The following is a 115,426-nucleotide window of genomic DNA, read 5'->3' as shown; positions in this document are numbered from 1 at the left end:
CATGGCAGCAATATCAAGTGCTACTACTTTTGAAACTATCCCTTCTGAACCTAAAACCATAAAGTCTGTCTTAGGTCATCCGGGTTGGTATTATGCAATTGAAGAAGAAATTTAATCCCTACATGTTAACTAAACTTAAGAGCTAGTTCCACGTTTTTCAGGTATGAATATTGTTGGTTGTCGTTGGGTCTATAAGACTAAATTAAATTCTGATGGTAGTCTAGAGAGACTTAAGGCCAGACGAGTTGCTAAAGGATACAATCAGGTTAGTGGAATTGATATATCTGAAACATTCAATCATGTTATTAAGCCTGCAACTATTCGAATTGTGTTCACCATAGCTATTGTGCGCCACTGACCTATCAAACAACTTGATGTGAAAAATGCTTTCATGCATGGCTTTCTTAAGGAACCTATATTTATGGAACAAACTTCTGGACTTGTGAGCTCAAAATATCTCAATCATGTTTGTAAATTAAAGAGACCTTTATATGGTCTCAAGCAAACACCACAGGCTTGGTTTAATCGATTTAGTACCTATTTATTATCATTGGGGTTTAATTGCAGCATAGTTTATTCATCTCTATTTGTTTCTTGCACTATTCAAGGCATTATAATGATTTTCCTTTATGTTGATGATATTATTATTACTGGTGATAATTCAGATTTTCTAGAATCGTTCATTTCCCAACTTGGAAGGGAATTTGTAATGAAAGATCTTAGACCTCTTCACTACTTTCTTGGCATAGAGGTACCTTATTTTTTAGGTAGAATTTTTCTATCATAAAACAAATATGCTCGGGATCTTCTTGATCGTGCTTAAATGCTTGGTGCCAAATCTATTTCAACACCAATGACAATGAAGAATAATATTCATGAGAATTCTGATCCATTTCCTGATCCATCCCTTTATCAGAGTATTGTTGGTGCACTCTAATACATTACCATAATACGGCCCGAGCTTTCCCATAGTGTCAATACAGTGTGTCAATTTATGTATGCTCATACAAATGCACATTTTCAGGCAGTAAAGTGAATTATTCATTATCTCAGTGGTACACAGTCTTGTGGTGTAAGAATTTTATTTGATAGCTCCCTTGAGTTACATGTTTTCTCTGATGTAGATTGGGGTGCAAGTCCAAACACTCGTGGTTCAACCACTGATTTTGTACCTATCTTGGTTCCAAGATATGAACCACTGATTTTGTACCTATCTTGGTTCCAACTGCATATCTTGGAGTGCTAAGAAACAATCGACCACGGCTAATGCTGAAGCGGAATACTGATCTATACATTGCGGCATAATTAACATAGCTTTCTTTTATTCTTTAGGATATTGGGTGTCAGCCACCAAAACTTTTTTGTGACAATATTAGTATTTTCTACATAACAATAATCTTGTTTTTCATATATGGACAGAGCACTTTGAGTTAAGCTATCATTTTGTGAGTGAAAAGGTTGCTCTTGGATTAGTTATCACTCGATTTGTTTCCTCTCGCAATCAAGTAGCGGATATTTTCACTAAGCCATTGCCGCGAGATATTTTTCAAGATCTTTGCTTCAAATACTCTTTCCTATTTTTGGAAAGGTAATCATAGAATTAATACTCTTTCATTTTGAGAAAATGTAATAAGATATGAAAGTGTATATTGTATGTGACAAGATAGGAACATGTCCATTATACCATTATATCACTATTATATATAAAATGAAAGAACCACCACAATGAATAGTATGGGGTACAATTACTTTTTTCAAAAGTTTATTTCCCTCTCTAAAATTCTACACAGCTAACCAAAATGTATGTACTGATGTTTGATGCTCAATCCACTTTACTTTGAAAATTGAAAGATATTAGTATGAAAAGAAGGGTACTCAGTCCACTTTCTTTCAATTTTTTGTGCATTAGTTGACAAAGATGTGATGGTATGTTAAGCCTTTGTCACGACTAAAGTTGGTACACATGGAGAGAGGACGAAGAGATAGAAACCACTCTATTGGAAGGAATTTTATATCATAAGACACTTAATACCCGTTTGGTTCGTGTTTTACATTAAAAAATTTCTTTATACCATTAGATGTGGGAATATTTTCACACTAATTAATTTACAACTGGTGTGAAAAAATGCATTGGAATTAATTGGTGTGAAAATATTCATACCTAACTACATGAGGGCATGCTTTCATGTGAAAATATTTATCGAGAAATATTTTTGCTCGAAACAAACATGCTTTTATATTTGGTACTTGAATATCAAAATCACTCTTAGATAGAAAGTGTGGAACGTGCCACGAAGCTTGAGAAATTTTTTTGGGGCTTTGAATCAGGTCGGACACCACTAATAGCACGATTTTACATGTAATATCCAAAGGTGGTTATAATCTCCTTGAGGGTTAACAACATAATGGGCCTCCCCTAGCCTTAGCCCAACCCTAATCCCCATAGGACCGGCGTAGCTTCGACCCGACAAAAGAGGCCCCAACCCATGCTTGGCTTAGAGACAAATAAAGGACAAAAATAAAGAAAAAAAAAGGCCTAACCGGGCCAGCCCTATCATGGCCTTCGCCCAGGTTTGACTCATTCCTACCCTCAAGTCATGATGAGCTGGCCCTTGCCCTTGCCCGGCCCTCCTTGACAATGATAATCCTATGATGCATATTGTTAATTATTATTACCGCAATTGCTATTATCATCATTGTTATTGTTGTAGTTGCTGGATAACTTTCTTCAAGTTAACATTCAAAAAAACCAAAAACGATGTAACTTTTGATTAATAAATATTGATGCACATGTGTATTTTACCACGCAAAAATGTTGTTGAGGCTAGCAATGGGCTGAGGGGCATGGGCCAGGCTAGTCAGCTGGTCGGGCAGCCCAGTATTTACCCTTAGTTTTTCCCTATATATATATATATATATATATATATATATATATATATTAGACTCAAGAGGTTCCACGTAGCTTGGTCTAGGCTAAGTCAGGCTTGAGCGTGGCTTGGGCTAGGGCAAGCTCAAGCCAAAGCTAGCCTAGTTGAGGCCCACCCCATTGGTAGCCCTAATTGTTGAATTACGTGTATTATTGAATGACACGTGGGATACAATATATGAAGGAAAAATATACAATGAGACAATTTATTTTTGGTACAAGGTGATAAGAACTAATTTTGACTATTTGATGTAAAATTGGGTGGCTGCATTTATTCCATTGACTACGCTCAAACTTCAAAAGAAATTTTTTTGAACTTTGTGACACACACAAGCTATTATATTTTATATAACATAATTATAAATAATTGTGACCTCCTTGTATCAAAGGTTATCGTTGTCTAATAGAAAAGTTGATTAAGTCATATTCATACTCCTCGATCCCTTTATTACCATCCAACATTTTGATTGAAGGTGATAATTCACATGATCATGTTGTTATCGTGGGATTTAAATAATAATGCATCAAATTACCATCACCCATTAGGTAGGGGTGGCAATGAACCAAACTTGACCCAGGAGCCAATCCGGGTATGGGTATGGTTTAAGCATATTTTATTTCTATTCTTTTAGTTGGAACACCTATTTGGGAAGTTTCTTTCGGTATGAAATTTTGAGAAACACTTAACAAGATGATTATTCTTAAAAAAATAATAAATAAATAAATAGAGTTTTCTAACACCTGATTCGTACCAGCTAAAAAATAGGTAGTCTCTATTCAATCTCGAGATATTATTTTTTTAAGTGCATGAAGGCTACAATTAGAGTTTTTTTTTTCTTATTGAGGTTAACCTAAAAGTTGAAGAAGTTATATCCCCAAAATTTAAGGTCCTAAAATTAATCCTAAGTAGGATTTTACTATTGGAATATGTGGACATTCTACTCCAATAGGAGTACAAAATCTTTTGGATCGACAATAATTTTTTGTTTTTTTTGGATGAGTCAGTACAGAGAGGGCTCTACCCCAGTAAAAATTGAGCCTAGGATGTAGCATTGCAAATCATCAAACGCTAACCAATTAAACCCTGGCTCAACAACAACCTTGTGTCAACATAGTTGCACAGCCAACTTGATACACTACTATTCACAAGTGCAATTTTAGAATTAGAACTGACTTATTTTGTAAAATGTTGGGAAAAGCAAAGTTATGCCGGTAGCTATTGAAGGAAAAGAGCCCTGGTTCAGTTGGTTGCGTTCAAGCGAGGAGTACAATTGTTAACTAACACCCATGATAAAGTGAAAGTTGAGGGTGATTGGGACGATTGATCAGCATAATGGTGCCCACATGATCCATTATTTTTAGAGAAAAAATACAAAGAGACCATTTACTTTTGGAAAATGCTTTGATAGGGCTGCAGCCCTATCAAAATAAGTAAAACCTCACTTCATAACTCATCGAAAATTACAATTCATGTATTAGAAAGCCTTTATATCGATCATCTCGGCTTGAACATTATAGTTGTGAAAAAAAATTTAGGATCTCAAAATCTAAAAATAGTATATATTGTAACAAATTATCTAAACCCTCCATTTTTAATTTTTAATTTTTAATTTTTAATTTTATTGTTGGTGTTGAAAATTGATTTTAGAGCCATCATGGAGATTTCTATTTCCGAAAGTGCTTTTCGGATGAGGATTTGAGGTGAGACTTTATTTTTTTTTCAAAACCCTAGGCATTATAGAAACTTCATCCTTTACTTTTTGGTACAAGTAGCCACAATCACTTTGTCTATTATATTTCAAATCGGATAGTTGTAAATGAGTGATTAAATAGACTCAAAATTCAAAAAAATATTTCGAACTCTGTGACACATCCCAAGCCATTCCATCTGACATCTAATGGCTAAGTAAGAAAGATAAATGATGTCATTATATATAACCCAATTTTTAAGGGTATTGATTGTGGGATGTAACTATGTACAACCCACTCACTGTACACCAATTCTTTTTAGAAAATAAATATTAAAAAAGGAAAAAGTTTATATAAGGAGAAGACCCTAATCACTCAAATTATGACGCACTTCAAAAATTTACTAAAAGAGGTTAATTTACTAAAAGAGGTTGTTTCGATGCCCAAAAGTCCGCAAATTGATCATCTCAACCTTAAGATGACCCGACACGAAAATAATGGATTCCAAGTCTTGGAAATATTGTATCTTGTAATGCAATTTTGGACCATCAATTTTCAAGATTTTCAATTGTTTATAGATCTGCTTGAATCTACACTCCTTTTTAAACTTTAAATTTATAATTAAATATCAAAATAAATTTTTAAACTATCACAAAGATTTTCAATATTTAAACAACATCTTTCGATATTATTTGAAGGCACGTCTTTCGATGGTTTAGGTCCTCGGCCTTATACAAACCACAATAGCATATTTCTCTCTTTAAAATTAAAAAAAAAAAAAAAAGGTAATCATTCGGTTGATAGATTGGGTTATCATTGACTTTGCCTAAAATCCTAACAAAAGATCACTATAAGAGACAATGGGTGTTGCACATGTAAGATTAGACCTTTGGTTTTGGGATTTGTAGTGGTATTGAGACCATTCTTTTCTATACCCACATTGTCAACACCACCAAATAATCCATTTTTATATCCAATTATTCAATGAGAGCCAACCTAACCCAAAAGAGGGAGGAAAAAAAAAGAGAGGTACCCATGAGAAGCCTTTTAAAATAAAAAGCATTAGAAAGTTCTTCTTTATAGTCCATCCGCCCTAATTAAAAATTGATAAATTTAATTAAAATGTAAGCCATTTGCCTTGAGGTCAGCCAAGCCTTTATCATGGTTGATGGATGACAAGTTCCTCATGATTGTGATATGATAAAGCTTGTGATACAATAGACCTTGAGAGAGAAAATAAATAAGCCAAAATCATTACATGTTCCTGTGGGAGCATGCTGTCCATTTGCTCTATTGGGTAAAACTCTAGTAGGGCCGACTTGATGACCCAAATTTCATCGGTCCAACATTCTCGACGTAATTACTAAGTTCAAAAACGAAAAAGTAAAAAAGGAAAAAAATAATAGTCACTCTATAGATGTCTGAGAAAATATTGTCTTGAGGTTGAACAACTTAATTTTTAGGCAGTCAAATTTCACAGCTTGAGAGCTCAATTTTCTTTTTTAAATACCAATTTTGTGTTTCTAAGATAGATCGCATAATTTCAGCTCAAAACAATGTTTGAAAAATAAATCGATGTCTCGGATCGCCCATCCAAAAAAACCAATTTGGATAAGTGGATCAACGGTTTAGATCTACGAGTGAGTCCATAATAAAAAAAGAAAAAAGAAAAAATAGAGAACCAAATAATAAATTCAAAAAATAATAAAAATACAAGGTGGGACCAGAACAACTGGTTCCCTAACGAACCCAAGGAACCAAGTGATTCTCGAGATATGGGGAACCAGACTGGTCTTGCATATTTTCAATCCGGATCGGATAATTCTAATCCAAATTGGCATGTTTTAAATTGCCCTCTTAGTGAGAGAGTAAGAGTATAGTATACCGGCGCATGAGTACACTCCACAAGTTGAAGAAAAAAGTATCATTTTGAATTTAAAAAATGGAGTGGTCGGTGAATCTCTCACTTCAATAACATATTAGCTGCACTTGAAGTATTTACCCTTTATATCATGTGGCAATGGATTTAGACAAAATTAGGGATGTTGTAGCAGTCTTTTTCTTGTTATGGAGAAGAGGGTGATGGGCTTAACAAATATTGGCTGAAAGATCACATGCTCTTGCATGAGCATATTGTACATTCATTCCTATGATTAAAACCCTATCTACGAGTATTTTTAAATTCAAGGGATGTAATTTGCTGAACCTAGCGACTAACCTCAAATAAAATAAAATAAAATAAAAAACAAAAACAAATATCATTTGCACTGTATGTGCTAAAGTAAAATATTATAAGATTGAAAAAAAGACTGCCCAATTTTTTATGAGGCAAGTTTTCTATGTTTTTTTTACAACATGAAATTTATATACTTCCCCTTATCCATCCATCTATTTTGAATGGGGCTAAGATTGCCCCAATCATAATGTCACGTCTCTACACTATTTTATTTTTAATTTTTTTATATAAACTATGTTGGCACCAAATTTTGTATGTCCAATCCTCTATTAAATTCGCACTAGTGAAAAATATTTTTAATAAAATAAAATAACCAGAATACCCCTGAAAGATTCAAGGGGTATTTTTGTTATTATATTTTATCGAAAAATTATTTTTAATACTTTTTATACGTGCGCCCAAATGAGAAGATAGCACGTTCCAAATTTCATATCCATACAATTTGTATAAAAAAAACTAAAAATAAAATACTTTAAGACATCGGATCTAAGATCAAACGGTGAGTGGCTCTCTTGATCAAAATTGGACAGCTGGATAATAGCAGAAGCATAGATCTTCTATGCCATAGGGGAAGTATAGAAACTTTTCCCTTTTTTATGGTTATATCCAACTATTTAAGGACTCAATTTTTTTTTAAAATATGGAGAATTCCGATTGGATCCAAAATTTCACATCAAGAAAGTCCTTCTAATTAGGTTTTTTGCCTGAGGGAGTATGTACACAGTATTTCTCTGCAGGGACTACCCCATATTCACTCAATAATATAACTGTTTAATAGACAAAAATAAATACATAATGTAAGCATTAATCGATGTCTCAACTAGTAAGAATCTACGATTTTATATTTTTGTTGTTGTTGGTTTTTTTATTTTATTTTTTCTCTTTGACATAATAATGATAATGATATGTTAACAACTTAAACGCTCTCCCTATCCGAATCGGGCTTGGGCTTGAGTGGATAGCAAGAGACCACAAACAATCCCATATCTCAAGTTTAATTCCTACACTGAACTGTCAAAAATAAAATAAAATAAAAACCTCTTTATCCCCCCTCCTCTCTCTCTCATGTAGGTTAGAGAGAGATCCCCTCCGATCTCTCTCATGCCGGTTAGAGAGAGAGAGATTGCACATGGCTTTTTTGAAAGAGAAAGTCATAAGGCCACCTTCTATTCGACAAAACAAGGTTAATAATAGTGTGAGAGAAATGGGTAGGCAATGCCATCAAGTTTCAAAAGTCAATAAAATTATTAATGATATGGCACATCTCTACGTGTCAAAGAAAGGCACATGGAATTATTCAAAAATATATAGGAAAAGTATATAATTAGATCATTTATGTCACACCCCAAGAATTTACAATATTGATATTCCTGAGATGTGACATTTAAAACATATATATATTTCTTGATAGGACAAATTTACAGTGGCGAATTCTTACAAGGTAACAAAAGAAAGTTAGCACAACAACAATATCTTCCAAGGTTGATCTTGACTAGCACTCAAAATGAATCCGCATTTATCCTGAAAAAAATGTTTGTCATAATTTGATGAGTTTGGCTACTCAGTAAGTGATCATCATAATCCTAAAAATAATCATGATTAAAAGATATCAATATTTTCAAAAAGGAGATCTATTAACAGGAATGCATTAACAATTTTACTTTAAAAAATACATAATTAAGTATAATCCGAATAATTGAAATACATATCATATTTTAACATCAATGCATAATTAAAAAGATTTCACAAAATACCCTACTGGCGTCCCAAGTAGGTCACCTATATACCCCATCAGCGTCCTGATGGGTCCACTTAATCCCTATCGGCGTCCCAGATAGGTCCACTTAATCCCTGCAGGTCCACTTATACCTCATCGGCGTACCGGATGAGTCCACTTAATCCCTACCGGCGTCCCGGATAGGTCCACTTATACCTCACCGGCGAACCGGATGAGTCCACTTATATAATTAAAGTATTTCTAAATCTCTTTTAACATTCGAAAGCAGCAATATCATGTACTCAACATATCACTGAAATCATTAATATGAATCTCACTGAAATCATTAATATGAATCTCACTGAAACCATTAATAACATTCACGTTCAATAACATTTCAAAACTAACCAATCAAATATTTTAGGCTCAAATTTAGAAAGGTAACAGTTCGTAAGACATTCTAGCATAATTGCCAATTTAATATGTATAGAAAAACTCTTATAGAAATTCAAGAATACGGAATTATCACAATTTATGGGATATCAATTGACAAATGAACATTTCACAAACAATGCTATAATCAAATGTAAAAATATCAGTTTTCAAATAATAAGGCAGTCATTTGCACATGAAATTTTGCAATGTCTAAATATTCAAAAACAGTAGAAAGAATTCTCACAATTTTACTAACAGCAGAAATATTACATTTATTTTTAATAATTTTACAGTATTTAAATTTTTCTAACAATAGACAAAAAAAATAAATAAATTTATTTTTCTAAGAATTTACAACATTTAAAATTTCTAACATAGATAAAATATCACAATTTTTATTAAAAAGATTATTTTTCAAGATAATGAGGTCGCGTGCGCATAAAATTTATCGCGCCTAAAATTCATGATAATAAGTAGAAATAATTATTTCATTTTATTTTTAAAAAGAATGGATTATTTTTCGAGACAATAAGGTCACTTATACACAAAACTTATAAAATAAAGATCTTGGATGGAAATATCACTATTTATTAAAAATAGACTATTTTTCAGGAAGACGATGTCACTTACATTAACTCCGAAATTGGGGGAGCATCAGTTCCATCTCACACAAAAACATCGGTACTTTCTTTAGAGACTCGATGTGAATGAAAAATCTTTTTCAGGGAAAGAAAGCATATAAAATCAACTTAACCAGGATTGTGACCTTATACAAATTGTCTGTTTGTAATAGCCTTTTGTGGCCCAACAGCCATATAGGCTCAAAAGCCAAAGGTAGATTTTAAGGGATGCAAAACAAATTTGCAAAGGGACGAAATTTGGACGAGATGTAAATTTTGCTGTGCTAGAATCAATGAGATGGGTAATGATTTGTGCAAATTTGGAGGACAAACTTGCAAAGAGGATTTTTGCTACACATCATGCAAGCTTTGCCGTGTAGGACGGAGATACAAATTCGGAAGAGAAACTTGGACGGGATCAATGTGAAGGGAATTTGCAAAGAGGATTTTGCAAAGAAGGTTGACAAATATGAAATGAGAAAACATGATATGTAATGAAAGGGAGAGTTTAGTGTTTATAGAGAGAGAGCAATAGGCGTATAAAAAAGAAAAACCTCATAGCAAGGTGTGATTAAAGGAGTGTTATTGTAAAACTTTAAGGTAGTGGACCTAAGGTCCACTCAAGTAAAATTGAACCTTCAAATATATTAACAATAATATCTTTTATTTATTGTTAATATAAAAGCAACAATATCCTAACGTTATATTATTATTAGCATTATTATTATTATCATTACTAATATATAATTATTAATTTATTTATTTTAGTTAATATTGTTACAATTTATCTTTGGTACAAAGTAGTCACAATTAATTTTAACTAATGGATGTGAAATTAGATGGTTGTATTTATTTCATTGACCAAACTCAAAGTTCAAAAGAATTTTTTTCAAATTTTGTGTCGTACCCAATCTATTAGATTTCACATTGGATGATTGTTAATAATTGTAATTTCCTTATATTAAGGGTAAATAGTCTCATGGTATACAATACCAAATATATTATGTATAAATGTTCAGTTCATTCTCCCTCACAACTAAATTCATAAGAGTTAGGAGAGAGAGCACTAGTCAGGTCTAGACACGAGCTGAAATTTTATTGAATATGTATTACATTAATCCTACCGTCGCTATTTCCCTTTACTTTTTCAAATACCTTTTTTTTTTTTTTCGTTCTTTTTGTTTTGGGTAATTCAGTAGAAAATATAAACCCCTACCTGTTTTTTCAAATAATTTTAGGAGTTAGTTTTTTTTAAAGGTGTTAATGAGGTGGTGTAAGTAGAAATAAAAACCACAATGTGATGAGTAGTGAATAGGGCGAGGGGGTGCTACCAAGACAACCCGAGCCACATGTATTAACCTTCATAGTGACTCAAAATCCTACATGAAGATTCATGAACACATATACTTAAAAGGATGTACAACAATATACCTGCATGAACAAAAATAAATGCAAAGGCTACAAGTGCATGCTGCCCCCCAAAGATACCAAAAATAGGATTTCCATTCCATTTATTTGTATTGCTCATGAACAAAAGCAAGTATACATGTGCATTAATTTTGCCAAATTGCCAATACATACATACATATATACCCAAGTGAAAAGAGGGACTGCTAGAAACGCCACTAGTGTGTGACAAATGAACCAAGTCTAAATAAATTGATGAGATCACTTCCAAACAGTTTTATGATTCACAAATTCGCCCTAATCTTTTCTCAAACCAACATGCCTCACATTCTAATCTCTCTCTCTCTCACGCGTGTGCTTAGATTGAGAAATATTTTATTGTAACCATTTTTCACACTTAAAACATATGAAATTCCTGATGACTCGTATCTCTCACACGCACATAGAAAATTGGTTGAGGTTTGGGTGAGGCTGCCGTTTTACAAGATTTGGCAAAGCCGCGACTTGAAAGTTAAAAAAAAAAAGACATGCTGGTGGAAAATCTTGACGACATGCAAATTTATTTTTCCCTTTTACTGTGGAATTTGAAACTTAAAAAATTGGTCCAAATTTGGTGGATCTGTGATGGATGATCGCAAATACTGTAAAATGGAGAATGCTTAGGGCATGAGAAGGTTTTCTTTCTCTGTCTTGTCAGATCCATAATTGTTGAGATAAAAATGATCAATAAGATAATTCTCCAATACCAAAATTTCATTTTTCTTTTGAGGCTTGAGGCGCCGGCCATACAAAATTATGAAATATTTTTCCTTCTAGAGCATTGTATTTATTTTGGGATTAACAAAATAATTGGTAAAGAAATTAATTTTGACCATAAAAGAAACAAATCCCTCAAAACAAAAATGAAAAAAAACAGTGGAAGTAGTTATTCATTTACCATTATTCCAGTGAAGGTGGCAATAGTTGTTCCAAAGAGTTTTCCTTGAGTTTACTTGTTCATGTATCCGCTTTGACTTTCAAGGGTTTTAGTACTTGAAATATAACCTAAATAATTGCAAATTCATTCTACTTGTGAATTTGGAACTTCAAAGATGTAGAACTCAGGATCTATGAACAAAATAAGCCAGTTTTAAGACTAAAAAGCTAGTTTTTTTTTCCCAAATTCATGATTGTTGGATGTTAAGTTCAAGATCCTCAATCCATCTCCAATTTGGACTTTGAAAAAGAGGAACCAGAATGTGTACATCCACCACTACACCAAAAAAACCCTAACCTTCGGTAGATGCATGAGCAAGTTTTGTTAGGCTCGCAATCAGGTCGGGTCGACCCAGGTCTACAGGTAGAATAAAGTCAATTTGACATGGATCTAACTTAGGTTGGTTTCGGATCTAGATCAATCATAGACTTTATCGAGTCGGACAAAGTCCATGTTGACCCTACCCATTTACTCCATGTAGTAAGGGGCATGTTTATCATAAATATGAGGCCATTTTAGTCATTTTAAAAGTCTTACTTCATTTTCCAATCGCCGATTGAAAGGGAGAACCATGTGATTGGAAAAATCCGAGTCTCGTTTTTAATTTTTATTTTTATCTATTTTTAAACCTATTTTATTTATTTTGTTCATTTTAAAACACACTCTTTCTCTTTCAAATTCTCAATTTTCTATTTTTTTAGGGTTGTTGTTTTCCCTTTGGGTGTCATTCGCCCGTCATTTTCGCCATTTTTTATGGAAATCACGCCCCGGGCGTGTTGGCGCCACTCCGACGTCACCTAAAACGCGTCATGTGATGGTCCTGCGAGAGTGCACTTTCACCTGTCCGCCACAAAAAAAAAGCGATAAGTGGGATTTTGGATTTCTTCGTTGGGATTTAAAAAACGGATCGGGCACCCCAAAATCCATCCGGATCAGTGGATTGATGATTCCGATAAAGAATCAGTCTAATCGATCGGATTAAGCCGTAAAAAAAAATGAATAAATTATTAAAATTTATTATAAATATTATTTTTTAAGAATCCAATAATAAATCGAGGTACTATATTATTAATTTTTATTTTTTCATCAATATGTGAATATTAATATATTTTTTATCTGTACAAACTTATTTTAACCATTAAATTACATCACACAAAATAAAAATCATAGAACGATCATGAATCAAGTATATAATCATACACGAACTACAATAAAGAATGATATTTTTATAAGAACATTAATTTTTTTGACAAAAACCTTTTATTTTTTTACAAGAAATATTTGTCGTATTACATTTTTTTTTGTTTTTAGCAAGAACCTTAACTCTTTTTTTTTACAATAATTTTTTATTACTTTTTATTTTTTTGACAAAAACCTTTAATTTTTTTGACAAAAAGAAGAATAATTGATAAGAACCTTTCATTTTTTTTTTATAAGAAAATTTTTATTTTATTGATAAGAAAAAAATTTGAAAAAAAAAAATTTGATAAAAAAAACCTTTCATTTTTTTTATAAGAAAAAAATTTGATAAAAAGCGAAATTGATAAAAAAACCTTTCATTTTTTTCTTATGACAAAAATACTTGTTGTATTATTATTTTTTTATAAGATTTTTTTTTTTTTTTGACAATAACTTTTTTTTACTTTTTTTTTTTTGACAATAACTTTTCATTGTTTTGACAAAAAAAAGAAATTTGACAAGAAAAATAATTCATAGTAACATTTCATTTTTTTTTATAAGAAAATTTTTATTTTATTGATAAGAAACAAATTTGACAAAATTCGAAATTGATAAAAAAACCTTTCATTTTTTTTATAATAAAAAATTTTGACAAAAAACGAAATTGATAAAAAAAAATTTCTTTTTTTTTATAAGAAAAAAATTTGACCTCAAAAAAATAAAATTGACAAGAAAAAAAATTATAAGAAAAAAATTTGACCTCAAAAAAATAAAATTGACAAGAAAAAAAATTTGACAGGAAAAATAGTCGATAGAAAGAAAGTTATAACTAGTAAGCCACATGCTACTTAGTAGTATTAAAAGCGCAAACAAAATATATCATATATTAATGTTTCAAGTTAATACCTTCACATTATCGCACATCGAAGAGGTAGGAGGTTGTAGTGAATAAATATCTCTTTGTAGTTAACGAGGATTACGCGTGCGAAGTGAGGAGAGTCACGTGACGAGGTGTGTGGACCTTAAGGTACATGTACTTTTAAAAATTTACAAAAATGCCCATTGAAGAATCGGCGGGCCATGACGTCATGAATCGAAGAATCGGGAGAATCATGACGTCACATGGCGATTTACGGTTTGAAATCGTCGGTTTTTCTCTAGAACTGGACGATTTCCGGTATTTCACTAGAATCGGATCGGGTCTGCCGGTTCCTGAATCGAATCGGATGAGTCCGGTTTGACTCGCCGACTTTTGAATCACTAGATTGTACACTTTGAGACGATATATTTTGATACAAGCAGGGTTTTGAAAAAATGCCCACCCCGAGACTTGTCTTGCTCCCAACATATTTTGGAATTGTCTGATTATTGCTAGAAATTGGCCGGTTGTGTGACAAACCATGCTGGTTTTGATCTAACCCTATTGTATTATTATTATTTATTATTTTTATATTATTCTCTATTTTTATATCTTTTATTGACTGATTCACTCGGTTGGTTCGCTGGTCCAGATCGCCGATTCAAACCGGTCACTAATCTATTTTTTTTAAACACTGGGTACAATGAGATCATAATTACTTATAGCCATTGGATGTGAGGTTCAACGTCTTGCGTTGTGCTACAAAGTTTGAGAGATTCTTAATTGAATTCTAAGACTAATTTCAACAACTTTTTTAGTTAAATGCATGGTATGATTTCAACAAGTTTTAAATGCACGGGTATGAAAGTCCACCAAACCGAATAAACTTGAATAAAAAAAAAAAGTTACATAAAATAAAGGTGTAGGATACTCCAAACTTACTACTATAAGGTTTCAACCTTATATAAACTTATAAAACAATTATAGGTTGAAGCGGCCCGGTTTAAAGCATTCCATGGCCTATGTTCATTGACAGTCGTGAGCACATTTTCATCTTTTTATTTTCATTTCTATGAATTTCTAAAATATTATTTGGGTGCATTTAGGTTCAACGTGTTGCTGACTCCAAATACTTAAAAAAAAATTCTGATGATGATGATTCAAGTTTAACATACTTATTCTTAAAATTACAGCTCAAAAAGAGAGCAAAAAGTATTAAAAATAAAATGTACCCAAATTCATTGGTTACTATATATGCCGACATTGAATATAAGCCATGCAGGCAATACACAATTATGTAGGTTAAGCATATATGTCTACATGTGTGTGTATATGGAGAAAGACAATGTGAGCCAAGACCGATAATGCAAGCCCGATAGTTGAAAATGTATCCAGCCCACAACTACTCACTATTTGATTATTAATTTTTTTTTATAAAATCAAGGGATCTCAAAATACTGGGCGCATGTGCTCCTGACCCAGACACACACAAAAATAATACACAAAAATAAATCAAATAATACCCATGCCTTTGTTAATGGACATTGCAAATATGATTTGGTCCTAAAACAAAACAAAAATAAGTAAAATATTAAAAAATATATATATAAAAAGACTATTTACTTTTAGTATAAAAAAGTCACAATCATTTTTTTTTTTTTTTTTTTTGACAAAATTCAGAAATTTTATTCAAAGATGGGGGCGGATTACATTAGAGAGTTAACATCAACAGAAATAGTTAAAGAGCTCAAGGACACTCCCTTCTTAACCACAAGATCAACCACTTCATTGGCATCCCCTTAAACGTGCGCAAAAGTTATCGACAAGGAATCCATCATATCTAAAATTTGTAGCCAAATCAATTTAAGGTGCCAAGGAATTTGATGCTTCTTACACCACTTAATGACATTCAGCGAGTACCTTTTAGCTATACACCCCGATCTAAAATTCCTATCAACCAGAATCTTTAGGCCATGGAATAGAGCTAGAAGTTTGGCGTGGTTTATCGAAGTTACCTTATAAGGACCAGCATGAGCAAAGATTACACTATCGTGTCAGTCCCATAAAACCCCATGAAAATCATCTCGACCCGGGTTACCCAAAGAGCTTCAATCAAAATTCAGCTTAAAATATCCGGTCCGGTTGTATCCACTTTGAACAAGGTCTATTTTTAGCAATACTTAATTTAAGGAGATCTAAAAAGGTCACAATCACTATTATCCTTCATATTTTGAATCGGGTGGTTGTAAGTATCATTAGACCCAATGTTCAAAGAAATTTTTTGTCACACGGTCTTACATCCATTTTGATAAATTAAAAGAAAAGTATAGAATGAAACCATATACCTTTGTTACAAGGTGGTTCCAATTAATCTTGACCATTGGACATGAAATTGGGTGACAACATTTATTCCATTGATCAAGCTCAAACTTCAAATTTTGGTTTTTCGAATTTTGTGACATACCTAAACTATTAAATTTTACATTGGATGGTTGTACGTAAATGTGACTACCTAGTGTGAAAGATAAATGGTCTCATTATATACAATCCCTAAATTAAAATGTGTTTTTTATATATAAATATATTTTTTATTTCTCTTGAAAGAACTTACAGCATGGTTTAATATGAAGGAAAAAATTTATATAGAGTTGAGGCTCTCAACAATCAAGTTAGAGCCTACTTCAAAAATTTAGTTAAAAGATGTTGTTTTGATGTCCAAATATCCTCAAATTGATCATCTCGACATCAAATGCATGTACATGAAAAAAAAAATGGATTTCAAGTTCTGAAAATAGTATATTTTACAATGTATATTTGGATGATCAATTTTCAAGTTTTTATAGATTTGTCGATCTACACTATTTTTGAAACATTAAACTCTATGGATAAAAATAAAAATACATTTTAAAGCTAACACAATGATTTCCAGTATTAAAAAAGTGTTTCTCGACAAGATTTAAAAAGTAAGGTCTAATTTGATTGTTTAGAGCCTAGGCTCTATCCGAACCGCACCCTAATATGAAAGTGCGGTATTTAATATAGTAGACTTTTCGTGGTGAAGCGGCTAACTTGGTTAGCCAGCTGGGTTTACACATCGAAATACAAAACAAACCTCTCTCTCTCTCTCTCTCTAGAAATTGAAAACAAAGCAAACCCTCTCTCTAGAAATGGTAAACAAGACATACTCCTCTCTCTCTCTAGAAATTGAAAACAAAACAAACCTCTCTCTCTCTAGAAATGGAAACCAAGACAGACCTCTCTGGCTCTCATCTCAGTCAACCCTGCCCCACAAGAAGACTTCCCAGCCAGATTCGAAATTCTTAGAGAGAGATAAGAGAAAGTGAACCAGTAGCAAATGAGCAGAGAAGAAGGAGGAGGTTTTCCAATACCAACCAAGAAGTTAGAGAAAGAAGACAGAGAGGATGAGAGAGAAAATAAAGAAAGAGGATGAGAGAGAAAATAAAGAGAGAGAGGATATGAGAGAAAATAGAGAGAGAGAGAGAGAGAGAGAGGGGAATGAGAAGTATATCTGACATGGTGGGGTTTGAGCTTCTCTGACGTCCCTGAGAAAGTTGCCATTTGAGGAGGATACAATGAATGTGAATTGAGTGCCACGCTCCTTAGAGAACCCAATATCCCATTTCGGGATAGCGATTTCACACAATCAAATCTCATATATTCTCTCTCTAGACTCTAGAGAGAGAGAGAGAGAACCCATTTCCCATTTTCGGTAGAGGTTTCTCAGGACCCGTGTCCTCTCCCTAAACGAGAGAGAAGAGAGGAGTTGCAGAAAATCCATCATTCTATAGAGGAGGGAGGGCTGAGAATTCATCCTTTTAGAGAGAGAGACGGGGGTTGAGCCCTCACCCCCTTCTCTCATACACAATTCCCTCTAAAAATCTAGAGAGAGAGAGAGTATTCCAGAGCACGAGAGTTTGGGAGCACCCACGGCCCGAGAGAGAATTGTAGAGAGAGAAAGATGCATGGAGGCAACCACTGGGGTGGCTCCTTCGAGATCCATGGCGACTCTGCCACGGATGACGAAAGGAGCCGGAACATGGACATAGACCGAGCGGCTCTCTCCCATCACAGTCATAGCCAGAACCTCGACGAGACCCAGCAGAGCTGGCTGCTCGGGCCGAGCGAGCCCAAGAAGAACAAGTACATCGACCTCGGCTGCGTCGTCTGCAGCCGGAAGGCCTTCCGGTACAGCGTATGGACGGTGGTGATCGCGCTCGTCGTGATCGTGCTTCCGATCGTGATCGTCAAATCTTTGCCCAAGCACCATCCCAAGCCCCCCAAGCCTGATAATTACACACTTGCTCTCCACAAGGCCCTCATGTTCTTCAATGCTCAAAAATGTAAGATCACAAATTTTCTTGTTAATATTTATTTTCATAAATTTTTCAAAAAAAAATATTTATTTTCATAAATTATCCTATGAAATTTATCAAAATACCTGTAAGAGATGAATTATTTTACGCATTAGGCATTTCCGAGAGATGAATTATTTTACGCGTTAGACATTTGCAACCATTCTAAATGATCATCAGTATTTTTATGAATATTCTAAAATTGAATCAAATAATACGAGTAAAATGCTAAATTAATAATCTTTGATTAGTATTTTGATAAATTATCCTTTATTTATTTGCTTTAATTTTTTGTCATAAGTGATGATCTTCATCACTCCAACCAAACATTGAAGCTCACAAAACTCCTTATTGATTTATTGGCACAATTAGTTGACCCCAAGTAATGTTCTTCAATTCTCAAACAATGTTAGCTCACAAAATTCATTCATTTGTTTATTTTTGCACAAATTTTTATCATATTAGCGTTCTTCGACTCCCAAAAATGTAAGCTCACAAAGTTCCTCACATGTTTTTTTATTTATTTGCAAATTTTTATCATAATAATGTTCTTCAACACCCAAAAATGTAAGCTCACAAATATTCCATATATTTTTTATTTATTTATGTTTTTCTGCGCACTTTTTTATCATATGTAATGTTCTTCAATGCCCAAAAAATGTAAGCTCATAATACTCCTTATTCATTTATTTATTTATCGCAATTTTTTATATCATAAGTAATGTTCTTCAACACCCAAAAATATAAGCTCACAATTTTTATTTTTTATATGGATTTTTATCATATGTCTCCTTTGGAATTTTTTCTTGGGGGAAATTCACGTATAAATATATATTTTTTTTCAATAGTTTTTATTTTTATTTTTATTTTTATTGTTATGCTTACTTTTTGTGATTATAAGTACTCCATACTCTAGGATTAATACTGTAGGCTTAATCCTACGAAGGACTTACCCAGGAGCCTGGATGACTTTCCCTTACAAAATTTTGGTACTTTCACTAGACACTCGGATTTGACAATCCAAAATTACTTTTTAAAAAAATTATAGGATTGGCACTAGTTCTATAAATTGAAGGACATGTTTTCTTGAGTCCATGTATAAATGGGTGGACTCTTAAAAATCTATTTTTATAGTGGATTTTGGCACTCAATTTTTAAGGACATGTGATCTCTATCATGGAGAACATGATTATAAAAAATATATATAAATTTTAAAAAATAAAAATAATGATTTTATGAAGAAAACATTTGGACCACTAATTTCAATTGTTTTTAGATGGACCACCTATTTGCATCAATCTTTAAGATAGATGCTTTATAACTTGGGACCGCAAATTGTAGAAATGCGGTCTAGCCCCGCATGAAATAATTTTCCTAAATTTAATCCATATCTATTAGGGAGTAGTTCTTTTTTCATTAGGTTTTATCATCCTTTTTCAAAAACCGCTCAATATTTAATCTTTTTCATTCTTTAACACCCCAAAATCTGAGCACAATATTAATCTTCTTCATTCTTTGCTTCCCTCTCCCTTGTCAATGTCTTTTGTAATTCTAGTTTGTGAAATGATTTTTTTAGTGGAAATTGTGATTTCAAAATTTCATGCAGTATGTTATATATTTAGATCTACTTTATTTTTTCATGACTAATTGCCCAAAAACGTTTATCAATTATTTCAAATAGGGAAAAATATACAATGAGACCACTATAAGTTTGGTACAAGGTGGTCACAATTAATCTTGACCATTAAATATGAAATTAGGTAGCTGCATTTATTTCATTGATCAAGTTCAAAGTTCAAAAAAAAAAATTCTCGACCTTTATGACACATCCAAGCTATTAAATTACATATCGGATAGTTACAGGTAATTGTGACCTCCTTGTATCAAAGGTAAATAGTCTCATTGTATACAATCTCATATGTTAAACATACCTCAATGAAGGCATTGTAGAGGTATTTAAAATATTAACCCCATATATTAAAACCCTTTAATGTCACAGTTACCCTTGCTTATGAAATATAAATTGGTGAACAGGAACCATTGTTGTAAGATTTATGTAGGAGCCTTCTTTGGTTTGGTGAGAAAAATGAAACAATTCGGTGCTTTGGCCGATTCGAGGGAAGTCTTTGAATATTGTTTTTAGTTTAATATGAATAAATTGGATATTTATTAATAAAAATATATAAAAAATAATGAAAAATTAAAAATAAAAATTTCAAACAAAAATTAATATTTTTATATAGATCTTTTTTGCTTAGGCCAAAGAGGCCGAAGCTTAGGCCGAATTGGCCCAAAAAATACTCAAATTTAATTGAAGTGGCATGAATCTGACCAAAACGACAACATCAGGTTTCGTTTTGCTTCGATCTAAGCTTAAAATCTGAAGGTTTGAGCGAATTTGACATTACTGCCGATAACGTAACTGATTGGTGCTTGAAGTTGAAAAACATTTTTCCCACAGCACAAATGGCACTAAATATCCAATGCTCGGGTGAATGCGATCATTGCCTACTAAAACAAAATCCCTAGTTTCACGTAGGAGTAATGATCCTGTTGGACTTTTTTTTATCCATGTGTGTAAGACCCCAAAAGATCATCATTAAAGTTAATATGAATCTCTAAAAAAAGTATCCTATAAATGTGAAATTTGATTTTTTTTATAGATTCATATCAAATTTAATGGTGACTTTTTGCGATCCTACACAGTGGGAAAGGGTCCTATAGACCTATTCCTCTTTCGCGTGGAGTTGATTTTTAAAAAAAAAGCCTTTTATCTTTTCACTTTATTGAAAAACAACAAGGAAAATAAAGCCAAAGAGTTGACTTGGACTTGGCGTGCACATTATCTAAATACCCGAAATACCCTCAAACAAAAAGAATGTCCATGGTTTAGGAGCATGGAGTACTATTGGTATTTTGTACTATAATTACACCCTACAATGGAGAGTACCAAAACTACCCTCATGGTCCATTCAACACTTCACGATGACAAAAATGTACCATAATCACCCACCCTCGTCTTAATCACCAAAATTACCTTATACCACTCACTAGGTGATGTTACCGAGGTCTTGCCTCGTCTATAATCACACAATTGTTAAACTCAAGAGCGATGTTATTGAAATGGTGAGGGGTTTTATCTAGTTAAAATCGATCAAACTATTGGTCAATGTGGTTAGATCAAGTTTTAAAAAAGAAAAAAAAAATAGATATACTAAAAATATATATAAATTTTTTTTTCAAATTTTATTTAGCTAGTCAAACTGAGGTGCAACCAATCAAAATCAAATTTGATTGATTTTTTTATTAAATCCAATTTGTATCTTGGATCAGAATGACCAAGACATGAGTTGGTGATCCAACTAGTCGGACCACCAATTTGGTTTGGTCTTGATTAATACAAGGCATTGGTAATTTAGACAATCCCAAGTAAAATTTCTTGAAATTGCAGCGGGGCGCCTACCAAGGAGCAACGGTGTACCATGGCGCCACGACTCCGGACTACAGGATGGATCAGATGCGAAAGACGTGAAGGGTGGTCTGGTCGGAGGCTACTATGATGCCGGAGATAACATAAAGTTTGGTTTCCCAATGGCCTTCTCGATGAGCATGCTCGGGTGGACCGTGGTCGAATATGCTCACAAGTACAAGGCGATTGGGGAGTACGATCATGTGCGTGAGCTCATTCGGTGGGGCACAGACTACATACTCCAGACCTTCAACTCATCCTCCAATAACATCAACCACATCTATAGTCAGGTGTGTTAAAGCACTGTTTGCTAGGTTACAAAATTATGTTTTATTTTTTTGGAAAAAAATGCTGGGCTTTCTTTGAAATTATGTGGTTGCTTCTCCCATCACGTCATGCAATGATAACGAGGGGATTTTGTACCAAGCATCAACTAATATAAATGGGATTTTAGCGTTGGAAACATATAATATGGTACAATGTACGATTTTGAAATAAGGTTACAATCACTCTTAATTGTCAATATGAGAGTCGATGAAGTATTCACTCTTAATTGTCAATATGAGAGTAGATGAAGTATTTTCTTTGTCCCATCACGTCATGACATGATAATGAGGGGATTTTGTACCAATCATCAACTAATATAAATGGGATTGTAGCATTCGAAACATATAATATGGGACAATATACCATGAAACTTTGGAATAAGCTTACAATCACTTTTAGTTATTAATGCCATATTATTTGAGGTTTTTTTTTTGTATAGAATTTAGAAAAAAATTTCGGATCTTAAATGAGGGAACAACATATGTCTTTAGCCGTTCAATTTTACATTTGACAGCTAAAAGTGATTTTAACCTTCTGATGAGAATCTTGTATATTTTCCCCATATAATTACCGTTATCTTTCTTTTCTATCAGCAAGGGAGGTGTTAGAAATTCCATGTATCATGATAAATTTTATGGGAAAAATGTGTGAAAATAATGGGTTTATCTCCAAAGCAGCAGTCTTTCCATCTCTCTCTTTCTGGCAAGATTACATGAGAATGGAACTTGAGACGTAGTCTTTCCATCTCTCTCTTTCTGACAAGATTACATAAGAATGGAACTTGAGACGTAGTGCTATAAAAATCCAGCTGCTGTTGTCTTGAACCAAGTCCTACTCTTTTTTTCTCTCATAGAACACGCACTTTCAAATTTTCAATTCTCTCATTCTTTTTCACACACACACACAAAAAAAACACTTTGAGAAACTCAAATCCCCCCGCTCTGTCTCACACACACATACACACAAAAACTCTCTACACTCTATTACGCTGACGACTACCTTGACAGGTTGGCAGTGCACGCAATGGCTCCACCACGCCGGACGACCACTACTGCTGGGAGCGCCCCGAGGACATGGATTACCCTCGCCGCAGCCTCGCTTCCAGCTCTGCTCCGGACCTTGGCGCTGAGATGGCTGCGGCCCTTTCTGCTGCCTCCATTGTCTTCCGTGATGACCCCGTATACTCTAAGCGCCTCTCTCATGCCGCCGAGACTGTCTTCAAGTTCGCACGGGACCAAGGGCATCGAAACCGATATAGCGCCGGGAACCCCGACATAGAGCCCTTCTACAACTCGACCGATTACTTTGATGAACACATGTGGGGTGCAGCTTGGCTTTACTACGCGACCGGTAACTCATCGTATTTGGCACTCGCGACGAACCCAGGAATCGCGAGGAATGCACACAACGCCGATGGGGGGCCTGACAAGGGTGTCCTGAGCTGGGATAACAAGATTCCCGCGGCGCAGCTGCTTCTGTTGAGGCTGAGGATGTTCTTGAATCCGGGGTACCCATATGAGGAGATGCTGAAGAGCTACAGTAACATCACTGGCTTGTACATGTGCTCTTACCTTAAAAGGTTCAATGTCTTCAACTTCACACAAGGTGGGTGGCCTCTTTCACTGTTTAGAGATGCAAAGGAGTCGGGTTTAGGGTGGGTTGGGTCGACCCAACGTTGTTACCACACCCATTGTCACCGGACCAAGTGTATGTGGAGCTATACTAGTCTAGAGCTCCACTAGTCAAGATCTGCCTACTTGGGATGGAGTTTAGTAGACCTGAATTAGATTTGGTCTTTCGGAAAAATCATCATAGCTTTTTTTCAATTAATTTGACTTAACTATGCTTTGGATAAATGTGGTGTTATTAAAATCAGATGCATCCGACCAAAATTTGATCCTTCAAGGGAGTGCACAACTGGGTCCCAAAACACATAAAGGCCCCTATAGATGAATCACTTGACCCGACCCACTTAGATTCAGGATCTGGAACCAAACCATCAGATCATTTTGGAATCAGCCCCTTCGGACATGACCCAAATTGATTGTCCCATCTTTGTTCCTTTCAATGTCTATTAGGGGGGAAATAAGAAATATTGGTAAAAGATATGGCATCTAACCATAATTGTTTAGAACATTTGTTGCACCTAGTACAGCTACTATAGGATTTTGAAGTGGAAAATAAAATTTATAGATATCAAATAATAATGATAAGATAAATTTTTGGTAAAATTTTACGCTGGTTGCCTACATAACACAACCCAACCGCTTTACCCGGGCATGCGACGGATTAATATAAAACAATATTCATGCTTAAAATGTGCCGTTTTCTCAAAAGATAAATACTATGCTTAGTTCTCCTGTTATAGGACATGGTAGCTTACAAATATTCATATCCCTGACTAGCAAAGACAAGATTAAAAGCACGTAGATAACAGGTGCCCATGACCTTCACAAAGAAAAGGAAGATCTTAGGTGTGTAGTAGCTAACATATTTTAATGTCCTTTATTAACCACTCTATTATGCATCCTTCAAAATGATAGAAAATGACACTAGTTAATGCTTGGCATGAAAGGAAAATGGGAGTCTAGATATCAAGCTAGGTTATGTTCATGATTTTCTTGGCTCAATGCGAGGAGATAGCCTAATCTCTTGATATAGTGTGTGAAAATTTTTATTTATTTTATTTTTTATTTTAAAACGTTTTTAACTGTAGATGGGTGTGGATCTTGCAGGTGGTTTGATCCAACTCAATCATGGCCGGCCGCAAACCTTACAATATGCGGCAAATGCGGCTTTCTTAGCAAACCTCTATGCAGACTACATGAATGCAACCGGCGTCCCAGGGTGGTTTTGCGGGCCATATTATTTCTCTGCGATTGTTCTTCGACAATTTGCCCAATCTCAGGTAAATTCAACTTTCTCCCAATTCATATTCAGGTTTCAGAGCCAAGCCACAAATTGTCTTAGCCCAAAAAGATGTATGATAAATATTAAAGAATAATATAGGGTTCAAGATAACATTGCATTGGAAGTACATGAAGAAAGGATTGAAATTTTGGAATAGCATGCCAACATATTCTCTTTGTTAAGCACAACTAATCCTTTTCTCTTCCTCTTTTTACTTCTATTGTAGATTAATTATATTTTAGGGGACAACCCGAGGAAGATGAGCTATGTAGTAGGCTATGGCTCGAACTACCCGAAGCACGTGCACCATCGGGGGGCCTCCATCCCAAACAACCAGAAAACCACATGCACTGGAGGTTGGAAATGGAGAGATTCAAACAACCCGAACCCAAACACTATCACAGGGGCCATGGTTGGAGGGCCTGATCGATTTGATCAGTTTAGAGATGTACGCTCTAATTACAACTACACAGAGCCAACTCTAGCTGGAAACGCTGGCCTTGTGGCAGCTCTCATCTCGCTTACAGGTAGTGGAGGAGGAGGCATCGACACCAACAAAATTTTCTCAGGGATTCCTCCATTGTTTCCTGTGTCTCCTCCTCCACCTCCTCCTTGGAAGCCATGAGATGCTTCTTTGGGGGGATTGTCAAGTAATTTGTCGCAAAATTCCACATTGCTGCGAAGACGGGTACATCCTTTGTCTGTGACTGTGATTGTCCCTTGATCTCCTATGATACTGTAGAGATGCTATATTGGAGTGTCTATAGGTGCCCTGCTTTTCCCTAGTTACATAAGATGGATGAATTTAACAACCCTTCCAGCACCTCCTGTGATGTTTTGGTGGTGGGGGAGGGCGGAACAAATGCCTCATGTTTTCCCCTTTACATAAGGTAGCTGAATTTGGTGAGTCCACAACTGTCCTTCTACCCCCTTTCTTGCTGTTCCAGGGAGCTTTAAGGTGCTGAACTGTTTAAGGAATCCCCTCTGCTCCATTATGTATTTTTACTTTGGGAAGCTGGTGTTGGAGTGCCTACAAATGGCTCCTCTTCCCCTGGTTACATAGAAGTCTAGATTGTAATTGTTACCAGTAGTTAATGTATTTAGGATTTTGTTAGAAATTGAACTTATAATTGCTTTTTGAGTGAAATATGATTGTTTTTACCTTGTGAGGTTCACTCCAATATTACAAGACGTGTGCAGGTACCATCACCTGTTGGTGCACTTGTGCATGTATGCACCGGCGGGTGTCAGAGGGAGAGAGAGAGAGAGAGAGAGAGAGAGAGAGAGAGGAGCTATTCTGTCATTGACTCTTTAACGCTACTCCTGATCCTTGTAACAATGGTGGCCTTCATGTATTAGCATGTAGTGGTTGTGCTAAAGAGCAAACAGAGCAAACATGAATACTGTGAGAGAGGGAGAGACCTCAGCCATCCTAGAGAGTCGCCCCACCTCAGCCATCATATCTAATTCCTAATTCCAAGTGTGACATGGAACCTTACTACCCTGCTTGTCAAACAAATCACATAACAATCATCTACCCTATCATTGACTAAGCTCGAGCGCCCCAAAATGAAGGGTCCAGATTAAGTTTCTACTATAAAAGGAAACTTAGGACCCTCTAAATCCTTTTGGGACGTTCTCGACTCTTCAATACCCTCAGCCACCTCAGCCAGAGAAAGGGGGAGCACCACCTCAGCCATCCTTTCTAATTTCTAATTTCATGTTGCAGAGAAAGAGAGAGAGAGAGACACCTCAGCCAACCTTTCAAATTTCTAAATCCAAGTTTAGCATGGAAATTCACTACACTGCTTGTCAAACATATTACATAATAATCATCTACCCTAAAATTTCCGAGCGCCCCGAAATGAAGGGTCCAAATTAAGTTTCTCACAACAAAAGGAAAATCAGGACCCTCTAAATATCCTTTTGGGATGATATCGACCATTCAATACCACACACAACAGAACATGTTGCTGTACAAGTAGTCCCTCCAACCTTCCAAATTCTTACCTTTAGTACACACCCCCATACCATAGTGTACCATTTTAACCCCAATTTACCAGTCACCACCAACTTTTCAGCACCCCTTCTCTTTGTTTTTCGGCAAAACCTTCAGTTCCAGCAACAAGTCCCATCAGAAACCAGTCGAAAACCCATGCAAATCAATGATTGGGGCACAGTGTAACCTAATCGGCTTTCATTTTTCACAGTATATGCTTCCTCTTAGGGTTTCTTCACAAGCCATCCAGGCTTGAATATCACCTCTCTTTTGAAGTCCCGCCCAGTCACAGGGCAAATGTGTTCCCCACTACGGCGGAAACACTGACATTTCAATAAAGAAAGGATACATAAGTCTCTAAAAGCACAGCAATTAATCAGTAATAGCAAATAGAAGCCTATGCAGAAACAGGTATATGAGATATGTGAGATGGGGGAAACACTGACATTTCAATAAAGAAAGGATGCATAAGTCTCCAAAAGCACAGCAATTAATCAGTAATAGCAAATAGAAGCTTATGCAGAAACAAGGATACGAGATATGTGAGATGCCTGCATGGCATACAGATTTACATTTGCGTGCATTTTTAAGAAGAATAAGAAATCAGGCCAACAAACACAGAGGCATGTGCATAATGGATTAAATATATAGGATTGTATAGTCTGAAACCATTTATTTTGGGTACAAGGAGGTTACAATTACTTTTGCCATTGGATGTGAAATACAATAGATGAAAGTGTCACAACATTCGAGAAATTTATTTTTGGACTTTGTGCTAACATCCTCAACAACCCAAATTTCAAATCTAATGTTCAATGATGACTGTGACCTTAAATGGTCTCATTGTATACACTTCCGACAATTACTTTTGCCCATTGGATGTAATACAGTAGATGAAAGTCTGTCACGACATTCGAGAAATTTTATTTTGGACTTTGTGCCCAAACAATAACAACCTCAATTAACCCGATTTCAAATCTGACAGTCAATGATGATTGTGACCACCTTGTATCAAAGGTAAATGGTCTTACCGTACACACTTCCTTAATATATTTGTGTGGATGCAGACATATGAAATGGTTCTTCTTAGGGACTAAAAGCCTGGCTTCAGGTTCAGACCGCCAGGGTCTCGAGCCCAAGACAAGAGGCTGACTCAGACTATAAATGGTTCTTCTTAGTAATTAAGAAGCCTAGACTCAAGCTCGACTTGCCAAAGTCTGAGCCCTAGTCAGAGGACGACTCAGCTGAATTGGCAGTCTTACTCAGATGATTCTCCATAAAAAAAAATACATTAAAACCCTGCTGGGCCCGATCGCTGATTTTTCTCTCTTGAGTGTGTGTTGTGTTGTGTTGTTGTGTGTGTGTGTGAAATATAGGGTTATTCTAGGACACACCACTCTAATTACTTGGAATTTTGTACCTAATTTTTTTGTCCAGAAATTAACTTTTTTTTTGACAAGGTTACATAGGAATGGAACTTGAGACGTTGGGCTATGCTAGCCTCCACCGTTTGGACCCAAGCACGTTTCCTTTGTCCAGAAATTACCATTGCAAACCTAAAAATGAAATCTGCAACAACTTGCTTGAAAGTTTTGGATGAGAATATTTTGTAATTTTAAATTGCTTTTGAAATTCAAATATGATTCAAAAGTCAAAAGAATCTCTTTAAAATTTATAATTGATTTTACAGGGATCACAATAAACCCCTACAAATCTAAAAATTGGATTAGCTTTAACTTGTTTAAATTTTTATATAAAAAAGGCATATTTATAATTTTAAATTGTTTCCCAAATCGAAACATGATCCAAAAAGTACAAGGAAGTTTTCAAATTTGAAGTTGATTCATGGAAAGGGTTTTTAAATGACAGAAAACCCTTCCCAAAATGCATGAATAATTCAAGTAAAAACTAGTTTTCTAATATGGAAAAAAAAATTTAGAGTACAAAATGCCAAGTTCACCATTAGAATGGTGTGCGTGAGTGTGTGTGTTTGAGTATGTGCGTGAGTGTGTGTGTGTTTGAGTATGTGTGTTTGTGTGTAGTTTTCCATTTAGATAGATTGTTAAGAAACACAATAAATACTTGAAGGTTGTGCGGCAGCTGGGCACACACGTGCATGGGCTGTTAAAGGGACAGAAATACGAAACAGAATAATGCTTGAAGGTTGAGAGAGAGAGAGATTTAAAATCACAAAATAGTATGATGCATTATGAGACTAGTGCACTCCAGTGTAGATTTTCTCGTGCTCTCCAGTGTAGATTTTCCCCATCAGCCCAAATAAAGTGATAAACCTGTCTTTCGAAGAATTTTTACCATATTATACACAGTCGCATTCTACCATCAAATTGTCTTAGAAAATGGTTTCTTTCTTTTTAATTGTTATCTAACCAATAAATATTTAAAAAGTTATATTGAGGGCGAACCTTGTAACAGACAACTGAATCATTGGGATAGATGGCAAAGAGTTTGGTACCCAGGCGCACATGGCAGGAATCACAGACACTCTCATCATGGATCTGAACATGCCTCGATCTCTCTTCATATCTGGCAAGCTTACTGTCCAAATTTATGGCACGTGATAGCTTATGCACTATCTGCATAACAAGAATCGAGGGAAGATGGGTTCCAATCCCAGCAGTCCCCGGTTAACATTAAAAAAAAAGGGACTAATACAAATGGGTCTAAACAAATTTAACAATCTGATGTTACAAAATCCACCCCAGTTTGAAAAGAACAAAAAAAAAAGAAGTTATCAAAACAATGAGATTCACTCTGCTCGGATTTATGACATCCAAACATCTTTATACATCAACTTCTCAAATGGAAAAAGAAAAAGCTACTCTCTCTCTCTCCCCTTCCTTTTGTACAAACATTCCCCCTGCCCTTAAATACACAAAAACATAACTTGCAACATGATAAGTAAATGGGGACTTAATTTCATATGGTGGAATGCAAACAACAACGTTACTACACAATGATAGTTGGCTTTACCTGCCCTTGGTGATGATGATGAACCCGAGCTCTTAACATTCTCTGTATCGTTTCAGAAGCAAGTTGGAGTGGCATATCTGGGGATAATGTCTGGTAAAGTAATGTACAAAACCAAAATTAGAATCCTGGAACAACTTCACAAGCTGAAAATCAATAAACAACAAACTTGAAGCAACTTTCTTTCCCTATCACGAACAAAATTACAACAACCAAAAGATTTCATAGTTTGGACCAAAATATATTCATGCAGATTACAGAGAACACTACATGATGTACTTGAAGAGGTAGACAGAGCATGGACATTGCCTTTTTTTAAAAAAAATAAAAATAAAATTGACTGTGTGCTTGCAGCATGGGATTGCCAACAATTAAAGGAGAATATTGATTATGGGATATTAGAGGGAAGTTCGCTACCTCTAGCACTTGAAGTGGATCCAGAGATTCGCCATGATTATGGAGAAGTCGTACAGCAGCATTATACATAGGCTCTTTACCATTCTGTGGATCCAGATACATATCAAGTAACCTGCAACAAGACTCGAGTCAATGACATTGGAAAGAAGTAAAAGCTGAGAATTCAAGATGGTCACCAGATTAAGTTAAAGCAAGTGATATCTCATATAAAACCTACTGCATGTAAGCATCATTTCGACCAATCTCTTCACAATATCTCTCTGCTGCTTCACTGTCCTCCAGCTTCCTGTATGATAAACGAGCCCAAGTTTATAATATAGGTTATTAAACATCCAAGATACCTTCCAAGACCAAGTAATATCCTGAGTCTTCACTGTCAGGTTGTTTAAGACCATGAGCTTAAAATAGTTTTGGCTGCATATAACTTACAATGCCAAAATCTGGAGTACCAAGAACTCTTGTCCCAACTTTCGGTATAAAATTGCCTGTCAAAGAACACCAAGATTATTAACTACGCATACTCTGATAAAATGCGCATCCACTGAATAGTGTAAAGTTATAGACCAATATACAAAAACATCAATCTCATGTTTTCGGCATTGCACAATAGCAATGTAATATACAGCCGATTTTGCAATATTCCCAGTAATTGCGGCCAACATATTTGATTTGATTTCACACTTGTGATGATGAATTTGCATCACTTACTATACTTTCAAGAAAATGCTGGACAAGCGAATGATTATGAGTATGCCCACAAAAGCATGTGCACTGAAACTAATACAACGGATAAATATCATTCTGCGAGTCCATACATGAAGCATGGTCATAAAACATGGTGCATAGAGTGTAAAAACTAATTAATGAATTATATTTTTGGACAGCATGGACTTAAATGGCTACAAGGAATAATATTTTCAACTTTATTTTTTCTTTTTCTTGTGAGTGAATGATAATTCCAACTCCTAGAGATATAAATTTATACAATGCAACCTTGCAAGTAAAAAGAAACTTAATTTTGAAGATACCATAAAATTTGCAACTTTCGCAACCAGACAAAAATATGACAATATGAATAACTCAGAAAATCAGAATGGATCCATAATTTGCTATACCTTTTCTAACCAAAGTTTAGATCCTTCAATCAAATCAAGAACAGCTTCGGCATCATATAAGTCAGAAGACTGTAAAAATAACTGCAATTTCTCTCTGATTGAAATGCTAAAATGAGAGCTACTTTCACCATCAGACAAGGTGATCCTCTCTCCACTGCAAGGCTCTAGGTTTTGATGACTGCTTTCCATTTGGAAGGTCTCAATCACTGCCTTCGTAAGAGAAAGGGCATACATTGTATGAAAAAAAGACTCATCTGAACCTTGATCTTCTATCAACCACTGCAGATACCTAGAAGGAAACCGAGCAAAGATGATACACAGGAGAAAACAAAAAGTTTGGATTTTCCAATTTAAATTAATTGCAGCAAGGTTTTTAAAAACAGCTAGGCTGCCAGGTGTGCTTGGGGAAAGGAGGGGGCTGGCCAATTCGGCTGCCCCCTAGTTGCTTGGAGAGGGAGAAGGGGCGGGAGTCGGAGAGATGGATTGACACATGCAAGAAGCTCCCTACGTCAAAAGCGCTTTCCATATAACTTTTTTAAACTAATAGTAAAAATTAAAACACATGCAAGAAGCTCCCTACGACAAAAGCGCTTTACATATAATTTTTTTAAACTAATAGTAAAATTACAAATTTTGTTAAAAATAAAAAAATCCAAGAATCCCATGAAGTCATAAAAATGGTCATACAAGTCATGGGCAGCACTAAAAAAGTAATTATTTATTAATTAAATTGTATTTAATTAATAAATTAGGTTTTATATAATCCCACAAAATACAATAAAAAAACTATGATGAGGCACATTAAGGTAAGTGATAACAATACAAGGGAGCTAAGTTTTTATGCATAAAAAAGTTTGCTTTATATACAGTTTCACACTTTGCATCCAAAAGCATAACAAGCTTCTTTATCTGCAATTTTACATTTTACAACTAGGGGTGGCAATGGACTAGACCCAAGACCCGACAGGTATACCCGACCTCAGGTCTAGGTATGGGTCCAAATTTTGGACCCAAAAACTATTCGGGTCCGGGTCCAGTCATACCTGACCCGTACCTGTAGTCATAGGGTATATGATGGCAATATTGTGTCTTTGGACACGCACTAGGTGTTCATATTGTCACAATATTGGCAACATTTACAATATTATTGGCAAAAAAATGAAGCTCATAGTCATAGGGTATATGATGGTAAAAAAAAAAGAGGCAAAAAAAAAAACCTCATAAGTCATAAGGTGGCATTGGATCCGACCAGACCCGGGACCCGACGGGTCTGGGTATGGGTCCAAATTTTGGACCCGAACCTGAATACTATTCAGGTCAGGTCCAGCCGGACCCGACCCATTGCCAACGCTATTTACTACATCCATAAGCATTATAGAGAGAGGGAGAGAGAGAGTACGATCACAACTAAGATCCAAATCACCTTCTTTGCCTCTTATTGCCCCTTCCAAGTGGCTAGGAGCGATCCCAAAAAGTGGGGATCAAGATCTCATGGAGATGCCTATTTGGATGCACTGGAGTGAGATTCCAGAGCGGGATCAGCACCTAGGTTGCGCGATTTGTTAACTATAGGCTGCCTAGGCAGGTACCACGGTCATGAGGCGGCCCAGCCATATGTATATGTATATTACACAAACACACACACACCACACACACACACACACAGGACATAATTATATATCATGCATGCAATAAACCAATAAATTAATATATATATATATATGCATGTACGTATGTGTGTGTGTTATCTAATTTTTTTCTAAAAGCATTAATAATTTCATTCAACATCAATAAATTATACATAATGCACGTAAGAAAATCCAATCCTTGATGTTTATATGATTATTGAGCTTTAAACCATCCAAAATCTCCCCTTGTAACCTCTCTTGATAATTCACAAAGACTCATATCCAAAAAAATTGGATTTGATATGATTTCTCAAAGTTCCTTAGCTTTTTTCAATCTTCAAAAGGCCTCAATAGTATGAATTTTTTTAGTGTTCTATTAGAGAAGAAGTTAGGAAACTATGTGATTTTTTTTTTTTTTTTTGAGAAAGTAAATTTTTTGGTGAGCCCAAACCTCACTACTCATTAACCTCTTTTTTTGTTTGTTTGTTTGTTTGGTGTGGGTTGTTTTTTATTTATTTATTTGCAATGTCCCAACATCTTCCCCCTTTTAATATGGTGGGAGGAAGACCAAATGGGACTATGGCTCAAGGACATTTCAGCCTCGAGCCATGGACAACCTGAGGCAGACACCTCAGTTCAGGCACTAGGGTTGGCACACAAAGGGGCCCTCCTTGACATAGGTGAGATGCCCAAGGTGGCACCTTTTCCAACCATTATTGTGGCTCATATCATGGTCAATGTGCAGTACAGTTATATACAAGATACCAAGATTGGGAAAATAGTGCTCAACACAACTCATAAGCCAGTTTGTCAAAAAAATTCGCAAACAGAACAATGTTTAGCAGACTAGCAGGAACTCCCTGGATCGATCATTCAACACATGTAGATCACAGATTGTGCATTTCACCATACAAATGAATAACTCACATCTTTAAATGAAGTGATATGAATCTTTTAATAACCCAGTGGCGCATAATGGCACAGAGCATAGCAGTAAAGTAGACAATGATATAAGTGAATTCAGTACCTCTGGTGAACCTCCACTTTTTTAGGATCTATAGATGCAAGTACTTCATCTGCAAAATGCCAAACAAGAAAAATGCCATGAGGACAAAACATACCAAGTTTGCTTCGGTCCTTTTTTTCTCTTTGAGAATACACTTTGGGTCAGTTTTGTTATTATTCTATATAAAACTCGGACGACCAAGGAACTTCTCTCTTTACTAAGTGGAAAGAAATGGAACTTCAACATATAGGAGCTCCATGCCCATTGGAAACATAGACCAATAATTAACAAATGTAGGAGGCAAAAACAAGCCCTTGTTTCTCAGCTCAATAACAACTATAAACAGAATGCAATTCTTTAATACATAAATGTAGTTCACTCCCAATAACCGTCATAAGTCATTTTATTGACGTGAGCCACCATATTATCTTCTCAAGATTCCTCTACTCTAATAAATAACTAACAGAGCTTGTCAACTATTGAAAAAGAAAACCACGAGTCCACAAACTGCCAACTTACCAAGCTCAATATTACCACACCATCAGTAATGAGGGAAAAAGTACTAACTACTCATGATATATGATGGCTTAACTATAGGGAAAGATCCCCTCAAATTTAATGTTGTCGACAACTTAATTTACAGGATTTCCAAAACTTTTTAAGTGTACCAATCTAGCGAAACACTCTTATTAAATATTTTTATCAAAAACACCTTTTAAGAAGCAGTTGGCTCCCTAAGGTTTGCCCAATGTATCAAAAAGTGCTAGGTGGGTCCTAAGCGGGTGCCCAGAACCTGGGCGACTGCCTAGTTGACAAAAAAGTAAAAATCCTAATATATCATATTCCAAGTTGAAAAAAAAAAAAGAAAAAAAGATTAAAGTCGAGATGAGAATTTTGATAATCCATATTGTTAAAACAGTAAACTGTAAAACCATACAAGTGTAAGATATAAAAGTCAACACTCAACACAACAGAAATATACAAAAAATTAGAAAATATACAATCTAAAAAAAGTCAACACTCATAACTCAACAAAACAGTCAACAAACTCAACACTCAGCAGTCAGCACCAAGAGGCAAGAGTCTTCAATCATCATCATCATTATCATCATCAGAAGGAATATCAATAGGGCAAGCCTCATCATATGCATCAGAGTCATGGCCATTATCATCAAAGTCATCTCCCTCTTCAATATAACGCTCGTCCTCCTCTGTTTCTTCTGAATCTACCTCTTCCTCCTCCTCTTCTTCTACCTTCCTCTTAGTAGCATGTGCAATCTGTGCAGATGAGGCCCTAGGAGTCTTGACTGCTCTACCCTTTTTTTTGTGCTTCTCTGAACTTAAATATTGTATAATTTCCTCTTTGGTAGCCTCAGAAACATTTTTACATGGGGCAACATCTCCCGTAATACCGGCAAGGTGTTTTTAAACCGGTAAATGCCCCCATTAGTATCCTTTCCGCAATAATTACATTTAATACGATTTTTATCACTTGGATTTGGGTTATAACCATACTTCCAACCCAGATCACTACTCTGACTAGAAACTGGAGAAGATACTTCCATAGAACAAGGCTTATTTTCATCCTTTTTTTGTTCTTCAAAATTTAAAAGATGTCTAATCTCATCTTGAACTGCTTCAGGAACCTTTGTACAAGAAGCAACATTACCTCTAACACCAGCAAAGTGTTTTTTGAATCGGCCAATACCCCCATTAGTATCTTTTTCACAAAAATTACCCTTATACAATTTTTATCATTTGGTTTTGGGTTGGACCCATACTTTCAACCCGGATCACTTTTTCTAAGAGTAGCAGAAATAGATCTATGACAAGGATTTTGTACTCGTTTTTGTTTTCTATAACTTAAAAATTGCTTAATCTCCTCCTTGATAGCTTCAGGAACATTTTTACAAAGGGCAACATCCCCCTTAATACCGACAAGATGTTTCTAAAAGCAGTTTATGCCTCCTTTCGTATCTTTTTCATAAAAATTGCATCCAACGCAATTTTTGTTATTTAGATTCGGGTTGTATCCATATTTTCAACCCGGATATCCACTCTGACTAACTCCTGAAGAAGACATCTCAAAATAAAACAAGCAATCTAAAAAATGCACTTACTTTGGTTGCTTAAACTCCAAACTTTGAGAAATACTTCGATGATTTGATCCAATGAAATGTAGTTTTTTGGAGGTTTCTGTTACTCTAAAAGGGGTTCTGGTGGGTTTAGGGTTCAAATGAACCTAAAAGCCGTCATTCTTAAATTTTATATCTTAGAAAAAAATGAAAAAAAAAAGTTTTCCGCCTCTGGGCGGGGCGCAAGCCCTGGCCAGCCGCCCATGGCTGGGCGCTAGGCGGCCGCCCAGGGAAGACCGCCCAGTTTGACCGCCTAGGCTTGGGCGATGCACCCAGGCCTTCTGAACCGCTTGGGCAGCCACCTAGGCGCTGGGCGGTCCGATTTTTGAACTATGGGTTAGCCAACTCAAAAGTAGTTCAACAACAAGACCAAAGGTCAATACGTAAAAAAAGTTCAATAACCCAAGGGATTTATTATTATTTTTAGGTAATAATAGTCCATTTAGGAATCTTTTTATAGGAGTGAAATATTCTTCTTTGAATGTCAACGGTATTTCATTGATTCGAAATTGTGTGCACATGCGTAATTCTCTTGTACAGAAATTATTCTAAGCATAAAAGACTCATCAAATATAACAAATTCAAAGCTCTCCAAAAATTGCTCTAACAAGTTAAGCCTTGTAAGTGGTTATCACCTAAGAAGTTCTGCATTTCCCTTGCCCATTATTGGGGAGTACGCATATTCATTAAACTCCGAATAGACATGACAAGACTCAGTCCTACTCAATGGCACTAAGACGATAAAAAATCTCATCAAACACATTTTCTAGCTTCCAAGGGCATTTAAAACCTTCACTCCAAAGAAGTAAATACTTAACTAGCAATCCAAAAGAACTTAACTTTTTTTTAGAATTGTTGGCTTGTATTAAATAGAACGTGGAGCTTTACATGGTTAAAAGTAAATGGCAAAGCACAAACCAGGTGCCTCATCAAAGTCAGACATACCAAAAAATGGCAATCCAAAAGAATATCAATAGATGAACTTTACACTGAAGCCACATAAAGTTAATGCAGCATGAAAAGAAAAGATCGTTAGGGACAAATAGGTTCTAATCCCAAAAAAGACAAAAATAAATAAATTGCCAAATTGGTTCAACAAATAAGTGTTCCACTAATTTTAAAAAGAAAAAGAATATGATCTATGATAGAAAAAAACACAGATACCTGGAGAAAGCTGATCAATCCTTTTCTTTGAAGTTAAAACCCTAACTGCAAGCTCCTGATCAACATCAGCAATCTAAAGGAAAGACCAAGTATAAGTTCTTACTTAGTCAATGAACGAGAGAAAAGAAATTTATCAATCACTTGCTAAAACTATATTCCGCAATAAAAATGTTACTCACCCATTCTAAATGTTGCAGGACCAACTTTTGGTCAGAAGACTCCTCAAGAAGATGTGATGCTTCTGTTGCAGCAGCCCACTGGCCGGACAATGATTTCATAAAACTATACTGAACATCCAGTCCAGCTGGGGGGTCTTTCAAAAGGCCAGCTGAGTAATTGCGTGCCAAGATACGCCAAATATCCAGGGCCTTTGAGCACATCCCTTTACTTGCATAAAGATAAGCAAGTGTTCGTAAATGCCCAGAGTCTTCTAAAAGAGTCTCTAACTCCTCCTGCACTGCACATGCAAGTTGCGGTGTCACCACCCCCATCAAGCACCACTTTGTCATTCCTATCTTGCAGTAAATTATGACTTAATTGCTACACAGCATTAACAAGTGGAGTGCGGCCTCAAGGCCTAAGCTACCCTAAACTAAAGCCCAGATCTATTCCAAATCAAATAGACAATCATCTCATAATAGAGCTATTAAATATAAGAGAAGTAATGAAGCATACCACAACACAATTGTTCTGAGATGATGCCAGCTTCTCCATTTCTACATGAAGATTGAGGGCTCTATACAGATACATCAGAAGGGTATCTACTCCCTCCTTCACCGAAGAGTCCAAATCCTTATTTCGTGAGACCTCTAAATACCTGAATGCATAATAAAATGATTATATGATGATTGAAGCAACAATGAGAATGCTGACCTGCCCATCCCAAAAGAGAACATCAAAAGAGGTATTCAAATGAAAATGTACAAATAAGGAAGTTTACAAAGATAAAAGGCTCAGAAATAGCAAGTAAATTGTTTCTTTTTTCAACTGAAAAGAAGACCAGAGATCTGGAGTCAAAGTGCAGACCTCCCAAACTTTACCTAATCTACCTCATCCTCATTACAACCCCCATCAATACACAACCTCGATATTTTCAAAGTTAAGTTTAAACCCTTGATTTTCCCTGATTCAAGCTAGAACCCACCTCATCTAGCTGGGCCTGCTAAATCCCAGCTACTCTTACCTCTACTAAAGCCCTATAATTTACCTTAACCTCACAAAACCTTCCTCCATGGACCTAGCCTAAACTTATCCCCTTCAGGTGTCTTACCATCCACTCATACTTAATATAGGAGACAATAATCCACCCTCAACCTCAGACACAGCCGACAAGCCTTTGCCACTCTTGTGTAGGGAACAAGCCCTTGGTACTACATCATACACGACATGCTCCACTTAGCAGTGACTGCAAACAGATTGATGGCCTTGCCAGGCATCAAGAGGTGGAGGTACACTGCAGCAGGAAGATAGAATATGGGGGATGAGGAAAACTTCAATGCAAAAAGGATGGGCTACAACTTGGGCAGTCAGCATTCCTGGAGTCAAGCAGTACCAAGAGATGTTCTAAACGCAAAATATTACCGAGGGACACATAACTACCAAAGTACATGAATCCAAAATATAATACAACTAGAACGCTTGGTCAAGGGGATCGTGCAATAATTATGAAGCATCTTACTTTGCTTAGTGCAACATGCATCTGATACGAAGCTTAATCTGTAGTGAAATGATGTAAATGTTTCCTCAATAATCATCCTGAAAGGTGCCAAGTCTCAGGTTACAGAGACATCACATAATCAATGATTGTAATCCTTATATTTACGCTTTAGTTGTGATTTTTGTATCCAGGAAAACTACTTATACATCTTTTTGTTTTTAAGCCTCTATCCACTTGTACTTTTCAGCTTCTACCACTTTTCAAGAATTGAGCTTTGAAAAGAAGTAAATGGTAATCAGACATAGCATCATTGCAACTTCCATGCAATTGAAACAAAATATACAGACCTAACAATGTTTTGGATGGCTGATTCCAATAACTCAGCCCTGCTCGGAGGACTCAAAAGAACACCATCATCTGCTCCCGTGTCCACTCCAGCCTTCCGTAAAAATATTTCTCTTTGAATAGCCATCAAACCATTGTCCACAACATCTTCAAGAGGTATCGGAGGAGGATGCAAGCCCCAGTAACGATTCCTAGGTACCTGACATGCACGAATTTTCTTTGAATATGTGATAAACTTATTTTGTTTGAGAATGAAGTCAATTATTTGTTAATGGACATGAAGTATAATGGGCCTACAGTGTCATTTAATAAGTTGTTTTTACAGTACAATGGTAACTAGGATTTGCTTTTTCAACCCACCCATAAAAATAGGATTTTCTTTTTTGATGAGCAATTCTTACATGGAAATGGACAGTTGGAAATAAATAACAACCATGGGGAGATGAATAAGTAGGGCACTAACCAAAAGTGACCAGCGATTTGGATCTCGCATTATGAATGGAAAGATCTCAGATGGCTGCATTGTATCTGACCGCAAAAAATGGTTCACTGCTTCCTCGAAATGCAAGTCAAAAAGCAACAAGAAACCCACTTGGGCATGCACAAAAGAACAAATTTCTTTCGTCATGTCACCTTCACATTCCAGTTCTTCTATCAAGGAAATGGCTTCTTTAAAAAATTTCTTCCTCAACAAGTCCTTAATCTGTTCTTCTGCAGACGCTTGAGACAGGAAACAAATCTGATACATGAACGGTAGTTTTAGAAGTCATAAGAATATGTGATCAATGCCATGAATATTTGAACTTTGTTAAAGCATGCTTAGCAGAGGCCCCTTACTGGGAGAATTATGTGCAATTAACTGAATACAATAATGATTGTACTTTACAAATATGTCGATGCAAATCTAACTTTACAAATATGTTTATGCAAATCTCAAAAGATAACACAAACAATCGATTCTATTTTGCTGCAACCCAACCATACTTGTACTTTATAAATCAGTTGATGCCAATCTAACAAGAAATTAGCAATTCAGGTATTGAACTGCATGAAAGTGCGAAGCTTGTCCTAAACTCTCAATGGTTACTCGGTTCTCCATTAAAAAATGATTATTTAAGCCAAAAAATTTCATTCTACAAAGATCACATAGAAACTAAAACTTAACAATGCAGGGCCAAAACAAAAAAGAAAGACCAAAGAAATAAGGAAAAGAGAAGACCAACCTTAGAAGCCATAGAAACCATGAGAAGTTCTCCACTCCCACTCTCATCATTGGCCATAACCAAAGGACCACCACTTCCATGGCTGGCCAGCACTATGGATTGAACCCTAGAACCAGTCTTTCTATGATAAACATCCAACCTTCCATTGCTTGCAGCTACCACATGTGTCTTAGTTCGACCAATAGATTCAGGATTGCTTCTGAAAATCAAGCTTCCCCCAATTGGGTTCCCATGACCATCAACAATAACCCCAACATTGTCAACCAATAATAACAATTCCCGATGCATTGGAAATGGCTTCAAATATGGGTGACCCGATGATTCAGGTAGTGAAAAAATGAGTGTATCCCTTCCTGTAATACTAGAAATAAGTGTATATCCACCATTTGTGCCAACAATTACAGAGTCGTCGATCCAAGCCATGGTTGAGATCCCATCAGCACACTGAAAATCCTTAAGAATGGAGGCATAAAAGCTCCCAAATTCATATATTTTCCCCGAAAAATCAATGTTCCGATCACTTCTACCAGATAAACGTATCTCAAACAATATTAGTTTCTTTCCAACTACTGCAGCAAACTGCGAAGATATCGGCTCCAAAAACCTTACCCTTGTGCCATTAACACTAGGTCCTCTGAGATCCTTTGATTCCTTGGAGTTTTCAGGATTGGGGGATCGATATCTCATTGCTAGAACACTTGCCCCTTTCAAAAACCCTATTCTACGCATAGGCTCAGTCAAATAAGAATCAAAGGAGAAGACATAGTTATCTGTTAACCCTACAATTCGACCTATTCCAGCTAAAATATGAATCGAAACAATCGAGCTACTACTCACATTTACAGATTTGACGAAAGAAGTGGTCTTGGATGAAGAATTAAAGGAGAGCAAAATGACCTTACCATCAATCGTGCCAACATAAACCAGCGTTTCAGAAGAATTTTTCACAGCGACGGACAGAGAACGAATTAGACGAGGAGTTAATGGTCGAAAACCTGAAGTCGCAAAGGGATCGAACTCTGCAACCACTTCAAGAACTGTACGGTCCTTTAGCTCAATATTCGCCATGGAAGGATTATTAGGGTTAATTCTTAGGGTAATTCATCCATAAAAGAAAAACACGCCATGAAGATGGTTAGAATCTACAGTAAGGTCCATAATTTGGAGAATCAGGCATCGATAACTACCATGAAAGAGGAAGAAGGAAATACGGTTAGGGTTTATATTTACGGAACCTATGAGTGAGAAGCATATCTAGAACTAGGGTTTTGGTTTTCATGGTGGCCACCTTTTACGGGAAGCAGAATGGAGTTCAGACAGAAATGACGGGAGATGGGATTCCTTTGTTTAGATCGTTGAAACTCAAATAGAAGGGTGCGGTTTGTACAGAGCCGAGGCTCTAAACAATCAAATTGGAGTCCAGTCCACCTTCAAATAGCGTGGAGAAACGTTATTTCAATACTGAAAATATATGTGTTAGCCTTAAAATATTTTTTATCTGTGAATATAAAATTTAAAACTTCAAAGTAGATAGAATATATATGTAGATAGAATAAATATGTGAAAACCTGAAAATCTATGTAGATAGAATAAATATGTGAAAACCTGAAAATCTTGAAAATTAACGATCCAAAAATGCATTACAAGATGCATTGTTTTTAAAACTTTAAATCCATTTTTTTTTTTTAAGTCCATGCATCTTGATGCCGAGATAATCAAATTGAGAATATTCGGGTATCAAAACAACCTCTTCTGATGAAATGTTTTATGTAGGCCCTAATGTGATTATTTAGAGCACCGGCTCTATATAAACTTTTGGAAAAATATCATATTATCCTCTATTTTTAATATTTATATCCCTTAGACTCAAGAATTAAAAATATTACTTGTAAATAAAATGACTCCATCTTATCTATTTTCCAACCCCTTAAACTCTTTTGACCATGTATTGGTGACCTCAACAATTTATGAAATGATTCTATCTCTCTCTCTCTAAAACTCCATCTCTCTCACATCATTGTCTCTTTCTCTCAAAACTCCCTCTCTCTCTAAAACTCAAACTCCATCTCTCTCTAAAACCCAAACTCTCTATCTCTCACCAAACTCCATTTCTATTCCTAAAACTCAAATTCTATCTCTTTTTATAACCCAAACTCTTATTTGTTTGGGTCAAAAATTTATAGTCAAAGAAGCTTAAGGGTTATAAGAAAAAAAAGATGAAAACTTTTTACTTACAAATAGTATTTTCAATTATTGGATCTCATAAGATATGAAAGTTAAAAATAAAAGATAAAGGAGATATTTTCCCTAAACTTTTCCCCAAGTATGAGTATACTAGTTAATTTTGGTGATACTATGCTCTTGTGGGAGCATAGTGTACATATACTGGCACATTAGGACCTCCTTATACAAAAGGTAAGTGGTCTCCTTCTAGACAATTCTTTTTTGGAATGAGATTGTCTACAAAAAGATCATTTAGCTTTTGTACAAGGTGGTCACAATTATTCACAATTCATATTCATTGGATGGTTTGGAATGAGTCATAAAATCCGAGAATATTTTTTTTTGAACTTTGTACATTCTTACAACCACCACTTTAAAATTTGAAGGACAAGAATGATTGTGATTTTCTAAGCAGTCTTTTTATAAACAATCCATGTTTGCCACCAACAATGATTATGTCCTTCGTTTTTAGATTTTTTGAATCACTAAGAACTGCTTGATGATTCTTTAAAAACAAAAACAAAATTAAAATTTGGAGTTTTTTACACCACCCAAGATCTCACTTGAAAAATTTGATGGCTTGTGTTCAATCTTGAGACCTTTTTTTTTTTTAATTGTATGTAAAGAGCAAGAAGGAACCTTTTTTTTTATTTTTTTATTGAGATCGGCCTATATATTACATCCTCAAAACCCGGGCTCCTAAAGTTAATCCGAAATTAAAATTTACCTAAATAAATAAATAAACAGTATACAAACATAAAATCTTTCCTTTTCTTTGAATTTCGGGAAATTCGATTAGTTTGAATTTCGGACAAAAAATTCTCGAAAAATATTGGCCCGAGGAAAATTTGCCCATTTGACTAGTGGGGTTGGCAGTTGGGTCACGTAAGGGGTCGACTGAGTGGGCTCCTCGTCTGGACCCAAGCATTGGTTCCATGGGTTGGCTCCAGTTCTAAATAACTAGACTAGACCTAGGTCAGGCTTGGGTTTGGATCCCTCATGCACCTTATTGGGTCAAATTGGGCCCAAGTCAATGTCGACATAACCTGAATAATCCGAGCCGATATTTATATATAATATATATGTAATATTATATATACATATATATATATATATATATATATATATATTTTTTTTTAAATTTTATTTTTTTTTATACCTAATCCTACACTGGATTAGCCCTAACTTAGCGACTCCTATCTAGGTCCACCTAAGACCCGAACTTGACCCGATAATTGAGCTCTCTTTTGTCGAGCTTCTAGTAGAAACTTGATTATGAAGTTTTAAAATTGATATTAAACTTCATTTTACATGCAATTAAAGCGATCGAGTCAACCGATTTATCGATAAAGTCGTTAATTGAGAAGATTATTTCACTAAAGCATCCTATCAAATATTTTGTTAAGATAAATACTGAAAACAATCGGCATTTTTAAAAATAATTTAACTTCGTTTAAATGACGCAAGTCAAATAACATGAATACTTAATTTGTTTTCAAGTTCTTAACTTGAAATATTATTTTTTAAAAATTTATTGTTTCAATTTAAAGTTATTTACATCACTCTTTATTTCCACAAAGGAAAATTCTCTCATTATCCATTACATGTACCAATAAAATATTCTATGTACTAATAAAATAAAGATTGTAAAGATTGTACTAATAATGAGATTATTTAACTACAGTAAAAAGAAGTCACAATTACCCATAACCATCGAAAGTAAAATATAATAGTTTGTGATGTGTCACAAGATCCAAAAAGAATTATATTCAACTTTGAGCCCAACATCCGTGATTTCTTTTAACGACCCCATTCACATCCAATGACCAAAGTTGAATAATATCTTTGTACCCAAAGTAAATAACCTTATTATGCATTTTTAAGTTAGATCAGCAAAAAGTATTCATTTCCTATAGTCGGCATGAAACTCAAGATGTCTTGTTTTGTGCACCCACTGCACTAACCAATTATGCCTTGAGTTTGTTCCCATAAAGGGATTGTCTACAAAAGAGACTCTTTATATTTTGTACTAGAAAGTTACAATCATTTTTGTCCCTTAAATTTCAAAATGTCCCTTAAATTTCAAAATGGATGGTTGTAAAAATATCATTGAATAGATATAATGTTTCAAAAAAATTCTCGAATTTCGTAACTCATCCCAAACCATCTAATTTGACATCTAATGAATGAGATTGATTATGATCTCCATATATAAATAGTCTCTTTGTAAATAATCCATCCTATGAATAATCTTACATTTCAATGACCAGAGCACTTTCTCTTCTTCATCCTTGGTGAAGTGTCCATGTCTCATATTGCCTGGGGATTTTGAAATGGACTCATCAATTCATAAGACTGAAAATCCACATAAGCTACAAAACACAACACACTTGCACAAACGTTCAAAAAAACAATCAGAAAAACACAGTGGTGGAAAAAATATGAAATAGAACAATGAAGAAACACCATGAAAAACAAGCCTCAGTTGGTGGGCTTGGAAGGAGTAGGAGATGAAGGAGGCTTCAAATCAGGATACTGCAGTCAAGAGAGATGCAAAATCATGAGCCAACCTGAGCTAGACTAAACATTATAGCAATTATAAGGGAAAAAAAAAAGAAAAAGAAAAATAGAAAATAGAAAATTAAGGACATAGATATAATAAAAGGGAAATTCACATATTTTATATTTTAGATTCATGTCCTCTTTTAGTATTTTTAATTTTTTCCCAAATACCCTCTGGTTCGAAACTAGTAGTTCTGGACTGCTTTGATCTATACATTGTGTAGGGAATAAAAGCGGTGAGAACCATTAGTTCCTGATGCCATTGATTCCTTAAAAGGAGCTGCTCAAGATTCGTAGTGCTGGCCTGCTATGACATATACTTTTTGTTGGGAATTAAGGCGGTCTAGAACTATTACTTCTGGATTGCTTAGTCCCAAACTGCTTTGATTTGTTACAATGAGTGGTTCGAAACTAATAGGTCCGGACCACTTTGAATTCTTACAATGAGCAGTCTGGAACTATAGTTCGTTCCAGACTGCTTGGGATCCTTATAACGAGTGGTCGGAAACTATTAGTCCCATACTGCTTCGATTACCTACAATGACAGTTCCGACCAAGATTTGGAAAAAGAAAATAAAAAAAAGGCACACGCATGAAATGTGACACATTGGGGATATTTTTTAATACCACAAAAAATTAGGGGATATTAGCATAAATTTCTGAAAGGAAAAGGTTGATAATTAAAAAGAAAAAAAGAAAGAAAATAGAAACCTAAAGGGGGGAAACATACATTTGGGTATGGGGAGGATGATATTGCTGTAGTGGCCTTCGCTTGTGGAGGAGATTCAGTTACTATAACATGCCCATTCTCTGGTTTAGTATTCCCCTCCAAGTAGGCATTAGTGTGGGATGGCGAATTCTCGATATCCCCTCTTTGCTTGGTCCTTTTCTCTCTCATCTCAACAAGTGCAGCAGACTGTTTACTCTTCTTCTTTCTTGGATGGACATGCACAGAGGCTGGAAGAAGTGTTTCTTGTATCATCTGAGAGAGACAAGAGTGATAAGAGACAGAGGCGTAAGCCATTAAAACCAGACTCCATTGATTCTAGTACCATTAGTGCACTGATGATCACAGAAGAAGGCAGATATAGAAAAAGTGAATCAAGGGAATTCAAATGTATTGCATCTTTAATGCATGACACATCTCACTCTCTCTGTAACTATCTCACTCTCTCTCTCCACATCTCACTCTCTCTCTTTCTATCTATCCATCTCTCTAAATGCGTGCTCAATGCATGACACCTCCCCCTCTCTCTCTCTCTCTCTCTCTCTCTCTCTCTCAAAGGCAGCAGAAACATACAAATGTAATCATAAATCCATTATTTGCTATGAAAACTGACCTGCCATCCATCCTTGCCCATGATACCCCCCTTGATAGCATATGCTTCTTTGAAGCCATTCTCAACTAATAGCTTAGCCACTTTCATTGAATTCCCATCAAAGCTACCTTCCACAGCATAAATAACACTCAACAAACTATACAAACCCATGAAAACAAATTTGACAAACTCAATAATAGCTTATGCCCTTCCATTGAAGCCCATTAAAGCGATGTTTACGGCATAAACAACACTTAAGAAACTGTAGATACACATGAATATAGATTCATGTACACATTCGTTTGCTTACGTCATCCCTCTCAATACAAGTAAATATACAAAGGCCCTTTTGGACATGCTTAATAGTCATATCAAATAAATAACCCTGAATACCTTGCAAAACTGTATTTGTTTTTTTCTGAATAGAGGGAAAACAGATTTCTTTCTTTTTTTTTTCTTTTTAGTCATAAGGTGATTTCGGCTGCATTCTGTGGATAAGCACTCCACAAAATAGGTTCCCTAATAAATAGTGGAGGACCAAGCTGGGACATCTATCATTCTTCAATAAATAAATGATGAAAAAGGTAGCAAGTGCTAAAATTTCGTGAGCACAATATGGAGTCAGTGTAACAAAACTAGCTTGAACCTTAAGTTGATTTTTAGAATCAGATGACCTGGTTGCCTTTCTAAAATAGGAGGGATCCTCAACATAATCAGCTAATTGACACAAAATAATTATGAAGGTACTATTGAGGAGGTTTTTTCCCTGAAAGAAAAAACAAAGAAATTGAGGAGGATTTCCAGCTCCAACAAGCTGCATACCACGGTTTTATGTCAAGTTATTTAGTGCAAAAGGAATACTTTGGACCTTGAATTTTCTACTTGTCATATGAATTTGGAGCTCATAATGTAGGTAGGTACTGACGGGATGAGTTAATTAGATGAGAAGAGGTCACCTGTTTCTGCCTTTTTTGGATCATCTCTCTAGTCTTCTAAGAACAAGAAGCAACAGATTATCTTGAAAACTCAAAATTCAGTATTGGAAGTAGTCGTTAGCTTTATTTTCCACCTCATCACTGCACTTGAGTTTCAAGATGGTATGTTGCTTCTTGCTCTTCTAAGACTAGAGAGAAGATCCAAAAGAGGCAGAAACCATAGGCAACCTCTTCTCATCTAATGAACTCATACAGTCAATACCTACCTACATTGTGAGTTCCAACGATTAGGATGACAAGTAGAAAACCCAAGGTCCAAAGTATTACTTATGTATTATATAAAGAAGTTTGGGCAAGGGGAGTTTGGGTATGAGCCAAGGGAAGTTTTGGAAATGCTTGCTGTCTTTCTGGCTTACCGCTTGCTTCAAGCCCCTTCAACATTAAGTACAAACCTTTGGTAACTGTGCATCTACTTTCTTAGAATTTTACCCCTTCATTTTGTTTGTTTCATAAATAGTTCTTGCTGTCTTGAATTCCATTAAGGAACATGATATATAATATCATTATATGCAGTGGGTGATGCAGCTCAAAATATCATTAGAATCTTTATTAGTGATGAGAAATAAATTAATTTGTTGCTTGAAAATTTAACAACTATGTTCAAAAGAGATTGATGTGTTTGCGACAAGCTCTCTATCAATTATTCATCCTGGTAGTTGGACCCTATAAAGTTGCTGGTCAGCACGAGTTTCAAATTTCTTTAGAGACATTCTATTGCTACTTGTTATTGCTTTGCACAAATACATGCTATCACGTTGAAGAGTATTTCAAATCGTAACTCACCTTTTTAATGAACATTTTTTTTCCATGAATTGATATTGATCCAGGTCTTTGGAAACTATTTGTTCTGATATTTTAAGTTGCTATTCCATCGTTTCCTCTCCTTCTATGTTCATCAGACTTTATTTCCCCCCTTGGGTTTCCTTAGCAGTCTACCTTGGGTGGCCATATTGAGAAACCCAAGAACCCTAGCAAAGATGTGCGATCATTTGTTAGTGGTTATAATGTTATCAAGAGTCAATGGTGTTTCTGAATGTTGTTATGCTGATCAGTATAATTACTCGGAGGGCATGTACATGAATTATCTTCGTTTGGCCTGTTGGCTCAAAAACTTGCCCCTAGGAAATACTAGAACGAATGTGAAGGAGAATAAATCAAGGGAAAATGGACTTTGTGTAAGTACACAATGATAAAGAAGGTTGCAAATAGATACAGCACATAAATTTATAAATAGCTCATACAATTTGTGATATGATTAGTAAACTAGAAAAGCGTCGATGTATTATGTTGTGTAGTCCTCACCTGTTTTAAGGTTTACCCCTTTTTTGGTTTCTCATGACTTAAGGTCTCACTGAGGGTATGGCCCTTGATAGAGCAGAACAGCAGAACTAGATTCATGTAGCCAACGCCAAATAGTTGGGAGAAGGCTCGGATGATGATGATGATGATGATGATGACGACTACTCCCATGTATTGCACTAATGCACTTTTGAGCAACACAACATTTAGATTCCGCTACACCTTATTTCATGGTTATTATGAGCTATTTAGAATGCCTAAACATAGTGGTGGTCTAGTTTTGGTACCATGCCAACCCAACCATGGAAACAGGTGGTGGGGTCTAAATATCGGTGGACAACTTAGGCAGACTGGAGAAAGCGCATCAAAGTAAGGTAAGCTATCAGCAATATGGACAGGTAAACACAGCTGTCAGTCAAAGTTTCTAGGCAATGAGACAATGATAGTGAATGACGGCACAGGCACTCGGTTTGCAATCAGAAAATGGCTCGAGAAAAGGCCACTGGTATAGGTATATGCTAAACTATACTGTCTCACACCTAGACTAGAGATAAAGTTGGCTGAAATAGTTGAAGGTTTTGCCTCGCAAGCAATGTGGACGCCAGCTGTACAGTGGAACCTAAAAGACAATGATATCAAGGCCTTCATGAATTTACAAGCAGAACTAGGAGATTCTACTTTGCTCCTAGAAGTGAAAGCAGGCTGATCTGGGAACCAGATAGCAACAAGAGCCTTCTCAGTAAAACCAACATATAAGATTCTTATCCTGAGTGGTGCCCCCTAATCTCAATCCAACCAGTGTGTGATACATCCCAGGGCAACACCAAGCACAAGCTTTTGCATGGGTAGCTGTCATGAACAAAGCTCTAACGGTGGACAACCTTCTTAGAAGAGGCTTGCCTGTCCCCAATATAAGCAATTTGTGCAAGGCTGCAGTGGAAACAGTAAACCATTTGTACATAAGTTGCTCTTTGTGTACGATAGATGGTTGGTCCTCTTTGTTGAATCTGCATGGCCCACTTTGTGTGACTCAATTGAAGACCTAATGCTTCAATTTTCTCCTCTGCTGACAAAGAGAGGCTTGATGCTTCTGGAGGCTATCAGTGTTGGCCGTGTTGCCTTCTCTCTAGTTGGAGAGAAACAACCCAGTCTTCAAGGACAAAAGATGAGAAGCTGAGAGCATGAAAGAGAAAATTCACATCCTGTAATCTCATGGGCCAAGTCATTAATCATCATCGTCATTTGAGCATTATCCCAACCATTTGGGGTCAGTTATACGATCATGTTCTGCGATTCCGCTCTATCAAGGGTCATACCCTCAGTCAAATTCTTCTCACTACTTCCATCAATGTACTTTTGGCCTTCCCTTATTCTTTTAGAGCGTTGCACTCGAACCAAATCGCCCCTCCTAACACATGTTATTCTAGGTCGATTTTGAACATGACCAAACCATCTAAGTCTACTTACCCTCATCTTATTGCCTATTGGAGCCATCCCTATATTCCCTCAGATGTATTCTTTCTGAATTCTATTATTTATTATCTTGCCACTCATCCATCTCAATATCCTCATCGCAGGTATACTTATTCTATGAATATATTTCTTGACCGTCTAATGTTCCATCCCATAAAAGCATGGCTGGTCTTACAGTTGTTGTATAGAATTTCTCCTTCAGTTTCATTGATATGTGACGGTCACATAAGACTTCGGAGGCACATCTCTACTCCGTCCACCCAGCTCTAATTCTCTGTGCAACATCTTCCTCAATCTCTCCATTCTCATTGACTGTTCATTCTCATGGATTCTCATAGATTGTTGACATCTCATGGGCCAGATCATACAAACAAGACAAAGGAAGTCTTGACAAGTGGATCCCTCCACCCTAAGGTATGATGAAGTTCACTTCTGAAGATAGTTCTCATGGAATCCAGGGCCTGTTGGCATGGATGGCCTTATGAGAAATCATCAGGGGAGTGCGGATTTTAACATTCTCTGGACCCATTTAAGCTTGTGATTGAAATGAAGCTGGAGCTAGGTCCCTCTTGCAGTGACTTAGAGTGATTAGGCAAAGTAGACTACAGGTTTGTTCACCAAGCCAATAAATATAGAACACACTAACAAACACATATACAATTATAATGGTCAAACAGTCAAATATCCTCTTACACAGATGGTTCAATTAGGATGGGAATGACAAGATACTCTGAAAAACAACATTAGATAAAAAAGGTATTCATTCATTTAGAATGGAGTTTATGTCATAAAAGGAAAAAGCCTTTTCAGTTTATAGCCATTAAAATTCAAGCAAGATGTAATTGTTGTCCATCCATCACATGTGAAAGAAAGGAAAGATACGTTCTTTCCCAGGTATTAATTATCAAAGAAAAAGCTATCATGAGAAGACATTATTGCATTCCAATTTATTCCAAATGCCTCCCAAAGAAAATCCTAAAATGAAACCCCATTTAATGGGTTGCAGTGACCTTACTTACATGGTTATGCACTATTCTAATAGGCACTGGACCATAGTGCCATATTTTATCACATACAGACAATCAAATGAATGTATATGCAATATTTACACCGCTCTTAAAGTATCCCTTTTTCTTGATAATTTCTTAAGTCTCCTTTTGAATGGACAAACAAAAGTCACAACTGAAAATGGATACTGGGAAAATGGATGTAAAGCTTTAACAATCTTTAATACTCAAACTTTGAGGTTAAGAGTTGTCATTTGCCCCTCATTTTACTTTATGCAGCTGATTAATTTACTGTTAAGCAATCTTTGGCCAAACAGCTCGGCCAGCTGCACTATGATATCATCAATGAATTCAACTCCCTTCACCAATCCCTACAAATTAAATACCTTCTCTCTATTTTCTATATCTCCTACATAATAAAATGTAGCACCCTAAGATTTCTCCTCAGGTATCTAACCTTCTTTTTGCTACAGAAGACCAAATCACAAAGGCCCAAATCAATAAATTTTTAGTTACTAAAGACAGATGACCATTTATCTAATGTCCTCAGATTGATCTTTTTTGGCCAGATTATCCTCAAATCAAATCAACAAGACAAATAAAACACCTACAAAAGCAAACCAAACAGTACCAACAGCATCCTACTAAAAAAATTATATCTTTTTCTTTCACTAAGCATTGAAAAACATATCATCAACAAAGTACTCAAACAACAATATTGATTATGGTAGTGCTAAGACCAAGACCACCATAACAAACATGCTGGCAATAATAATAAAATAAATAACTACTGCAACTGAAAAAAAAACAAAATCTAACCAAATAATCAAGCATAGATAATGGATAAAAGAAACCAAGTAGTAGTAGCAGTAGTACTGGTAGTATTTATTAAATCTAAACAAATAATCAAGCATAGATAATGGATAAAGAAACCAAGCAGTAGTAGTGGTAGCATTTATTAGTGGAAAAGGCAAAAGAGAGAGCTGTAAATCCAACATGAAACTTACTTGTCAAGAACACATACAGTGGTATTGGGTGGATCAGATAACTCCTCCATGACTTTCTTCACAAAATCCTCATCTTCTCCTTCTCTATACTCAACATTTACACAGGTTTTCTTTAATGTCTTTAAATTTGGGGACCCAATGGCTAGTACACTCTTGGCTGGCCTGATATCCAAAAGTATGAAACTTGGGTCATCTCTAAGCTTCCTGAAAGCATCAATGGTGGCTATGGACTTGTATTTCTTCAGCAATTCTTGGGTTACTGGAATAACAACCAGCCAAATGAATGTAACAGACGCAACAAAAAATGGATATCTATTGAAGAAATCGTCGATGGCGATTAGGGTTTTTTCGATATCAATTTTGTCACTGAATTGAAGAGTTTCAGCATAGGTTGGAAGTGGGGCGGCGGCCATTGACCCAAGGAGATGAAAAGTAGTTTGGGGTATTGAAAAGTGGGTGCTGGGGTGTGGGTTTTTGAGGTGAACAGTGGTTTTGGGGGTGGAAATCTGGCTTTGGAAAGGCGAAAAAATGGTTTTCTGGGTGGTATGGAAGTTTTGGAGGTGAGAAGTGGTTTTGGAGATGGGAAGGTGGATCTGGAGGGCAGTGGTTTTCGGTGCAAGGAAGCGGTTTAGAAGAGGAAAAGTGGTTTTGGGGGCGCGCATCTGAGGGTCAGAGTGGGTTTGAAGAGGGGAGAGAGAGGAGAGAGAAAGGGGGATCGAATCCATGAGTGTTAACAGGGCTCATCGATAAGCAAGTTGATATGTTGCAGAGTAGAACAAGAAGCAGCGATAAGCTCTTCGCAAAATATACGATGAATTTTATTATTATTTTTATTTTGAAAAGCACAAATTGCATAAAATCCCTGAAAAGAGTCTTTCTAATCAATTTACCCCCGACGTCATATTTGTTAACAACTTTCCCCCAACACATCATGTTTCGTAGCAATACCCCAAACTTTGATTTTTTTTTTTTTTTTTTGACAAAAATACTCTTTTTTTACATAACAAATCATTTTCTGGAGAGGGTGGGTCCAACGATTATTTTTGCTGGAATGGGCGGTACCGCGTTTCATTGTGTGGCGTTTTATTGTAGTGGTCCGAGATTATGCTATTGGAGAAATGAGCAGTGCAGCTTCATTGTGTGGCATTTCATTGTGGTGGTCCGAGATTATGCTATTGGAGAAATGAGCAGTCCGGCATTTTGAAAAAGCATTCAGGTATTTTAAAAGAGCAATTGGGCATTTTGAAGTGGTCATCCTACATTTTGAAGAGGCAGTCGAGTATTTTAAAGTGGCGGTCGGGCGTTTTGAAATGAGCAGTCTAATGTTGTATAAATATAGTCCGGTGTTTTGAAATGAGCAGTCTTGTGTTGTACAAGTGCGGTTCGACATTTCTTTTTATTAGGATCCGAAAATGATTTGTTATGTACCGAAATGGTATTTTCGTTAAAAAAATGAACTTTTTGCATGGGGGAGTATTTGCTAGGAAACGTGGTTTTAGAGAGAAATTGCTAGAAAAAATTGAGTGAGTAAATTGATTAGAAAGTCCATTGTTTTTTGGGGTCTATGTAATTTTTCCTTAATTATTTAACATTATTTTACCAATTTTATTGCTTTAATTTATGCTATCGTGAATTCCAATAGTTGAAATTGGGTCAAATGGAGAACGGGAAATCGCTAATTATTTTTAAGAACTAGCAGGGGCTGTATTCTCTATTGATCTAACCTAAAAAAAGGGTCAAATGTGTGACTGTTGAAAATAGGTAAAAAAAGGGAAAATGTCAAATAGTAATGAGTGATACGTGTTTGATTTTTTTTTTAAGATTTTTTTAAGAGAAAAGGATTATGAGATTTATTTTTGAAGAGATTAGTTCTTTAAAAGTATAGTTTTCAAACGGTGTTTTAAAATCCGATGATTTCCAATCCGAGTGGCCAAATTGGATGGGAATTTGTGGGGATGGAAATGGTTTCGGGATGGAATCGATCATGGCCAGGTATCCCCTAAAGCCCCACTTTTTTTTTTCTTTCTTTTTATGAGCTTATGTAATGTTGTTTTAAGTTATTTTTAAATCCCCTACTCATAAACCCCAATTTTAATTTTAATTTTAATTTTATTTAACTTATTTTTAGTATTTTCTAATCACCCATTTAAACCGATCTAAACACAATCCAACCCAACAATCCTACACAGATCTATGGGTGAATGATCCGAGCTGCAAATCCAACGATCTGCCAGCGATCTGTGGGGTCTGACCAACTTATCCAGATTTTGAAAACCGACTTCCTATAAGTTCGGGGTAAATGACTAATTTGCCCCAAGCGCTTAAAAGGAAGACACAACAAGTGATTTTCTTGTGGCATGTTGAGTTTTTCAAGTGATATTTGAGAGATATCAATGTTTAAAAAAATAGATTGCACACGTGAATTGTCTATCAAAAAAACCGGTTTGGATCGACGAATCATCGGTCCGAATTGGTGATCCAACCAAGTGAATCAACTAATAAAAAATAAAAAATAAAGTAAAAATTACAAAATAAAAAATAAAAAGCACGATGAGATCGGCCAGTTTTTCAAAAAATTGGACAGATCCTTACGAGAAGCAATCGATTTCCCCATATATGGTGGGAACTAGACTGACCCCACTAATACTCGATTTCCCCATATATGGTGGGAACTAGACTGACCCCACTAATACTTGATTTGGGTCGGGCAATTTGGTCCAAAGCGTCACTTTTTAAAACCCTGAGATATACTAATTGGGGCATTTGACAACTATGATAAGGTGGCAAAATTTGTGATTTTTGCACCTTTTTAATAGTTGGGCAGCTTTCACCCATTTGTTTAGGTGAAAGCTACTCAAAGGGACGAGTCCTAACGAAAAGCAGTCGATTATACATATATGGTGGTAACTAAATTGATCCTACTAATACTTGATCTGGATCGGATGATTTTGATCCAAAACAGCATTCTTTAAAACCGTAAGATATACTAATTGGGGTATTTGAAAACTATGATAAGGTGGTAGAATTTGTGATTTTCACACCTTTACAACGGTTGGGCAGCTTTCACCCAAACACGGTTGGGCAGCTTTCACCCATTTGTTTAGGTGAAAGCTACCCAAAAGATTTTACTAAATCTTGTCCATAAGTCATAACAAGTGGAAAAATCGTCGATCACAAAAAACAAGTGGTCTACGATTTTCCCTTCGATGGGGAATGAGGCGGAAAGTCACCCCTCCCTCATTAATAAAAATCTAATGCTCATATTTTTAAAGCATAAAAAAGTTAAAAGGAAAAAGTTTATATAAGGTTGCAACCTTAAAATGTAGAATTAGATATGCACATAAAAAATCCATCAAAAAAAAAGTTGTTTTAATGTTGAAAAACTCTCTACCTGATCATCTAGACATTGAGATGTAGGAATATTAAAAAAAAAAAAAAATTGATTTCCACAAATATTACATATTCCAACACATTATCTAAATCGTTCATTTTCAAAATCTTACTATATTTATAGATCAATTTGATTTTAACCATTTTTGGAGTTTAAAATTTTATAATTAGATATAAAAATAGATTTTCAAATAATTCTAATAACTTTTTACTTTAAAATTACATGCAATGATAAAATTTGTAGGTGCGCCTTAATTGGATTGTTTAATTGGATTGTTTAAGGTTCCACACCCAGAGTTAACCGTTTTCTTTTTTGAAGCTTACCCCCTCCCCCTCTCTCTACAAATGTACTCAATCTCTCCTAAACTCTTTATCTTTTTTTTATATCTCTCCCTTGCACTCGAGCTTTAGAGTCTCTCTATTAGAACTTATTAACATGCTGTAACCGATTGTTCTCCATATGCCCCATATGAAACTCACTACACCTATTTTCCAATCATGTTATCAAACAAGAGAAATTCGTTGCTCCATTTTCCTAACTAAATTATCAAGCTGGGGAAAGTTATTGAACCAACTTTCTTTATTTTTTCAAAATCCCAAGTATTCTCAATGATTATTGGTAAAATAGTAAAAAATTTATAAAACTGGGCCTCAGTGAATTAGTGGCATAGTTCTATAAAGAACCATTCAAATTCCACAGGAAGCTACTCAAAAATCTCAGACTTACAAAACTTTGAACACCCAATTTGAGAAGTACTGAGTAAAATAGTTGCTTAGGTCCATAAAGAATCATTTGAAGTCCAAGGTTTTTTAATTTTTATGCTTTTCTTTTATTTTTATTTTTTATTTTGTTCATTTGTTTTTCCTATAAAGAGAGAGAGAGAATGCACAAGTGCACAAATGCTTTGGTCTAGTTGGCATGTGTGTACAAAGCCAAATCATTTGTTGGAAATTATGAACAAAAATCATTCACCCATGGTGTTTATAGTTTCTATATACCAAAGTTAATAGTCTCATTGGACATATTGTCGCTGCATCCTCTCACATGAGTGATTGGCTAAGAGATAGCTTCCACCTCCCAAGCCTTTCTTTTCCCTGCAATAACAAACTGGACCATTATAGAAACTACTTTCACATAAATCTAATTGTTTTAAGCAATCTTTCTTTCGAGATAATAATAGAATAAAATCTTACAAGTTAAAATCAAGCACAGAGAATTTAAATTAAATAGAAATATGGTGTATAAAACTGGCCCTTATCACTCACCTTTTTACGCTCGATTGCACGGTCGTTGTCTTCTAAGTATGTCAAATCGAATCCGAGAGGACGCAACACAACCTCATATCTATAAAATTTCAATTCAAAATGAAGGAGTTTCAAATCTAATAAATGAATAAATAGATTGAAAAATATATAATAAGATTATTTATTTTTTATACAAAAATATCATAATCACCCATAATTATTAGATGTGAATATTAAATCATGTGAATATTATATCATGCGGTTAGAATGTACCATTGATCATCTTCAAAGTCCAAAAAAGTTTTCTTAGGACTATCTGAGGAGAAATGAAACCCCAACCATGTGGTTTTACATCGAACCATTGGGGTGTTTGTGAGCTTAGTATATGAAAGGCAACGGTCTCACTGTATACAATCTTGTAACTTAAGCATATCAAAGGCAATGGTCTCATCGCATGCAATATTGTACGAGTACTTATTAGTAATTTAAAAAAAGATTGGCATCACAAAAATCGGTTCGGATCAGTGAATCGGCAATCGGATCGCCGTTTTACTATGCGGAAAAAATAATGAACCGGTAGAAAAACACATGCAAAAATAGTGAACTAGCAAAAAATTAGTCCAGATCAATGAATCAGAGTTTTTACTGTAGTAAGGTGCCCTATTCTTGTAGGAAATATACTTGGATATATTTCCAAGTATCCGATTGGTCCCTAATCCTCTCACATGAGTGATTGGCCAATTGATAGCTTCCACCTCCCAAGCTTTTCTTTTCCCTGCAATAACGAATTGAACCATTATAGAAATTATTTTCATGTAAATATAATTGTTTTAAGCAATCTTTCTTTTGAGATAATAAAAAAATAATGTTTTACAAGTTAAAATCAAGCACAGAATTTAAATTAAACAGAAATATGGGGGATATAACTTGCTCTTATTACTCACCTTTCTACCCTTGACTGCGAGGTCATTGTCTTCTAAGTATGTCAAATTGAATCCGAGAGGACGCAACACAACCTCATATCTATAAAATTTCAGTCCAAAATGAATGAGTTTGAAATCTAATAAATGAATAAATAGAATGGAAAGTATAAAATAATACTATTTATTTTTTAGCACAAACATGCCATAATCACAGATGTAGACATGAAATTCAGTGGTTAGAGTGTACCATTGATCATCCTAGAAGTTCAAAAAAGTTTTCTTGGAACTCTCTGAGGATGAATGAAACACCCCAACTATGTGGTTTTGCATTGAACCATTTGGGGTGTTTGTGACCTTATTATATGAAAGACAATGGTCTCATTTCTTGCAATCTTGCATGTGTACCTATATTTTCTATACTTCAACTGACTACAAAAGACTAACCAATCAAGCAAATATGAAAGGCTAAACAAAATGTGAAATATTTTAAAATGAAAAAAGGACTTATATACCATGAGATCATTTATTTTTGGAATAAAGCGATCCCAATCACTTTTGACCATTAGATGAGAAATCCAATAGATGAAAGTGTGTTACAACAATCGAGAAATTTTATTTTAGATTTTGTGCCTAAACAATAAAACATCCTCAACTATCCGATTTGAAATTTAGCGGTGATTATGACCTCTTTGTATCAAAAGTAAATGGTTTCATTGTATACATTTTGATAAATAAATAAATAAATAAATTGTATAGAGATTTAGTGATTTACTCCTCAGCAGAAACTTTATATGGTGGTCCCCCGACGTGATTGCCAATCTGCAACATATCATAACAAACATCTTAGGCCAAAAGATATTTGCTCCAGCAGGAACATGGAACATATTAAATATTCACTCCCATGTGAAATCCAATATAGGAGTATTTTTTAAACCTCAAATTTTGGGGATGCACCCTCCTAAACCCAACAACCAACTTTGAAAAGAAAAATAATCCATGTGCACTTTAATAGTGCTTGAGAAAAATAATGCCCTGGTAATGAACAAAGATTGTCTATTTTTTAAGGGTCATATCTAAATATTTAGGAACTCAAAATCCTTTTTTTTTTTAATACCCATCTTGTGATTCTACAGTATGTAAAAAATCTAACATTGAAAATATAATCTCCCAAGCAGGTCTTTTACTCGAAAGAACAAGTATATAGTGTACTCCCTCAAGAGGACACTACAGGAACGCGATGGTTATTGTCTTTAAAGATACACATGGTTATGGACTGTTAGATGGTTCACTCAATCATTTTCATGACTAAAATGTCTTTTTTCAGAATCATATCATATTCGTGTAAAATGACTATCATGCCTCTATGTTTGATCTTTGGAAATATATATGATGAGACCTGTCAACTTTTACACAAGAATGTCACGATCACTGTCAACCGTTGGATGTGAAATCAGATGGCCTGATGATGTGTCACTAATTAAGCACAACGTCATAAACAAATTTTCTCGAAAGTTGTAATACATTTTAATATGTTCGATCTCACATCCAATGGTTAGAAAAAATTGTGATCTTCTTGTACCAAAAATAAATGGTCTCATAGTATACGATCCATGGATTTTTTTTGTTATGTTTTTATACAATAAGCAAAGGTAAGAATTCCTACCGGGAATATGAGAGTTATGAGCTCTCCTCCTGGTTTTAGAAGCAATCTCATCCGTTTTGCCCATGTGGGTCTTAGTCTAGGATCAATAGCACAAAAGAACCTAAAAGTTCCAAGAGTTGGAAAAAAATTAGAAACATAGGCATAAAATAAGATAAATATTATAAAGATACGGAAAACGTTTATATAAGATTCCAATTGTACTTATAGAAGTAAGTTTATTTTTTTTAGACATTACAGATTTGACATTATCTTAAAAGATATACCACTTTTTGACATTATTCTAAAAAAGTGTGTTAAATCTACATCATCCAACTAAAACAGATGGTGTAGAACATCGTAATTTTATTTCTACAAGTAACTTTATTTCTACAAGTAAGGTTACCACCTTTCAAACCAAACCCAATAAAGAAAAAGTTCATTAAAGAAGGCAAACTATCTCAAAAAAATCACTAAGGTACACTAATAAACAAAGTCATGACTTCAACAAGATCATTCAACTCAAGTACCTCCCCGAATATTGTTTAAAAAATTACTAAAAAATGCACTGTTCAGAATTTGGATTCTTGAAGTAGAGGGATGTTTTAGTAATTTTACCAATAAACAACTAGGCCAAATGAGCAAGAATCTTCTTACTATTGATTCTATAACTGGAACAAGATATTTCAATAAAAATGATCCTACAACTGGAACAAGAGATTTCAATAAAAAATACATGTTTCAAGTTTGGATCCTGGAACGAGTGGGTAGTTTTATAAGTTAGGATTGTTTACAAAAAGACCATTTATCTTCCGTACATGGAAGTCACAATCATTCTTGTTCCATAAATTTTAAAATAAGTGGTTGTAAGAGCGTCATTGAATAAACACAAAGTTCTAAATAAAAAAAAAATCTCCGACTTCTGACTTGCCCCAACCCATCAAATTTGACATCTAATGAATAGGAATGATTGTGACCTCCATGTATAGAAGATAAATAGTCTCTTTGTAAACAATCCCTTATAAGTTGCCTCGGCAATCCAAATGATATAAAACACTTCAACTTTTACCGGGTTCCAAACGCTGGACAAGAGTTTTTAATGGAAAGACATTATCGAAGTTTGAACCCAAAGTAAAAAAGGTATTAATATCATTTGACTTGGGAGTAACTAAAATAGGAAAAATGAGAAAATATCCCTTCTTGTTTAGGATTCCACATCTAGAATCGTAAAATTTTGGATATTTTAGTAAATGAGTAACCAATTTGCTGATAATGGGTCCATTAAATCATCTCGATGCTTTTTAAATTTGTTTGAACATTTTAATGATATTTTCATTGTAATTATAAAAAAAAAATTTAAAAATTAGATGCAAGATATACTCACGTGTAATCGAAAATTAGATCAAAAGCCTCATTTGGTTTCCAATTGAAAAAATCTGCCTTCAAGAATGTAAAGTGATCTGAGTTTGGGGCAGAGGAGGATAACTGCCATAACAAATCAAGTTGAAAAGCTTTAAAAATATACAGTTAGTCATGAACTATAGAATTAAGCAAATACTAAGATTGTTTCTTTTCTATTTTGTGAAAAATTTATAAAAATACACCTATCATATCAACTATTTAACATTTTACCTCATTTCAACCATTCCAACTCATGCACGTCAGCACGTCTCTCTTTTTTAAGTTTTCAGAAATTAACTCATAAGAAGTTTGCAAATATGGGTGTGGTTTTTATAAGGTCGAGGCCCTAAACCATCAAAATAAGACGCGTCTTCAAATAGTGTCGAGAGATGTTGTTTCAATAATAGAAATCTTTGTGATGGCCTGAAAATTTATTTTCATCTCTAATTATAAAATTTAAAGCTTAAAAACTAGTGTAGATCGAGCAGATCTATGAACACTTGAAAAGCTTGAAATTTGACAGTTCAAAATGTAATACAAGATGCACTATTTTTAAGACTTGAAATCCATTTTTTTTCACATCCATACATCTTGAGGTTGAGATGATTAAATTGAGGATTTTTGGACATTAAAACAACCTCTTCTAATGAATTTTTGAGGTGCACCATAATTCAATTGTTTAGGGCCTAGGCGTTATATAAATTTTTTGGAATGCTAAATAGTTCATCTCTAAAGTGTATTTAAATAAATTTCCCTTTTTCTCAATGAATATGATGGACAATCTAGATATCTAGATAAAACTACTTCTTTTAATCAGGTCCATTGAAGAAATAAAGTTTTATGGATAGATTATTATCATTATTTATTTGTCAGTTTGAATTTATGAAATTTACATAACATAAGGAAATTACCTCTTTTGCTTTGTCAAGGGCATTATCGGAAATATCAAGGCCCACGACATAACGTTGGGGACTAGCCAAGGCTACCACATCATAACCCTGCAAAGAAAGAAAAATGATAATATATAAACGTTAATTGTGACCTCCATGTACAAAAGATAAAATGGTCTCTTTATAAACGATTTCATTTGTTCAGTGGGAGTAGCATACTCCTGGAGAACTCTATACAATTTTTCTAGGCAAAATACCAACTCATTGAAGAGGATTTGCAAACACCCACTTGAGTGGATTTGTTAGATATGAAATTAAAAATCGCCTTAGAATCACTATATGAATATTTCCAGGGAAAAAAAAACAGAGCTAAGAGTTATTACACACTTAGGTCTGATTATCAGATGGTCTGTGTTCTATCCAAAGGCCCAAATTTTTTTGAGGCAGGTATTTATTCAATGCTTTTTGAGGTCGGCTGATAGGCTGGGTGGATTTGATAGGCTGGGTGAATTACATCCCCAAATCTTTATCCTAAAAATACTCTTAGCTATGGTTTTTCCCGATGGAGCAAATGTATAGTTTATTTGTATGAGACCAAATAATCTTATTCCTAATTTGCTTATAAATGGTAGTTGTTTCACAAAAATCAAACTAGGGGTGGCAAAGGATCCGATGGCTCAGATAGGAGCAGCTCGGGATCGAGCTATTACATTTGACCCGAGGGCTGGTTCCAGTCCTGAAATCTAAGCCCAGTGTCTAAGTTGGATCATGCCTGGTTGTGCCAGCCCCACTTGCAGGTCGCGGCCTGGGCCAACCCCATTGACAGGCCCAGGCTGCGCCATTGAGCCCAAGATTAAGGCTGAACCTTGGCTAGCATTCCTTTGGCCCAATCCAAGCCGGGCTATCTAAGCAGAAGTAAGGACGAGTCTGTGCTATGATCCCATTGGCCCGATCTGAGCTGGCCCATGATCCAAATTCAAGCAATAAATTCCATTAAAAACATATCTAAGGTTTGGAGCCTTTAAGTCAATGGCAAAATTATTAAAATATCCCTGCTATTTAGGATTATGAATCTATAATAAAAGCAGTTTGGAGTCAAATGACCATTTTCAAGTAACCATTTGTTAATAACTTGGTTAATTCATTGTTCTCAATGATTTTTTAAGTGGTTTGACAATTTTAATGCTATTTTCTCTATCAAAAAACCTATTTAAATAAAATTAAGCTAAACCCAGACATAAAGTGGGGATTTTAAGGTTTAATTTTAGCGATTATATGGGGTTTATGAATTAGATAGAGCCAAGCCCAAGCTTATTTTATTTCTATATATTTCATATGTAAATCATCATAATCATTATCATAGCTTTTTTCCAACTACTTGAGGTCTGCTATATGAATTCTGATCAATTCAGAATTCATAGTAAGTTTTAGCAAAGTTTTTACAGTGGCTGCCTACCTAATACAATCTACCTCCTTTACCCAGGCTTGACAATCTACCACCTTTACCAGGCTTGAGACGGGTTAAGCGAAAATTTAAACATCCTCACCCACGATATCTTATATAAATACATTAAAAAATCCCTCCATTTTAAATTACATATAAAAAAACATTGTAAATTTGAAAACAAAAAAAGTAATAATAGAAGGAGCTTAGTACTTACACTGCCACACCCAGGGACCAATGCTCTCCCACTAGGAAGGGTTTGTGTTTGAAGGAGATGCAAAATTACAGGTGTTGGCCCTCCTAAATCCCAAGGTACCAAGCCTTCCACCCAACACTTGTCCCATCCATCTAAAAATTTCCACCAATAAAAAGTATCATCAAAATGATAATTTCACATCTCATATTTTTCCAAAAGCACATAACAATAAACTTTGTATCTAATAATTTCCACCAATAAAAAAATAAAAAATAAAAATTTTCCACCGATAAAGTATCATCAGATTCAAAATGATAATTTCATTTCTGATATTTCCAAGTAATAACAATAAACCCTAATTCTATATGACATGTATGCATTTGTCCCTTGCAATCCCTCTTTCCACAAAAATATGAAAACCCAATTCTATTTTCCATAGAAATTAAAACTTAAAACTTCAAATCGACAAACAAAATTTAATTTTGAGAACACCCAATATTTTGCAGCTATCAGAACTCACCACTTTTTACAAGCTTCCGCATTTTCCCTAGACCTGGTGGCATTTTCTCCTCTTCCAAATTTCTCCCTTCACTTCCTCCCCCTCCTTTACAATTTAGGGCAACCTTCCCACAACAAAAAGATGAATTTTTGGTGGCCTCAAGTTTTATGGCCACCCCAGAATTAGAGGCCACCCCAAATTGAGAGAGCAATAAGCCAAATTTAGGAAATTTTGGAGGCACCCCAATTCCCAAGGATGCAAAAATTCTGGGCGTCCAAATTTTGAAGAGCACCCCAAAAGCCAGAATTGTGATGGGTGCCCTGGATTTTTGAGGGAATCCAAAATGTAAATAAGAGTTTTTGGGTGGGTGCCCCAAAGATAAACGGAAACTAGAATGAAAGGGTGGGTGCCCCAATTTGGGGAATCGGGTCACCACAATTTTAGAGGGATATTTATAAGGGCAGCCTAAAATAAAAGAGAACGTTTTTCTTGGACAATTTAGGGAATTGGGGCACCCCAAATTTTCTTATAGGTTTGGAATTTTTATTCACTTTTGAGATGTTATAGATAGGACGTTCTCCATAAGCAGATGAATAGCCCAGTTGTTTTATCATAGCATAAAATTATTAAAAATAAATTGAACCACAAAAGTTTTTATAATTAAAATGTGAAATTTAGCCCACTTGCCTGGCTAGTTTTCAACAAGTCCATAGCCCATTAATGCACAAGATTAACCAAATTCTATATTGCCAATGCTTTTATGGGATGTGTTTGTGTTAATATTGCGCAATAATAACGCTTCATTTCAATTGATTTGATTATAACAGTAAAAAGAGGCACAGCTTATCTAACTATCCCAAGTTAACACTAAATCTATTTGTATTAGAACCTCCGCTTTAATGTGATATAAAATGACTTTTTTTTAAAAAAAATATAGACTATTTATCTTTAATGCAAAGTGCTCACAATTAATCTTAACCATTAGATGTGAAATTGAATGGCTTTATTTATTCTATTGACCAAGCTCAAACTTCAAAAAAAAAATTCCCTAACTGTATGACATACCCAAGTTCAAGTTCATGGTTGTAAATAGTTGGGACCTCTTAGTATCAAAAGTAAATGGTCTCATTGATATAAAAGATAAATGGTGTATTTGTAGACAATTCCCATTTTTTAATATTCTTTACATTATGGTAAATGTTAAAAATTGTTTTGGTCATCAATACTCACTTTGTATTTTCCCATCTTTTTTGAAAAATTATAAAAATACCCGTAGACACAAATCGATTCTTTAAAATCTATTTTTTTTTATTAATTTTCAACTTCATTTGAATGTGTTTTGTTTTAATCATTCTTTATATGCTTTTCATATTTTAGTAGATTTTTTTAATCTTTTTTATTTTTTTCAACAAATTTTTTACTGTCGAGAGTTGCCTCGGTAGAATGGTGGAATCGGCCGGTTTACCGATTAGACCGATTAAACTGCTTCTGACCCTATGTCCGGTTAACCGTTCCAGTTCGATTTTACGAACTATGATTGTGATGCATAGATAATTGTAAAACGAATGGTGCAAGTAACCATATCCGATACGTTGGAAACATATGTAAAAGCACCAAATAAAAATTTGAAGCCATGTTCATGCCCAAAGTCATGTCTCTGCATAATTGGTTGGAAACTCAAAAGTATATCTCTCAATCCAAATCAAGTTGGCCATCCCATGGTAAAGAAAGGTTTTGTGCTTTCATGTTCTTTTAAATTTCGTTGTTGGCCGTTGCGTATTTCAAGAAAATGGATGCACGATAGCACAACAGATTTCGCGCTAAGCTAGCCTTTGCTTGGTGCTTTTGAACTGTAGTTTGTTGGCTTTTTTGCTCTTGCCAAACAAATTAATATTGTTGTCCAACCCTAAGCACATGCCACGCGGCCTAAATCCTTCATCTTCATTCTCTTTCAACAGGTAATTATGCAATGCATATATAAACAAATCGGAAAATATACAATAAGACCATTTGCCTTTCACAGGAATATAACAAGACCATTGACTTTTCATAGAAGGTCACTATTATCCCCCGCCGTTAGATCTTAAATTATACAGCTGAGGGTGTCTCATTGACCACATAAAAAGTCTGAGAAAATTTTCATCAACTTTGTGACATACCTTTAGCTGCCTGATTTCCCATCTAATGGATAGAGTTCATTGTCTTCTTATATCATAGATAAATGTGGTCTCCTACACTGTTCGTAAATGAAAAATCAAAAGAACCCAATCAACCATAGAACTCAATGCTGCCTCCAGAGCCTTCCTGGGTGTCAAGAAATGCTCTCATCAATTCTAAAAGCACATAACAGTTAACCTCAGTCTTTCAACAAATTCTGAATAGAAAAATTTGAAAAGCCAACATTTACAACAACAAGAAAATGTGAAAACATGATGGGAGTATTTTGATTGTGTGTGAGAGAGAGATAGAGAGAGAGAGAGAGAGAGAGATTTCCTAACATAGACATATTGATAGTGGAGCTTCTACATTATAAGTTAACCACATAAGTTCTTTTAAATGATTAGACAGAGAAATGCATAATACATACCATCAAGGCGTGTGCTGGATACAGGTAACAGCCAAAAAACCCTCTGTTACTGTGGGAATTTTAAACTGAATTGCCAACAAAATAGATTGATGGGCCCCTGAATAGAAGAGATTGCCAACATTATTTTGCTCTGTTCTTGTTTTATTCAATAATTAACATCCATAATGAGGAAACAGAGGGTAATGGAATTGGCTAATTTAAGTGCTTGAAAGTAGACATTATATTAAGGGTGTGGTTTCTATAAGGTTGCAACCTTAAGCAATCCAATTAGGGCGGTCCTCCAAATTTTATCATGACATGTAATTTTGATGAAAAAAATTCTTAGGATAATCTGAAAATCTATTTTCTTATCTAATTATATAATTTTAAACTCCAAAAATGGTTAAAATCAAGTAGATCTATAAACATATGAAAATTTTGAAATAGATAGTCTAGATAATGTGTTGCAAGATGCACTTTTTTTTTTTCCCATATTCATGCATCTCAATATCGAGATGGTCAATTAGAGGGTTTTTCAACATTAAAACAATATTTTCCGATGAATTTTTGAGGTGCATTTTTAATTTTACATTTCAAGCTTGCAACCTTATATAAAATTTGTCCTTATATTAATTATCAAATAGAAGAAGCAAAGATCAAATTGTTGCTCAAAAAGGCATACTACATAAACTAGACTCATGGAAAGGTAGTTATAGCACATCATTGAGGTTGAACTAACAAGATTCCAAGGTACAAATACTCGGGGAGATGAAAGAGGGGCTTCCTCTATAGATAAAGGGAAACTTTTCCATATGACATTAGGTGTAGGAAAATTATTATGTAAACTCTTTCCCAGCTATCCAATCTAAATGGACGACTGGGATGACTTTAATTACAATGTCATATTGAACACAGTTTTATTGTTAATTATATATATGAGCAATGATCCAATGCAACGGTTGTATCATAGTATAATGTAACGACACTTCTAGAAAACCATGTTTGTGGTATTTGTATGACACCAAATTTTGGACACACACTCTCTTCATCTTAATAATCAATCCCCCCAAAAAAAAAGTTCAATTTGAACTCTAGATATGGTCAAAATGAGTCCTCTCCAAAAACGAATCTAGAACATTCATTTTGTGAATTTCAAGATCTTAGCCTTTATAAACTCAAATCACTTTTTTATTTTTTAACATTGTTCATCTAATGATAATAAAGCCATCCAAATAAATTGTAAATGAAAAAAATTCTTCTAAGGCCTAAATCTATGCATCTCACCAAATGAACGGCCTATGTTAATTGGGCTAAAAAATACTTTCTAGGTTGTGTTTTCAATTTTTTCTTTCTTTGTGATTGTTCATTAGAATGAAAAAAGTGTATCTTTCAAATTTTGGATCAAACAAATGGCCATAAGATGGTTTTTTAAGGTTGTTGCATCATATTACTATAAACGGTTGCATGAAATCATTGCCCTATATCTATATACGACACCCAAATTTCATGTCAACATGATTTGTAGAAAAAAAGAATTAAAAATAAAATGCTCTGAGTTGTGTGATCGAGATAAAATGATAAGAGGTTAACTCGGGACAGTATGCCTGAAGCTATCTCAGTTCATTCATATCGGATGGCTGGGAGAGGGCATATATAATTTTTCGAATTTTCCTACACCTAGTTACAAATACAAAGGCTTCTCACAGATAAAATAGAAGCATTTCATGATCCAAGCTTGGAGTTTAGTGGAAGTAAAAGTTACCTCTCATAAGAGCTGACAATTATGGAACCCGAACCAAACTACCAATAGTATTTTCTCAACTTATGGCCTCTTTATCGGCTTCCAGGTAGTAAGATCCTATATTCAAAATATTTTAAAAGGTCTGATAAAAGACTCTATGCACCAGCCGCAAATAACTTAGAATATTTTCAAATCAAAGGTTCATAGTAAAATGAAAAACACTTACCAAAAAGAAGGAAAACAAAAGACAAAAAAGCAATTGAAACTGAGGCTACTTTATCATGATCTCTAGAGCCGCCATCAAACAACAAAGAAATGAAAAGAAAATACCTGATATGACATTTGCATACAGTGTATGAAGAAGCTGTGCATCTGGTTTGAGGAAGCAGTTGTGAAGAATTCAAAATCCTCATGAATTATTAAACATAGAATGGATCGTGTGAGGCTGAAACAGCCAGTGTAAGAAGAATCTGCATCTAATTTGAAGCTGTTTCAAGATCACCAAAATTCCCACAAATGATTAACATTGATAAGAACCTGAGAGCCACCCACCCAACAAGAAACCCACCCAACAAGAAAGAGGACGACCAACTACCAAGTACATGCAGGCAACCACAGCCCAGAATCGATAAACATTAGACTAGCAGATGCCATGCAAAAATTTAAATATGAAAACAAAGAATTGATATGATTATCCAAAAAAAAAGAAAATGCTATGGGTTGAGATCACTCATCTTACCATGAAATTAGGGGAACTTAGTTAATGGCAAAAACTATGTAATGTCTTTGGGTGTAAGAAAGGGAATGCTCACAGTCACATAGACAATTTTCCATGACGAAGCAACGTGAGCATTGCTCTTTGCAAGAGAACCCATAAGCAAGTTCCCTGCAAATAAGCATTTGGAGGTAAAGCAATAGCTGTATCACCAGTAATCCCCACATGAGCAGGAACCATCGCGAAAATGATGAAAACAATTAGCATCTCTCATTATGATCTCCCTCTGAGTGACTGCAGAGGCAAACACGAAGGTTCTTCATAACCTGGATGGGCACACCAACTGGCAAGCTCATCAATCCAAAAGCAACAGCCAACTTCTCACCATGATGCCCATGAGAATCAACATGGCCATTACTCTTGTACCCAATTCCTCTAATCTTCTCAAGAAGACTATCCAACACTGCTCGAACATCATTGATTCTTGGGTGGCTCACATCATCAACTGTAAATGAATGAATAGTATTGTCAACTTCTACCCAACTGCAACCAGGACTCTTCCTTATTCCTCTCTCCCTCATTAATTTCCTAACATCTGAAACACCATTAACATCACCAATATCAGCATACATGTTAGCCAATAGCACATAACTCCCTGAGTCCTTCGGATCCAACTCAAACAAGTGCTTAGCTGCATGCTCTGCAAGCCTAATATTGCCATGGATCCTACAAGCACTTAGCAAAGCTCCCCATACACCAGCGCTTGGTTGCATTGGCATGCTATCAATCATATCTACTGCCTCTTTTAGCCTACCAGCTCGACCAAGCATATCTATCATGCATGCATAGTGCTCAGAATTCGGAGATATACCATAATATCGACTCATCGAGTCAAAATAGTGAATCCCTTCTGATAAAAGACCAGAGTGGCTACAACCAGATAAAACAGCAATATAACTGATATAATCTGGTTTAGTGCCTGTTTTTAGCATGTTCTCGAACAATTCGATTGCTTTTGATCCTAACCCATGTTGTGCATATCCTGCAATCATAGAATTCCAAGATACTAAATCCTTATTGTAAATACAATTAAAAATTGTGTGGGCCTCCAGAACTCGTCCACATTTCGAATACATGGTAACAAGACCGTTTGCGACTGAGACATGGGAGTCAAGCCCGACTTTGATCGTTTGAGAAAATACTTGGCTCCCAAGTTTTAAAGATGCCAAATTGGCACAGGCACTGAAAAGACTAGCAAAAGTGATCCAGTCTGGTTTTAAATCTCCCTCCCTCTTCATACGTATAAAGAGTTTCAATCCTTCTTCGCAATAATCATGTTGAACAAATGATGCCAACATTGAATTCCAAGTAACAGTGCTCCTTTCAGGCATCTTTTCAAAAAATCCATATGCTTTTTCAACATCACCCATTTGGGAATACACCGTTATCATTGTCGTCCATGAAATTATATCTCTAGAAGGTATGGTCTGAAACAAAAGGCTTGCATTTTGAAGGCTTCCACACTTGGAATACATTGTAACAAGAGCATTTGCCACTGGGATTGACGAATCATATCCAATTTTGATGGTAAACGAATGAATACAATTGCCAAGGCTTAAACTTCCTTGACTCGAACAAAGTCCTAAAATGGTGGCAAGGGTGAACTGGTCTACACTAACTGGTATTTCCAACATTTCTTTGAACAAAGCGAGAGCTTCTTCAACTTTCCCAAACCGAGCGAATCCTCCAATCATCGAAGTCCAAGAAACTGCATTTTGTTCCAATAAGCGGTCGAACAACTGCTTTGCTGCCTCTAAAGAACCACATTTGGCATACATATCTATAAGGGAACTACCTGTAAATACATCAATTTCAAGCCCCGAACGCAAAATTCTCGCATGCAAATGCTTCCCCCATTCCAAATCAAGCATACCAGCACAAGCACTTAAAGCACTAGCATATGTTATACCATTTGGCATCCACCCTTGCCTTACCATTTCCTCCAATAAAACAAGGCATTCAACCCCTTTACCATGCTGAGACAGTATCGAAATCATGGTATTCCAAGAAATAAGGTCTCTTTGATTCATTCTATAGAAAAATTCAAGAGCATGCTCCACACTCCATAACCTCGAACATCCAAGAATCATAGTATTCGATGTAAATGCATCAGGATCAAGCATGTCATTGAAAACCAATTTCGCTGATTCAATTTCATCACACTTAACATACATATCGACCAGAAGAGTCTGAACCAGAGGAAGCCTTTCGTAATCCAGCTTCACCAACAAAGAATGGATTTGTTGGCCAAATCCTAACAATGGATAGCACCCAAAAGCCTTCATAACACTAGCAAAAGTAAACTTATCAGGCCCCAAACTAGAAAATTGCAGCATTTGTGCAAACAGTTTGAGGGTTTCCACACCTTGATTATGTTGAGCATAAGCGGCCATTAAAGTGTTCCAAGAAACAGAGTCTCTTTCACCCATTTCATCAAACAATTGAGAAGCTTCGCCCAACCTGCTAAAGCTCGAGTAAACAGCGATCATGGTGTTCCAAGAAAATACATTTTTTGACTGAATTTCATCAAAAACTTGTCGCGACTCACTGAAAAGACCACACTTTCCATAGAGACTGATTAAATGGTTTTGCAAAAAAATGGAAGAACAACACCCATCTGTGATCAAATGGGCGTGGAGTTGTGAAGCTTGGACAGACACTTTGGCTTCCCCACAAGCTTTTATGGCGAAAGAGTAGGCCTCAGACTTGTCAGTGCATATTCTTTTATCAGAACTATAGAGAGAATCCATGGCTTGTTTTAAGAGCCTCCTTTCTGTGTCATGAACTGGTTTTTCACATAGGAATGAAATGGGTCTAGAGATTGTCCGTGAAAAAAAACAATCCCTGCTCAAAAGTGCAAGCTTTGGAGATCTGAGGATGAAGCAAGGGAAAACTGTGAAGTGTATGATCACCCATTTGGGCATTTAGAGAGAGAGAGATTCAAACCTCTCTCGTCTATACCTGAGTTAGGGAGCGAGAGAGAGCTTAAAACTTCTCTCCTCTTGGCCTGATTTCTCCGGCTCGAGCGCTCCCGTCTCCACAGTTTGGACGTGCCAGTAAGAACTCGTTTGGATGGACAATTTATTCACAATATTTGTGTTTCATTCTCGGACCATTTCATCCTCCGTCTGTCTTGGATTGCAGAATACCAAAACGGAAGAGTAGGGGTGTGCAGAGTGAAAAATAATAGGGGTTTTTTGGTTGGTGTATGTACATATTCCCCCAGTTTTCAAATGTTTGCTAACTCGGTTTAAATATATACATAATTACTTTTTGGGTGTGGTTTGTATAGAGCCAAGGCTCTAAACAAGATAATAACTTTAAAATATATTTTCATCTTTATATACATGCACTACTTTTTTGGTGTGGTTTGTATAGGTATGAGGCTCTAAACAAGGTAATAGCTTTAAAATATATTTTTATTTTTAATTATAAAATTTAAAGTTTCAACAATAGTACAGATTGAACATATCTATGAAAACTTGAATAACTACAAAATTGACAATTCAAAAATGTGTTACAAGATGCACTATTTCCAAAACTTGAAATCTATTTTTTTCTCAATTCTATGCATCTTGAGTCGAGACGATCAATGTTGAAAAACTTTGTAATAGCATTAAAATATATTTTCATGTTTAATTATAAAGTTTAAAGTTTCAACAATAGTGTAGATCGAGCAGATCTATGGAAACTTGAATAACTAAAAAATTGACAGTCCAAAAATGTGTTACAAGATGCACTATTTCCAAAACTTGTAATCCATTTTTTTCTTAAATCCATGCATCTTGAGTCGAGATGATCGATTTGATGATATTTAAGCATCAAAACAACCTCTTAGAGTGAAAATTTAGAGATAGGCTCCAATTTGATTGTTTAGAGCCTAGGCTCTATATAAACTTTTGGAGAGAAGGCCCTACTATTTGTAGGAATTGAACGTATGATGTAGCCTTCCAAATCCTCAAGTCGCTAACCAATTAAGCTCGAGCTCTTTTCCTTTGCACATGCACTATTTAATGAGTGTGATTTGTATGGAGCCAAGACCCTAAACAATTCAAATAGTGTTAAAAGATGTTGTTTCAATGTCGGAAATCTTTGTGATGGCTTGAAAATTTATATTCATATCTAATTATAAAATTTGAAATTTAAAAAATGGTATAAATTGAGCAAATCTATGAACACTTTAAAAACTTGAAAATTAATGGTTCGAAAATACATTTCAAGATGCACTATATCTAAGACTTGAAATCATTTTTTTCTTGTGTCTATACATCTCGAGGTCAAAATAATCAATTTTACGATTTTTTGGCATTGAAACAATTTCTTTTAGTGTTTTTTTGAAGTATGCTTTAATTTGATTGTTTAGATCCTCGCCCTAGTATAAACTATTTCCTATATTTATTTGAAAAATGAGGTTTCTACAAGGCCTAGGCTTTATGAAAACAAAATAAAGCCTCACCTCAAATCCTCATTCGGAAAGTACTTTCAGCGACATAAATCTATATAATAGCTCTAAAATCAATTTCCAGCATTGACAATAAATTTTGAAACTAAAAAAATAATAAAGATCTTGCGGATTTTTAAACACCTATTTTTAAGGCAAAGTAGGCGTTCTAGATAATTTGTTATAATATGCACTATTTTTAGAATTTGAAATCCTAAATTTTTCACAACCACAATGTTCAAATCGATATGATTGATGTAAAGGTTTTCCAATGCTTGACTTGCAAATTTTGATGAGTTATGAAGTGATGATTTATTTATTTTGATAGGGCTACAACCCTGTCAAACCATCTACTTATATGTAGTATAAATGTGAAAAAATATCTACTTACATGTAGTAGTGTTTGAAAAATTAGTCAGATCTCAAAAACTTGCCAAGGGCCGGTCCAAGGAACCTGTAAACTCGGTTACCCGGGCAAGCCCCAAGAAGTAAAAAAAAAGTGTTTAAAAAATTAATACCAAAGAAATTCAAAAAAATATGAAAAGTATTTTTTTAAAGCGTGATTAAACAAAGTATATCCAAATGAAATTGAAAAGCAGTGAAAAAAATGAAATTTAAAAACTCCAGTGGCATTTTAAAAAGTTTTAAAAAAAAATAGAAAAAATGTAAAAATAAGTATTTATAGCCGAAACACTTTCAAATCTTTGTCGAAATGACAAAAATAAAAATAAAAAACACGTTACAAACAAATATATTATTTTTTGATATTTTATAAATATTTTATTTATTTTTTAAGATACTTGGCCAGACTACTAAAATCGGATTAGCTAGTGCCCCATTCCAAATTGACCGGCCGGTTTTGAGATGGACGGGCCGAGTTTTGCAAACACCGATGTGTAGAGTATCACACTTAAAATAAGTATGGGTGGGTTGGCAGGCGGAAGCCCAAAAGGTCTTCGGGCCTACGAAGTCCACCCTAGGCCGAACGGGCATTAACACGTGCCCAAACCCTGCCACATGACCGTGGGCGGGGCCTATGTCCCTAACAGTCTCCACAATCATGTATCGTCCTCGTACGAAATTACAACTTATTGCCAATTTTTTGTTTGACCTCATCTCAATAAACTAGAAAAGAAACGAGTTTGGTGGGAAACCGAAACTGATATGCCGCTAAAACTAAGCTTTCAATTACATCTCTCTCTCAAATCTTACACATCTTATATTTGTGGGAGCCCCTCTCTCTCGTCTCTCTCTGCAATCAGAGCAAATTTCGCAGGTTTTCCCGCTTCTTACATTGAGGGAATTACTCTCTTTTCGCTCCAAAATCTCTCTCTCTCTCCTAGACAAGCTTCACAGGTGTTCCTGCTTCATACATTGTGGGAATCTCTCTCTACTGTTAAGTAACTTTAGCTCTTTCTTGAACTTCCAACTCTCCCTCTCTCTCTCTCTCTCTACCTACATTCCTCTGATTTTGCAGCCAGCAAACAAGAATGCGGATCTCAGAGGTTTCCCCTGAAACCAAACCCTCAGGCCTGAACCTTCTCGACCTTCAAACTTCTCTCCTCTCAGAGATTGAAGCTTCAATCCAAGAAATCGAAAGCATCTCACCAAGTGACTTGACTTCATCAAACACTTTACTACCAGAGTTCTCGTCTAAGCTTAGAAAGCTTCTCTCTCGCCTTAACTCTGCCCTTCCTTTACCAGAGAACCAGAAGCTCCAAGCATGGAAGCTAAGCTACAGGCTCTGGAACGCCAGTGTCGACCTCACAAACTCTCGACCAGTTGTTGCCGGAAAATTTTCAGGCCAAGAATTACGGCCAAAATCTGATGAGGAACAAGCAAAGCTTCGCCAGATAGCCACAGATATCCTGGTTTTGGCCGGAAATCCATCTGGAATTCCATCTCCGACCATTAAAGCTGCATCCTTCTGTTATAAAACAGGCCTGATATGGCATGACCTGAAAAGGTACGACCTAGCCGCTTCTTGCTTCGAAAGGGTGGCTGATCTAGCCGGAAAACTGGTATCCGGCGAGTTTTCCGGTGATGAGGGGCAGGAGCTTCTCTTCGATCTCCAGATTGCTCGCTCTGCAACTGCATGGGACTCATCTCAGAAGCCTTTAGCCCTAACCTTTATTGCTCGAGCTCAAAATCTCCTCTCTCAAAACCCGAACCCTCGCTCTGGCGGCCATTACAAGCTCGCAAACCAGTTCTTCAAATTTGGGAAGTCCCTTCTCTCCAACGAGAACAAAACCAGTGGATCGAAAGGATCTGAGCCATTGAAGCTCTTATCCGACGGTCTTGATCTATGCGAAAAGGGCATCTCTCTCTGCTCAACCAGAGAAGCACTAGAAATCGAAGCCCTGAAATCTCTTCGTTCAAAGTGCCTGAAATTCATGGCCGCCGTACATTTACAGAGAGAGGAGTACGAAAGCGTGATGAAATGTGTCAGGGTCGTGTATGATAAAGCGGATTCAGGGGTTGCGTATATGGCTTTGAAGGGGTGGTTAGGACTTGGAGAGAGAGAGAAAGCAGAGAGAGAACTCATCAAAGCGCTGGAGAACAGGTGGTGGAGCAATGAGCTGGTGGCTGAGGCGGTTTCAGAGGTTGTCTATGGCGGTGGTGGGGAGGTTGTGCATGGTGAGGAGGTGGCGACGAGGTTGTGCATGACGGTGGCGGATAGAATGGGGGCTGGGGCGATGGTGAGGGTGGTGGAGAGGTTGTGTATGGTGGGAAGAGGAGAGACAGTGGGGACAGTGGCGGGAGAGGAGAGAGTGGTGGCGGTTTTTGCAGGGAAGGGGAGAGAGAAAGAGAGGACCGCCATGCATGCGGTATTATGGAATTGGTGAGTAGTTTTGCTCTCTCTCTCTGTTTTATCAAGAATTTTATCATCTCAATATTTAGGGTTTTGCTGTCTGTCTCTTGGTGTTTCAGACTCTCTCTCTCCCTCCTGTGCGCCACTCCTACCTCTACTCTTTGTGCGCTCTCTCTCTCTCTCTCTCTCCCTGTGCGCCATTTGTATCTCTACTCTTTGTACACTTTGCATCTCTCTCGATCTATCCTGTTGCTCTCTCGAGTGGCGCCATTCTATCTCTGCTATCTCTATTCTTCTGCCTGCTTTGCATCTCTCTCTAAAACGATGCTGTCTGGCTTGAGTACAGTGCAGCAGAGTATTTCAGGGCGAAGAATTACAGGAAGAGCTCCGAAATATTCGACAAGTGCATGCTTTACATAGCGTACGACATGGAGAGCCGTGTGCTGAGGGCCAAATGCCTTCGTGCCCTTTGCCTCTGCCACCTGGCTCTCTGTCTCTATGATCAAGCTGATGAATACATTTCTGAAGCCCAGAAGGTACTACAGGGCTTGAACTCCCTCTCTCTTCGAAATCTATCTGCCTAATGATTGTCCAGAAAGAGATTTTATAGCTTTACTCTCGCTCTCAATTCTCCGTCTTGCAAATTTCTTTCCCTCTCTCTAATGAAACTGGAGTTTGAAATAGTAGCACGCGTACTATGCTCCCTTGGGATCATAGTTTACTTTTAGAGTGAATTGCATATTGACTCAAAAGCAAATACTAAAATATGAAATGAGTTCATAGAAAGGTCGGTCAACACGAGGTTTATTATTTTTTCTAAAATTGCGCCTCGATCTTTATGTTTTTGGTGCGCTAATGTTTTGGGGTGTGCCCAATGACTCCGATGTTAGCATCGTTAGGCGATCCGAACTGTTCATTCTCGGATGGCCTTAGTGCTCTTCGGGGCTTGTTCGATGTTGGCATCTTCGGACCGCATTAACCTGTTTGTGTGCTAAAAAATAAAGTGGTTGGGGGATGCCTCTCGAATTGTTTTTTGGATTGGGCACTATCCCGCACACTAGGGTCCTGTCCTACTAAAGATAAAACTAAAAAAATTAAGATTAAAGAGCGGTATGAGGATCTGAGGGGCAATTTTAAAAAAAAATATATGAGTTGGCCCACCTTCCGCATAATTTTGCTCAAAATTGGCCCATTTGTATTTCCTTTTTTTTTTTTTTTCTCTACTTAAATTACTCCTACTTTACTCCCTTTGTTAGATGAACGACTTGCAATAATTTTTTTCAATATGAAAAATTTGAGAATCACTAGCCGATTATTTTCAAATGAAAAAAAAATTGAAATTTGACTATTCTAACGTGTAGGTCTCACTTTCTAAAAATTAGACAGTTTTTATGCAATCTTTAGACATCATTTTTTTCAAGTGCTTAGTGGGCAATTAGAAATTTTTTTATTGGAGTTAATCTCTGTCAAAGAGGTTATATCCCCAAAATTTGGGGTCCCAAAATTGATTATAGGTTGGGTTTTATCTGAGGGAATAAATAAGTAGTATACTTCCAAAGAGTAAAATATATTTTGGCTTAATAAATATGTCATAGCTCTCTCTCTTTGATGACTTGTTCTCTTTTGTTCCCAAATGAAGCAGGAAACTATAAAAAATATATCTTAATTTTTATATTATTAGAAATAAATTCCAAACTTTTCAAAATTTCATCTACACCTCTTTTTGGGTGAGTAGACAAAAATAACCTTCATGGTAGTCTTATAACCATGAAGACATCACGGTCTATTGAAAATCGTGATGGTTATGATGGATTGTAAGTCTAATGTAGTTTTGAAGCATCATGACACTTAAAGTACTATGATGGTATATTGGACTATCCAGGCTCTAATTTAACCGCCACGGGGCATAAGAACCCTTAATGACCATCATAACTTTTTGAGTTTCGTGATACTTCAAAACATTAAACTGCCCATGACCATTATGGTAGTGAGTTTAGTGTGATATCTTCACGGTTCTAAGACTATAGTGATGATTATTTTGGTAAAAAAAAAAACCGTAAAAAGAAAAGAAAAGAAAAGAAATATGGATGAGCTTTTGGAAAACTTGGAGTTTATTTCTAATAATTCAAAAATTAAGATATATTTTTTATATTTTTTCCAATAAAGTATTAAACAAGAGAAATGGGAGTTTATTTCTAATTATTCAAAAATTAAGATATATTTTTTATATTTTCCCACTAAAGTATTAAACAAGAGAAATGGCCATCGTCTCTCGCTCTGTAATGAAGTGTCAAAGTTGGGACATAACGGTGTGTGGCCGCAAGGTTAGCAAGATACACGGTCCGCTAAAGAGTCAAATATTTCTTGCTCCCACCGGAGCATAGTCTCTATTTATTCACCAATAAGTGTTTTAAACCCTAAGGATTTTTAATATGGATCGTCGATTTGGATAGAAATAGATCGAAAGCAAATCGGTTTTGGGTTGGTATGGTCATGTTCCCTCCCTTAAAACCCTCTTCTTATATTGTTTTTCCTTTTTTTAAGCTTGTCAAATAGTTTCTAAAATCCCCTTAAATCCTTAACCCATAAATCCCCATTTATGCTTTTATTTTATTTTTAAATTTTAATATTTTTTAGATAACTGATTCAGAGCGATTCAGATCGTTGATCTAATGATTTGACACATATTTGTGGGTGGATGATCCACTTCACCTATTTACGTTTTAAAATACTGGGTAAAACCCAATTTAGGGATGTAACCTCTCCAAACTAGAGACTTGCCTCAAAAAAATTTCACATCTCACTCTCCAAGCTTGTGTACTATGCTCCTGTGGTAGCATATTGTGATCTATTCCTTAGTCAAAATATCTATTTGGAAGGATTTTTTTCAGTCTAAAATTTTAAGAACCACCTAAGAATTACTAGATGATTCTTTGAGTTTTTGGATATTTAGATCTCACCTTTCAAAAATTAGACTATCTATGTTCAGTCTTGAGATATTATTTTTTATACCACATAGAAAGTTCAATTCGGAAATGTTCATCAAGAGGTTAGTGTGAAGAAGTTACATCCCCAAAATTTGAGGTCATAAAATTACTCTTGTTTTACCCAAGGAAAGAAGTCGACGGTATGCTCCTTTGGGAGCATTAAATCTTTTGGCTTATCTAATTACCCATCAGAGATGAGCTATTTAACGTTCTACCCATATTTTTTGATTTTCAAAGTACCCATCAAAAGATCGTTCGTGGTGTTATTATTGCAATTGGGTAAATTACCTTTCATGGATATTTTGATAAATTTCTTCAGAAATAATGTCCCAAAATTAAACATAGATCGTACGATTTTTAAAAAGCGCAATCAAGCATTAACCATTCATTTCTTTCGAAAATAATCATCTAGTGGATATTACACTCTTGAACCCTGGACCCAGATGAGTGTTAAATAAGTGGTGAATCTGTTAGCTCCTAGTCTCTTTAAAAATTTATCAAAAGTGTATTAAGAATCGCTTTGCTCCCCACCCCCACTCTCCCAATCATATTAAACTAGTGTGTTCTCACTCTCTCATATGTAAATCTTGGCTTGATTTTATTTTCTCAAATACTGATTTGCTCCATTTTTCCCCCTGATGGTAAGATTTGTTATGATTTTCTCTAACTATGCAGCTCGAACCAAACATTGTCTCTGGGTTTCTCAAGGTATGCTACTCTACTAACTGCAATATCTTGAAAAGTTAATTTTGGAAAACATATTTTAATCATCTTCAAAGTTGTGGCCTCTAAAGATGAATAGATTGAAAAACATCAGATTTTTTTGAAAAAGAATTACATGTTAAAAAAAAGAAAAATATCATTTTAAGGGTCATAACCCCTTACAAAATCATTTGATGGGCCAAAACATCTCGATTAATATTAGAAATACATATAATAAGACCATGTACTTTTGAAACAAAGAGGTCACCGTTATCATTGCCTGCTTATATTTCAAATCAGATGGTTGAAGATGTGTTTTGGTATAAAGCACAAAATGAAATTTCTCTAATGTTGTAACACGATATTATCTATTGAATTTCACATTCAATGGCCAAACTTAATTATAACTGCCTTCTACTTATAATAAATAATTTCATAGTATAGAATCTCGTTATTGTTTTCATTTCACTCGATACCTCGTCATAAAACATCCTAAAAAACTCCAAATGCCCTTTATTCAAGGTCGAGAATCATAAACAATCAATGACCTCTTTTTTGTAAATTGACCCAACTAAGATGTCTTAATCCCAACCAAATGATGGGAGTACTCATGGTGCACCAAATTGCTGAAATGCCCCTACTTGCTAAGATTTCCAACCTTGAATAAGAAAATTAAGGCATTTTTCAAGATATTTCTTTAAAAGGTACCTGGAAATATGAAAATAAACTTTCCACTTCTAATTGAAATTTTAATAATACGGTAAGGAGTTTGGGGTTTTAATCCCTAAATGATATTTTCCCTTAAAAATAACGAAAAAATGTATAATAAGGCCATTTAATTTTATTATAAGAAGCTCCGAGGTCATAATCTCCCTCAACCGTTGACTCTGAAAATTGAACGGTCAAAGTTATACACCGGGCTTAAATTTGTAAAAAAAAAAATTTTGGATTTTGTGATACACCTTAAGCTGTGAGATTTCACGTTTAATAACTTGGGGCATTTTGATATCCTTATACCAAAAAGATAAACCATATTGTATTATAATACACGATCCCAAAAGTAATATCTGTTTGGAATATTATTAAAAAAAATATTTGTTTGGAATTTTGGATCTAATAAAATGAAGCGAGTTAACGGAAAAGTTGAATTTAGCAGAGGCCAACTGAAAGAGTGCATTTCGATCAAGGCAATTCTAGTTATTTCGAGTGGTTTTTTCAAATAGGCATTTGCTGATTGATTTTTCCACATTTTCGCTCTCTATGTACAGTTCAAAATCTACCTGCAAAAACAAGACCAAGCCCAAGCAATCTCTCAAGTTCAAAGCATGCCACAATGCCCAGACTTCGACCCTGAATTCCTCACTCTAGCTGCACATGAGGCCACAGCTTGCCAAGCCATACCAGTGGCCATTGCCTCTCTCTCCTCTCTCTTAAGCCTCTACTCGCCAGAAACCTCCCTCAGCTCACCAGAAAACCCCCTAAACTCGCCAGAAAAGTTGCACACATTGCCAGAAGTTGCAGTCATTCGAAACCTCATCACTCTCCATCTCAAGAATTCATCCACTGAAAACCCAAGAGAGATCTTACTCCTTTTGAGGAGAGCCAATACCAGGATGAATCAAATTGGGTTGGAGAGATTCTTCGGAAAAGGCAGCTTGGGCTCTCGAGAGCTCAAGTGGTTCGCCGGAATTTCATGGAATTCAGGCATGAAGGCCGGAAAAGAGAGGGAATACAAAGAGACAGCTGAGTTCTTAGAGGTGGGTGTTGCATTCTATGTAGCATTAGAGGATGGGGATGAGAGAGAAAGCAAGACCATGGTTTGTAAGTGTTTGATAATTGGAGCAGCGGCCGCAATCACAAGAGAGAAGATTGGTGGTGACAAATTGCATGAATCTGATATCAAGAAGGTGGCTTCACTTTTAGAGAGGGCCGGAAAGGTAAGAAACTCACTGTAATTTGGTGTGGAAATCTTACTAGGGAGCATGTTAGAGATCATGTAGTCATGATCCAATGGGCTATGGAGGAATCATAGTCCATTGGGCCTTCACTGTCCATTGAAATCGTGACCCGAGTATGGATTGAGGTGGGATCTATCACTGTGGACGGCTATGGAGGTAGAGTGGGGATATCACTGTGGTCGTGTCCTGTTATGATAAGTCACACTGATCTGTGGCTGCCCAGTGAGCGATCAGACGGTGATATCCCAAATGGACTATAGATCTCCATGTTCCATTAGACTATATGGTATTTCCCCATGTCAATAATGTAGTATAAATTTGAGAAGCATATCGTACCATATATCAGTGGTGCATGGTGTAAGGTACACGGAAGGGTTATCCACCGTCTGTTCTCGTTCCCAATGAAGAGCGGAGGATATTTAAAAGTAGAGGTCCACCTGAACATTCAGTTTTGGTAGGTCCCACTCTCTCCACTAGTCTATTGATTGGACAGTGGTAACTACTCACAATATTCTCATATGGCAAGTGCTCTTATACGTGACTTTATACGATAAGACTATTTGCTTTTACTTTTGATACAGGAGGTTACAAACTCACAATTAATTATAACCATTCTATATGAAACTTAATAGCTCGATATGAAATCTAATAGCTTGAGTGTACAACAACGTTTAAAAAAATATTATTTGAACTTTGATTGTGGCCAATGAAATAAATACAGCCACTTAATTTCACATTTAATGGTCAAGATTAATTGTGATCACTTCATATCAAAAAATAAATATTTTCTTTATATACTTTTTTGCTCTCTCACCTCATCAGAAAATTAAAAAAATGACCAATGACCATGCTTTATAAAGTGTAGTATTTGAATAGTCTTAAACAACATCCATAGTCCATGTTTTCGCTAGTAATAGACTTGGGAAACAGTTCTCGGAAGACAATTTGAGCCACTATGGCAGTTGCAGTAGCTTATCAGCTACTGTGTAACTCCTTATATAAACATAGACAGTGGATATTGGATTTAAAGATTTCATACTCGTATTGGTTATAAATATGTTTCGATCCGCAAAAACACGAATTCACTTAAGATGTATGCCGGGAAATGCTCATTTGGCTTGGCCACAAAATTTCAAAGAATTACAAAATTACTTAAGATATTTGGCTGGGAAATGCTTTATATTTACTGTGAAAATTCAAAATAACAAAAACTTACTCAACAATTTGGCCCGAAAATTCACAGCTTCTACCATCAATGAGCCAATCCCTCGGCCCCGACTTCTTCTTCCTCTACACATTCAACTCCTACGAGCTCCATGGCCATCTCAACGACCCCAAATCCCAAACCCAAATCCTAAAAACCTTCATCTCCTCTCCCATCTGTAACCCGAACCATCTCCTCCACCTTGGCCTCAATGCATGCGATGGGCCTCGCCCCAATATTGAGGCAGCAACCCTATCCCTAGATTCATGCCTGAACTCTCTCCTCTCCAGTGCTTCGCCCGATTACCATAAAGTCGCTCTCGTCTTTCGAAAATTGGCGGGAATCGCTGGATATGAAGATGGGGCTCTTGGGGTTTATGAGAAAGCAAGGCAGGTGATTGTGGGGTTGAAGGAGGGAGAGTATCCAAGTGAAGAGGCTAAGTGGCTTGCTATCATGGCTTGGAACAAGGGTGGTCCTCATTTGAGGTTTGGAAGAAATGGGGTTGGTGAGAGGTGGATGAGGTTGGGTTTGCAGATTGCTATGCTTGTGAAGGGGATGGAGGGTTATGTGGGGGAGATGAACAAGTGGGTTGAGCAGATGGAGAGGGAAGTGGAGGATCAGAGAGAGGAGAGAGAAAGCAGGCTTTGATATCATTGTAATACAGGTTGGTGACTCAATGCTTGACACTCATGGGGTACATAAGGCTTGTGTTCCATCTCTCCCTAGATTCATGAGGCATATGATGTTAATAAGCTCTCTCTCTGATGCCTATATTCGATCTCTCTGTGATTGAATACATGAGAATATAAGGCACATACTGCATATCTTCCATCTCTCTCTCTCTCTGTGCATACGGCATATGTTCCATCTCTCTCTCTGTACCTACTGCGTATGTTCCGTCGCTCTCTGTACATACTGCATATGTTCCATCTCTCTCGCGGGTTTTTTATCGTAGAAGAATGAAGAGGAATTCAGTTTTCTCTCTCCCTCTGAATACATGAGGTTCATGGAGTTCATGGAGCACATACTGCATGTATTCTCTCTCTCTCTCTCCTAGTCAGTATATAATAGAAGAACAAAGAGGAAATCAGGTTTTCCTGTATGCATGTCTCTTGCGCAACAATTAGGGTTAACTTATTTTGAAATCTTATTTATCTGATTTAAGGCAAGGTTTGTATACGGTTCCCACCTTATACTATACCAGTAGGTGCACTTCTCAATTAAGCCGGATGATGTAGTTCTGGGGGAAACTTTATGACGGCTTAAAAAATCGTATAAAATTTTAAATTTTAAAAATAATACAAATCAAATAGATCTATAAACATTTAAAAATCTTAAAATTAGATGGCCTAGAGAACTTATTACAAGATATATTATTTTAGGACTTAATTTTTTTTCCTTTAGATCCATATATTTTAAGATTGAGATGATTACGAGATGTACCATTTTAGGACTTAATTTTTTTTTCCTTTAGATCCATATATTTCAAAATCGAGATGATTAGTTGGAAGGTTTTCTAACTTAAGAACACTTTTTTTAACTAAAATTTTGAGGTCCACGTTATTTCTACAAAATAAGGATGCAACTTTATATAAACTTTTTAAAATTTTAAAATTTCTGTTTTTTTATGAGAAAGTAGGGTTGGAACTTGGAACACATGCAACGAGTACAAGATGATAAGGTTCAAACCCTCTGGCATTCTTTTTAACCATTCCAAAGCAAAAAAAATATTCCATAAGCTGCAGCTTTGTGAAGTGAAGCCTCAAATCTCATCGCAAAACATAGTTCTGGCATTGAAAACCTTGTAAATTGATCGTCTCCACGTTGAAGATCATGGATTTGGAAAAAAGCAAAAAGCGAATATCAAGCCCCCGTACGGTCCGTCTTCAACAAGCATTTTGTATCGTCTATTGCAAGTATTCAGAAAACCACTAAAACTACACCATTTTTTAAGCTTCAAGTTATACAATCTCGGGTGAAAATAGATTTGCATGACATCATAAGGGTTTCTTACATCTAATCTACATTTTATTGTAGGGTTTTGAAATGCAGCTTCACAAAATTTTGTAACGCTAATGATAACCAGACCCTAATTAGAGAAAGAAAGATCAATAATAATGATACACACTGTAATTCTGGGTATTTGCCCAATGATATTCATATAGGAAAGGTTTCTAAATTTCTCTTTCAGCACACAAGATATATTCTTCCCCTCCAATCCAGCCGTACCATCAAGTGAACCACTCACCGTTTGATGATTTAGATTTGATGCTTCAGAGTATTTTATTTTTAATTTTTTTACAAATTATATATATATATATATATATATATATATATATATATATAAAATTTGTTACGTGCCATCTTAGCAATGGGGCACACCTAAACAAAAATTAAAAATATTTTTTGATAAAATATAATATACTGAAATACCCCATGAATATTTCAAAAGGCATTTTGGTCATTTTATTTTACTAAGAATATTGTTTTCATATTTTTAAAAGTGTGAGTTTAAGAGAGGAGTGGACACCCAAAATTTGGTGTCAAAATATTTTGTAGAAATTTTTTTTTGTTTTTTTTAATAATGAAAAAAAGATTAAAACTAAAATAATGTAGAGATGTGACATTGTGATTGAAGGCATCTCAACCGTCCATTCACAATGAACGGTTGGATAAGGAGAAATATATAAGTTTTATGTTGTATGGGAAGCATAGAACCTATTCATATAGTCATATTATCTGTCTACCTCCTTTCTCTACATATAAAACCACACAAATTTATTGATCTCATTTCCATGATCTTCTCAAAATTCAAGGTCTCCATTCAAAGATTTGCTCCTTAAACAAGTGACAAAAAGGAGCTTTACTTTATTGTATCAATAAATTTCATGTTAAGAATGGGAAAATATCGCAAAAAAATTGAATGGGAAGATAAATTTCTTACAGGCCCTCCATCACAGCACTCTTCCCCTATAGCTTAAATCCCCCCAAGTGACATAGACAAAAGTGAACAACGCAAAAAACAGGCAAAGAAGCCACCGAACCTATTTTACAAATGAGATTTCCGTTTCGGTGTTTCATTTTCATAAATTCTCTTGTAAATCTTTTATATGCGATGTATCAATCGAGGTAAAACAATGTAACAATCTTACGCAAGTTCTTCGCCTCTTGGCATGTTTCCATTAGCAACTTGCTGTCATGGAACGCGAAGCATATGACTTGTTGAACATGAGAGAGAATGTCCATGTTACATAGCCTGTTCATCACATCAATTTACAATCAGGTTAGAGAGAGAGAGAGAGAGAGAGAGAGAGAGAGAGAGCTTCTTCATGCTCACAGCATAATCTCCAATTACATGTGAAACAGGGAAGTGTCAATAGTTTAACAGTGGAAGACGAAATATAAATACCAATAATAACCGGGAACATTTCAAAGGAACAGGAAAGTTCAAACCTGCTAGCTTCAACCAAAGGGAGATGATCATTCTGAGGTTTCTCAATAACATTTTGAACCTGCAAAAATGAAAACAAAAAAGACAAAGGGAAATTAGCTCCTAAAATAATTAATCTGAAAAAATTACATGGAACAAATATGTTAAAATTCTGCAGAACGGAAGCTCAACTGCCAAGTGGGCTGAGGCAGTCCCTAAAGTTCTGAATCTATTCGGCGATAAGCTTCTTTTACTATTTAGTTAAAGATGAACACTACTCAATGTGGAAAGGTTGCGTAAACAAGAAAAATCTTCAGTACATGGCCTCCAATTTTTTATTGTCTCCAATGTTCCACCAGAGTAGTGTTTAAAAAGTTGGACTTGAGCTCCAACTACCCAGGGGCCTGAGCCTGGGTAAGTTTTAACAAATCTAAATACCATAAAAAATAAGACAATCAGGGGACTGCAGGTCTTTTGGCCCAGAATTACCTGGCTCCAGATTGGCCATCACTGTTTGAGAAACTGAGGAGATGGTATAGCATGTTAGCAGGACATTAAATTTCTTTATAGCCATCCTTTCTTTTAAGCAGATTCATCATGTGATTGGGCTTTCAGCTCCTTTCTCAAGAGGGGAACCATTAAGAAGGTGCGTGAACAATTAAGAAGGTGGCATGCCAGCTAGCCTTTGGGGACTCAAGGCAGAACAGAGCAACAGTATTCAAAGATACTAACTCGAGTAGCAAAAGTGTCATGCAAAGAAATTTTTTTGAAAAAGGTTGATGGACTTCTCAAACAAAGAATTCAGCATTCTTTTCTCAAATGCATTGGCCAGGGGAGAATTGAGGAGAATTGGGGAGAGGATGTTTTGTTTCGGGAATGCACGATGGTTGATAAATAAGATTCAAGGCCTAAACCCATGGGCACAAACCACCAATGAAGATGTTACAGCTTCCTTTTGAGATGGTTTAATTTCAAAGAAATACACAGAACCATTAGAGGCCCTAATAATTCTGCTAAGGTGGAAACTCCTGAGTTCCTCCTGGTTTGGCATAGTCTAATAGAAGAATAAGATTTGCTAACTGTTGATTAGATGAGTTAGACAAGAGGCAGTGGCACCTAGGAAGAGAAGATGCCATGACACAAATCTGGAAAAATAGAAAGCCATTAGACATCTCCTTATTTATCTGATTTTCTGAGATAGTTGAACATTCCGAAAATATCTAAAGCATCTAAGCATAAGTCTTTTCCATTTTAAAACTGACACATCCAGACCACATTTACGGCTGGCAATGGACCGGGCCTGAGCTGGGCCCTAGCCCAGCCCTTATCCTGGCCCTATCCGGCCCGGGTTGGGCTGTGCAGCGCCGGGTAAATTTAAAAGAAAACAACGCAAAGAAGATGAAAAAATAAGGGCTGGGCCTGGGCCAGCCCTCAGGCCACATTTTGTGGCTCAGGCCCTAGTTTTTTAGGTCCAGGGCATCCAGCCCATTGCCACCCCTAACCACATTGACCCCCTCCAGACCACATATATAAAACTAGGGTATCAGAAGTGACAAAAGAATGTTAGAATACTCCATAATAAGTCAAAAAAGTGACAACAGTTGTATAATACCTTAGTTGAATACAAGTGAGTAAAAAAAATCATCTTATTAAATCGTACAAACTATTTGATTATTCACTTCATGGGAGGAAGATGATCATAGCCCAACACTAAAGGCAGTCGAAAAGAAATTATCACATACAAGAAAGATGAAAGCCAAAAACAGAAAAGGATTGGAACTTAATATAAAGATTTCACACATTCAGAATTTCTAGTAGAGTGACCTACAATGTTTTGCTTTTCAAGTAATGCAGCCAGATGATTCCCACATTTCAAGCCAAAAGATTACACCATAATTGCCCAATATAGTTGTTTTTTCATGGCAACCCATGGCCATATTGTGTGCCTCCAGATCAACCAAATCTGGTTCAGCTTTAATCTTTAGTCAAATTGCACATACCCTATCAATATCCATAATATAAGGACAATAGCTCACAAGTGATTAATTTCTCCCCAATCTTAAAAAATGAATAAATAATTTTTGCTCAAAAAAAAAAAACAAAAAAAAAAAAAAACAGAGAGAAATATCATTGCGTGATATGCTTATTTGAACAGCATTCATGTCTTACTTTAGCAAGCAATTCCTGGCTCTCAGGTGGTTGCATCTTGAGGCTTTGAGGTAAGATTACAGTTAGAAGCTCGGGTTTCTCTGCTCTTAATGCACCTCTGATAACAGCCGCATTAGTCCCTGAAGCTCCTGAAGTGAAAATGTGATTTTTCTGAAAGGAAAACTTTAACGTTTACAATTTGGACTGATTGATGCAACCCGAAAGGAATGAAAAGCAAAAGACATGAACATACATATTAAGAAGTACTCCAAAGTTAAGAATAGCATACAGTTATGACCATGGCATAGCTCAGAATTTCAATAAGCTGCTGATGCATGAAACCCATATTCCGTGTCCCAAAAAAACCAATTGCCCTTGGACCTTCCTGCTGAATGGCCAACAGTTCCTACAAATAACATTTTGTCTTAGAGAACTGATAAAGACATGCGCAGAATCTAATAGAAGGACAAAGGACACCACATGAGATATTTATGCATCCACCTGGAAGACCCAATATCCCAAAAATTAGTCAAGCTATATTTTTAAATTTTGACTTATCTCAGGTTAAAAAAAGGAAAAAATAAAGACAGAGAAACCAAGAGCATAGTAACATAACTGAACCTGTCATTGGCACATGAAGGACAAACACCATCTGATAAGGAAATATGAAAACAGAAAAGAAAAGCAAGGAAGCTTAAATTCTAGTAAAAGAATGTAAAACTTTATGTGTTTAAAAGAAAACAGATCGGTGGGGTGGATCGACCACCCACTGATCACGTCTCAGATCTCCGACCCATGAAAATATTAAAAAATAAAATAAGAAAATAGTAGTAAGGGCTTTGAAACATTGGACCACACCAAAAAAACAATTAAACATGACCAAAAATAGGAAAAGGGCTTTAAGGCAGGGAAACAGCCGGTACCAATACTTGACCAGAACCGGTTTGGTTCCCACAAACTCCTGATCTAGATCGGGCGTACCTGATCTGGATCGTGATTTTTGAATCACTGGATTTTCAAATAAATAATACAACAGAAAATCAGATAGGAGAAAGTTGTAATACAATAAAGGGAAAACATTTGTTTTGGTCATTTCTTTGGATATTAGTACTTCTGGCACCATCCCTATTTGTTAGAGTATTAAACGACCATTTTCAACCCCATGTGCTCACTACTCAATCCCTAACTAGTTCCTCCCAAGTAGTAATATCATATAAACAACTAAACAATATTTCACATTAACTCCAGAACAAGAAGGATATTTTGGTCATTCAATGAACTATTATATCATTAGATCCATTCCAAAACAAGAAAGGTCATTTCTTACTCCCAATAATATGAGATAAGTAAGAATTAAACAGATTTCTGTTTACAATGAAGAAAAACAATGCGGACGAGTATGAGCCTCATCAGATTCTAATCCCACCAAGAATCAAAAGAAGAAAGTAAACAATTAAATGAAAGCATATAATCACCCTATGAAACCTATGTTAGAAATATATATATTTTGCGTCAACGTCTAATATGAATACAAGTGTCAGAAATGCCAATAGAAGAAATTGCCTTTCAGACATGACATGTTCATCTATAATTTTAAAATGGGAGGTTCAGAAATTGCCTTTCAGACATGACATGTTTGCGTCAACGTCTGATATGAATACAAGTGTCAAAAATGCCAATATAATTTGTGTAGAGTAATTTAACTACTCTCATAGTAATGTGTCAACAAAAAATCTTAAGCATAAGCACCCAAGTTTCTAGAGGGTCAGACACGCGGATCGTTCCGACAATGTGAAAACACATGCCAAAAGCCATTGAAACGTGTCCAAGTTAAATGGTATGAATCATACCACGTAATCGAATACACTTTATAACCAACTAAATCAATGGGAAGTTTCCAATACATAAATGATTTCCACTAACTGATCACTGAGTGAATTTCCACTACAAGATGCTTGCATGATGAAAGCAAAGGCAATGGCACTACTTCACAAAGAGTTTCCATATGGAATATACTTTTCTTCAAATGTGAGAGAGAGAGAGAGAGAGACTCGTAAGTAACAAAACGATACAAACCTGCAAGTAATCGATGTCGGGGATTGGTTTATATTCTGTGACCAGCAAGGTACCGGGACCTTCAACCACTGATTCGATCTGGGTTGGGACCTTGTCCTCATCTGAACCAAACATTCTTGGATCACCATCTTCTTCCTTCCTACCTCTTCCATTGCCCTCATGTCCACGTCTCACATATCCACAAGCCCACTAGAGCAGAACATCAAAAAACACAGTCCCTGGTAGTAAATCATCAGTAAAAAACCAGAAAACGAAATATCATGAAAATAACCATACCATTCTGTCACCTATCTCATCTAAAAATAAAATCTGTAAAAACTTGGCAAAAATATTGGAAGAAGGGTTCACCATAAATGGGTATATTGTCTTAAATAACATTAATAGTTTCCTTCTCATCTGTAACCAACAAAACAGATCAATGTACTTGCCCCCGAGAAAAGCACCAAAAATCAATACTAATGTTCTCTTCGATTTTTTTGAAAACCAAAATGGAAGAAATACATTGAACTGTACAGTACACTGTGAATGCCTGGTTCCAAGTCCTGTACATGCGCAAAACCTAATTTAACAGAACAAAAGAGGGTTGAAGGTGTTCAGTGTTTTAGAAGCAGAAAAAAATTAGATGGGTTTCTCAATTTATCCATGAACAAAATTCTAAGATTCTTTTATCCAAAATTTCACTATAAAAAACCAGAAGAATAACATGAAGAACATGCAATAGGCATCAAAATTCCTAATATTTACTTAACCCAACTTCTCACTTTAAGAACCAAAAGATAAAACCTCAAAAAAATGGACCCAATAAACTAAAAGCCCATAAATTCCTTAAACCAAATAACAAACTAAAACCCACGAATCAATAAATTGATGGAACTCAATAAGCCCACTAACTAAAATACGAGAGAGAGAGAGAGAGAGAGCAAGGCGGCCCAGCCACACAGTAAAGCGCGATAAACAAAAGAATCTTGCACATAAGTAAGACAGACAACAAGAGAAAGAATAGTACCTTCTTTGTGGGTCTAAGGCGTTTGGGTAACTGTGTTCTTGCCCTAAAACACCTCATGTGAGAATTCAAGAAAGGATTAGGGTTTCTGGTGAGAAATGCATTGGTCGCAGGGCACTGAATTTTAAGCAGAGGATAGTCCAAGGACCAAAAGCTCATGGTTAAGGGCACCAACTGTCTTAAAGATGTCATGGTAGCGAGAGTAGAACCCTTTACAAAAGAAACCTAAAAGTTTAGGGCTCTGCTTTTGGAGCAATAGGAATCAAATAAGTAAAGGTTTTGGCCTTTGGCGATTGGGCACCACCTGTTCATGAACCAGAGTAATGAATTAATGGGTCGGGGGATTTCTTTTTTTTCTTATTTCTAAAGGGCTTCGAGGTTTACAAATTACAATAAACATTTATAAGATTTAATATAAATTTCCTGTCTTTCCTGAGTACAGGCTGGGGAGAAAGATAAACCACAATTCCACAACTGAAAAGAGTACTTTTTGAGGGATTTAGAGAGAGAAAGACCAAAGTTGCCCTTCACACAATTTTTTAGAGGGAGAATGACCAAAGTTGGCCTTCATATATTTTTTTAAGACCTGTTTGATAACTAGAAGCAAGTTTCGGAATTGTTTCTTGAAAATATGTAAATTAGACGTTACTTAAAATGTTTATGGTTTATGTGATTGATAGCCTCTTTGAAAAGTTAAGAAGTTTTTAGTTTCTATGTTTGATAACTTCTAAAATATATGGTAAATATCTTATATTTTTATTTACATTGATAATAATTCAAACATAAATATATAATATTTATAATATACTATAATATATGATATATTGTATTTTATATTTATTCTATTAATATATATTTTTATTATATAATATTATAAATATCTATTATATTTTATAATATTAATAACATACTATAATATATAACACTAGGCAATTTAAAATTTTTTCAAATTTATCGAGGACGTATTTGATTGATATAAAAATTAAAAAGACATAGTCGAGTGTAATTTATACTTTTTTTTATCCTGTTAATTATATTATAAGGGGTTTCAATCATTTTTTTAATATCTTTCCTAATATTTTTGTAGCAATTTTTGTTAAATAAATGCAAAACTCGACTTTATTTTTCTATAAGAGAATAGAAATATAATTATTTTGAAAACCTTTTGAATATTTTTTATTAATGGAAAACCAGCTCATAAAAAAAATTGGCCTTGAAAGTAGAGAATATCAAAGTATTAACGTTTGACAGGAGTATGAGTATTAAAAAGTCACCTTTCAAAATTTGCTTTCTAGACACGATATGTTGGCTCACCATTTGAGAAAATGAGGAGAAGAGATTTAGGTGCTGTTAACTATTTCTTTAGATTAAAAAGAAACATTAAAGAATTTATATATAAGCTGTTGATTCACCCCGTCTCTATCCATTTGTGTTTTAGAACACTTAAAAGCAGTGTTTTAAAACCCGGCTTGGCCGGGTGATTGGCCATATGAAAATCTTGTCCAGATCGCTTAATCACCCAGAGTAGCGAATCGAACCAATTCATATCAGTTAGAAAAAAAAATGAAAGATGTGGGATCTAGGATCGCTCAATTCCCGGATAGAATTGACTAGTTCACTGACGGAAGCAAGCAATTCCAAGGGAACCAGAACGATTCTTAGTTCCAACAGGGAGTTGGTACCGTGTCAGTCTACATCAATTTCTGATCTATATCAGGATTGCTCGTTTTAAACTCTATTGAAAAGAGAATAAAAAGTAATTTATGTTAGGAAAATATATAATACGACAATTTATCTTTGGTACAAGATGGTCACAATTAACCTTGACCGTTAGATGCAAAATTAGATGGCTGCATTTATTCTATTGACAAAGCTTAAACTTCAAAAGAAATTTTTTCCAATTTATGACACATCCAAACTATCATATTTCACATTGGATGGTTGTAAGTAATTGTGACCTCCTTGTATCACCTTTTATATTAATGGTCTCATTGTAAGTAATCCTTTTATATTAATGTTTCATAAAGAAGTCATTTACAAAGAAAATTATTTCATGTGGGCTGGAACATATTTTTACAACATGCAATCTAGAGGTATAAAGCATCCATCTTAAATATGGATGTACACAAGTTATTCAGCTAAAGACAATTATAACTCATGGTTCAAATGTTTTTTTAATATAATCATTATTTTTATTTTTCAATTTTTTTTATATTCATGATAATATCAATATCAAATTATATTGTACAAAATATTTATTGCCAGGCCTGCATTTCTACAATATGCGGGCTGGCCGCATAGAAACTATGTCCCATTTATATTGATAAAGAAAAGATGGTGGTTAATTAAGACATCTAATGCTCTTTACATGCATTTTATACGTCTCCTACAACATAAAATTTATATGCTTTTTCTTATCCCTCCATTCTGAATGGAGGGCTAAGATTGCCCCAATCACAGTGTCACATCTCTACACTATTTTATTTTTAATTTTCTTATATAAGATAGTTTGACACTAAATTTAGGCATCCAATCCTCTATTAAACTTACATTTGTAAAAAATAAAAAAAAAATATTCTCAATAAAATAAAATAACCAAAATATTTCTAAAAGATTCAAAAGGTATAATAACTATTTTGGTTATTATATTTTATTATTTTTAATATTTTTTATAAGTACGCCCCAATAAAAAAATGACATGTAATAAATTTTATATTCATATAATTTGTATTAAAAAAATTAAAAATAAAATACTATAAAGCATCATATCTTAGATCAAATAGTAAGTGACTCGCTTGATCAAAATTGGACAGCAGGGAAAGCATAGAGACCTTTCCTTTAAAAAATATAAAATATATTCACATATTACAATAGCATCTGACGAGGAAGAATGTTTTGTCAATGTCGTACTGAGCATATTCAACACGAGGTCAACATCTCTCTCTCCTAATTTGAACTAGGTCAATTTTCTTAACTGCCCCTCTCACAGATACTATGCTCAATTTGGAGCATGGTTTGCTTCTATTCTCTCGGTCAACAGAACTACTTGAGAAGGAATTTTCTAGCATTTTGATCTCATTATCTAAAAATTGGATGGTCTCTATTTAATATTAAGATATTATTATTTTTTAAGTACATAAAAGGTATAAATGGGAATTTTTTTATTGAAGTCAATCTATTATTGGGAAAATTACATCCTTAAAATTTGAGGTCCTAAAATTAATTCTAAATAAACTTTTACCGGATAGAATAAATGGACATTCTTCTCCCTAAGGAGTAGAATATCCCTTGACTTTTTTTAAAATATGAAACCCGGTCAATCTCTCTCTTTCTCACATTATGTGCAGAATATCCCCTTAAATTCATGTGGCAAACAATGCTCCTAATTCATTGACAGAACAATGGAAAGCTGGCAACTCATAAGATAAATTACTTGATTAACGTATTAAAAAAAAAAAAAAACCTAAAACCAAGAAGAATTCCATCCAATTTAACTTAAAATAGAATTCACAGCCATAATATCACTGCGTCTTACAGGTGCCAAACCTTGGTTTATCCCCTTAAAAACCTTAGTTTTCAGCCATCAAAAAAATTAAAATCTCCCAACTCATGACCCCACACCCTTGCCAGATATCTGACCCACTATTCGAATGCTTGCCGAAAATCTGACCCACAAGGTCGTAGTTCCAAACCCAAAAATTTTAAATAGAAAAGACCCCAACAAAGGTCAAATTATTGGCTGTAACATGAGGCAGGATATAGTGGTGCAACTCTTCCTGGTCCAGCCAAGGGGGCAGCGGCCACTCCTCTCTGGTTGAGCAGACACCGAAAGTGAGCCAACCTTCCAGTTACCGTTCTTGGGTTCTTCGCCAATTTGTTTAATGGAGTCCACATGCGTTCTTCATAAAGAAAAACACAAAGAAAGTAAGAAAGAGTGTACACATATTAACTTATATACATACATACATAAGCCGACCCCAATTACTTGTAAAAAGGCTTTGACAATGATGATGACATACATGCATACATACATACACATATATACATACACAAACATGCGTGCATATACATGCATACGAACGACATATACGTATTAGTAAACAAATGCTTGTGTTGTGGCGGATGCATGCACATTTACTGTACACATGCGCATGCATTCGTGCATGGGCACAAATATACATAACTACCTGCGTTAGGTACATGCACATTCCAACATTCGTGCATCTCCGCATATACATACAAAGGACAGTGTGTATGAGCCTAAAGGTAAAACCTTTAATGGACTACAATGCACTTTCATTAAAGAACAAATGATTTTGCATTAGAGACCAGAAGAGTTATTAATCTGAAAAATCTGTATAACAGAGCACATACTGCTATGATTTTAAGCAATAATTCAGAAGAGATAGAGGAGAAGAGGGGGGAGGGGGGCAGTTTAAGGAATGACTGATGAGTCAAGTAAAATTCGGGATTCGGACACTTGAGTTAGTTTTTCACTCATGCTGTGCAGCACCAAGAGTCTCACTTTCTCAACCAAAGAACAAAATTAAAAAGTAACAAAAGGAAAAAAAGACAAAAAACAAAGCAATTAAAAGCATAAGAAGGAGAACATGAAACCCTTTCTGAAAATAATATACTTTTTTTCATACTCCGAATCCCTATTCCCATTGCAAACAAGCTTGAGGTTCCAATAGGAATCCCTCCTCCACTAGAACTGTCATCTTTGAAATGGCCCAACCATCATTTCCACATGGCCTGGGTTTTTTGGTTGACTACCATTACACACTAGAGGGTCTCACAATTAAGGGGGGCTCTGTTTCCCTCCTTGAAAGTATATTAGTGGGGTCTCTTGTCAATCCAAAACCGTGAATACAGTGAATGAAACATCAGAAACATCAAGTAAATACACACACTTGTCCCCAAGTCAATTAAGAGGAAGTCACACTACCATGTTGACCCCAAATCTCTTCTAAAAAATAAAAATTCCGAAAACTACTCTCTCTCTCTCTCTCTCAAGATTATAATAGTCACCTGCAGCGGCTGCAGCACGAGGCCAGATGGTTTGTTCAAAATCGGAGGCATCCACATGCTCACCCCACATGCAAACCTCACCGCCAATGACCAAAGCCTGTTGTTTCGGGTCAGTGATGTTTGTAAAAGGCTCATTCATGTAAAACTTCTGCCATGTGGTGTCAAGGTGGTCCAAATACCACATATCTTGATTGCTCACTATGCACCTTAACCCAGCTGCCACAACCTTAGGAGCAACATCTCCACCAAGCCTGTGTACAAATTACCATTATTTTCTCTGAAGTTTGGGCCATACAAACAGTGGGGAATAAGTTTGATGTGTGTTTACAAAGAGTCAAGAGTATTAAACATACAAATTAAATACACTACAGTATGAACTTGAGTAATAATTCAATGTGTCACAAGGTTGAGCCAAGTTGCACTTATTTGGGGTGGTCTGGGTTATTTCTCAATGGTCAGTAAGATTTTACCTTCTTTTCCCAGGAAGTAGGGCAAACCAAATTGATTTCTAAAGCACTGACTATACCATGGCCTTTTATGGGCACCACTCCCTCTCCTCACACACACACACATCAGAGAAAAGATTCAAACTCATCTCTGTCCTCTCTCATGTGCTCACATAACAATAATACAATAGAAAGTCTATAGAGATCACAAGATAAGAAAAATTACCAGTTATGCACTACTGTTCTTGGGCTTAGGTCTTTGCCGAAGCTGTTGAATGTCTCTTCCCTGTGTAACTGACGAGTAAGTATGCAAGAACAACAAAATATGGGGCAACTACACCGCCAAATAGAAAGGTGATCCTACCAATTGATGACATCATATCCATGGGAAATTGCTATCTTCTGTGCACGTAAGACAAAGTATTTATAAGCATCAGACTCGTTCAAACCATGCCGGTTCAACCTGAGCACAAAGAAGATGACCTTCATGAATAAGGAGATAATTAATTCACAAGGTTTAACTGCAGAAAGCTATCAGTATGCTATATCCTCATGCTACCTTCATTCTACTAAAGATACTCATCAATTGCTATTTTCTTATTAGTGGCTGATTTGGTTGTTAGATACTACCGCAGTAATACTATTGTTTGTAGTCCAATCCCATTTGGCAGCCATAAGAGCTCTGTGTTTTTTCCCCTTGGGTATTCAATCAATAGGGTTTTATTGGGAAAAAAAGAACGAAAAGAAAATAAAAAGGTAAAGAATAATTGACACCATTAATTATCTGGGGAACATTAAAAAAACCTAGAGTCCTTACCATTGCCTCACATGGGGTGTCGTCAACCAGCAACCTGACATAAATCACTTATATTAGGCAATGCATTTACATTCCATATTTGATTCTCAAATATCAATATACATAAAGAGTAAGACGAATTCGAGTGAATGAGAAAAGACAAAGAAAACTTCAAATGCAATACAGCTGGCCAAAAAAACCATGTCTAAAATGCAATCACATTGGACTGTAGGCCTAAAGGCAGTGGGGCACTGGCTCAGCCATTTGGCTTTGTACAGTTAGTACAAACGAAAATGAAAATACTTAAAGAGGGGAAAAGGAAGAACAATGAGAAGTCAAGTAAATTTTTTAAAATGAGGAGAAAAGCTAGAATTCCAACATCTCAGCTTAGATGAAACTATTCCATTCAATTCCTTACAAGAAAAACAATGTTGTCACACTTAAGCATGTGTTACCAATGGAGAAACTGGTACATGTACAGTCCATGTTAAATATTTCCTTTTCTCCACCCATTTTAGGAGCTTAGGACATCTTTAACTCAAATTCATATGATGACCTCAAGGAGAGAAAGTTTATCTATCTTATGATTTCAGATTCAAGAAAGTATTTTTACAGTAGATACATCAATATAAATGAATGCTCCTGATAAAATGAACAGCCAAATCCACTGAGCATGCTTGGAGAAGTCATTTTTTTGTTTGTAAAAATAATGATTTCATTCATTTTAGTGGAATACATTGACAGATACAGGAAGAATTAAGAAAAGCACAACTGCAGCTGCCTTAATCCGAAGCCCACAATTAATCGCACCTTTGCAGATTCAAACTCAACAGTGCCATGGAATTCTAAGGCAGATCCTAATTTTTTTTTTGGTGATTATTAATTCTCAAACAAAAAAGCCAATCAATTGTTCATTATATCACAAGCATGGACGAGTAAAAAAAATTATTTCTTTCCCTCCAGTGGGTAACCCAGGAATGTAACCCAAACCCATGTTGTAAAGACTCATATCAACCACCAAGCCAAGACGGTTGCCACTACAGATAATCTCTATATACCAATTTACCCTCCACTTTTGAAAATTGTCATAAATTACCCGTACACTACATACAGTGAATTTCTAACATATTAACATCAGTAAGTGCAGCCTTTGAATTCATAGAACCAAATTACCAAACGGTATTCAGTGGATGAGAACTACAAAAATCGAACAATTTTGATCATGAAATAAAGCTAAAGAATAAGGATATAGAGCAAAATACAGTAATACAATATCAAAGCAGCTAAAGATGAAGATTATCGAACTTACTGTTGTCAACTTCGTCACCTCCCAAATGCACAAACTTAAAGTTGAAGACCTTACTGAAATCTATAACACAAGTTTTCAATAGCCAAGATGGTATTACTCAATCAGTCATCACATTAGGAACCACATCGTAAAGAGACAAAAATCATATTTTTTCTCTTTTCCTTCTTGGGCTTTGGAAAACATTGAACTAGCCAGTCTCATGTTAAATTAAACAAGGAAATGCCTAGATACATACATCCAAACTTTTGATAATCCTTTGAAGGCACAAGTAATATATGGAAAACTAGTAATACAAACTGCATGTAACAGAAGCTTCACATGATGGAACAAGAGAACATACTAGAAGAGAGTAAAACAAAAAATTTGTCAACAAGTTATTATAAGAAAATAAAGAGTACATTAAGAACATTTATATTGAATATCACTCCTTGATTTTAATTAATTAATTCTACCAACATCAATGAACCTCAATCCTTTTAACAAGTAGGCCCCGAGAAACTCTGAATCACTGGAGACAATAAGAACTCAAAATTTCATGGGCTGAAGAATATGTTGGCTGACTCATGGATGAGCTCTGTGGACAAACTTTCAAACAAACAATGTTGGCTAACTTTAGTATGGAACCAGATGAGCTCTGTATTTACAAGGGCATACCCAGCTAATGCTCTTGCATTCAGTTTCTTAGGATCTCTTTTCTCCCTTGATAAATTAAAAATATAAGAAAAGCAGCCAGAGATGCCCCCTTTTACCCTTTTCCTTATTTATCAATCTTGCTCCTGACTTCCTTTTATGGCCAAAAAATTCCAAGGGAAAAAGGCCATAGGAAGTATGGACTATAGAAGCAGAAATAGCAGAGAACAGCTCTCTAGTTATAACAAATAAATAGTTAATTACGAACAAAAATATACCTCCCCAGTAAAGTGACTCAACAGAGGAGTCTGTTACAAGCTGCCTACTGCTATATTCAAGTCACCCTTCAATGTCCAAATTTTCCTCTATTAGTACATGGTGCGTTACTTTTGAAGAAGGTAGTTGCTAACAAGCGAAATTTCTTCAAAAGGAAACCACCCATTCACATGGTCAAAACATACACAAATCCAGGCATATAAGGCTCCAGAGGTTACCTGACAAAATGCTGTCTATTACTTTAAATGTAAATTCATTACTGACATCAAGTGGCTGTTGACAATCTGATGATGGCCATAATGATGGATAGCCAATACCCCTGATCAATAAATATAATAAGATCTTACATATCACAAACATCCAAAAACCCTTTTTTCATTTTCCAGAATATACTGAGTATTTGAAAACAATGCTACGTTATGTCATATTTTAATTTACCCTAAACAACCCCAAGTAGTTGGGATAAGGCTCAAATAATAATGATGATGTCATATTTTAATTCACCCATATAGATCACCATAGGATACTTCTGTTACAATGCTATCCATGGTACACTACTTTTAGTCATTTTTCTTATGGTGTAAACAATATTGAGTATTGACAAATTCAGGTTTAAAACACCTGGAACTTTCCCCATTCTACTTAATTCAGACATCTTGGAGTCTTAAAACATGCAGCTTGCAAGGGGGTTAAAACAGTGCTAGTTTTATAAAGACAGTTTTGTAAAGACACCATATGTTCTTCACAAAATGAGGGCGTGTCCCAAGTCTTTATCTGAGAATTTAGAAAACATAATATTCAAGTTTTCTAGATTAAGACCCACTGCATTGACTCAGGATTCGGAAAAACGATAGGCTTGGACCATGACAAGTCCTGAGCTGAGTCCAAGATTAATAAATAAATTAATTAGATGTAGAGTATGAAAAAATGTATTAGCAACCAAATCACCAGAAAATTTGAGTACCATGAGAGAGCATGTCCAGGTACATCAATTTCTGCCAATACATGAACACCTCGTCTCTGAGCATACCTGCAGCATATAGAAACATCACAAAGCATTTATGGAAATGATGGGGTTGTATGTCTTTTCAAGGACAGGGCGTAGGTCACTTATTTATCAAAAAAATTTAAATTTGTCGCATATAAGGATTAACACTTACTCAACAATCTGTTTTGCATCAGACATTGTATACCGCTCTGAAGGAGAATATGCACCTTCCCACAGTTTTGGATATGAAGGTATCTCAAGAGGGAATGATTGTGTATCTACAATGTGCCAGTGCAGAACATTCTGTATAGAAACATGCAAATAAACTTGATAGGTTAACGAAGCTAATCGCAAAAATAAAAATAAAACCACATGCAAGAGAGTCATGCATACCAATTTTGAGAAAGCCATACCATCGATCACACCCTTTATCATTCGTAAAGGCTGATAATGACGAGAAGTATCTGCATGAAATTCATTTACGAAATAAAAGATTGAGAAAAAGATATTCATTAACTTAAAAATATGTCATCCAGATGGAAGCAGATAAACTAGACAGAAATGGGGTGTGAAAGAACGATAAAATGGCAAGTTCCAAAATTATTTCTGTACCAAACATTGATCAACATACACATAAATGACATCAATTATATATACTAGAGCCACAACACAAATGGAAAACTGTCCCAATATGAAGCAGCCAACTCATGCAAAGAAAATAAAATCAAATTAGAGAATAGGGAAACATTAAACTCATGCAAAGTTATATTCCAATGCTATGCTCCTCCAGATGTGGTGCAAAACATAATGAGCGCCATGGATGCATAGCCAAAGGCAAAGGATGAATAAAAGTTCTCATGGAAGATTCTAACTTCTAAGCCACACAAGAAGTCGATCATGCATGCAATGGCATCCATACAAAAGTTCATCCAAAACTGCATGTAGGCATGCATAAATACCTGCCTACATACATGTCTATACATGCATAAGAGTGGCAGAACATGTCAACCTGGCTAACCTATCCAAATGGATGCAAATAAGTCAATCCATGCATGCATGCTTAAATGTATGCTTTCATGTACACAACTATGTTTGATAAGACATTTATTTTCACATGTTGTGTGGTCACAAATTGTAAGGAAGGTATTTATGTATCATGTATGTTCTGATAAGGTGGTCTTTTTTCTAAGTTCTATTTTGTTCGGACTCTCTTTTGAAACCACCATACCAGAACAAAATACCATGAAGGAATCAAAGCTCCAACAGTTACGCATGGTTGAATAGACTAATATGTTGCTTATATTTTAGGCCAAAATGGTAAGTAAGCTTTTGTAAGTTCATACAAACAGAACATGCTATCAACTGTGAGCAACATCAGCCCACCATCCCCCTCATTATTATTTTAAAATGGAGGAGATGAGCGCTTTTAGTACCAGAGATCCACCATAATTAATAGTGGCAAGAGTTTAAGACATTGCACATCATCCAAATAACTCTTACCAATTAAAAGTCCCCGATACGAGAACCTTGGTTGATCAGCTATGGTCCATGGAGCATTATGAATTTCGACTATCCTTGTTGTGATATTAAAATGGCATAACTGGCTAAATGTCTGCAGTACTTCATGCCACACAAAAAAAAATCATCAAATGCATTGCCTCTTAGAAAGAAAAGAAACAATATAAAGCACTTTCCATATAGGCTGTGAACCATATGATAAACTAAACATGAGAATTTTAATTAAAGATTACACACACACACACTCACACATATCTATATATATACATATATATATAACCTTACAATAGCTAGGCAGCTATAATGAATAGTAATATAGGTGGAATAGGAGCCATCAGATATTCATCATGTGGTTCAGAATGCATATCACTATATGAATTTTAATATATTTTCTAGAAATTGGATCATAATGAAATTTTAGAGGTGTGTACTAAAAAATAGGGCGCACAATTAAAAAATGTATAAAAAATATTCCCCAAAATATAAAATGACTGAAATACCCCTGAAAAATGACAAGTGTAATTTGGTCATTTTAAATTATTGATAATAATTGTTTTATATTTTTATATGGTGCGCAATAGTGTTAGGTATATACAACTAAAATTTCATCTTAATCATATTTATAGAAAAAAATTAAAATTAAAATAGTGATATATATTTTGAACCACTCCATGAAGATCTGATGGTCGGGATTCCACCTATATTACTATTCATTATAACTGCCCAGCTATTGTTAGCTTTTTCCATATATATACATATATATATATAATCTAAACTTCACAACCTTTCTAATTACAAATGTTCAAGATAGAGAGAGTTGTGAAGGGTGGATTTATTAATTTTCTAGTTTATTTTTTAAAGAAAGTTACTTTTGTGGGGCAATTTTGTAAATATTACTACATGACAAAGGGTAGACAAAGGGTTCTTTTATCATTTCTATAAGGGGTAAAGTTGAAATTTTAACTAAAGGACAGGGGTACTCTACAAATAAATTTTCAGCACACTAACTTCAAAAATGCCATTGTACTTTTGTGAAAATTTCAAATTTACCCTTGCTTGATGGAAAAGTTACCTATTTAAATAATTTTTTAATAAAAAAGTAATGATTGTTTTGATAAATATACCCATCACAACCCCTTCTAACTTGAACCTGAGTTAGAACCTTTGTATTTTGAGGGGTTGTTAACTCTAGACAAACCCATATATGTATATATATATATATATATATATATATATATATATATATATACACATCAAAATATTTTCTATCTGTCTTTTTCTCCATATCAATGATAAACCTTTCTTCTAGATAATCGCTATATATGAATATCTAATATCTCACACACACACACACACACACACACACACACACACACACACATATATATATATATATATATATATATATATATATATATATATATATATATATATATTATGGGAGGGTTTAAGGTTAGCCCATTAGCTGACAGCTACAGTAAACGCCCAATGGCCCAGATTAAATCTTTGCTGATTTAATGGTCACAATTGCATTTCATATTTTAATTTTAATTTTGTTTTTTTACAAATCCAAATCACTTGAAATTTAAAGATTTTATTAATAAAAAATAGATGAATCTAATAAAAATATCAAAAAAATAATTCACAATAATTAAATAGACCAAAATACCCCTTATTCATGTAATTTGGATTGATAAGAAGAGTGAATGTCTCAAATTTCATGTGATTAGGATTTTAAGAACAACATTTAAAATTCAAATACGAAATGCAGTCGTGGCCATCAATCTAGGTTGTTGGGCTTGCACTATTCCATCAATCCATGGGTCGAATAAACAGTGTTTTCACCCATATGCTCGATGCCGTCCGATTTTTTTGGACGGCGTGGATTAAAAAACCACAACGGATATAGTAGGTCCGTTGCAGCTCCGATCAATAAACCACCACGGACATAGCATGTCCGTGGCACGGTGTAATACTGTTCAACATCGCCTATAGGTGTTCTTAAGAGTTTTTCATATATATATTTTTTTGGATGGCGTGGATTAAAAGACCGCAACAGATATAGTAGGTCTGTTGCGGCTCTAATCAATAAACTGCCACGGACATGGCATGTCCGTGGCGGGGTAAAATACTGTTCAACATCGCCTATAGGTGTTCTTAAGAGTTTTCCATATATATATTCCATATATATATATATAGGAAAAAGTTGGGGTTAGCCCATTAGCTCATATGAACATATGAGCCCAACGGCCTATATTGAATCTGGACCGATCTGACGATCACGGATGTCCGGTACTCCTTGAATTTTATTTTATTTTCTACAAATCCAAATCACTTGAAATTTTAGGTGTGTGTTCTTCTCATCAAGGCGCACCTAATACAAATATAAAAAAAATTTATTTGTGAAAATAAAATTAAATAAATACCCCCCAAAACTTTTCGGGGGTATTTTGCTCAAATTATTTCATGTAAAATATTTTTTTTATATTTTTCGAAGATTCACCTATTTTTTATGAACACACGCCTAAACTTTGAAGTGATTTGGATTTGTAAAAAAAAAACTAAAATTCAAACACTACCGGACATCCGTGATCGTCAGATCGGCCCAGATTCAATCTGGGCAGATCTGAAGATATATATATATATATATATATATATGGTTCGGTTTTAATCATTGAAAAATAAAAATTAGCCAACATTAATAGTCAAAAGCAAAATAATAGTGACCTGCAAACCATAGAGAGCTCCATAAACTGTATGTGCCTGCATACAATGACAATTCAAAGGAGGCAATGTCAAATAATTAGCTCTGTGACAGAAAGTTCATCGTAATCCAATGGACTATAGCGTATGGTGCTCCAAGCTTCATCCAACCATCCATTAATGGGAACAAATGGTGGATGAATGCATGAGTGACAAGTCCGTTGGACTACGGCACATTTTCCCATAGTAATTAAATATCCAGCATACTACTAGGTGTTTTCAGCTTTCACAAGCCAAAATCTCGACCCAAAGAAATTATTCATAAATATATTGATGGAATACAAGTTTATTTTCTGATGTGATTAGGGTTTGCTTTGTTGGATATTAGTAGGCTAGCTTGTTCTTTTAATTTTGGAAAAAAGAAAAAATAGTAGCGTTTAAGTGGTTTAGTGTTGTAGAGATTTCTAAGGGCAACATCTCTTTTAATTATTTTAGACACTCTTAGGGTTTAGGGCCTCACTGAGGGTATGACCTTCGATAGAGCAGAATGGCAGACCAAGATTCATATAGCCAACCCCAAATAGTTGGAAAAAGGCTATGATGGTAATGATAATGATGATGATGATGATATATCAATAATTATGAAGAACAAGATGAGAAGAAGAATTTAGCTTTGGGTATATCTTTTGGATGGAGTCCTTGAACGCCTAGAGTGGAGACAAATCTTTAAACTTTAGGGTGAATTCCCTTGCAGTCCAAGAGAGAAGGTATTCCATCAATCTTTCTTTCTTTTCTCTTTTCTTTTTACTTTCCATTTCCCTATGCCCAGCATCATGTATGTTTTCATTGTCATATATGCATAACATATTAAGCGAAACCTTATCTTACTTACCAAAAAAAACAAACTTATCGTTAAATAGAGATGGTATATTCTCTCAGTCTTTCTTTATTTTCTTTGTTTTTTCCCTTTTTCCCTCCCTATATCATGTCTACATCATTGATTGACATATAGCATTCCATATAAGGGAAACCTTATCAATATTTGTGTACATAACTTGTTTTTTTTACTACATTTATTTAGAACCTTGTGTCTGCTTATTGATAGAAGCCAGAGTCCCAGACTAGTTGACTCTTGAGAATTACGCTCGCTAATTGATTGCAATGTAAATGTTTCAATAAATAAGTGAAATTCAGAAGAACTCAACATAATCATAATGTTTTTATGCAAATTATTATTCTTTTCCTCTCTCTTTCTTTCTTTCTTTGTTTTTTAAGTAACTATTCATCTAGATCACTTATTAAAGGAAAAGTATAGAATGAGACCATTTACCTTTGATACAAGGTGGTCACAATTAACCTTGACCATTGGATGTGAAATTGGGTAGCTGAATTTATTCTATTGACCAAGCTCAAACTTCAAAAGAAATTTTTTAGAACTCTGTAACACACCCAAGCTATCAAATTTCACATTGGATGGTTGTAAATAATTGTGACCACCTTGTATCAAACACAAATGGTCTCATTGTATACAATCCCTTTATTAAAAGCCTGGATTGGTGGGTAGAAATGATCCATATCGGTGAACCAATAGGTTCCAATCCGGCACAAGGTTGGGAAAATTTGCATAGAGACTAAAAATAATTAAAAAAATAAAATTGGTAAAAACCACACCGGTCTAGGGAGTCTTTCAACCGGGACCGGTACTCCACCCATTCCAGTTCAAATAGGGGGGATCCTGCCTGTTACTAACAATTTTTAAAACATTGACCTAGACTATCAAATTAATGCTTAAACCTTCCTTCTTAATAAGCGCATTTCAATTGAAGTAACAATACTCCAAAAAAAAAAAAAAAAAAATCAAATCGCAGTTCAATTAGTCTTGAGTGAGATAAAGCAAATGCAGTGAGGTCATCATGTAGATATAGTGATAGAGAGAAACTTGAAGTGAGAGCATTGCAAATTTTACATCACACAAGGATTAACTCCTCACCTACTGAAAATTTTCATACAAAATAAAATGGGTATGGTTCCTGCACAAACCACACTAATGTCGTGGAATAAAACTAAACCCATTTCAACACCATGGAATTAATCAAGTACAACAATTATCAAAGCTCCAAATAGAGGATTTTTAAGGGATAAAGATTCATTGGAGTAACATAAGAGCATGTTAATTGATTGAAGAAACACAACAGTAGTTTAATTAGCAAAAAAAAAAAAAAAACAACAACAACAAAAGAAAAAAATTAAAAACAATAAAAAAAAGAGGAGAAAAAACCCACCTCAATTTCAGCATAGATTGGACTTCCTGAAGCCGGAACGGACAATCGATATGACTCATCCACACCAAATTGCAACTGCCAAAAAAGAAGAAAAAAATTAGATAAAAATTATAGAAAAAATTACAACTGTGAAAGAATTTAAAAGAAAGATAAAAAGCTAAACAAGAAAATGCAACAGCCAAAGAATTTTTAAAATTTCAAGAGTGATAGATAGATCACTAGAAAGGAAGTAAAACATAAAGAAGGGATAGGTAAATCATCAAAATTTTTGAAAGAGGCAAAAAAATCCACAAAAACAATTGCAGCATCTCTTAGTAACAGGTGTGGTGATGAAGGAAAATAACATAATGTTTAACTCAAGATTAAACAGAGACGGGCAAGATCTAAGTGTCAATAAAAAATGAAAGTTTATTTTTTTAAAAAATAAACATTTAGTTTTTTTTTTGGTTAATTTAAACAAACATTTAGTGATTCTTAGGCGGTTCCTAAACTCTCAAACTAAAAAAATTCGTCAGTATGTATTTTGAATGGGGGAGTAGATAAATAGTATATGCTTCCGTGAGAGCACAATATGCATGGAAAAGTGGGAAATAGCTAGTCCCATAAGAATCAGCAAGTTCCCGATTAAAATTGAGAACCCACTTAGGTGTCTCAACACAAGTGTGGACGGAATAGCAGATCCATTAGATTATTGATAAATGTCTTGTTCGATCTACTTCAAAGCAAAAATCTGTTGAAGTCAATGATTTAGGTACCTGAGACTGATTACATTTGAAATTATATAAATAAGATTAATTAATTTTTTTAATATATTTTATATTTTTAAATTATTTTATTTTTTAAAAATACAAACCCGCTTTTTGACAAATTTTAAATAACCTATACCTTTACCGATTCGATGATCGATCTATCGACATCACACCTTTTTATCTCTCTATCCCCTTTTATGGGACAAGGTTAACATTTATTATTTCCAATATCGCCTTAAAACCCTTTTTATCTCTCATTATGTTACCTCACACCCCTTTTCAATCTCAAGACCTAAAATTAGCAATCAGAAATCACCCAAATTTGCACTCAGCCTCTTATGATTTTATTAAGCAGTACTTCAAAAAAAATTCCAAGTCTAACAATGCTATAATTAATTAAAAATATCACCAGCATTAGAGTTTTTTTCCAAACTATTTGAAAAAAATGCATATAGTGTGGGTCCACTCTTATCAAAACTGTGGCAATTTCAAATTTCATCCAACTAATGTAGTATGCTTTCACCTTATAATAATTTATAGGACATGATATGGGAATGAGACAAGACTTAACATATAATTTTTTTACGGTATTAATGTGATTCCACTCAAGTGTGCAGTGCTATATTTACAAGGCCAATGTTTTATGTTAAAAATTAAAGTCCCACCACAATACCTCCAAAAAGTTTCCATAGCTAAAATATTTATGATAGTTTGACAATTCATTAATATTTCTAATTATGAAATTCAAAGTTCAAAAAATAGTGTAGATCTGACAGATTAATGAACACTAAAAATTAGAAGGACTAGATAATATATTATAAAATACTCTATTTTTAAGGTTTGAAATATGTTTCTCTTTTTCTTTTTCTTTTTTTCCTTTTTTTTTTCAAATCCATAATTGCCAAGATCAATATGATTCAGATTCCTTTACTTTCCATCTTTTCTAGACCATTCATCACATATATTTAATTTTTCAACAAATCATTTGTTCAGTGATTTAAAAAAATGCCGGGTCGGCATTGATTCGCTTTGTCCGACCTGAGAATCGATCACCTTATTTCTCTGCTTATATATAGGAAAACAGCCTAATCTAGAAGGGAATCGATGGTTCTGCACAGTAAAATGGTGATTCATATCAATTTTTAGCCGGTTCACTGTTTTTTCACGTGTTTTTTTGTTGGTTCACTATTTTTCCGTACAGTAAGACGGCGATCCGGACTAGTTTTTGGACTGCTCGATCCGGATCATTGATCCATTTTTTAAATCACTGATTTAATTTTATGCTATTTTTTGAGTTACAAAATTATACATCTAAACCATAAATGCATGTAAAATGACTCAAGAAATAAGAATTTCAAGTCTACATTTATCTCTAAATTAGATTTTCGTAAGAGACGATGAGCTCATTAAGAACTCATTTAAACTTGATTTTTAAAAAAGAAAAAAATTATATAAGGATGCAACCATATAGTGTAGAGCTAATGCACCTCAAAAATCCATCGGAAAGGTAGTTTTAATATTGAAAAACCCTTTGATTGATCATCTCGATATTGAGATGTATGACTATGAAAAATAAAAAGATTTTAAGTCTCAAAAATAGTGCATTTTATAATGTATTATTTACACTGTCTATTTTCAAGATTTCATATGTTTATAGATCTACTTGATTTTAACCATTTTTAAAATTTAAAATTTTATAATTAGATATAAAAATAGATTTTGAGATGATCCTAAGAACATTTTACATCAAAATTATATACCATGATAAAATTTGAAGGTGCACTTTTCCTCTACTACACCAACGGATGCATCTGAATGCCAATTGCCCCCTTTTTTTTTTTTTTAAAAAAAAGTTTATATAAGGTTGCAACCTTAAAATGTAGAATTCACCTGTTGTTTTAATGTTGAAAAACCTTCTACTTGATTATCTCGCCATCGAGATGTATGGATATAAAAAAAAAAAAGTTTTTGAGTTTTAAAAATAGTGCATCTTGCAACACATTATCTAGGCCGTCCATTTACAAGATTTTCATATGTTTATATATGTCTTTGATTTGAACCATTTTTGGAGTTCAAAATTTTATAATTATATTTTAAGATAATTATAAGAATTTTTTATGATAAAATTTGGAGGTGCGCCTTAATTAGATTGTTTAAGGGTGCAACCTTCTATAAACCGCACCCCTTTAAAAAGAGAACTCATCTAAACTTTTTCCCACTCTACGTCTCAATCATGATGAGTAGAGAATCACATGGCATTGCATGTTGAATGTCGTTTGTTTTGTTCTCGGATGGTTTGTCCTTTGCACCACGTCATTTCAAATAATTTAAAAAACTTTACACACTCGAGGGATCATACTATCCATCTAATTCCTCACGTAAATTTTAATGTAGTAGTATTTTAGAAATTTAAAATTGAAGGATGTATCATGTTCAAACTAAGCCATTGGGATGGGAAAAAAATAAAAATAATCAAATTACGTATGAATAAAGTACATGAATATAGACATTTACTAATTTTGACAATCAAAGTGTGAGAGAACTCAAAATAAAAAAATATTGTTTGATAATAATATGCTTAAGGAGATCCCGAAACTTTTAATAATAATAATAAAAAAAAACCTTCTAAGCACTTTCGCTTGAGGCGACAAGTGTATAGTATGCTCCTAGGGAGCATAGTGTATAGATGGAGGGGATTAAATAGGAGGGGAAGAGAGAGAAAGAGAGGAGAGAGGAAGATGGGGGAGAGAGAAGCAAAGACAAGAGACGTTGAACGTGTGTAGTAATTTTTCCATGTGCATTCATTTGTACGTGTATTGGCATGAGAGAGAGACATCGAAATGGTTGGAAACAAAAAATGTAGAGAGAGAGAGATTGAAATTGGTGAAACCAAAAATGTAGAGAGAGAGTGATTGAAATGGGTGAAACTAAAAATGCAGAGAGAGAGAGAGAGAGAGATTGAAATGGGTGAAACCAAAAAAAGTATGGACTGGCACCTAATAATTTGTTTCATGCCTGGACCAGTCGACCCACCCATCAATGCCATTACAATGCTCAAAGCATTAATCTCTCTCTCTCTCTCTCTCTAACACACCCAAGTGGGAGAAAAACTTCAACACCCAAACTCATCTCTCTCTGAAAAGTAAACCTTCAATACCCAACGCCCCCCCTTCTCTCTCCTCTCACTCTCTCTCTCTCTCTAAAGCACACAAGTGGGGAAAAACTTCAATACCCAAACTCTCTCTCTCTCTTCATATGCAAAATTCATTCCGCCCACTCTCTCTCTCTCTCTATGAGGCGCTTTGAGGAAAAACTACACTCTTCCATCTCTCTCTCTCTCTCTCTCTCTCTCTCTCTAAAAATCCATCAAAAACTCTAAAAGTTCATAACATCACACATACCTCATCATCCATCGACCACACAACCACATTCACGCCCTTCAGCACCATGCCTCCACCCATCCCATCATCATCATCCATCGCATGCCCCCCATACACATCATCCATGAACCTCATGAACCCACCTCTCAATATGCCCTTTGAGTCCACATACTCGCTACCCTTCATGCTCATGTTAAACCCCTTATCCATGCCCAATGTCATGGACCCATGGTTCACGGCCATGGGCATGGGCCATACATTCACCCCACCAACATGGAAAATCACATCACAAAACCCAAGAAAAAACACCAAGAGAGAGAAACCCATGGCTCCTATGGAGTTGCAGAAGTAGAGAGAGAGATAGAGAGAGAAAATGTGGTATAAGGGGAAAAATGGTAATTTAATCTAATGGGTCACCTCAAAAACTCAGTGGAGAGAGAAACTATGGATCCCCCTGGCTCTCCACAGTGGAGTTGCAGAGATAGAACAATTTATAGCAGTTTGGGATTAGGGGCAAAATGATAATTTTATCTAATGGAACACGACAAAGAAACCAAGAAAAGCAGTAGAGAGAGAAACTATGAATCTCATCTCCTCAGAGTGGAGTTGCAGAGTTAGAGAGAGAAAATATTAGGTGCATGGGACTAGGGCAAAATAGTAATTTTATATAGGGGTGGTTTTGTTTTGTCAGCAGGGAAGCCACCAAATAGCCGTCCAATCCATAGCCACTACATGTATTTATTCAACATCTTTTCTTACAATGACTAAATTACCCCTGATTCAAAAATGACAATATTGCCCTCGATTGAGGCTTGAGAGGTCATCACTTCCTTACCATTTTAGTATGTTGGTGGGTACCACATCAACGTGGCTTTACTTTATTATGAAGGTCTAAATAATTTGTTATAAGAGATACTTTTTTTAGCCTCAAATCCTCTTAACCTAAAATCAATTTCCAACACATAAAATTCGAAGCTCAAAAACTAGTATAGATTTTAGGAATGAGTAATGGTCACATAGGATCCTCTCCTTTCCAACTCACGCGTAGGACCTAAAATGATCATCATTAAAGTTGATATGGATCTCTGAAAAAATTATCACATGAATGTGGGATTTGACTTTTCTATAAATCTGTGCTAAATTTAATGGTAATCTTTTGATGTCCTACACACGTGAATAGAAGAAAGTCCTATAGGATCATTTCTCTTTACTAAGAATTTTGTTAGGCTACACTACTTGGTGATGTAGACCATTACAGTGCTCAATATTTTTTTACACTAAAATACCCTTAAATTGTAATACAAGATTTTTCAAGTAGGGATACTTTTTATCATTTAGAAGAGTAGAATGGATATTTTTTATACAAAAAAATAGTGACATTCTATTAGTATTTAAAAATAATTAATGTATATTGTGGGTAACGTCACACACCATATCGGTGATGTCATTGTTCACTATTGTTAATAACAGATTTTATTTCAATTAAGAATTTCTAGTTTACCATTGACTAATTACTTAAAATACCTTTAAACAAAAAATTATTATAGTATAAAATAAATGTATCTAAATATCTAAAATTATTGAGCACTGCAAGGGTTTACACTGGTGTAACCTGACAAAGCCTTTTTCAATACTTGAATTATAGAGAGTATCCAACAGTGGAGCATTCTCTTCTAGAGGATTTTCATGATGCACCGTACTTCAACAGTATAAGGTTGACACCTTATATGAGCCTTTTTGTTTATGAAAAAAATCCGAGTTATAAATTATTTAATATTTTCATAAAATTTAACTATTTCAACTCAAATGTATTTTGATGAGATTTTTGAAATTAAATAAAACTATAGGTAAAAGACTAAGTAATTCGTCTTTCGAGGTGCATTATTACACATCACTCTTTTTCTTTTAGTGACTAGATTAATCCTCCCGAAATTTAGCTCTTAAAATGACAATAACTATTCTTAGATTCCATCCCATTCTTCTCTTTGTGGAAGAGAACATTGGCTACCTATTACAAAAATGCCCTTGAAGACAAATCATTAAAATTTTCTATACCAGTCTTGTGCTTAAAGTTACGACTCAAGCGTTGTCAATTCGTCTCAAAATCAGCCGAGTTAGGTTAGACACTAGTAATTCCCTAAAGAAATTTCTTTTTCATTTTGAACTATTTTTCATGAGTCTCAAGGCTCAAAATCAATGGACAATGGGACAACTTCAGATTCAGGTCGCGAGTGCCCAAGCTAACACCGAGTTCTCTTCTAAAAAATACTTATCCAAACCCACAACAAAACAATTACCTATTTTTTACATCCAAATATTTTTCTGTGGACATCATATTATCATCATTATCCGAGCCTTTATCCCAACTATTTAGAATTGGCTATTCATGATAAGGATGTGGCAAGATTTTTGCCACTAACTGCTGACCTAACACAACACTATGAGACTTGAGGTGGCGAAATTATATTTTCTACACAGGGAACTAATTAAAACCCTATATGGACCATGGGTTGTCACATGGAAATTTATACAAGGGATTAGCAGTTCAAATTGTTCTATTTCCATGGTTCTCTATTTCTTTTTGAGAAATTATAAAAAATATACTTATTTTTCAAGATTATTAGAAATAAAATTCAAAAATTTTAAAAATTCATCAACATCTCTTTTATCCACTGTTTATATTCTTCCATTCTTCTCTTTGTGGAAGAGAACATTGGCTGCCTATTACAAAAATGCCCTTGAAAACAAATCATTAAAATTTTCTATACCAGTCTTGTGCTTAAAGTTACGACACAAGCGTTGTCAATTCGTCTCAGAATCAGCCGAGTTAGGTTAGACACTAGTAATTCCCTAAAGAAATTTCTTTTTCATTTTGAACTATTTTTCATGAGTCTCAAGGCTCAAAATCAATGGACAATGGGACAACTTCAGATTCAGGTCGCGAGGGCCCAAGCTAACACCGAGTTCTCTTCTAAAAAATACTTATCCAAACCCACAACAAAACAATTACCTATTTTTAACATCCAAATATTTTGTTGTGGACATCATATTTTCATCATTATCCGAGCCTTTATCCCAACTATTTAGAATTGGCTATTCATGATAAGGATGTGGCAAGATTTTTGCCACTAACTGCTGACCTAACACAACACTATGAGACTTG

At 35.2% G+C, this 115,426-nt stretch overlaps 7 protein-coding genes and 1 pseudogene across 43 annotated transcripts; 2 read left to right on the top strand and 6 right to left on the bottom strand.

The window, feature by feature from the left end:
* Positions 1-17,106: 17,106 nt before the first annotated feature.
* LOC18448615 (endoglucanase 12) lies at positions 17,107-26,270 on the top strand. Its single transcript, XM_006858676.4, has 5 exons — positions 17,107-18,405; positions 21,869-22,176; positions 23,221-23,818; positions 24,949-25,121; positions 25,350-26,270. The coding sequence occupies exons 1-5, from the start codon at positions 18,024-18,026 to the stop codon at positions 25,746-25,748; spliced, it is 1,860 nt and encodes a 619-aa protein (XP_006858738.2). The 5' UTR covers positions 17,107-18,023; the 3' UTR covers positions 25,749-26,270.
* A 622-nt stretch (positions 26,271-26,892) lies between these two features.
* On the bottom strand, positions 26,893-42,269 carry LOC18448616 (Vacuolar sorting protein 39). Of its 6 annotated transcripts, none has more exons than XR_016057385.1 (14): positions 40,801-42,269; positions 40,041-40,316; positions 39,580-39,776; positions 38,251-38,392; positions 37,755-38,086; positions 37,576-37,648; positions 34,298-34,346; positions 31,643-31,931; positions 30,957-31,012; positions 30,745-30,813; positions 30,528-30,639; positions 30,114-30,203; positions 29,546-29,716; positions 26,893-27,445 (listed from the first exon to the last, which is right to left on the bottom strand). XR_016057385.1 is itself a non-coding variant. In XM_020676271.2 (14 exons), exons 1-14 carry the CDS (start codon positions 41,866-41,868, stop codon positions 27,347-27,349), a joined length of 2,964 nt encoding a protein of 987 aa, XP_020531930.2. In that variant the 5' UTR covers positions 41,869-42,269; the 3' UTR covers positions 26,893-27,346. The 6 variants fall into 6 exon arrangements, 2 of the variants coding, with proteins under 2 accessions (XP_020531930.2, XP_088725412.1); XR_016057383.1 differs by having other exon boundaries at positions 37,755-38,032; XM_020676271.2 differs by having other exon boundaries at positions 37,755-38,027.
* A 2,834-nt stretch (positions 42,270-45,103) lies between these two features.
* LOC18425891 (Rhodanese/Cell cycle control phosphatase superfamily protein) lies at positions 45,104-53,462 on the bottom strand. 6 transcript variants are annotated; one of them, XM_088869291.1, is made up of 5 exons: positions 52,686-53,462; positions 46,926-47,032; positions 46,316-46,567; positions 45,490-45,558; positions 45,104-45,342 (listed from the first exon to the last, which is right to left on the bottom strand). In XM_088869291.1, exons 2-4 carry the CDS (start codon positions 47,010-47,012, stop codon positions 45,505-45,507), a joined length of 393 nt encoding a protein of 130 aa, XP_088725417.1. In that variant the 5' UTR covers positions 47,013-47,032; positions 52,686-53,462; the 3' UTR covers positions 45,104-45,342; positions 45,490-45,504. The 6 variants fall into 6 exon arrangements, with proteins under 6 accessions (XP_088725417.1, XP_088725414.1, XP_088725416.1 ...); XM_088869288.1 differs by having other exon boundaries at positions 46,926-47,028; XM_088869290.1 differs by having other exon boundaries at positions 45,104-45,558.
* A 3,517-nt stretch (positions 53,463-56,979) lies between these two features.
* Positions 56,980-69,575, bottom strand: HOL3 (S-adenosyl-L-methionine-dependent methyltransferases superfamily protein). 14 transcript variants are annotated; one of them, XR_016057394.1, is made up of 14 exons: positions 69,359-69,575; positions 68,950-69,106; positions 68,641-68,736; positions 66,900-66,996; positions 66,472-66,616; positions 63,835-63,965; positions 62,195-62,281; positions 61,267-61,367; positions 59,907-60,006; positions 59,016-59,062; positions 58,265-58,343; positions 57,967-58,095; positions 57,342-57,420; positions 56,980-57,170 (listed from the first exon to the last, which is right to left on the bottom strand). XR_016057394.1 is itself a non-coding variant. In XM_088869293.1 (8 exons), the coding sequence occupies exons 1-8, from the start codon at positions 64,374-64,376 to the stop codon at positions 57,117-57,119; spliced, it is 642 nt and encodes a 213-aa protein (XP_088725419.1). In that variant the 5' UTR covers positions 64,377-64,633; the 3' UTR covers positions 56,980-57,116. The 14 variants fall into 14 exon arrangements, 1 of the variants encoding a protein (XP_088725419.1); XR_016057395.1 differs by having other exon boundaries at positions 66,472-66,612; XR_016057390.1 differs by having other exon boundaries at positions 57,342-58,095.
* On the bottom strand, positions 69,355-72,544 carry LOC18448619 (pentatricopeptide repeat-containing protein At2g13600 pseudogene; annotated as a pseudogene). Its single transcript, XR_016057386.1, has one exon. The product of XR_016057386.1 is annotated as a pentatricopeptide repeat-containing protein At2g13600 pseudogene (transcript).
* A 2,366-nt stretch (positions 72,545-74,910) lies between these two features.
* On the top strand, positions 74,911-84,327 carry ATSPO22 (Tetratricopeptide repeat (TPR)-like superfamily protein). Of its 2 annotated transcripts, XM_020676208.2 has the most exons (5): positions 74,911-76,677; positions 76,994-77,183; positions 80,310-80,342; positions 81,605-82,273; positions 83,538-84,327. In XM_020676208.2, the coding sequence occupies exons 1-5, from the start codon at positions 75,326-75,328 to the stop codon at positions 84,144-84,146; spliced, it is 2,853 nt and encodes a 950-aa protein (XP_020531867.2). In that variant the 5' UTR covers positions 74,911-75,325; the 3' UTR covers positions 84,147-84,327. The 2 variants fall into 2 exon arrangements, with proteins under 2 accessions (XP_020531867.2, XP_020531868.2); XM_020676209.2 differs by lacking the exon at positions 80,310-80,342 and having other exon boundaries at positions 74,983-76,677.
* Positions 84,328-86,299: 1,972 nt separating this feature from the next.
* Positions 86,300-92,630, bottom strand: LOC18448621 (uncharacterized). Of its 4 annotated transcripts, none has more exons than XM_088869285.1 (8): positions 92,159-92,333; positions 91,654-91,711; positions 91,501-91,548; positions 91,153-91,370; positions 89,366-89,482; positions 89,098-89,247; positions 86,952-87,010; positions 86,300-86,754 (listed from the first exon to the last, which is right to left on the bottom strand). In XM_088869285.1, the coding sequence occupies exons 4-8, from the start codon at positions 91,264-91,266 to the stop codon at positions 86,619-86,621; spliced, it is 576 nt and encodes a 191-aa protein (XP_088725411.1). In that variant the 5' UTR covers positions 91,267-91,370; positions 91,501-91,548; positions 91,654-91,711; positions 92,159-92,333; the 3' UTR covers positions 86,300-86,618. The 4 variants fall into 4 exon arrangements, with proteins under 4 accessions (XP_088725411.1, XP_020532045.1, XP_088725409.1 ...); XM_020676386.2 differs by having other exon boundaries at positions 91,153-91,341; XM_088869283.1 differs by lacking the exons at positions 91,501-91,548; positions 91,654-91,711 and having other exon boundaries at positions 91,153-91,341; positions 92,159-92,630.
* A 2,989-nt stretch (positions 92,631-95,619) lies between these two features.
* On the bottom strand, positions 95,620-112,729 carry HEXO3 (beta-hexosaminidase 3). Of its 9 annotated transcripts, none has more exons than XM_088869276.1 (14): positions 112,285-112,729; positions 108,135-108,209; positions 105,877-105,912; positions 103,132-103,251; positions 102,025-102,095; positions 101,804-101,934; positions 101,608-101,673; positions 100,862-100,962; positions 99,738-99,797; positions 98,450-98,483; positions 97,997-98,095; positions 97,859-97,918; positions 97,187-97,437; positions 95,620-96,054 (listed from the first exon to the last, which is right to left on the bottom strand). In XM_088869276.1, the coding sequence occupies exons 5-14, from the start codon at positions 102,064-102,066 to the stop codon at positions 95,888-95,890; spliced, it is 1,011 nt and encodes a 336-aa protein (XP_088725402.1). In that variant the 5' UTR covers positions 102,067-102,095; positions 103,132-103,251; positions 105,877-105,912; positions 108,135-108,209; positions 112,285-112,729; the 3' UTR covers positions 95,620-95,887. The 9 variants fall into 9 exon arrangements, with proteins under 9 accessions (XP_088725402.1, XP_088725405.1, XP_088725400.1 ...); XM_088869279.1 differs by having other exon boundaries at positions 102,045-102,095; XM_088869274.1 differs by having other exon boundaries at positions 103,132-103,243.
* Between the last annotated feature and the right edge of the window lie 2,697 nt (positions 112,730-115,426).

Source organism: Amborella trichopoda, chromosome 6 (assembly GCF_054954075.1).
Source record: "Amborella trichopoda isolate Santa Cruz 75 chromosome 6, AtrichopodaSantaCruz75HAP2 v2.0, whole genome shotgun sequence".
Lineage (NCBI taxonomy): Eukaryota > Viridiplantae > Streptophyta > Magnoliopsida > Amborellales > Amborellaceae > Amborella > Amborella trichopoda.
Note: the sequence above shows the minus strand (reverse complement) of the source record. Positions and strands in the feature narration are given on the sequence as shown.

Excerpts from the sequence above, each read along its gene's own strand:
- LOC18448615 (XM_006858676.4), top strand. The coding sequence starts at position 18,024 with ATGCATGGAGGCAACCACTGGGGTGGCTCCTTCGAGATCCATGGCGAC. Across the intron at positions 23,819-24,948 it reads TGTCTTCAACTTCACACAAG|GTGGTTTGATCCAACTCAAT; the intron begins GTGGGTGGCCTC and ends TGGATCTTGCAG. Across the intron at positions 25,122-25,349 it reads GACAATTTGCCCAATCTCAG|ATTAATTATATTTTAGGGGA; the intron begins GTAAATTCAACT and ends CTTCTATTGTAG.
- LOC18448616 (XM_020676271.2), bottom strand. The coding sequence starts at position 41,868 with ATGGCGAATATTGAGCTAAAGGACCGTACAGTTCTTGAAGTGGTTGCA. Across the intron at positions 38,393-39,579 it reads GCCATCCAAAACATTGTTAG|GTATTTAGAGGTCTCACGAA; the intron begins GTCTGTATATTT and ends TTATGCATTCAG. Across the intron at positions 30,814-30,956 it reads GTACTCCAGATTTTGGCATT|GAAGCTGGAGGACAGTGAAG; the intron begins GTAAGTTATATG and ends TTTATCATACAG.
- LOC18425891 (XM_088869287.1), bottom strand. The coding sequence starts at position 53,410 with ATGGATTCGATCCCCCTTTCTCTCTCCTCTCTCTCCCCTCTTCAAACC. Across the intron at positions 46,568-46,925 it reads TGGGCAAGGATGGATGGCAG|ATGATACAAGAAACACTTCT; the intron begins GTCAGTTTTCAT and ends TGTCTCTCTCAG. Across the intron at positions 45,559-46,315 it reads CATCCTCCCCATACCCAAAT|TATCCTGATTTGAAGCCTCC; the intron begins GTATGTTTCCCC and ends TCTTGACTGCAG.
- HOL3 (XM_088869293.1), bottom strand. The coding sequence starts at position 64,376 with ATGCCACCAGGTCTAGGGAAAATGCGGAAGCTTGTAAAAAGTG. Across the intron at positions 63,966-64,333 it reads GCGGAAGCTTGTAAAAAGTG|ATGGATGGGACAAGTGTTGG; the intron begins GTGAGTTCTGAT and ends GGAAATTTTTAG. Across the intron at positions 57,171-58,264 it reads TCGCAGTCAAGGGTAGAAAG|GGAAAAGAAAGGCTTGGGAG; the intron begins GTGAGTAATAAG and ends TTGTTATTGCAG.
- ATSPO22 (XM_020676208.2), top strand. The coding sequence starts at position 75,326 with ATGCGGATCTCAGAGGTTTCCCCTGAAACCAAACCCTCAGGCCTGAAC. Across the intron at positions 77,184-80,309 it reads ACATTTCTGAAGCCCAGAAG|CTCGAACCAAACATTGTCTC; the intron begins GTACTACAGGGC and ends CTAACTATGCAG. Across the intron at positions 80,343-81,604 it reads TTGTCTCTGGGTTTCTCAAG|TTCAAAATCTACCTGCAAAA; the intron begins GTATGCTACTCT and ends CTCTATGTACAG.
- LOC18448621 (XM_088869283.1), bottom strand. The coding sequence starts at position 92,347 with ATGACATCTTTAAGACAGTTGGTGCCCTTAACCATGAGCTTTTGGTCC. Across the intron at positions 91,342-92,158 it reads GCCTTAGACCCACAAAGAAG|TGGGCTTGTGGATATGTGAG; the intron begins GTACTATTCTTT and ends GTTCTGCTCTAG. Across the intron at positions 89,483-91,152 it reads CCGACATCGATTACTTGCAG|GAACTGTTGGCCATTCAGCA; the intron begins GTTTGTATCGTT and ends TGTTATTTGTAG.
- HEXO3 (XM_088869274.1), bottom strand. The coding sequence starts at position 112,590 with ATGGGTTTCTCTCTCTTGGTGTTTTTTCTTGGGTTTTGTGATGTGATT. Across the intron at positions 102,096-103,131 it reads GTATCGGGGACTTTTAATTG|ATACTTCTCGTCATTATCAG; the intron begins GTAAGAGTTATT and ends AATTTCATGCAG. Across the intron at positions 98,096-98,449 it reads ACACCCCATGTGAGGCAATG|GTTGAACCGGCATGGTTTGA; the intron begins GTAAGGACTCTA and ends CTTTGTGCTCAG.